General features: G+C 46.9%; 7 protein-coding genes and 2 long non-coding RNA genes across 11 annotated transcripts in view; 3 read left to right on the top strand and 6 right to left on the bottom strand.

The window, feature by feature from the left end:
* The window catches only part of LOC149304717 (cell adhesion molecule CEACAM1-like), a 39,766-nt gene extending 326 nt beyond the window's left edge, over positions 1–39,440 (bottom strand). The window contains exons 1-10 of the mRNA XM_089479232.1: positions 39,340–39,440; positions 37,579–37,944; positions 22,160–22,432; positions 19,838–20,089; positions 12,975–13,250; positions 11,854–12,117; positions 7,923–8,055; positions 6,332–6,384; positions 4,503–4,534; positions 1–2,396 (exon numbers count right to left, since the gene is read on the bottom strand). The exon at positions 1–2,396 is cut by the window's left edge and continues 326 nt beyond it. Coding sequence (XP_089335358.1) covers positions 2,274–2,396; positions 4,503–4,534; positions 6,332–6,384; positions 7,923–8,055; positions 11,854–12,117; positions 12,975–13,250; positions 19,838–20,089; positions 22,160–22,432; positions 37,579–37,944; positions 39,340–39,382 — 1,815 coding nt within the window. The 5' untranslated portion in view covers positions 39,383–39,440 and the 3' untranslated portion in view covers positions 1–2,273. The remainder of the gene's footprint in view (positions 2,397–4,502; positions 4,535–6,331; positions 6,385–7,922; positions 8,056–11,853; positions 12,118–12,974; positions 13,251–19,837; positions 20,090–22,159; positions 22,433–37,578; positions 37,945–39,339) is intronic.
* Positions 39,441–43,065: 3,625 nt separating this feature from the next.
* Positions 43,066–80,137, bottom strand: LOC149304715 (cell adhesion molecule CEACAM6-like). Of its 3 annotated transcripts, none has more exons than XM_089479233.1 (7): positions 80,037–80,137; positions 78,276–78,641; positions 68,063–68,335; positions 66,481–66,732; positions 64,667–64,915; positions 63,651–63,705; positions 43,066–43,667 (listed from the first exon to the last, which is right to left on the bottom strand). In XM_089479233.1, the coding sequence occupies exons 1-7, from the start codon at positions 80,077–80,079 to the stop codon at positions 43,622–43,624; spliced, it is 1,284 nt and encodes a 427-aa protein (XP_089335359.1). In that variant the 5' UTR covers positions 80,080–80,137; the 3' UTR covers positions 43,066–43,621. The 3 variants fall into 3 exon arrangements, with proteins under 3 accessions (XP_089335359.1, XP_089335360.1, XP_089335361.1); XM_089479234.1 differs by having other exon boundaries at positions 68,096–68,335; XM_089479235.1 differs by lacking the exon at positions 43,066–43,667 and adding an exon at positions 62,580–62,752.
* On the top strand, positions 55,304–58,155 carry LOC149304716 (uncharacterized). The gene is made up of 4 exons (XR_016271888.1): positions 55,304–55,558; positions 56,900–57,013; positions 57,233–57,290; positions 58,074–58,155. It is a non-coding gene; the product is annotated as an uncharacterized LOC149304716 (long non-coding RNA).
* Positions 80,138–90,740: 10,603 nt separating the features above from the next.
* LOC149304714 (cell adhesion molecule CEACAM16-like) lies at positions 90,741–96,126 on the top strand. The gene is made up of 5 exons (XM_089479236.1): positions 90,741–90,781; positions 93,153–93,521; positions 94,871–94,984; positions 95,204–95,261; positions 96,045–96,126. Exons 1-4 carry the CDS (start codon positions 90,763–90,765, stop codon positions 95,254–95,256), a joined length of 555 nt encoding a protein of 184 aa, XP_089335362.1. The 5' UTR covers positions 90,741–90,762; the 3' UTR covers positions 95,257–95,261; positions 96,045–96,126.
* Positions 96,127–97,022: 896 nt separating this feature from the next.
* LOC149304713 (cell adhesion molecule CEACAM6-like) lies at positions 97,023–100,576 on the top strand. Its single transcript, XM_089479106.1, has 5 exons — positions 97,023–97,077; positions 98,201–98,569; positions 99,376–99,493; positions 99,740–99,797; positions 100,568–100,576. The coding sequence occupies exons 1-5, from the start codon at positions 97,023–97,025 to the stop codon at positions 100,574–100,576; spliced, it is 609 nt and encodes a 202-aa protein (XP_089335232.1).
* Positions 100,567–109,775, bottom strand: LOC149304712 (cell adhesion molecule CEACAM5-like). Its single transcript, XM_089479105.1, has 8 exons — positions 109,715–109,775; positions 107,442–107,816; positions 106,244–106,525; positions 105,198–105,455; positions 103,667–103,939; positions 102,657–102,905; positions 101,641–101,695; positions 100,567–100,742 (listed from the first exon to the last, which is right to left on the bottom strand). Coding segments are annotated over exons 1-8 (1,554 nt in total). The 3' UTR covers positions 100,567–100,741.
* Positions 109,776–113,654: 3,879 nt separating this feature from the next.
* Positions 113,655–119,535, bottom strand: LOC149304711 (cell adhesion molecule CEACAM1-like). The gene is made up of 6 exons (XM_089479104.1): positions 119,454–119,535; positions 118,318–118,674; positions 116,557–116,838; positions 115,464–115,571; positions 114,716–114,817; positions 113,655–113,983 (listed from the first exon to the last, which is right to left on the bottom strand). Exons 1-5 carry the CDS (start codon positions 119,533–119,535, stop codon positions 114,738–114,740), a joined length of 909 nt encoding a protein of 302 aa, XP_089335230.1. The 3' UTR covers positions 113,655–113,983; positions 114,716–114,737.
* Positions 119,536–124,416: 4,881 nt separating this feature from the next.
* Positions 124,417–125,584, bottom strand: LOC149304710 (uncharacterized). The gene is made up of 3 exons (XR_016271889.1): positions 125,511–125,584; positions 124,903–124,938; positions 124,417–124,537 (listed from the first exon to the last, which is right to left on the bottom strand). It is a non-coding gene; the product is annotated as an uncharacterized LOC149304710 (long non-coding RNA).
* A 651-nt stretch (positions 125,585–126,235) lies between these two features.
* Positions 126,236–130,431, bottom strand: LOC149304709 (pregnancy-specific beta-1-glycoprotein 1-like). Its single transcript, XM_089479103.1, has 4 exons — positions 130,320–130,431; positions 127,850–128,200; positions 127,078–127,350; positions 126,236–126,363 (listed from the first exon to the last, which is right to left on the bottom strand). The coding sequence occupies exons 1-4, from the start codon at positions 130,429–130,431 to the stop codon at positions 126,236–126,238; spliced, it is 864 nt and encodes a 287-aa protein (XP_089335229.1).
* Between the last annotated feature and the right edge of the window lie 10,026 nt (positions 130,432–140,457).

Below are 140,457 nucleotides of genomic sequence, written 5' to 3'. Positions count from 1 at the left end.
TTGCGTGAATAACATGCCACACCCGGCCATTTGCAAGGCTCAGAGAGTACAAGATGCTATCATGCCCCAGGGCAACTGACTCTCAGCCAAAGATAGGAAAGAGAGACACTACGGGGAGGGAAAGACCCCAAGCATGATAGAAAAGTGACTCCCCGCCTCTCCAGACACTCTGCTATGTCTATCGCAGATCTTGCACACTTTGGATTCAAGAGTTCGGACAGTGTTTTAGGAAATCTGGCTGCAAGGCCTTTTCTGGTTTTCCAAAGCAAAACTAGAAGAACCACACAGTGGCCATCACCCTCTGCTCCCCTCCCTCCGTCTCTCTCCACACTTCGTTGCATTGAACAAAACAACCCACACTTCGTTGCATTGAACAAAACAACTCGACTGAAAAGTGCGCTCCTTGCAGCGAGGGAAAACCCTGCACTCCCACGCATGCCTTGAGTCCTTCCCTGCAACTAATTTAATTTTAATCTCTCTCCTTCCAGTCTTTCCCAAAAGGCTCCAGGCTGTATATCTTTCTCCCTCGGCAGCTTCAAAACAACCCTGCGGACGAGAGGGGAGAGGCCAGCTCAAGAGAGGAGGACAGCTTGCCCTGAGCCTTGCTTTGTAAGCATCATGGCTGGGCATCCAAATTAGGGCCCTTTGCACCCAAACCCAGTGCTCCGTCCACCAACAGGACCCAGGACATGCCTCCCCGTTCCTGGAGCTGGTGGGAATCAAACCTACACCAGTAGTACCCCAACCTACCATCTTCTTCCTTTTAGGTTTTATCCACACTGCATAATTAAAGCAGTTTGGCCCCACTTTAACTGCCATGACTCTCCTACAGAGAGATTTGTAGTTTAGGGAGGTGCTGAGCCTGGTCTCTCAGGGTGCTTTGGTGCCTCGCCAGACTACAAATCCCAGGATATTTTGAGTCATGGCACTTAAAGCAGAGTCCAACTGTTTTAATTCTGCAGTGTTGCCTTTGACCACTGGCTTTCCATCTTTGGTCTTTAAGAGGTTTTGGCCTTCTGTTCACAGAATCCCTATCAGCCAAGCTGACTAGAGCTTCTGGGAGCTGAAATCCAAATTATCTGGATAACAAAAGGTTGAAAATCTGCCTGCTTTAGATGCAGGAGACACCTCAGAGCTGGAAAAACCTATGCATCGGTTTAATGCCGTTGCACGCGTGCCATATTCTCATGCTGTGCCCTTGGTGTGGGCAACCTTGCCAACTTAACCAATCTGTCTGGTTCTGCTTTTTTGCAGGGCACCTCGTTGCTTTTGAAGCACTGGCTTGGGACTGGATTTGTGTGGGTTAATTTAGAGGAAACTGGGAATTCTAGCCTCACCTGACAAAAGGAAAATAGAAACATGAGAGTGACCCTTTGGTCATTGCACATCCCAGGCTACACACACGCACAAACACCCCTGAGTGATTCAAGCCCACATATTGACTCATGGGAAGATTTCAAATACACATTTGCACAGAAAAGAAACAGAGAGAAAAAAAGTTTGCAGGGCAAAAGAGGTCACCTTGGGAGGACTTCAGATTTCTTGACTTAAATAAACTTGCTCAGAAACTTCCATACTGGAAGGTGATGGCGGTCTGTTTCTTGAAGCAAACAGAGCAGTTCTGGGCACTTTCTTGGAAGTCACCCTTGGAGACTGAGGTCCATCTCCTCTCCGCTGCCGTTTGTAGGGTCAGCAAAAAGCACAGCGTCCACACTAAACTCAAGGGACAAGTCCAAGAGAAGAGGAGGTTTGGCACAACCAGGTCCTGCAACCAAAATGGCAGCATGAGGGGAGCAATGAGAGCAGAGGTGCAATTCCTGCAGGAAGGAAGGAAAGACTGTGGCTAGCTTTCTCCCTTGCCCCGTTCTTCTCTGGTGCCTTGTGGGCACAAACAACAGGCCTGCTCTTTAATTGCTAGGTTCCACTGCCAGTCCTTTTCTTTCACCAGGAGCCTGGGCATGGAGGAGAGATCCTTTTCCCTTTTTCCCAGCTTCGAGGGTGGCTGGGTGGGTGGAACTGGAGAAAACTCATTGCAGGGGGAAGCATCCCGCTCACCCTGCTTTGTCCTTCCTCTTCGGCACAGCGGTTTGCTTGTGTGCGTGTGCGTACGTGTGTCTTTGTTTGGGTGTGTTTTTTCTTTCTCCCCTTGCGTGCCCTCTGGCACACAAATTCACGGCGAGGAAAAGCAGAGGTGGATCTTCGTAGAAAGACGATGCGCGCTAAGAGAGCCCAGAGAAGGATTATTTTTAAAAGCCACCAACCCCGATCCCTGATCATTTCTTCTTGATTTCAGAGTATATTATATTGCTGTCCAAAGGTTGGCCAGCCCCAGGGGCTGGCTGGGGAGGACTGTTTGCATTGAAGGCTAGTGTTGAATACTGTATGTCCTCTTCACCCTAGAAAAAGAAGGAGACAGAGGGTCACTGGAGGAAAAAGGCAGCGAAAGGCAGGAGCCATGTGGGGTTCAGGCCCCATCCCCCAACTTCCGCCATGTCTCTGCTCTCTTTTTCAAAGCAGCAGGTTCACCACTGAGTAAGCCTCAGACCGTCCCCTTGTGCAAATAATAACTTTATCCAAATTTCCCAAACAACAATAATAATCCAAATAGAGCATGCAAAACTCTGGGAGCATCTCTCATCAATGAGTACTGAGGTTTTTGGGGTGACCTGCAACCATTGGCTCACTGATTTATACATTTGATAAAACCATTTTATTTATGCTGACTGCACTTCACTGACTTTCAGCCTTTTTAAAGGGCCTCACCCCTAAAACTCTGTTGGGTCCTCAAAATTTCCAGATTAAAGGCCCAGGAGCAAGGATTAGTCCCCCTCCCCTATTTTGTTGTTGTTGCTGTTACAATTGTAAAGTACATCTGTGTAACATCATTTTACTTTGCTTACCAATTAAATAAATCTCACAGTGCAAGCAAAAATTGGTACTGAGATTGCATTTTAGTTCTCTTTGAACTTTCTGTTAGCATACCTGAAATGTCTCTTTCTTGCATTACTGTATTATTAACTCTTGTGCTTACTGTATTCTTTATGGGTTTTTACTTTGCAAGTGGCAAATCCAGTTGCGTTTGTGGAAGGGCGAGAAAAGGTGCTCAGGCTCAAAGGTGGGGGGGAGATATCTCTTAGCAACCCTGAAGTCTCCCGGGGAAATCAGTTTGCAGAAGGCAGATTAAATTCCCTCTGGATCGGTAACAAATGAGCGCTTCCCTTCAAATCTATGCTAGGTGTATAGAAAAATTCTCCTTGTAACATGATGGCCAACAGAATAGACAACCAATTTACCCAACTTACCCCAGAGATCAAAAGCTGTCCCCCCACCAGTGCCAGTCTGGGGCTATACTGGACTCACCTTGCTGGGATTAGAATCCAGGATACCTGGGACATTATAATCCAGGGACTCTGAGGATGCCAAGTGACTTTGTGCGTTTGTGCAAGGAACACACTGGACACCATGTGCAATGGTTCTTTCCAGTTGGAAAGTTCATAGTAATCCAAAAAACCCTGGTTATCCATCCTTCCTCTTAATAGGTTTTTTTTGTGACTGGCAATAAGATGGAAAAATTATGGCTAAAGCATTGGAAGACCCATAGGATTGGGAAATGGAAGGTGTCACTAGGTTCCTTAACCTCCACATGAAAACCCATGGAAGGAAACAGGGGGGGTTGCAGGTTAAAAGCATCATCTAGAAAGACTTCATGCCCAAATATCAGATAAATCTATGGCAGTGGTGCCCAAGCTTTGGTCCTCCAATTGCACATTTGTAGTGGTATGATTCTACTTTAACTGTCATGACTCCATCCTGTGGAATCCTGGGATCTGTAGTTTGGTGAGGCTCTGCAGCAAATCCCAGGACTCCACAGGACTTTGCCATGGCTGTTAAAGTGGATTCATTGTGCTATAACTGGATTGTGCAGAAAAGCTCCACCTGTTTTTGGATTTCATCTGCCAGAAGGACCATCAGCCAGCTTGGCCAAGGGACAGGGGTTCTGCTTCAGCTGAAGACCAAAATATCTGGAGGACAAAATGCTGAGCTCTAACAACCAGCAATGCTTTTCAAGGCAACCAAATAAAGCAGTTGTATACACACACATGCGTGCGCGCATATTCCCAGACACACACACACATATGCATGTATGCATATAAAACTGCAACAGGGCTCTACTTCCTTCTCAGGAGTGGACATAGTCTCCTAAAGTCCACAAGGCTACCACATTCTCAAGTACTTTCAACCACATTTTCAATCTTATTTAGACTTTCCCATCTCCAGAAAGGGAAGTGATCTCTGTTTGGGTTCTTTTTGGGGGGAGAAGGGGTGCACAGGCATTGAAAAGCATGCTGTCTTCCTCCATAACAAACCCCAAATAGCCAAGAGCACAACTCTTTTGCAAGGAACCCCCTTCATGTGGCAACACTGAATGCACCATTGCAGAGATGGGAGCAGAACTCCTGAGTCCAAAATGTGAAAGGTTTCCATAAAAGTTCCATCCTTACCGTTCGGGGCTTGGTATCAGTAGCGCCCTGGTCTGAAATGACAGAGACAGGACACAGAGAGAGAATCAGGGGACGGGAACGTTCAACAGGCAGAACCTGCACCCGAGCCCAACCGAGCCAAGCATGAGCCACCTCTGAGGAAGACCCGGGGACTCCCCACCGCTCCCGGGTCCAAGGGGGACGGATGCCCACTGGGTTAGCGGAAGCAGGCAGTGTGAGCAGCACAAGCGGGATTAGTGAAGCCAGGGCAGGGCAAAGGAAACCTGCCAGGAGTCTCCCCTGAGCATCTGGGTTCTCCAGATCCCTTTAAGCGCTGCATAGAGAACAACCACAACAAAGAGCCAGAAAGTAAAACCATCTTCTTTGATGCAACTCTTAAAAGACTCAGGAAACCGCTTGGAGTTTGGGATCTAGGTCAGAGTAAACGTGGGAACAGTCTACCAATTTGGCAACTGGACTGGAAAGCATGGGGGGGAATTAAACCTCTTCTTTCTCATGCCCAGCTGTTTCCCCACTTCTCCCCACTCCATCTCCCTTCACCCACCGGCTTTTCCCTTTCCTACCTGCGTTGGGTACCTAGTGCTCCAAGTGTGGGTTGCAGCGAGAGAGGGGCTGGCAACTGGCTTCCACCCTCCATATTGCAATTCTCTGGCTTCAAACCCAAGTTCAGGGATGATGGAGGAAGCAGGCACAGGGCTAGCACAGAACTGGCATTGACCCCATAGCCTTGGGGTGGCACTTCCCAAAAGGAGAGGGACCCATTTATGCAACCCTACCATCACCCCCAAAGAAAACCCTTTATGTGAATTCCACCATCAAGATGTTCTAGAGTTGCTGCAGCAGAATCCCAGAAGCTGACCCATGCAGGCTTTTGGAAAAATGACAGAGGAGGGAGACAAAAACAGCACTTGGCAGGAATAGTACCGTCCTTCTCATGTTCCCTCCCAGAAATGGAGAGGCCTTGGCAGCAGAAAGGGGGCTAGGGAAGAAGAGACCCTGAACCAGGAACAGACAAGCGGTCAAGTCCTCCCTTTGCTTGCCCTTTTCCTTCCACCAAAAAAGATCCCGTAGGAGCTTCCCATCATGCATCTGGGTTGAGGATGCAAAATGTCCAAATCTTATCTGTAATCCTGGCAAGAGCAGACCCACTGAATCAATGCCGCCATGGAGCGAAGTACAACAACATCCCAAATCCACAAAACAGTGATACCTTTATTGGAACAACCAAAATGTCCAAAATACTTGCTGCAAGCTTCAGAAGCTCTGCTGGCTTCTTCATCAGGCAAAGGTGTTAAAAAGGTAAATCTCTGGTATAATTTTTAATATCTTGGCCCGATGAAGAAGCCAGTGTAGCTTTGAAAGGTTGCAACATTTTATTTTGTACATTTTGGTTGGCTCCATAGAGGCATGGATTCTTGGATGTTATTGTACTTCCCCTCATTCCTTTGGCACGAAAAGTGCATGGGAAACACCACCTAACTTTGCTGCAGCTTCAACAAGGGGATGTCAGAGCTTGGAAAAGTTACTTCCATTGGGTAACAACACCCATGTTCCTCTGGCACGTAAGTGCACAGAAACCACCACCCAATGTCTCTGCAGCTTCACCACAGTGTGAGGCTTGGAAAAAGTTACTCTTGCTGGGCTACAGATCCCAGAATAGCTGGTGGTGTTGCATCTGGGCGTTATAGCACAACAAAAGTAATTTTTGCAAACTTAGAGTGACCTATGGGGCAGCTTGTGATGGTGGTGGTAGTAATAGTGAGAGCAGCATAGAGCACACGGCATGCACAAAGGCTGCGCCCGGCCTGGCCCATTGGGCTGATACTCACTGTGGCCGGGCACCGAGGATATGTTTCCATTGGATGCGTGCCGCTCCGTTCTCCTAGGTAAACAGCAGACACTGGGTGATCCCAAAGACAAGAAGGGCTCTTTCCCCACAACCGAGTCAGTTTGTTACCCCGTGCGCTGTCCGCGAACCATCTGCAAGAATGTGTACCTCGTCCCTCTTCATTGCCTCTGATTTAAAAAGTCCCAACCACTCTGCACCATCCTTCACCTGTCTGTGGACACTGCTGGGTTATGTTACTTGCAGAGAAAAGCTTATGGATGGGGTGCATCTGCTTTTCAGCCCCTGGGGGTGCATGGGAGGCTTTTAATAGTTCTTAACAAAGTCTGCATACACTGACCCCCCAGAAAGCAATGGTGTCACTATCTCAGCCACCCCCCAATGTGGACAGTTTTGGATTTTGGAATCCTGGGTAAGGGAGGCTCCACCTGGCAATTAAAGGGGTGTCAAGCTGGATTAATTCTGTAGTGCAGATGCAGCCCTAGTTTCCTCGGGAAACATCCAAGTTTCCCAAAACTCTGGCTAAGATTTTACATCAAAGCATGCAGAATGTAATTCTCCATGCATCCAGCTCCGGACCTCTCCTCCCGCCAGCAGTGGTCAAACATGGCTTTATTATTTATTATATCAACAAGGGGTGGACTCAAGTGATCTTCCACATTTTGCAGCCCTGTTTGGGCATCAAAAGTTGGAACCGGTTCAGAGTCAGGTGTGGGAATGGGCATTAGGTTTGGTGGGGATGGTGATCTCACTATCAGCAGCCATGATGGCAGAGATCGCTTGGATTTTCCAACTGTTTTATTTTCCAATGGCTGGCAAAGGCTAGGATGCCCTGGAGAAAGCATTGTTCCAAGGCATTGTGTGCAAAAGGTTGCAGAAGAGAGAGAGAGAGAGAGAGAGAGAGAGAGAGAGAGAGAGAGAGAGAAAGGGGGGGGGGAATCTTTCTCTCTTTCATTTTGGTAATTATTGTTCTAACTTGATTCTCCCCTACAATATGTATCTGAAATTAAAGATTACAAAAGGCGAACGTTAAGACCCAAACATCATTGCCTCAACATCCTGAGCCTTGGATAGCTAGGTTAAAAAAAGAAAGAAAAGAAAAGATAATTTAATTTGTTGCAATGTCTCCCCTTCAAAGTAGAAGTCGGTAAGGTGAGGCCTTGCAAATGCTGTTGGATTGCAGCTGCCATCATCCTTGGTCAGTATAATGGAAAGCAAGGAGTTCTGGGAGCTGGTGTCCAACAATGTCCAGACCCTTTGACTGAATCAAAGCATCTCAAGGGGACCATTCCTTCTTAAACCTTGCGACTCTAGTTTACCTTTTGGGCGCTGGTGTGGGAGAGAGGCATAAGGTGTCAGGATTCGTGCTCAGTGCTTCCAAGACCCCTGTGGGGCAGGACTCTTAGCAAGGATAGAAAGAGCCAGGAAAGAAAAAAACCCATCGGTGAAGCAGCCTTAAACCCTAAGGTGCCCAAAGATGCCCAACCATACACCAGGTAGCCAGAGAGCAGAAGGTCTTGGAGAAGCCAGGGGGGTCTGGGCAAAAGGGGGAGACCAGAAGCAGGGGGACTTACCCCAAAGACGTCTTGGTGCACAGGTAATACACCAGGCCAGCGATGAGGATGACTGCGGCCAGGCAGCCAATGACAATCCCTGCAATGGCTCCAGGAGAGAGGTCAGGATCAACGCAGCCACCGGGACATGCTTCTGGAAACAGGGAAGGAGAAGGCAAGGGGTGAGTTTTGGAAAGCATGCGGCCCCCAGTTTTCGTTGCCCATTTCATCACGTGAACGTAGGACCAGTCTTCAGAGGAGCTCTCCTCGTTTGTAAAAGCAATCAGCTTGTTCCTTCTCAGAAAAAAAGCATGGTGCTGGAATGATAAAAAGTTGTGGATGCATCCTAAATTTCTCCTGTAAAAGTACTCCTCAAATCTCTCTTTCCACAACTGATGGGAGAGATGATGGGAATTTTAGGGTGCCCTTTGTCATTATTGGATTCCATAGAATGCAATCATGATGGTTAAAGTGGGATCAAACAGCTATAATAGCATAGTCTGGATAACCCCTGTGTCTCACAGGGTAATATTGCTGGGGAACAGATTGCACTCTGGTGCCAAATAATAATAATAATAAAATTCATTTATAACCCGCCCCTCTACAAGATGCAATCAGGGTGGCTTACAAAGATTTAAAACAAACAAACAAACATGTATTCCACAGCAGATTACACAGGAGACCAGACACTGCTTATCATACTGATTGCTCGGTTTCCGTGTTATCTTTATAAGGTCAGAGCTGTTGCGTTGCCAGTCTCATCAAGAGCATGAATGCAGTGCCAGAAACCTTGAACTGCACTGCAGCTCTTTCCCAGGTTTCCAGAGGGGATTTCTCAGGTGCAAGGTAAAATCTGCACCATGGGAAAAGGAGATGCAGCAGAGCAGGTCCCACAATGCAAAGGAAATATGAGATGGGGCTTTCCATCTTGCCCACAGAGAGGCTGCTGATATGTAGGTTTCGGGGGATAAGAACCAGTGTGAGGTTGTGGTTTGAGCACTGGGTTCTGGAAACTCACTAGGTGACCTTGGGCAAGTCACACTCTCTCTGCATCAGAGGGAGGCAATGGCAAACCTTCTCTGAAGAAATCCTGCCAAGAAAACCCCATGATAGGTTCACCTGAGGGTCATCATAAGCCAGAAATGACTTGAAGGCACACAAGAAAAACAACCATCTCAACCACAAAGAGAGGATTCCATTTCTGCTCTGTGCAAATGACAGTGTTTTTGCAATAAGGGATTGGAGGGAGTTCTGGATTAAGAAATGCCTTGGGGGTGTGGGAGAGGCAGCATGAAACAACAATGCACCAGTTTGCCAATCTGCAATCCGGACACTCCACTTGTACCTTTCAAACTCTGCTTTCCCACAGCAGCGTGGACACACTGCTTCGTTTATTAAAAGCTGAGCATGCTTTAGTTCTCTTCATACTAAACGTTTCCTACAAGAAGTAGGTAAGACTGAAGAGGAACATGACACTCTTTTTTATGACTGCCTGAGTCCATGCCCTGGAGATGCCCAAATGTAAGCACAGGAACAGTGTGTGCAGAGGCGCCATAAGCGGCCGCTGTGACATTTTATTTGTTTGGAATCCTTGACGTTCCACTTTACCACACCAAGAAGTTTGGAAAGCTTACAGAATGATCTCAAAATTAATGGAAATATTGCACAGTATTAAATGTTCTATGGGGCTTGTATAGAAGCGAGTCAGGGATTGCGTGGCCTGAGATCTGTATGCGCTCAAGGGCAGGATGAGGGAAGCCCTATTGTGAGCATGCGATTTCAGTTCACAAAGACTTCTGTTACTCCATTTTGTGTGCCATACGGCCGCTGGGACTTTGGCTTAAGGCACACAGTTGCCGAACAGCAGTTTCAATTCCAGTGCTGCGCTGGAAGACACAACAAGCTCATATACATAGACAAAATGCTATGACGGGTGGCTGTTTACAGAGATATGTTGTGTAAAAGAAGCCTTAACATAAATATCTGTAGACTAGGCCTATTTCCTTAGAGGCATCTGAAGAAGCACACCAAGTCTACTAAAAGTTATGCTGCAACTTCTTTCATAAAGTTAGTCTTCAAGACGAACTACACAATCCCTTTGCATCCTGATTCTGCAGACTAACCCGGCTATGGAGTTTATCACACCGGAAAAGAAACGGGATATTAGTGCTATACTCCAGCAATATCCCGTGAGTATCACGCAATAATGTGACATTTTTCACACGTCGTCGTCATTGCGCGATTATCCCTTGAATTAACTGGCAAATCTAGCCACTTTTTTACTTTCAGGATTTTCTACTTTATTCACGTGATAATTGTGCAATAATGACATCATGTGACACTGTGGGATTAGCATTGCTTTACTGCGCGATAATTATGGGATATTGGTGGAAGCATAGTGCTAATATCCCATTTCTTTTTCCAGTGTGACAAACTGCTTAGTCTCTGAATTCTACAGATAGACATGCACACACACATATACATACATACAGGTACACACACACACTTCAATACTGTTGACCTTTCCAAAAACAAGTCTTGCACCTCCACTGATAGGTAGTAAATTTGCCCAAATATATTTGCCACAGATTTTTCCAGCCTTCAAGACCAAGTCCAGAAAACTAGACCAGCATTTGCCTTTCGGTTTTTTAGAAATGAAACTCTGGTCCTTTTACTGTCATCCGACAGACTGGGATTAAACAGCGGAAACTTTCCATCTTGGGAAGACACAGCAATAGCTGGGAAGGAACAGCATAGAAACAAGGCCACAAAACCTCCAAGCCTTTCAAAAATAAAATAATGTAAGGGTACAGCCAGCCCTCTGTACCACGGATTCTGCACCCACAGCTTGAAAATATTCAATAATAATAATAATAATAATAATAATAAAAAATTCCATGTCATCTTTATAAAGTCAGAACTGTTGGATTGCAGGTCTTGCTGAACGCAGTGCCAGAAACCTTTCACTGGACTGCAGCTATTATTGTTGTTGTTGTTGTTGTTGTTACTATTATGCTTTATTTAGAAAGTGATCTAAATTTACACAGCGTTGTACATAGAATCAATTAAGAATAAATAAAACAACCTGCCTATGGCGTACATTCTACAAAAATAATTGAACACAATACATACAAACACATCTTAACATTCAAACAATAAAATAGAGCAGACAACAAATTAACATTTCCCAGGTTTCCAGAGGGGACTTCTCTCAGGTGCAAAAAGCAAACCTGGCTTTTGCCATTTTTTAAAATAAGGGATATCTTTAGGGTTTCTATGCCCCTCATCAACCCCAAACGCCTCTATCTATCAAGAAGCCTGCGTGTCCAACCTGACACCAGGCAATAGTTAAAGTTTGATTTCTTTTTTCAAAAAAGGGATTTATGGTTCTGATTATGCCTTATCCAATGTTGTCACATTGCCTTTTACGGCACCATAAACTGCTCAGAGTGGCCCTTTCATCCCAAAGGGTAGGACATAAATGTTAATGCAAGCAAATAAATGCACAGGAACACAATCAGCCCTCCCTCAAAGGGTAACTCTTAAGTAAGACAACAGGTTGGATCTGGTTACTTGCACTACTACATCATGAGGAAGGCCATGGCAAACCTCCACTGAGCAAATCTTGCCAAGAAAACCCCCTGATAGGTTTGCTTTAGGGTCTCCATAGTTGGAAATAGCTTAAAGGCATGCAACAACAGCAGCAACAACAACATGTCATTTGCCACCGAATTCAACAGGACTTGTAGCTTGTCCTGATGACTTTAATGGAACCCAAGTGCAAGTAGCTTCTCCTGGGTCCTATCCTTCTCTCCCACCTTCAGACACCAGCCACATCTCTGAATATAATCCCTGCCTCCAGATATTAAAAAGGGGGCTACCTTTTTGCAAAGCCAAAGCTAAGATGGCCTCTCAAACATGGGACAGGTTGCAGCCAGTCCTGGACACTCACCACTTGTCACTTTCACGGTGACAGAGACTGCGGCAGTGAGGTTGGTTCTGTTGTTGTGAGCCTGGCAGGTGTAATTCCCTCCATTTTCCCAGGTCAGGGAGCCAATGCGGAAGGTCTCTTCCATCACTTTTGTATCACTACTATTGAAAAACCACCGAAACTGTGCCGCTGGGTTGGAGTCCGCAGAACACAGCAGAACCAAATGGGTTCCTAGTGGCCAGGAGATGTCTCCTGACTGGTTGATCTTAACATGGTCTGGCCCATCTAGAAAGGAAAGGAAGGAGAATCAGGGCACAGGGATGGAAACAGAGAAGGGGTGCGTCACCCTCGTTGCCTGGCTCCTGCACATTGGTTCCTTGGGGTCAGGAGCAAAGCTTCTTCTGTGACAGGGCTCCCTGGCTCCTTCTGGCTCTCTTTGTTGTGGTTGCGGTCCATATGGGAATTCAGAACTATCAGTGAAGGGAGTGCCCTCTGGGCTGCATCTGCATTGCACAAATAAAGCAGTTTGACACTGCTTTAATTGTCCTGGCTGAATGCTACAGAATCCTGCAATTTGTAGTTCTGTGAGCATGGCGTTGTGGTTTGAGCTTTGGCCTATGACTCTGGAGACCAAGGTTCAATTCCCAGTTTGGCAATGAAACCTACTGGGTGAATTTTGGCAAGTCACACACTCTCAGCCTCTGGGGAAGGCAGTGGCAAACCTCTTCTGACAAATCTTGTCAAGAAAGCCCCAGGATAGGGTCACCATAAGTCAGAAACGACTTGAAAGCATACAGCACACACGAGATATTTAGCCTTCTTTGTCAGAGAGCTCCGGTGCCACAAAGCATTCAGCCACGGCAGTTAGTGTTGCCAAACTGCATTATTTCCGCGGTGCAGGAGCAGCCCTGGAGTATCTGTGAGATGCTTTCCTCCTCATTTCTGAGCTGAGAAGTTACCTTCACACATCATGGTATGAAAGCATTGGGGAAATGCGGTGTGGGGATGGGGAAAGGGGAGGGCTGGCAAACCCCAAAAAGGTCTGAGCTCCATGGTCTCCTTTTGGAAGTGGGATCTAACTCCCATGACCCACTAATCCCTCCAAAGCAAAGGCAAACCCAAACTGGGATGGGGTTACTCACATGCCATAGTTATGACACTGGGGTCGCTTCTTTCCTTGCTGATTGCATTACTGGCCTCACACGAATAGTTCCCATCATCCGCTTTGGTGAAGTCAGTTATAGTAAGGTTTCTGTTATTCCCAGAAGGTACTGCATTAGCAGCTTGAAGAGGGTTCCCATCCTTGAACCAGGAGACACTGACAGAAGGGCTGCTGGAGGTATGGCACTGCAAGAGGACATCCTCGTTCGCAAGGGGCATGTATGACGGAGGCCACAGGGTGGGTTTGGAGAGCTTTTCTGCACACAAAACAGAAAGAGAGTCATCCATTTTGTGTCCATATGGGCCCCGAGTCCAGACAGGGTCCCATCTGGGTTGGCCATCAAGAAAGACCACCTTTGGGTCGCTCTTCAGGGATAGAAGGGAGGCCTTCTGGACACTTGCTGGACTATGTTTCCAGAGCAACATCCAGCTATTGTAAAAGTATATCTATATCTATCTATCTGTATATTGAAGCGTTCAAGGAATTTGAACATCAACAAGGTCAGGGGTTTGATTTCTTTTCTTTTTTTTCTGAGCCATGCCCTTCTCTGTTTGAAGCAGCACACAAAAACAGAGGAAATGTGTGTGCATGCATCTTTTGTGCTGGGACACAGTTTGGTGCCGTTTCTTCTTGGCAAGGGCAAAGAGAAAGAAAGGAACTCAAGAAGAAGCATTAACAAAAAAACAAACAAACCCTAAAGCTTCTTCTTGAAGCCATTATTTAAAAAAAATCATAATAATTTTGCAGGCCTGTGATCTGACAATCTTTAAGAAGAAAAGTCAAGGGGAAAGTGATTTGGAACGAACACTCAAACTGCATCAACTGCTGTACCTTGGAGATGGTTAGGAGAATACAAGTTGGCGTTCTTCTCTCTTTGTGGGTCTTTAAAATAGTATATTGTTTAATACGATGAATTTTCTGTTTTAAAGACTCATTAGTGCTCGTGTCTATCTTTTGTCCCTGTGAAGAACAATGACAGCCAAAGGAAGGGAGGAGGACATAAATGCCCTGAATATGACACAGGGAAGGGACTTTGGGTGGCATGACAAGGCAGCTGCACGTTGTTCGCTATTTAATTTGCTAGTATTGCATTTTTACTGCTGGGGCTGAGGATAACTACAGGAGGATTTTTTCTGCCTCCGTCTGTTAACGGAAACAACTTGGGTGCCGCTGGGTAAACGCCCCTTAACTTGGTTGGTGAAGAGATATACATTTGGTACACTGCAAAATGTTTATTTTTAAGGACTTAAGGGGGAATGCTCTTGGCGTCCCATCTCTTCATCCTCATTGCCACCATCCTGACTGGCACCACCTCTTAGAAAAATGGGACAAGGGCCAGGGGATGGGATCCTGCTGACGACAAACACATGCGCAAGTGTGGCTTACATATCTTTTTGGAAGGGGCTAAAAAGGGAACTCTTCTCCAGCATTTTGTGCCCTGTCCAAAACCATGAAGATGCAGTGGGTCTGAGCTCTGCAGGGATGGCAATGGCATCTCCAAGTTGGAGCAAGACATTTGGAAGAGCAAAGCACAATCCCAAGAGACTTCTAGAGGCATGTTCCTTGCAATATTTGCATTTGAATCCTCTCACTCTTTCTGTTTGCCTGTGTACTCTTGTTTCGCTTTTTGTGTGTATATGAATACACTCAAAATAACTTCAAAAGAAGCAATGGTCAGCTGGTTGGTATATTGTTGAGATTTCTTCAGTGCCTTTTTAGTGCAAAAGCAGCTGTGCTTGCATTGGTGAAGCCAGAATACAGTGGAAGAGATGATATTGTACAGACATTATGCATGAGAGAGAAACAGAGCCTAAGTAAAACAATGCAATGCTTTACACACACCATTCTCAGTAAAACATGATGGTATCAGCTGAAATATTCCCCAGTGTGACTGAGGAACCGCCACTGCGGGGTTTTGTTGACACAAATGCAAGAAAGCAGGGAGGAAGGGAGCAGAACTAGCGATAGCCGTGGATGTTGTAAAAGGACCAGCGATGGACATCTCTGCAAGGAATCCAACAGCACCCTTAGGATCTCATCCATAAGGGACTGGGCATTGGAGATGGTGGGTGAAGCACAGGTGAAAGGACGGAGCAGAAAGCAAGGCAAGCACAGGAGTGATTTGCAGATTCCAGGAAGAGGAATGACAGAGCAAACAGACCGGGGGAACCAAGCTGCTTTTGCTTTTCAAATAAATACATGTTTTTGCTGGCACCTCCCTTTCAATTTAGCCATACAATTAGCCTCTGCTGCCAGGAAGCAACTTGACAATGGTACAAAGTCCTGGACTCCATCCCGTAAATATCATGAACGGAAACTTACAACAGCAATCCGGGCAGAAACCACCCAATGACTGTTAGAAACAAAAACGAAGCTGCGATTTGGATTTTCCTTAGAACTAAAAGGCCCCCAAACCCCACTGACCAAGGGACCAGCCACAAGAGCTATTTTGTGAGATCCGTTCACATAAACAAGCAATGCCACCAGAGACTGAGATGTGCGGAAGGCATGCGTCAGGGCAGTCCAGTTTTATGGCTGAGGCTCAGATTATCTGAAAGACCAAGGCCAGCATCTTGAGTCCCAGTCTTGGGGAAAAGGTATATTTAAAACGACTGATTGACTGATAATAACATCCATGTATGTGTGGTCTATTTTTTGGATGGGGTGCAGGTAGCTACCTTATATGCTTGACTGTAAGTCGGCCTCATGTATAAACCGAGGGCAGATTTTGGAGCCAAAATTATGGATTTTGATATGACCCGTGGATAGATTGAGAGTAAGACTTAGGGTCACGTAACAAAAGATCTATAGGATGAAGCAAACAATGCCAAAGAAGTAACAAAATTGCAGGAGGCATAACTGTGTTCACAATGAAGGATGGATGGATGGATGAAAGAGTAGAGGGAGGTCAGTGCTTTCAGGAGATCCCATTCTTGCGTTTCACCAGGAGATGGTTCCTATTTTTATGAGAGTTAAGGTACAGTTTTATGAGAGTGCTTGCCTTGCAAGGATAAGTCGGTTCATTTTTTGACTAAAATCCCTAGACTTATATATAAGTATATACAGTAGCCCCTATTCTTTTGTGCTTCATCCAAAACCTCCTGTTTCCAGCCCTAGGAAGAGGTAGCAACAGGGAAGGAATTCAGTTGATGGAGATGTGGCTGGTCTGGACTCCAAGGGGAAGGAAAAGGAGGGTTCCCCCCATTTCTTTCCTCTTCTATGCCAAGACCAGCTGCTTTTCCATGGTCTGAATCGCATGTCCCCTTCCCCTCTTCTTGGAAAGCATCTGTGGCCTCTCCTGGGGACTGACAGGTGGAGGACATGGATGTGCATGGAAGGGAGCATTTACTTTTCACCTCACCTCTTGGCCTTAATTTCCCTAAAGGAGTCTGCCCAAGGTTTGAGATCCTTGGAGAAAACTTTGTCTTCTGCAAGAGGCAGGAGTGCCCTTCTCTGCTCTCCTTTTGCCAGCAGGCAAATTTAAACAAAAACCTTTTAACACACATGCAGGTTGTACTTTCATTTGTATTGTGAAGTTTCAAATGCCTTTCAATTATTTCAAAACTTGGCTGTCAACTTGTTTAAAGTGGGATATAAAGGAATTCCAAGGAAAAGGTGTATTCCATGAGCCAGATGTGCCCAGATGGAGAGCTCTAGGTGCTACGGATGAAATAAGAATAAAACCCCCCACTGCGCATCTAGTCCATCAGTAAGACATTTAAGATAGGAATAGCAGTGGGGAAGCCATGGGGCAGTTACAAAAAGGAGGTGTTGCAACCTACACCTTTCGCAACATTTTGTGTTTGAGATGGGATGTTACACAGCAAGAGCTTTGCATCTGGAAACTCTGTAGTACCGTTAAGCAAACTTGCCTGCTGTATTTCATTTGCATAACTTATCCTGCCATTTGTGGTTTGCATAAATTATTCTGGGTTTCCTGCTCATGAAAGGGGGAAAGGCAACCCCCCCCCCCCCAAAGCCCTTGGAATTCCCACTCTTCTTGGCTTCTGAGATCTCAGCAGCTGTTTCTCCTCACACCTGAAAACATACACATATGTTTATATGTGTGTATATATGTGTGTGTGTGTGTGTGTATGCAGCTGTTAGGATTAGAAACTTCCCCTTTTTATACTGAAAGCTGGTTGAGGTAGGGTGAACTATATATCCCTCTGCAATGGTTTATTCAAGAGTTAAACCAACAATTAAGCTAGTTGAAAAGGGCAATGCTACAGTTTCAAGGAATCTCATGTTGGCAAACAAAGGATTAAGCTGGATCTAAATCTTTAGTTGTTGAGCCGGTTTCCTACCATGTTTTGGATCTCTTTCAAACTCGTTTCCTGCTATTATCCTAATCCTCTCTATCTGTATCATCATCATCATCATCATGTCATTTTTCTTTCTCTCTTCCCCTCCTGATCAATGGCATTAGATTGACCTTCCTTCCTTCCATCCATCAGTCTAGTACTCAGTATAATTTACAATCTCTTCTTCCCAACAAATATTTCTTGTTATTTAGACACTGTATTATATGGCAAGGAAAGCATTATAGGTTTTTTGTTGTATTTTCTTCCTTTTTGTAACCTGACTTTAGTCCCAGTGTGGGAGAAAGGCAGGCTATAAATACAGCAATGGATGGATGGATGCCAAGTGAGGAGTGATCTGGCAAGTGAGGAGTTTGCACTGGCAAGAGATCCCACGGAGATATAAACATATATATATGTATGTATGTATGTATGTATGTATTAAACTATGGCTATGAATGTTCTGATTATCCATGATGATTGCCACATTTTAATTTGGCACTTTAAGCATGGACCAGTCACTCAAACGGACATCAAGGACATTCATTAAAATGAATAGGACATCAAGGAATGTCTTGTAACCCAAGTATAATCAAAAGTATTACTCATATTTACTTTAATGATTCCAGCCCTTAAACAACAAAGAGAGAGTACAAAACCAGGTTATTGACTCTTAACTGCCCTTAACATAACCTTTTTATCCTAAGGCAGCAATTTTGCAAACGCGTTACCTCTTTTGAAAGTCATCTTACCTGTCACCAGGTAAGTCATCAGTTCTTGCCACTGTTTCCTAAAACACTTATAGTGAAGGCTGCCCTGACTGACATTTGATCAGACTCACAATTTGGTCTTCAACAAGACATTAACAAAACTCTGTCCATGGACCAGTTTTCCACTTATTATGGATGGAGTATTAAAATTATTAAGCAATCCAAGAAAAATTACACAAGCAAGCACCAAGGTTGAGGTGTTGGTGCTGCTACTACTACTACTACTACTACTACTACTATCCTCATAGAGTTTGTAAAGAATATGTTTATCTGGCATTAAAAAAGGCTGTGGGAAGTTCCAGCAAGACCATCTCAGAAGGACCATTGAAAGTAACATCGACCATGTTTTCCCTGCTGAGAAAGAAAACGGAGAGGCATCTCATAGGTATCATAGAAGGATGAGCCAAAAGATGGAGAAAGTGTCACTTATGCTACACAACACAACACAACACTCCTCAAATTTCTTCCAAAGAGGGACAGAAATTGAGTTGCACCAAAATCACAGCAGTGCACTCATTGACAGACAAGCAAGAAATAACTCAAGCAAAACAGAAGAAACTTTGAGTGATAACTTATAACCAAGTTCCTGATTTGGAAGAGATGGACCAAGTTCCCTGGAAAAGAAAGACTTGGAGCAGAGCGAATCTTGCACAGATTCCACTCTTGCTGCAATATAGCACCATTGTCAAGAATTAGGAGATGTAAAACAACATTCACAAGTTTTTCTTTCAGTTCTAGTAAGAAAAAGAAAAAAAGGTGTCTTCACACCTTGATTCTGCACCCACAAATTCAACAATCCACGGCTTGAAAAATCCTAAAAGTAAACCCTGATTTTGTTATTTTACTAAAACCACTGTATTTAATGGGACTTGAGCATCATGGATTTTGACATCTATGAGGGATCCTGGAGACCAACCCCAGCGGATACTGTACTTTTTGCAAGAGTCAACATTTGTGCAAAAAAAAAAAAAAAAAAAAAGGTCCCAAGGTATTTTGTGCTTAAAAAACCACCACAGTCTTCAAAGATCATCTGTCCCTACAAAATGCACATAACCTCTTGCAATCTTGGCCTAGAATCACATAATCTTAATGGTGGGAGGAACCCCAGGGGCTACTTAGTCCAACTCCTTGCTGTTCAGGAATACAAAACTAAAGCACTCCTGAAAGATGTCTACCCAATCTCTATTTAAAGACCCCCAGAGGTAATAAATGTCCTGTAGGTTAAAAATAAATTATTTCTTACTGCATGCATGCACGAAAGAAGCAAATATTTATGTCACTACTGTGCATAGAAGGTGTACAGAAATGTGACCAACAGACAGCAGTCTCAAGGCTCAGATCCAAGATATGCCTTGAGAATAAATGTAAGAGAAACCATGCAAAGAGGTTGCCAAGGAAGTGGACTATCAGAAAGAGATCTGATTATCTTGATTGGCAGACTCCCCCGAAGGACGGATGCTCTGAAACTGACGGGAGATTGGAACTCATGCAGAATCCCAAGAAATCGGATCCCCTGCAAAAATCAACAGTCAAGGAGTAGGAGATATTGAAATATCAAATACAAGGTAGACAGAAAGTAGTGGAACACGGCTGCAGAATGGGGGACACCCAAAAAGTCAGCATAATTTAGAAAGGGGTCCTACGAAGACAGAAACAGGGAAAGTTACAAACCACTAGGATGTGGAAAGAAATATCACCAGATCTCACTCACAAAGCCCATGCACACATGCAACTAATTTGGGGAGTTTACATGCAGCCCTGAAGATACTCACCTACAACCCAGATCTCCAGGACTTGAGTGCTATTCAAGTTAGTCTCCAAATTAGCAGCCATGCAGGTGTATTTTCCGGAATTATTAGAAGTCAGATTGGAAATCTGCAAGTTGCTCACTTCATGTCTTTGGTTGTTAACAAACCAAGTATAGTTTGCAGGTGGGTTGGAGGCAGCAGTGCAGGAGAGACTGAGATTGGAGCCCGTTTCATAATATGAACTATTGGGGCTGATCACGGCTTCATCAGGCCCATCTAGAGCAGATATAGGAGATACAGGCATGTGTTGGGCAAAAGCACTTGGTCTCGGAGGGAATCGGGTACCAAAGTAGGTAAAACACATAACAGGATGGACTTGTGAATGCCAAGACGGTTGGCCACCAAAACACACTTTTGCCCCTCTTTATGTTCCAAGGAAACTGAGTTGATGGTGGATGGTCCCTTCAGAGACCACAGAACAGCCCTCTTGGAAGACTAACACCTCCTCCAAGAGCAGTTTTGCATATAAATTGCAATTTAAAGTAGTTTTAAATATATTTAATGCCCAGGGATGCTGTTTGGTCTGTGAAGGAGACAAAGGTGGTTGCAATAGAGAACTCACAGGCTCTTCCAAAACTAAAAATCTTTGATGAAAGCCAGGAATGGTTTCGATTTTTTTTAGTTTCATAGCCATTACCTTTAATTTGGGAGTCATTATGATGGGATCTTTCCCCCACAGAGTCCAAAACAGGACACAGCTGACTGAAAATGGGAAGTGAAACAAACCAGCCAGGGCTGTATGGTAATCTACTCATTCATATGTTAAGCTATTTTCAGCAGCCTCTTGTTACTTGCTTTTGAGTCATTTGTGGGAAAGTGTGCTGCAACATTAGGGTCAGCTGAGAGTGCGAACTGAAGAAAATGCTTTTTTTAAAAAGGGCATATCAGATATCACAAATTTGGAGGAACGACTGGCTTTGTCCCTAGGATTCAAAGACATGGCCATATTAGTCTGGGGTACCAGCATGCAAAGGGATCTTGTGGCACCTGGGAAGCTAACTGAGCTAAAGATCTTGTAGTAGAAGCTTTCATAGATTTGGGCAGCTTGCAGCTGCCTCCAGATGCACTTTATCAGGGCTGTGGCAACTTCATGCTGCGCCCCATCTGGCTTTTCCAGGGCACAATTGCCATGGCGTCGTGGCTTTAAGGCACTCCTTTGGCGCTGAGTCATGTGGACGCAGTACCAGAGGTGCACCATGATGGCACATGCCATGTGAAGCGGCACGTGGATTCACACCGCCATGGGGCAGAGTCAGGGCATGCGTTGTATGGATGCCACACCCCGACTCTGCCCCCAGCTGGCCTTAATGACCGCTCTGCACAGGCCCTTGCACTTCTTCCTCAGGTGCATGGAGTGGCTAAGGTCCAAAACACACTGCAGACATAATCCACTTTGACACTGCTTTAACTGCCCTGAATTCACTGCTAGAGAATTCTGGGAACTGTAGTTTTGTGAGACATTTAGTCTTCTCGGTCAGAGAACTCTGGTGCCATAATAAACTACAATCCCCAGGATTCCCTAGCACTGAGCCAGGGCAGTTAAAGTGGTCTCAAACTGGATTATTTCTGCAGTGTGTTTTGGATCCTAGTCTATTGAAGCTTATGTCACAGAATCCACCTGAGGATTCTGGATTGCAGGAAGACCTGAGCAGGTTTATGGCTGGGACCAGTTTGGAAAGGGGTCCGCAGGTCTCCCCATTCCTAGGAGAGCCATAAGTCAAAGCTGGCCCAGCATAGCATTTAACATCAAGGCCCAAGTTCCCAGAAGGCACAAGGTTTTAGGGGTTGGGATGTGATGCAGGAAAGGAGGAAGAAGGGAAAGCTGGTTGTGCCTTCAGGACATAATTCTATGCCAGGCGTGTCTGTGTGCGCCTTCAGATTGCAGACCCCATGAATTTCAGAGGGTTTTCTCTAGATAAGAAAAAACACTTCCAGCATTTGAATTATTACAGCTGCAGGAACTAAAACCAAAGATTTGGGCACTCTAGATTCAAAACAAAGGAGCCTTGACATGACATTCATGATTTCAAGAAGGCGTACATGCTACCCATACACCTCAGGTGAACGCCCACAAAAATCTGGGCCTCCCCACTTTTGTCTGTCTCAGGGTTACCGTTCTTGTAAATATATACAACCCTAAAAGTTGTAAGTGTTTTTTCTTATCTAGAGAAAACCCTCTGAAATTCATTCCAAAAGGCCCAATCTCACCTTCTTCAGTCCCCAAGTCAATCTTCCATTCCCACTTTTATCATGTCAACCTTCCCTCAAGGGTAAAACCAAACTTACACAAAACATTCAATGTGTAGTTGCCCATGCTATGAGAGATGCTGTTATTGACATAGCAGGTGTAGACGTCCGAGTCGGTCCGAAGGGTTGCGTTGAATGTCACAACCTGGTTATTTTCGCTCAAAGAGATGCGCTCCCCAGCCTCCAAGCTCTGGTTCCCTTTGAGCCAAAAGTAGGAGACATCGGTGCCGGATGAGTTGCACATCAGAGTAGTGATGTAGTGTTCCAAGACCTTACTGGGAGCACTGGTGATGACAACGTTACTGACTGGTTCTGTGGAGAAAGCAAAGGGGGAAGTCGGGAGAGGTTTGGGTGGATCTGAGGTGCGACTGGCAAAGCTGCCTCTTGGGCTGTAGCCAAGTTGTACATAGCTTCAGCCTTTCACAGCCATTTTGGGAGCTCCTTTCCTTCACAATCCATTTGCTACTGGAAGGTGAAACGGTTTGGGGATTGCAGCCAAACAAAACCTCTAAGAACGGGTCACTGAGTAATAAAAGTACAAGAAAATTCATACCAAAATGTGGAGATATAGTTTATCACCACTTTTGGGCTATAGATGTTTGTAACTGTAGGACAATATGTAGGGGAGGATGAATGGTAAAATGGACACCAGTTAAAAAAGGAGGGGGAGATAGGCCTAGATTAATCTGAGGGTTTGGCAACAGAGTGAGAAGAACCAAGGTTTGCACCTCCTTTGTGACCACTGAAGGTATCACCAAAAAGAAAGAAGAATGGAGAAGCAGAAAGCTATCTACAATGAGCCAAAAGACGGAGCAACCACCACCTGCTTAAGCCTACAGAACTCACATGCCCTTTATATCTTCCAAGGAGAATAGTTTCAAGAAACTATACCACTGCATTCACCAACAGAAGAGCAAGAAGGGACACAACATTTGCTATTTACTGAGGAAGCTGCGAATGAGAGATGACAGGCGAGGACCTGATTTGGGACAGATGGACCATGCTCCACAGACAAGAAAGGTTCAATTGTGCTTTTCCAGCCTTGACTAGATTCCACAGTTATCACAAAAAGGCACCAATGACCCGACGGAGATAGGAACACAGAAGCAAGAGGTTGCAAGCAACAAACCTTTGAAGGGAACCAATAAGCAGCGGAGCCAAAAGTTATAAATAAACCCAGAGAGCACAGAGTTTTGAGAATCACATGAGCAAACACCGTACTAGGAGGTTACTAAGGAAGTACAATATTGGGGGGGAAAAGGGCATTGCATTCATGATCTTATTTTGAGACTCCACAAAGAAGTGGATGCTTAACATTTGATGTGACAGTAGGAGACATAAAGCAACCCATGGAAAACAAAGACCAAGAACCAGAGAGTCCCGGATCTAGGATTATCACTTGCTGGATGGATAAAAACTGAGATAACGCCCAAAAGTGCAGAACAGAATGGAAAGCAAGAAAACATCTGCACTGAATTCCAGAAGAGGTCCATGAAGACATGTATGTAGACCACTAGAAGTATGTTTTGGAGTTTACGGATGCATGCAGCCCTGGGGATACTCACCCAAAACCCAGATCTCCAGGACTTGAGAGCTATTCAAGCCAGTCTCCACATTAGAAGCCACGCAGGTGTAGTTTCCCATGTCATTAGAAGACAGATTAGGGATTTGTAAGTTGCTCCCTTCATGTGTGTGGTTGTTAAAAAACCAAGTATAGTTTGCAGGTGGGTTGGAATCGGCATCGCAGGAGAGATTGAGGCTGGATCCCGTTTCGTAATGTGAGATATTGGGGCTGATTATAGGTTCATCAGGCCCATCTGGAGTGGATACAGGAGAGGCAATCGATTTTGGAGGGAATTAGATACCAAAATAGGAAAATGCAACATTACAGAATGGACTGGTGCATGTCTGGATGTTTGGGAACCAAAGCACACTTTTCGCCCTCTCTAGGTTCAAAGGAAGCTGAATTGCTGGTGGGGGGATCCATGGAAAAGCCTTTTTGGGAGATTCAGTGTAGCCCCTGAAACCCGTAAGTGGTTTATGGTGTCTAAAAATTAAAACTAGTTTCTACACAAAATTTAATTCTTAAGTGCATTGTTGTTCTGAACAGGTGGCAAAGGAGATAGTTACAACTCGCAGCTCTCCCAGAATTTAAAATCTTGATAGAAACTATGACTTTTTTTTCCAATAGCAGAAGATCCTTAGATGACCCATAAGTGATCTGGGACTTATTATCGAGGATCCTTCTGCCCTAGACAGCAAAGCAGATACTAGCCGACCCAAAAGGGGAAGTTAACGCTGCCAGGATGCTAAATCTAGACATTTATTCCATGGTATTTTAGGAAACGCTGTCAACTAGGAACTAGATGTTTTCTGTCTGGCTGTCTGTTTGTTTTTAAAGAAAAAGGCAGGTTGACTGTCTGAAATCTTTGTTCCAATTCTTCAACTTTAAAAGTATTGTGTTACTTTTTGGCTTCATGTGGCTTCTTGAACTAGCACCAATATACAATGGTCCAGATTAAACTATAGGTGCCACAATGACTTGTTTGTATTAAATCGTTAAATTAAAGTAATAGGTTTCATATGGTATTTTTTAAAAACTATAATGCAATAGGTGTGCTAAAATCTGGAATCTGGTATTCTAGATTGATACATACATGAAGGTCATGTTTTTTAAAAAGCACATGCACTGATTATTCCCATTTGATGAATGTTGACAGAGAAGTGGGCCTACGTTTGTCACTTCTTAAAAGACCTGACTCTATATGGATACTTCCAAAATTACAGTCTAAGCCCACCCATGGATGGGTCCACACTGCAGAATTAAAGCAGTTTGACACCATTTTCATTGCCATTCCTGTGGAATCCTGGAATTCGGTGAGGTAGTCAGCAGGGTCTCTCAGAGAAAGCTGATGTCTCACCAAACTATATCTATATCTATATCTATCTATCTATCCATTTAATATCAGAGAAATCTGATGCTTCAAATAGTAATAACTACAGATCCCAGGATTCTGTAGGATGATGTAATAGTGGTTTAAAAATGCCTTAATTTTGCAGTGTGGATCCACCCCAGGCTTTCAGCCAACACTCCGCATCTTCTATTCCCATTCAGTGTTCCTTGGAGGGGGAAGAAACTAGACTTACACAAAACAGTGAGTGTGTAGTTGCCCGTACTACCAGAGAAGGTGTTATTGACATAGCAGGTGTAGACATCTGAGTCGGTCCGAAGGGTTGCGTTGAATGTCACAACCTGGTTATTTTCGCTCAAAGAGATGCGCTCCCCAGCCTCCAAGCTCTGGTTCCCTTTGAGCCAAAAGTAGGAGGCATCAGTGCCGGCTGAGTTGCACATCAGAGTAGTGATGTAGTGTTCCAAGACCTTACTGGGAGCACTGGTGATGACAACATTACTGACTGGTTCTGTGGAGAAAGCAAAGGGGGAAGTCGGGAGAGTGTTGGCTGGGTACTGTTTGAAGCAGAAGCCGTGAAGTTATCTTTTTGCAATTAAATTTGGCATCCAATCTCCTACAGCCATTTTGGAAATAGCTGCCTTGGAGGATCCCTTTGTTCCTGGAAAGTGAAACTGTTGCTTTATTTACAAAACCTCAACAAACCATGGCAGTAAGGAACTATTCGACGTATTCAAAGTATTGGAACACAGACAGAGAACGACATAGACTTAAATCTATATGGTATGAATTTACTGCAAGAGCAATAGATTTATATGAAAGATGAAGTGGATCAAATGGGGACGGAAAGGTTTGCTTGAAGATTTTGAAACGAGAAGGCAAAGACAAGGCTTTGCTTTTAGATGAATGAATTATCTACTGATTCGGTATGGAAACTCCTGCTCCAGTTTGGGGACAGAGATCCTCACCCAAAGAAGATGAAGATGACAGAGCTCAAGATTAAGTAAAAATAAATAATAATAATAATAATAATAATAATAATGATATTAGACAGATGAGCGACTGGAAGAGTTTTCAGACACAGGATAGTATGGGATTGTTGGCAGGTGGTCTCTGAAATCTTAGTCGCATATTAACCAACTTTAAGCACTCATTGTCAAATATCTCTATAAGGAAAGATCTTGAAAAGAGAACACAGGAAAGGAGAGAAATACCAGAAGGTTATACACAACTGCTTATACACGATTGCAATTATATATCTATATATGTCATATAGTATAAAGTTTTGAATGAGGTGCCAAGGAAGACAGAAGCTGGAGAATGCAAGAACAAAGTAATTCCATTTTCTCCTAATGATTACAGTACTGAAAAATGGTCCACCAATAATAATAATAATAATAATAATAATAATCTCAGTCTAATTTTGATCCAGATGTGAATCAGAAGGAAAAGAGTCCACCAAGGACCATGGATTTGGAATGAGAATAAAATCAAATTGTAAACAAGAGGAGGGGCCGGTGTGCAGAGACAGTGAGGTATTCCAACAGAACACCTGGTGAGAATAACTCCATCACAAGTCCAGGAATCATCGCAGGGCAGAAAATGAAGTTCCCAAGATAGAAGCAGGTCAAAATGGCGGCAGGACAGAATCCGAGCATTTTCTGGGCTCCTGCCCTGAGCATCCCTGCTACTCACCCAGGACTCTGATCTCCAGGGAGGCGTTGTCGACAAGGCCGGTCACATCATTGGCCACTTTGCAAGTGTAGTTGCCTGCGTCGCTCATAGTGAGGGATCGGATCACGTATCGAGACTCGTTCTGAACCTTGTCCAGGTCTCCGTTATAATACCACGAGTAGTTTGCATAGGGAAAGGAGCTGGCCGAGCAAGACAGGTTAAGGGTGGAGTGCTCTAGGTAAACCTGTTCACTGGGTTCAATGATGGGCTTGTCTGGCCCGTCTAGAGCAAACACAGGAAAAGCACAGGTTGGAAAAGGCCAGGATGCACTGCCAGCAGCTGAAGAGGACACTCAGTTGGTCATTGCTGTGGCGACATCAAAACGTACAAACTCCCAAGACATAAAATATTGGGAGCCCTGGTGACATTGTGGTTAAATGCTAGTGTTGCCGCCCATCACAGCCACAAGGTTGTGAGTTTGATCCCAGGGACTCCAAGGTCCACTCAGCCTTGCATCCTTCCGTAGGTGGCTAAAATGAGCACCCAGCTTGTTGGGGGCAATTGGCCTACACATTGCAAAGCGCTGGGGGACTGCTTAAGTGCACTGACAAGCGGTACAGAAATGTACTTGCTGTTGCTATTTGCTATAAACCTTAACTGCAAATCCTCAAAAATTTCATAGATGAAAACTGGGAGGCATGTGGCACAACAGAGTGTGGTTAAAAGGGTGTGAGCAGACAAGAAGGGGGGGAACTTACTACTGGGGAAGAACACAAGGCGTCATAAGGGAAGTATGAGAAGTGTGGAGCACACCAAGTGGGGTGACACCATGCGCACCACCCCAGTGATGCAACTGCACCATGGAAGTTTGCACCCATCCAGGGAAGAAAGAGGAGCGGAGGCACAAAGGGAGCATAAAGGGAAACTGGCACATGCCTCCACCTTCCCACAGTAACGTTAGTACAAAAAACATTACTAAGGACTCTTCTTGGTCTGATATGGGAGGAGGTCTATGGAGAAGGGTGACACCATAAGTTACCACAATGCCAACTTTAGTGATGCCACTGAGGCTGAACTGACGCTCCTCATTGCGGGTGTAACACAACCGAGGGATTGACTGTGGAAGGGTGTAAAGTATGGGATGCCAGCTGGCTGCCATTGCTCACACCTAGAGTCTAACCAAACTTACAGAAGACTTCCAGCCAATGGGGTTCACTGTAGCTGTAAGAGATGCTGTTGTTCCCAAAGCAGGTGTAGGCACCGGCGTCATCCCTGGTGGCTGCGTTGAGTGTGAGCATTTGGCCTCCTGCTTTGATCAGTTGGCCTCCCTTAAGCCAGTGGTAAGATACATTGGGGCCTATAGACATGCATGTCAAATTGACAGAGTCATGCTCTATGACACTTGAAGGGCCAAGGATGGTGACGTTATATATACCGCCTGTTGAGGACAGAAAAAACAATTGGCAAAGGTTTCCATATTTCTTCTAACAGAATACCTCCACCACTTCATGAATTTAACTGCATTAAAATTATTCAGGGGGAGAAGGACCGACATTGAGAGAAAGCAGATGGAAGGCACAGAGAGGTGCAAGAGATCACTAGGAAAAACCATTTTTGAATAGTGTTAGATAAAGACAGGAGGAGATGACACTTTTGTGCCTCCTGGTGAGGATTCAAGTCTGAAAGATTAGGATCCCAGTAGAAAAGGGATTCAGAAGCCAATGGTGAGAGGAAATTACGCCATTAAAGCCTGGCATGGAAAGACAACAACATCAACATCTACTCAACAGCTATAAAGGAAAAAGAATAAAGTTGAATGACAGATAAGATTCCTTCCTCAGACAAGGTTTGAAGAAGATATATGACTGGAAATATAATTTTCCTCCACTTGTGATCCAAGGGATAGAAGATCTAACAATGCTTTGCAACATTTGAAAGAATGTAGGCCTGGGCCAAATTTACAAATGGACTTATATTTGGACATTTGGTCAGCTTTTATAGAAACTGATGACTAATGTGGTTAATGCCCGCCGCTCCATTTGTCTTTTTATTTTCCTGCTTTTGTTATACTGGGACATTATTGTACGTCACTAAGAACCCTTTTGATCATGAATTTGAAAGCTCAGAAGGAAGAAGAACAGATGCACCTTAAGAGGAAAAAGGGTAAGATGTGAGGATAAACCCCAACCAACACAGGACTCAACCAGCCGCTGGAGGGAAACACCACGGATCACAATGCGACAGGCGACAGAGAGTTCGACATCTGGTGACGCAAACGATGGATGTAAATGGAAGCCGTCTATTGCCCAAAGTGAAAGGACAGCTAGTGGACAGGCGAAGGGAATGCGAAGGACAGGCCACGCTGCTGGGAAGACCGGCCATGGACAGCCGCGCCAGGCCACTCTCCGGCTACTCACCCACCACCTGGATCTCCAGGGTGGTGCTTGCCGTGTCGTGAGTGAGTACATTTGTCACTTGGCAGGTGTAATTCCCACTCTGGGCCCTGCTAACATCTGGGCTGATCAGCTCTTCTCCGCTGCCATAGATCCTGCCGTTGAAGAGCCAAATGTATTCCAGCCACGGAAAGGCATCGGCTGCGCAGGTGAGCCTGATGTCAGTATGCTCATAGTAAGTGCTCGCGTTTGGCATGATGATGGCTGCGTCGGGTCCGTCTGGGGCAAACAGACAAAGCTCACACGTTGGGATGCAAAGGAAAAGGAGGGGAAGGTCCCTCCCGGCCACGATCCCTTTGGAAAGATTCCTTCACAAAGCAGGGAATCAAAGAGACAGAGCAGAAGTGTGGGTTTTTTTTTGGAAAGACACAAGGTTTTGTTTCAAAGCAAAGTGACAGAAAAGGGAGTTTTTCAAGAAATGAGAGCTCCTCTGAATACACACAGACGGTCCATCTGCTCCCTGCCAGACAGGCTCCCACAGCATTTCTGCATCTCACACTTGTTGCGAGACATATTGCCTTGGTCCCAAAATACTGTATCTACTTCTGCTGCAACTCATCTTATAGCTGCAGGCTGCTACCTTTAATCCTCAGCACCTTGCTAACTGCCTGCTCTTTTCCTCTGCAATAATGTCTTGGATTGCAATGAATTCATGGGTGTGTTCAGAGAGATGGATTCAACCACCATCAATCCAAAATGTCATGCTATTCCTTTTTTCCATTCTTTTGACAAGCAGAAGTGGGATCTGAAGGAGAGGATCTGAACTGAACAATCATGCTGCCTGGACTCCCTGCAAACCTCCATGAATGAGGCAGCACAATTTCACGTCTCAAAAGCATCATTTGGAAGAACCATTGGGGCAACCCTGGAGAACCAGCAACACTTGGGTATCTTCTGTGCTGAATGCCAAGGATCAGCATCACATTTGTGCCCATTCATTACAACTGTTTCTGTCTTTCCTGGGAACCCCAGGGACCACTACTCTGAGTAGCAATGATCTATTTGGTCTTAGAAACATAGAATCATAGAGTTGGAAGAGATCACAAGGGCCATAGAGTCCAACCCCGTTCTGCCATGCAGGAACTCTCAGTCAAAGCACCCCTGACAGATGGCCATCCAGCCTCTGTTTAAAGTATTAACCACTGGCCACTACTCTGAGTAGCACTGATCTATTTGGTCTTGGCCACTACTCTGACCACTGATCACTACTCTGAGTAGCATTGATCTATTTGGTCTTGATCCCTACGCTGACCATTGACCCCTACTCTTAGCACTGGGAGCAGCTTGATCTTGAGAGAACAAGATCCATTCACTTTACAAAAGATCAACTCTGCAGGGAGATGAAACCTGCTAGAAACTTTTTCAGACAGACAAAACAAAATAACTGCTTGTATTTTTGGACTTTCAGCAGGGGGTTGTTGCTATAGGGACTATCATGAAAAGGGCCTGTGCTTTGAAATTTACTATATACCATGGCAGGAGGATTAATATGGAGCAGGGAAGATGTATCATCTAAGCGTCCCTTTTGCTAGGGACTGTCCTGAATAATCCCCTGTCATCCTACTCTTTCAGCTGCTTTTAAAATGTCCTGGCTTCTCTCTCTTCCTCTCACTTTCTTTTCATATCCTCAGATTACTTCCACTGCTGCAAACTGAGTAGTTTGCACTCCTTTAACTCAGCCAGAGTGTGGATGGGGAAATGCACAATCCCACCCTTCCCAGTGGGCCCAGGCAAAAGCAACCTGCTGCAGCTTCTCCTAGCTTTCCTATTCATCTTCATTCATTTCTTTGCCATCTCCGCCACACTTGTCCCCATATGAGCCAAATGAAATATTGGAGGGATTGCAACCCTTCTCTGAAGAGTTTAGATGGAGAAGGCAATACTGCAACAAACACAGGAATGGCACCAGGTTTTAGTTTCAGCCATGGATCAGAAATGTGATTTATTGCCCAGCACTTGAGCACAGGAGGCAGGGAAGACTAAATCAGATTGTACAAACAAGGAAGGACAATCTCCAAGCCCTGGCTGGCGTCAATTTGCAGATGCGGCCGAGCCAATTCTACCTTTCTCTAGAGGAAACCAAGTTGACCTTTAGGGAGATGCAATAAAAAAGCAGCATCCGCCTTGGAGGGCTGCTTCTTCTTCTTGGGAGATGCACATATTAGAGACTGTCTGCTCAGGAGGGTTTAGGGGCAACTCTGAGACCGATTTCTGGAAAATGGCTCCAGGCTGACACTCATCGTCTCCTTTCTCCCTTTGAGCAAACTCCAATATCTGGCACACAATTGGGGTGCGCAAGAGAAGCGACCTCGCTTTAATTTATCCCTTCGTTTTAATTATTTAGAAGCCCATCTTTAAGAAGCAGATCTCCTGAGAGGCAGCTCATGTGTAAAAAGACAAAGTCACAGGGAAGCGCATGAGAATTTCAAAGGAAAAACGCAGGGGAAAAAATATTGCAATTCCTTCTTTGGAGTTCTTTTATTCTGCTTGAATGTTTTGCTCTGTTGCTTTCTACAGACTGAAATAAGTGGATTTGCGTTAAATAATTTCTCCCTAAAGACTTGGAGTGTCTGCGTGCTTTTTCTATGCAGAATTCCCTCTTGGTTTGGAGCCCTGCTGAGCCCTCTTCCAGCAATTGGGATGATGATGATGATTATTATTATTATTGCTACCACTTTAGACTTATGTCCCACCCATGTCCCAAAGTTATTAAATTATTAAAAAAATATATTATGTATTAAATTACATGGTGTATATTAAACATAAATGAATACATGAAATGATTAGACTTGGGTCCCATCTCTAAAATATCTCATCATCTAGATGCAAATATTCCAAAATCTGAGGGGGGGGGGGAATCCAAAATCCAAAATACTTCTGGCCCCAGGCAGTTTAGCCTTCTCTGCCAGAGAGCTCTGGTTCCAAAATCCCATAGCATTGAGCCATGGCAGTTAAAGTGGTATCAAACTGGATTAATTCTGCAGTGTAGATGCATCCAAGCCTCCTTCTTCAGGGAGTTCCATAGGTTGTATCTTTCATATCTTCAAGAGACAAGCTTGGAGATGGTGCGATGGAGAGAAAGGTGTCCTGCGAGGATCCAAAATCTAACTCAGACTTATATGGGGAGATATGGGTTTTGTAAGACAGTCGGGACTGCATAGCTTGGACAGTTATTCAACATTTTTATAGAGCTTTCCCAGTTCTGAAAGTACCAACCACCCCGCTCTTAAAACAGACAAAAATCTCTTCCAATGTTTGCAAAGGCAGAATGGCATGGGACAAACACATGCCAACCTATCCAACTTCTATCACTTTGGAAAAAGGAGAAATGGGTTTGTTCCAGATTGTGTGGGTCAACTTTAAATACGACCAAACCTAAAACAAAGACAGTGTGTGCAAGGTTTTTTGTTATTTGTTATTTTTCCTTTTGGCACAAGGAAAGCATCTGCAAGCAGCAAATTAACTCTAGCGAGCATGTTTTCCCAGAACACAAATAAGGCCAAGTTGTTCTGTTAGAAACACGAGGCACGGTGATCTGGTTTTGTACGTCATACCCAGCAAAATTGAATTTACTGTTTGGATAATAGGCTGCTATAATGACCATTTGGGCCTCAGGGACCTGTTCTTCCAGCTCTATATTTCAAGAATTAAAATAATTATACTGACAAGATCAGATCCCGGGAGGCCTGAAGTATGGCCACAATAAGGCCTTTGATGCCCCATGCATTTTGCACCATTGACACATGAGGGACTCTCTGTAATTCGCTAGGCTGAAAGATATAGACCTTTTTCTTTGCATGGGTCCCAGAGCATTACAAAAAAGTTATTAATGAGGAGAAGCTGGAAGAGGCTGCAGCTGTTGGCTTTTGCCTGAGCCTCCTGGGAAGTCCAAGATCCTGCCTTTCCCCACGGTTGAATTCATGGAAAGCACACAGCTTTTGCATTTTGAACCCAGTTTGCAGGACATATACATTAATGCTTCTTTGTGACCAGTTTAATGCAGGTTTTGTGCAACATCATGTGAAGTCGTTTCGTGTGACTGTGCAATTTCCCCGGGACATTCACTGCATAAACGCCTGATCTCTTTCGTGTGATAACTCCTTAATGAATCATAATGGCTGTCTATGGGATTCTGATGCTGCTTTGTTATTATGAACCCATCCCTTCCAACATTTCACAGGGACACATGTGGCCAAGCAACATCACAGCATAGTCAACGTGGCAAAAGTTATTAATGAGGAAGGGCACTCAAACTAGGAGAAGCTGCAGCAGTTTGCTTTTGCCTTGGGGCTACTGGGAAGGGCAGGCGTCTCTTCTCCCCTTGAGGACAATATAATTTTGTGGTGTGAATGGGCTCCTGGTAACCCGCCTTGGATCCCAGGTCTGGGGAAATGGTGGGATGCAAATGAATAAAATGAACAGTCAGTAACCATATTAAATAATGGCATTGCCTTCTTCTTATGCTCCGAAATAAACTGGCCTAAAATCTCAGGGCAAGGGAGCCAATGCCTTCCCTTTACCAGGAGCTGCCAGGGCCAACCTGTCTCTCTTTCCAGCCATTTGAACGGCTGTTCCCAATCTTCTTGCCAGCTGCCCTTTTACCCCTGGGAGCAACAGTTACTGGTGCCGGCAATTTGTGTGTCTGACGCCAGCAAATAAAACGGTTGTCAAGTTAATGAGAAACGAAGGAGGAAGAGAAAAACAGAATTTTCTCTCTCTCTGGGCAGGAAAGGAAAATCCTTCCCGGTCTCGCAGTGCCATTCAGTCGCTTCATGTTCTCCTCACATTCTGTGGGCCTTTCCATAATTAATTAATTATGGATAATTAATCAGTTGGTTTTTAAAAGGAGGGTCCTGCAGTCTGAGGGCAGCAAGACCTGGAGTCCTTTCACATTACAGTTATAGCACTATGATCCCACTTTTAAGTGACAAACCAACAATCCTTAAGTCCGCAGTTTGGAGAGATACTAAAGAGGCCCTGGCAGAGATTGTAGCACCCTCCAAAACTACAAATCCTAGGATTGTACATGATGTTCCTATGGCACTTAATAGTGGATCATAGTGCTATAACTGTGTGGTATGACAGGACTTCAGGTCTTGCTACTCACAAACTGGAGAAGCCTTCTTTTTAATTGATTAATCCAACAATTGATTTGGGTGGTGTCAAACATTTCAAATAATAAGCAATTCCATATGGAGTTCATATAGAAATACATTACGATCCAAGGTTGCATCTGCACTGCAGAAACAATTTAGTTTGGCCCCACTTTAACTGGTATGGCTCAATGCTATGGGATTCTGGGAAGCATAGTTTTCTGAGTCATTGTGCCTTCTCTGTCAGAGAGCTCTGGGGCCACAATAAACTACAATTCCTAGGATTCCCTGGCACTGAGCCAGAGCAGTTAAAGCGGTCCCATACTCAATTACTCCTGCAGTGCAGATGCATCTCTAGTCCTGGCTCACACTTCTGCCTTTTACTTTGTTGCAGCTCCTGAGTCAAAGGAAAGTGAGCACTTGTATCACAGTCAGCATTCACATTTCCCCCAACAAAAGCAATAAACAGCAACTCCTTAGTAACTTTTTAGGAAAGTAAAATGACGCTTTTAAGACTCCAACTATGATTGCAGTAAACTACTTTCTTGGATGCTGGAACTATATGTCCCAGTAGTTTTAAGACAACACCCCAGTTCTGGGTAAGATATTGCTGAACACAGAAATTGCCAAAGAACTGGAAAGAAAAAGAACTTAGAAAGTAATGGAAGCACCTGGTTAAGAGGTGCAGATGGGACAGGATAAAACAGGACAGAGAAGAGGCAAGAACCAGACCGGACCGAACTGGCGATGGTGACCGCCAGATACTCACAGATCACGGGGACATATAAGGCGTCACTTGTTTCGTTGTAGACTAAATTGGACACTTGGCACTGGTAGTTTCCAGCATCTTCACGGAGAACGTGCTGGATGGCCAGGGTGCGATTGCGGTCGGAGAACTGGACCCAGGAGCTGTTTCCTACTGGCTTCCCATTCAAGAGCCAGGTGACATTGGCACGGCTAGCGTTGGTGCCGCAAGTTAGTTGAAAGGAGTCTATGTATTCTCTGGGGTAAGGGTTGGAAGTGATAGACAGCGTGGGCTTGGACACAACCTCTATGGGGGAAAAGACAGAGCGTTACAGTTGGTGCCGTCTATTGTGCAAGAGAGAGGCATAAAGAACGTGTGTTGGTTACTTTTGCAAACGGCAGAGACTTTTCAGAACCCAGGATGTATAACCAAGTCACGAAATTGCCTAGAAATGGACAAAGAGGGTTCTTGAAGATCATCGAGTCCATCTTCCACTCATAACTGCAAGAAACCTAGAGTTAAAGATCCATATAAAAGGCAACAATCATTTGGGGACCTTGGATCCTGAGAATGAACTCCATTGACATGGAAGCCAGAGCAACTGACAAATACAAACCAACACAGTAACGTCTGCAGCATCTCCTCGGTCAGTGGTTCCCAAACGTCAATCCTCCAGATGTTTTGGACTGCAGCTCCCATAGTTCCCTACTGTTGGCCAAGCTGGCTGGAGTTTCTGGGAACTGAAGTCCAAAACAGCTGGAGGCCCAAAGTTTGGTAACCACTGTCTTAGGTGGCATAGCCCACTAAAGACTCTTTGGGGTCCACATATATTTCACACATCTTCCCTGAGTAACAACCACAAAGTAAGTAAGGTCTTGCAGGCCTTGCTAAAGGACCACCGCTACTCAAAAGAACTGCAATAATAACTCACATCATAACACTCCTTTTTGCAGATGCACTTCATACATTCAGCTACAAGAAGTCGAGTGTTCAGTAATCTCACAAGCAAGAATCAACCCATGTTCACACATTTAATAGAGTAATATTTCGGTACTTTTTTACTATGTACACGTCGCACCATCTTTCTGGAAGCTCATGGGATGTAAGATACCACAAATCCATATTTGCATTTTGGGCGGAAGCTCACTCCCAAGCATACAGACTTTTAAAATTTTGGATTTGAGCCATTTTAACCAAGTTAACATCTTCCACCAAACTGTGAGAACAGACATGGAAATGATCAAGTACTGTACCATAGAATAGACTACAGTAGAGCAAAGAAAGGTGGCAGGCAAAGGCCACAAATTATACTCCAATGTATCAGATCATGCGGGCAACAGTTTAGCAGAACACTGCTAATTCGAAAACTCAGCTTCCTTGAAATATTCCTGGAGTATGAATACCAAACCTCTGCTGGTCAGGACAAACCTGCCATTTTGGTCTCAAAGAAGAAACTCCAAAATGAATCCTCTATTCAATGATGATCCAACCATGGGGCCATCTCCTGCCCCCAGATCTCTTTATTCCTGTTAGTTGCCAAGGGGCTTGTGTGAAACAGACAGATCTCCTCTTTCCTGCATTGGCATTCTTAATGGTGCCCATGCCCAACAAATCACCCCTGGTCCTTGCACCCATGCTGGACAGTTTGCTGGAACATGCATGTATTTGACAACCCACAGCCCATTTACCACAGCATTTTCACCCCACTTTGGAAAGCTCTCTGCATGGAGGGATCCACCATAGCAAAACATACACACTCAGTCCTCATCTCACACTTTGGCTATCTGAGCACTGGCAGCACTTGCTCTCTGCTGCTATACAACTCCAGCAGCATCCATTCATTTATTCTGATTCCTTTATGTGCTCATTGAACTGGGATGGCATCTGATGGGGAATCATGGTTTAGGCAAAACCACCTTCATTCCTCTCCACATCAGGAACATAAACTGCTGTCATTATTGTACTTGCTCTAGGTGGTTGGTCATATTTAAAAATGCTAACACTCAGCTTGACCTCTTAGCTGCCCAGTCACCCAGAATTCAACAAACCAAAGCCTGTCTTGTCATTAGATGCAAACCTAGCCATTGTGTCTATAACATTCCCTCAAAACAAATTAACTCTTTTTAAACTTTAATAACCAAATCTGGTTCATTTGTGCCAGCCTGGATTAGTCTGTCTTCATTGGAGACTAAAGACCACAAGAGTTTTATGCCCCAGAATGTATTGTTGAGCCACACACAACATTCACAAGGCACCATTCCCTTCATTCCAGAATAATCAAACCATCTCAACTGAGAAGAGGATTCTCATGGCTGAAGTGTATCAATGGGCCCCTAAGTGGGCACAGTAACGACTATTACTATTTCATTTCCACATCTCACAGCTAAAAGATGGAGTTTGGAAGGTGATCACCTCTCATCATGAGTGATATGAAAACTGACTCTTCCCTGGAACCCCTTCTTGGAAAAAAATGCATTTTGGGAGAGGTTGAGACTCTCTGGGTAAATTCTCAGAACTACCTCCAAATCAGGGGAGATGATAGCTTTGTCTTAGTGCACAAAGGATGAATGAAGAATAAACATACCTGAGACCTCAATGTCTGCTGTCCATGTTTGAGGCCCCTCATCTCCATCCATTGTGACTGTATAGATTCCAGAGTCGTTTACATTTAAGTTTGTGATATGAAGGGAGCAGTCTGAGTTTCCAGTCTCTCGCCCGGTGTGGCCAGGCCCTTTGGTCTGTTTAGAGAGTGGAGGGAGGTAATAGGTAAGGATGAGGTTTTCGCCAGTATCTTTCCCTCGGTACCAACGGCAGCTTAAGGTGGTTGCTGGGATCACTGTTGGCGTGAGGGTGACACTCTCTCCTTCTATCGGCTTCTGGGGGTCCACTGTGATAGTTATCGTCCCACTTTGGCCTCCAGCCAAAAGGAAGCAAAAACTCAGGACGGAGGCTGTCATGTGGGAAAAAAGAGAGAGAGAAGGAACATCATTGAGAGGAAAACATCTATTTGAGGGAAGAGTCCAGGAACCCCACAATAGTCAGCCAACATGCCCATAATCTCAGAGCATATTTTGCATCCCTAGAGCAAACTCCAAAAGTTACCTCACTTTGCTTTTGCAGAGAGACCATAACAACTGTGTGGGGATGCAACCCTTGCAATAGGCAGATTATTGAACCCAAAGATAAATGATGAGTGTGGAACACAGATCAAAGTATTAACTGTCCTCCCTGGTTATTTATGGAAAGGAGGACTGGCTTACTGTCCTGCAGTCAGTATTCTGCATCTTTCTTTGGTCTCTTTCACACAAGATGCAGTTATAGGGCTGTGATTCCACTTTAACTGCCACAGCAATTACCTGGAAGTCCTGTGATTTGCACTTTGGGGAGTTATTTGGGGATTGGCAGCCAGTAGAGCTCTAGGGCCTCATCCAAGTACCAAACCTAGGATTTCCTTGGAGGCAGACAGGGAAGCTAAAGTGGCTTCCAGGTGCCTTACTACACTGCAGTCAAGCTATTTTAAACTGAATGTATTGAACACCCCCCTCAGATGTTTGGCTATAGTTGGGCTGGGATATAATTATGTATTAAATAGATATTAAATAATGTCCCTATCCATATGATATGCATGTGTACATGCAGGCAAATACTGGCTGACATCCCGTCCCTGTGAAGGGTGAAGGACCTCCTTATTGGCAGGATGAAGGAAGCAAGATGCCTGTCTGGCTTTTCTCTTCCTCCCCCAAAGCGCTGGAGCGTTGCCTCTTCTCCACACAAGGGCCCTCCTGGGCTGGAGGAAACCTTCGGCTGAGAGAGCATGCCTACTGGCCCAAGGGATGCCTAGGGCTGGCTCATGCTGGAGAAATCAACTGGCCGGATCCTGTCCTACCAAACCCCGGGATGTGTAGTTCGCTGGGGCGCCGGAGTTCTCTGCCAAACTACCAATCCCAGGATTCCACAGAAGGGCGGCAGCGTGGCAGGTACTGGTGCCTGGCATTGCTTTCTTTCTGGAGCGGGCAGCACACCTTCCAAGGGGCGCCTCACTTGAACTCAGAGCTCGGAAGGCCCACCCCTGCCTTTGCTCCAAAGCAACCAACCCTCACTCCTTGCCCCCCCCCAATATCCCCCCATTTGGGTCCCCCAAAGTCCCAGGGTTCTCCTGCTGCTGGAAGCCCCGTCCCTGCCCCGCCTGAAGTCTGCTGCTTCGCTGCCCGCAAAGCCCCGCTCGCTCCCCCAAAGCCTCCCCCGGAGCCTCCAAGCCAAGGCAGGCCTCTCCCTCCAAGAGTTTGGGCCACTTTCGGCCAGCCCCCTCCTGGCCTTCCTCAGCCCCGGAGCTCCTCCGCCTCACCTGCCAGGAGCCGGGCCCCAGCCCCGCCGAAGGGCAGCCCCATCCCTCCCTTCTCTCTGGGCTCCTTCCCTGCGGCTCCACTCCGCTCTGCCCTGCTCTGCCTCCGGGGCTGGGCTCTGAGCGGACTACGAGGACCAGAGCCTGCCTCCTCCTCCTCCTCTTCGGGGCGGACCCAGCAGACGCCCCCGCCGCCGGAGGACCCGCCTGCCTTGGCCTTCTCCCTCCCTCCCCCCTCGCAGCCTTGCCTTGCCCCTTGGACCCGCTTGCCCTCTCGCCTGGCTCCAGGCTATGGCATTCTGGGAGCTGGCCTTGGTCGTGGGCCCAGAGCGGCGCTGCTTGGGGGGACGGCAGCCCTTTCTCCCAGGACAGAGAGAGGGAAGGGAGCCCTCTTCTGCCCCCCCCCCCCGACTGCGCTGCCAACTGGTCTCCAGGGCTTCCCAGCTTCCAGCTCTCCTGGTCAATTGGACTTCAAGTCTCAGCAGCTCCAGCCAAGGATGCTGGGAGCTGGGATCCAAAACAGCTGGATGCTCCCGAGGCAGCCAAGATGCCTCAGCCCCTGGCGCCCTCTAGCGGCTGCTTTGGGGAATGGCGCCGCCTTCTCTTTCTGTCTAATAGATGCATGAGACTTTTCTATCGATCACATAAATAGATAATGAAAGAGAGATTATTCTATCTATCTATCTATCTGATAGATAGATAAATAAAAGACGGATGATTATATATCGGATAGATAAGTGACGGAGTGATTATTCTATCGATCTATCGATGTATCTGATAGCTTGATAAATAGATGAAAGAGAGATGATTATCTGTCTATCATCTCTTTCATTTATCTATCAGACAGATAGATAAATAAGAGCCAGATGATGATATTTATCTATTAATATCTATCAGGACCAAATTTTCTCCTTAAGAGACCTTCTCAGCAGCACTTGGGGAGGACAGATGGATGGATGGATATATGGAGACAGAAATCTATCTATCTATCATCTGTCTGTCTGTCTGTCTCAGGGCAGAATTTCCTCCTTAAGAGACCCTTTGAGCAGAGCTTTTCTTTTGGGGGGGGGTCGTGATCCCCTTCGGTTTTGGATTGCCCTCTCCTCTCTCGGCCAGGGCTGCTGTGGCCCATGGGGGGCAATGTCCAGGGGGGCTCCGGAGGGGCTGGACTAGATGCCCTCGAGGGAGCCCTCCCCCTGGATTAGTTCACAAAGGGAGACCCCCGGTCTCCCAGCAACAGACCCCCCCTCCTCCTCCTGGCCTGGTCAGGGGCGGATCGGGGCCACAAAGAGACACCTTCCTCACGGGGAGACCCAGGGAGGGAGACCCCCAAGGAGGAGGACGTTAGGAGGAGGATGTGGGGGCCAGGAAGGGCCGGAGGGCCTCTAGGGGCCAAGACCCCCTGGTCAGCCCCTCTCCTGGCAGGTCAGGTTCGGGCCCCCCAGGGGAGAGGGGCGGGGGTCTCTGCTGGGGGGGGGCTGGGTAGGAGACCAGGGCCAAGGATTTGGAGCTCTCTCTTGGGTTGGGGGCTGCTTCCTCACTGGAGGAGCCATGCAGTTCGACCCCACTTCAAGGGCTGCAGCTCCATCCTAGGACATCCTGGGATTTGTAGTTTCCACAAAGGCTCCTCTGCCAAGGAGGGCCGGTGCCTAGCCAAACTACAAATCCCAGGATTCTGCAGGATGGAGAGTTTCTTACTATGAAGCATGAAGTACTAAATACCCCCAAAACTACAGAACTGGGGCATGCACAGAATACATCATGCAATGCTGAAGAAGCCAATGGAGCTAACCGGGGGTTATGGGTCTTGCAGTGGGAGAACCCCAAAACTTTCAGGTCCCAACAGGCTTCGTTCCAGGGCTGCATGTGTTTCGGCAGTAAGTGGTGTTGTGAAGACTTAAGGATCCCCAATTTTTGGGATATGTCAGACTACAACTCCCAGCATCCCCCGGCTGGCTAGGGGATGTTGCCAATCTGGTGACTTTCACACCAAAATAGGTACTTTTCAGAGCCTTTGGTGTGATTTTGGTGATTGGTTTTAATGGTAATTTTGAGAGTTGAAATAAGTATTTGGTGAGAGATGGGACGGATTTGCTGAGTTTTGGCCAAACGTTTGGAAATTATCTTCGAGGCTTGTTGGCAACACTGTTGGCAACACTGGTTCCACTGCAACACCCAAACCCTGGAGTAGCCATGTTGGGAATACATCTTTCAAAGCTCCACCGGCTTCTTCACCAGTGGCATTTCCAAAGTACTTTTTTAGTTGGTCCAGTTTTAGGGATTTTGGATGTTATTGTAGTTTTGGGATATTATTTATTGGCTCTCATGCCACTTCTCCATTGCAATGACAATAACTTTGCTGCGAGCCTTCAAGTTGTTTCCGATCCATAAGGCATACGTATCACAGGTTTTTATTGGCAAGATTTGTTCAGAGCAGGTTTGCTACCATTGCCGCCTTTTCCTGCGGCTGAGAGAGTGTGACTTGCCCAAGGGTTTCTGTGGCTGATTCAAACACTGGTCTCCAGAGGCACAGTCCAATGCTCAAACCATTAAGCCACACTGACTCAGCCTCCTACAAAGGTGCCAACAACAAATGCCCAGGAATCCTTGGAAATGGCAAAATGGTGGCAGTTTGGTAAGAGTTAGCAGGCCATTGGGTTCGCAGGGGTGTCTGGAGACCAGAGTTTGATTCCTGCTTGGCCATGAAAGCCATTGGGTGGCCTTGGGCCAGTCACACTCTCTCAGCCTCAGAGGAAGGCAATGCCAAACGTCTTCTGAACAGTCCTTGCTGAGAAATCCCCAGGACAGAGGCCCTCTGGCCCTTCCTGGCCCCCACATCCTCCTCCTAACGTCCTCCTCCTTGGGGGTCTCCCTCCCTGGGTCTCCCCGCGAGGAAGGGGTCTCTTTGTGGCCCCGATCCGCCCCTGACCAGGACAGGAGGAGGAGGGGGGGCAACAGAAAGACTTTGGAGATGCTTTGAGATTATGGCCATGTTTCCTGTGGGGCTCCTGGACTTTTGCCTCAAAAGGATGCTTTGCTAGAAGTAACCTCCCTTCTTTCTCTTTTTCTCCCCGACTACAGCCTCCGTCCTGAGTTTTTGCTTCCTTTTGGCTGGAGCCCAGTCAAGTGGGACAATAGCTATCATGGTGGACCCCCAGACGCCAGTAGAAGGAGAGAGTGTCACCCTCACGCCAGCAACGATCCCAACCAATTCCATTAGCTGCCGTTGGTACCGAGGGGCAGAGCCCAGTAAAATCCTCATCCTTATCCACTACCTGCCTCCCCTCGCTGGGCAGACACTGGGACTTGGCTTCGCGGGGCGAGAGACTGTGGACTCAAAGTGCGCCCTCCACATCACAAACTTAAATATAAGCGACTCTGGAGTTTATACAGTTGAAATGGAGAGACCTGGGGCATTGGAAATGGGAACAGCAGGCATTGTGGTCTCAGGTAGGTTTAAAGCATTATCCATGCATCATTTATGCACTGAGAACAGCCACCTTCACTGAAATTTGAGGTAGCTCTGAGACCCTCCCCCAGAATATCCTCCCATTCCCCAGAAGAGGTCCCCGTAAAGATTTGGGTTTTTTGCATCACTGATCATAGGAAGTGATAGCCTTGCAACCTCCATCCCTTTTAGCTCTTAGATATGGAAATGAAATAGTAATGTGCTATAATAATAATAATAATAATAATAATAATAATAATAGTATTGATTTGTATGCCATCCAATCACTGGTAATCCAGGCAGCTTACAACAGAGGGGATAATAGAGGGTTCCCTGGCCTCAGGCTTACAATCTAAAAAGACAGGACACAAAAGGGAAAGTTGGGGGGGGATCAGGTCCACAATTAATCTGCCCTCTTAAGTGCCCCTTTCATACCCTTTAACCTCAGGAACCCTCTTCTCCATTGGGAAGGTGCAATTATTCTGGAATGAAGGGAATGGTGTCTTGTGAATGCCATGTGTGGCTCATCACATTAGTGGTGCCAGCAGTAAAAATCTGCAGGTCTTCAGTCTCTGACAAAGACAAACTGATCCAGCACAACTGAACCAGATTTGGTGATGGAAGTAAAAAAAGAGTTCTTCGTTTTGAGGGAGTGTTATGGACACAACGGCTAGGTTTGCACCTGATGATAAGTCAGGCTGTGCTTTGTGGAATTCTGGCTTCCTCTTTTGTCTTCACCAGCAAACCAGGTTTGTTAGCTGGCCATTGCCCAGCATTAGAAGTCCTGGCTTGTTGTTGGCTTACAATGTCCAGCTTGTTCAAATTATTCTTCCCATTTCATTTGAGTCCAGAAGTGTGGCCCAGCTGCCTATTCAGAAGGGAGCTGAAAAATATAGAGAAATGAGGAAGAAAAGTGGGATTATGGTTTGTTTTGCCCATAGGAGAACTTGGTGGCTAAAACTATAAATCATGACTTAAATAAACCTAGGCTTAATACATCCAGTCATGTCTTCCACCCAAAATAGAGCAAGTAACTGGGCAGCAAAGGTTAAACTAAGTGGTATAATTTTTAAATCTGACTAGACCATCAACATTATCTCGAGCCAGTCCAATAATGATATCTGATTACGTTCCTGATGAAGAGAGGAATCAAGCTGGATCTGTCTAAACAGTGGATCCTCATCAGAAGCATCCCATGCCCGATGACTGACCATTTGTAAAACTGGTCAATGGTGGGGGGGGGGGGATGAGTACTATTAATCATATCACAATGGAAAGAAGATGTGCACTGGTAGATTAATGAGGTTAAAAAGACATTTTAATGTGATTTTTTCACTGTGAGAAGAAGAATAAATACTAGAAATGGCAGTAGAAATATGTTATTAGAATATAGAGATAACAGAAAAAACTAAGGAAGTGGAGTAAAATAAGGTTGAGAACATAATTTTGCATATAGAGACGCAGGTACGGGGAGGAGGAATTGTAATATCTGTATGCAATAAGAAGTTGTATATGTTTTATCTTTTGTTTGGAAAAAATAATAAAGAATATTTAAAAAGGGAAAAAAAGAAGCATCCCAGGCCAATGAACACATAAAGAAATCAGAGCAAATGAATGGATGCTGCTGATGTTACGTAGCTGCAGAAAGAAAGAGCTGCCCGGTGAATATTGTTTTGGCCACATAGCCAAAGTGTGAGATGGGGGTCGGGTGTGTATGTTTTGCTATTGAAATTGTGGTGAACCCCTCCATACAGAGAGCTTTCCAAAGTGGGGTGAAAATACTGTGGTAAATGGGCTGTGGGTTGCCGAATAACTGAATGTTCCAGCAAACTCTCTAGCATGGGTGCAAGGACCAGGGGTGATTTGTTGGGCATGGGCACCTTTAAAAATGCCAATGCAGGAAAGAGGAGATCTGTTTGCCTCGCACAAGCCCCTTGGCAATTAACAGGAAAGATGTACTTAAAGGCATCTGGGGGCAGGAGACGGTCCCTGGTTGAATCATCATTGAGACCAAAATGGCAGATTTGCTCGGACTAGCAGAGGTTTGGTATTTATACTCCAGGAATTATTTCAAGGAAGCTGAGTTTTCCAGTTAGCAGTGTTCTGCTAAACTGTTGCCCACATGATCTGATACATTGGGGTATAATTTGTGGCCTTTGCATGTAGGGTTGCCATAATGGAGGACCTCGAAACCGGGACAAATGTAGGACAAGGTTTGAAAATGTAGGACATTTTTTTTTTTAAAATTTCCTGGCTAGGAAATTAAAAAAATAAGTCCTAGATTTTCAAACCTTGTCCTCCTCTCGGCCTGGGAGGGAGCCTAGGCCGGCTCCCAGGCCGAGAAGGGCGGGGGGGAAGCCTGGCATCGCTGAGATCGCCGCGGTGCCAGGCTTCCTCCTCCTCCTCTCGGCCTGGGAGGGAGCCTAGGCCGGCTCCCAGGCCGAGAAGGGCGGGGGGGAAGCCTGGCATCGCGGAGATCTCCGCGGTGCCAGGCTTCCTCCTCCTCCTCTCGGCCTGGGATAGCACTCAAGTCCTGGAGATCTGGGTTGTAGGTGAGTATCTTCAGGGCTGCATGTAAACTCCCCAAATTAGTTGCATGTGTGCATGGGCTTTGTGAGTGAGATCTGGTGATATTTCTTTCCACATCCAACATCTCCTACTCCTTGACTGTTGATTTTTGCAGGGGATCCGATTTCTTGGGATTCTGCATGAGTTCCAATCTCCCGTCAGTTTCAGAGCATCCGTCCTTCGGGGGAGTCTGCCAATCAAGATAATCAGATCTCTTTCTGATAGTCCACTTCCTTGGCAACCTCTTTGCATGGTTTCTCTTACATTTATTCTCAAGGCATATCTTGGATCTGAGCCTTGAGACTGCTGTCTGTTGCTCACAAACAACCTCACATTTCTGTACACCTTCTATGCACAGTAGTGACATAAATATTTGCTTCTTTCGTGCATGCATGCAGTAAGAAATAATTTATTTTTAACCTACAGGACATTTATTACCTCTGGGGGTCTTTAAATAGAGATTGGGTAGACATCTTTCAGGAGCGCTTTAGTTTTGTATTCCTGAACAGCAAGGAGTTGGACTAAGTAGCCCCTGGGGTTCCTCCCACCATTAAGATTATGTGATTCTAGGCCAAGATTGCAAGAGGTTATGTGCATTTTGTAGGGACAGATGATCTTTGAAGACTGTGGTGGTTTTTTAAGCACAAAATACCTTGGGACCTTTTTTTTTTTTTTTTTTTTTGCACAAATGTTGACTCTTGCAAAAAGTACAGTATCCGCTGGGGTTGGTCTCCAGGATCCCTCATAGATGTCAAAATCCATGATGCTCAAGTCCCATTAAATACAGTGGTTTTAGTAAAATAACAAAATCAGGGTTTACTTTTAGGATTTTTCAAGCCGTGGATTGTTGAATTTGTGGGTGCAGAATCAAGGTGTGAAGACACCTTTTTTTCTTTTTCTTACTAGAACTGAAAGAAAAACTTGTGAATGTTGTTTTACATCTCCTAATTCTTGACAATGGTGCTATATTGCAGCAAGAGTGGAATCTGTGCAAGATTCGCTCTGCTCCAAGTCTTTCTTTTCCAGGGAACTTGGTCCATCTCTTCCAAATCAGGAACTTGGTTATAAGTTATCACTCAAAGTTTCTTCTGTTTTGCTTGAGTTATTTCTTGCTTGTCTGTCAATGAGTGCACTGCTGTGATTTTGGTGCAACTCAATTTCTGTCCCTCTTTGGAAGAAATTTGAGGAGTGTTGTGTTGTGTTGTGTAGCATAAGTGACACTTTCTCCATCTTTTGGCTCATCCTTCTATGATACCTATGAGATGCCTCTCCGTTTTCTTTCTCAGCAGGGAAAACATGGTCGATGTTACTTTCAATGGTCCTTCTGAGATGGTCTTGCTGGAACTTCCCACAGCCTTTTTTAATGCCAGATAAACATATTCTTTACAAACTCTATGAGGATAGTAGTAGTAGTAGTAGTAGTAGTAGTAGCAGCACCAACACCTCAACCTTGGTGCTTGCTTGTGTAATTTTTCTTGGATTGCTTAATAATTTTAATACTCCATCCATAATAAGTGGAAAACTGGTCCATGGACAGAGTTTTGTTAATGTCTTGTTGAAGACCAAATTGTGAGTCTGATCAAATGTCAGTCAGGGCAGCCTTCAATATAAGTGTTTTAGGAAACAGTGGCAAGAACTGATGACTTACCTGGTGACAGGCAAGATGACTTTCAAAAGAGGTAACGCGTTTGCAAAATTGCTGCCTTAGGATAAAAAGGTTATGTTAAGGGCAGTTAAGAGTCAATAACCTGGTTTTGTACTCTCTCTTTGTTGTTTAAGGGCTGGAATCATTAAAGTAAATATGAGTAATACTTTTGATTATACTTGGGTTACAAGACATTCCTTGATGTCCTATTCATTTTAATGAATGTCCTTGATGTCCGTTTGAGTGACTGGTCCATGCTTAAAGTGCCAAATTAAAATGTGGCAATCATCATGGATAATCAGAACATTCATAGCCATAGTTTAATACATACATACATACATACATACATACATATATATATGTTTATATCTCCGTGGGATCTCTTGCCAGTGCAAACTCCTCACTTGCCAGATCACTCCTCACTTGGCATCCATCCATCCATTGCTGTATTTATAGCCTGCCTTTCTCCCACACTGGGACTAAAGTCAGGTTACAAAAAGGAAGAAAATACAACAAAAAACCTATAATGCTTTCCTTGCCATATAATACAGTGTCTAAATAACAAGAAATATTTGTTGGGAAGAAGAGATTGTAAATTATACTGAGTACTAGACTGATGGATGGAAGGAAGGAAGGTCAATCTAATGCCATTGATCAGGAGGGGAAGAGAGAAAGAAAAATGACATGATGATGATGATGATGATACAGATAGAGAGGATTAGGATAATAGCAGGAAACGAGTTTGAAAGAGATCCAAAACATGGTAGGAAACCGGCTCAACAACTAAAGATTTAGATCCAGCTTAATCCTTTGTTTGCCAACATGAGATTCCTTGAAACTGTAGCATTGCCCTTTTCAACTAGCTTAATTGTTGGTTTAACTCTTGAATAAACCATTGCAGAGGGATATATAGTTCACCCTACCTCAACCAGCTTTCAGTATAAAAAGGAGAAGTTTCTAATCCTAACAGCTGCATACACACACACACACATATATACACACATATAAACATATGTGTATGTTTTCAGGTGTGAGGAGAAACAGCTGCTGAGATCTCAGAAGCCAAGAAGAGTGGGAATTCCAAGGGCTTTGGGGGGGGGGGTTGCCTTTCCCCCTTTCATGAGCAGGAAACCCAGAATAATTTATGCAAACCACAAATGGCAGGATAAGTTATGCAAATGAAATACAGCAGGCAAGTTTGCTTAACGGTACTACAGAGTTTCCAGATGCAAAGCTCTTGCTGTGTAACATCCCATCTCAAACACAAAATGTTGCGAAAGGTGTAGGTTGCAACACCTCCTTTTTGTAACTGCCCCATGGCTTCCCCACTGCTATTCCTATCTTAAATGTCTTACTGATGGACTAGATGCGCAGTGGGGGGTTTTATTCTTATTTCATCCGTAGCACCTAGAGCTCTCCATCTGGGCACATCTGGCTCATGGAATACACCTTTTCCTTGGAATTCCTTTATATCCCACTTTAAACAAGTTGACAGCCAAGTTTTGAAATAATTGAAAGGCATTTGAAACTTCACAATACAAATGAAAGTACAACCTGCATGTGTGTTAAAAGGTTTTTGTTTAAATTTGCCTGCTGGCAAAAGGAGAGCAGAGAAGGGCACTCCTGCCTCTTGCAGAAGACAAAGTTTTCTCCAAGGATCTCAAACCTTGGGCAGACTCCTTTAGGGAAATTAAGGCCAAGAGGTGAGGTGAAAAGTAAATGCTCCCTTCCATGCACATCCATGTCCTCCACCTGTCAGTCCCCAGGAGAGGCCACAGATGCTTTCCAAGAAGAGGGGAAGGGGACATGCGATTCAGACCATGGAAAAGCAGCTGGTCTTGGCATAGAAGAGGAAAGAAATGGGGGGAACACTCCTTTTCCTTCCCCTTGGAGCCCAGACCATCAATAGTTTTTAGAGTCTTTTACGGTTAAGTGTGCGATGCGAAGTGTGCAGTTCTTGTCAAGGGTCTCTCGCCCCGTGAATCCAGGTCCCTTTGTGGTCCGGGAGAGCGGAGGGTAATAGGTCAGGATGAGGTATCTTTGGTCAGGTTCCATTCGGTGCCAATAGCAGCTGAAAGTGTTGTTTGTGACAGTGTGTGAAGGTGTGAGGGTCACACTTTGTCCTTCTACTGGCTTTTGTGGGTCCGCCGTGATCGTTGTGGTCCCAATGGTGAACCCTCCGGTCAAGAGGAAGCAAGAACTCAGGATGGAGGCTGGAATGTGAGAAAAGGGGAGAATAGGAGCATCACTTTCAGCAAAGCATCCTTTCGAGGCAAAAGACCATGAACCCCTTCCTACAAAGGCTTCTTGTTGTTGTGTGCCTTCAAGTTGTTTCCAGAGTTGTGGTCCATTGCTCAAACCACTGCATGCTGGATCTCCATGCATTGCATTTATGTTATGTGCCTTCAAGTCATTTCCACCTAATGGCAGCCCTAAGGCAACTCTGTCCTGGGGATTTCTCAGCAAGGACTGTTCAGAAGACGTTTGGCATTGCCTTCTTCTGAGGCTGAGAGAGTGTGACTGGCCTAAGGCCGCCTAGTGGCTTTCATGGCCAAGCAGGAATCGAACTCTGGTCTGCAGACACCCCTGTGAACCCAATGGCCTGCTAACTCTTACCTAACTGCCACCATTTTGACCATTTGCAAGGATTCCTGTGCATTTACTAGTTGGCACCTTTGTAGGAGGCTGAGCCAGTGTGGCTTACTGGTTTGAGCATTGGACTGTGCCTTTGGAAACCAGGGTTTGAATCAGCCACAGAAACCCTTGGGCAAGTCATGCTCTCTCAGCCGCAGAGGAAGGCAAAGGAAAGCCCCCTCTGAACATATCTTGCCAAGAAGACCCCATGATAGATGCATTAGCCCTGCTGTGTTGTATGTGTATTTTGGATTTTGTACACTAACCAACCACTGGAGCATTGCGCAATGACTCTGGAGATCCAAGTTCAATTCCTCAACATATGGAAACCCACTTTGGGGAAGTCATACACTCTCAGCTTCAGGGGAAGGCAATGGCAAACCTCCTCTGAACCAGCCTTGCCAAAGAAACCCCCTGATGCCTTGCTGTAGGGTTGCCTTAAGTTGGAAATGACTTGAAAGCACACAACACCAACACCAACAAGAAGCCTTTGTAGGAAGCTGACTGTCACCTATTTGGGGTTCATGGCCCTTTGCCTCGGAAGGCTGCTTTGCCGAAAGTGATGTTCCTGTTCTTTTCTCACATTCCAGCCTCTATCCTGAGTTCTTGCTTCCTCTTGACCGGAGGGTTCACCACAATGATCACGGTGGACCCACAAAACCCGGTAGAAGGACAAAGTGTGACCCTCACACCTTCACATACCGTCACAAACAACACTTTCAGCTGCTATTGGCACCGAGTGGAATCTGACCAAAGATAATCTCATCCTGACCTATTACCCTCCGCTCTCCCGGACCACAAAGGGACCTGGATTCACGGGGCGAGAGACCCTTGACAAGAACTGCACACTTCGCATCACACACTTAACCGTAAAAGACTCTAGAAACTATACAATCTTACTGGATGGGCCTGATCTATTTGGAATGGGACAAGTAAACCTTGTGGTCTCAGGTAGGTTTAAAGCCTTCTTCATCCATCCTGACTTCTCTATTTATGCATTGAAAGCAGTCTCTTTGGCCTGTTACAGACAGCCAAAATAAAGCTGCTTCGAGTCACAGTGGAGGTATGGTGTTTCAATGATGCATACAACCTAAGAGTCCAGAAGTCGCACCAAAGTCACGCTCCAGCCCTAAGGACTGGAGCGTGGCTTTGGTGTGGCTTCTGGACTCTTAGGACGCATGCATCATTGAAACACCATACCTCCACTGTGACTCGAAGCTGCTTTATTTTGGCTGTCTGTAACAGGCCTTTGTTTTCACAGCTGTGGTTATTTTGCTTCCTTTGTTGCTCTTCAAAGATATAGCCCTGTTAGTCTGTATAATCTGTCTGCAAAGAGATCTTGTAGCACCTTTGAGACCCACTGAAGGAAAGAGGTTGGCGGCATGAAAGATGACCCACATTGCAGTTGATGAACAGAGACCAGGTTTAAGAAAGATCTTATTTATTTCCCCTCTGTTCAGTGGAGCATTATTTTTAGTACTAAGGCACCCCACATGCCCCCTCAAAGTGTGCTTAGTGTGCTTTCTCCAAAGAATTTGCTAAGGCATCCCACCAAAGCCTGTCAACCGCCTCCCAATGGACAGACCCTCTGCTGTGGGTCATGCCAGACTAGCCACTGGAACATCTAGGTCAGACCACATAACATAAAATCCCTTTATTGGTTGCTGATTAGCTTCTGGGCGCAATACAAAGTGTTGGTTATTACCTTTAAAGCCCTACATGGCTTGGGCCCGAGTTACTTGAAGGAACGCCTCTTCCTACATAATCTGCCCCACATTCTCAGAACATCTGGGAAGAATTTATTAGAACACTCAAAGATCAGACTAACAACAACTTCCCACAGACAGTATACAGCCATAGCCCCAAAGTTATGGAACAACTTGCTGGAAGAGATCCATCTGATTACTACCTTGGATGCTTTTAAGAAGGCACTAAAGACGGATCTCTTCCGGCAGGCCTACCCACCCGATCTTCTATGAAGAACCTAAGAAAACCCTACTTTTGGATGTAATACTGCATGTTAGATGATGTTTTTATTGTTCTGAACTGTATTTCTAAGTGATGATATTTTATTGTAATCTAGATGTTATTGTGGTTTTATGCTTGTTATTGTGGTTTTATGCTTGTAATCCTGCTTCAATCCATTGGGAGAGGTGGGAAATAGAAATAATTTTTATTATTATTATTATTATTAATATTATTATTTTGCCAGTCTGGGTGGTCAGTGCCATGACATGCCCCTCAAGGTGTGCTTTCTCCTTTCAGGCAAGACCCATAATGATAGCCATCATGATACCAATAATGGGACTGATGTTGATACTCGCGGATTGTCTACAAGCAGCATTGCTGGCATTGTCGTTGGGTGCATGCTTGCATTGGTGGTCCTGGCCGCGATGGCTTTCTTCATTTCCCGTGAGTAAGAGGTCTAGCTTCATGGGCTGCATGGCCAATGGTGGGTCAGGAAGGGAGACTGGCCATTGGAGCAAGCCTGGACCCCAGGAGTCCTGGCTCCCTTCTGGATGAAGGAAGGCGCCTGCCACCCTGAAGGTTCCTCCTGGTTTGACCGTTCAAACCCTAAACACAAAAGCATTCTTTGGTTGGCTTAGACTCCCAGTCTCCTCCTTTGCTCAGGGTCTTCCCATCATGGAGTGGGACCCCTTCCATGAACACGCGTTCCTACTAGAAGAACGCGTTCGCTCTAGCAGAGGTAAGACCAGGGGCCTGAGAGGCTAGGGCTTTCTGGGAGGTGGGCTGGCTTTTCCATGGCTTTGGGGTCTGGCACAAATGGCCTCTGGACAGTGACTTCCATGGTTTGGCCATTCTGTGGCTCTTTCATCCTCCACCTTCCTTTACCTCTTTTTAAGATTATCCCGAAGTCTGGTGATGAGATTTGGAGAAACCGCAGCCTCCTTCCTGATCTCTGGCTTGACCCAAAAAAGCCTTTCCTTTGATATGAGCCCTGTGATGTGTAAATATTGATTTATTCTTAGGTTAATTGAGGATTTTGATTAATAACACCTGGCAAAGGAAAGACAAGATGAATAAAAGAGACAACTAGCAAGCAGGAACTAAGGTGATCCAAGTCCTTTTGATGCAATTCAACATCCAGTTGGTCCTCCAGCTCCATTCTCCACCAAAAGCAGGAATGATCCATTGCAGAAAGCATTTCTCCAGAACCTCATGGGATCCATACTGAACCGTAGGATGATAATTCCTGGCTTGCAAATAAAAGGATATGTGGACTTTGTGGGGTTTCTCCTTTAAGTGTATGTGATTTCAGGTCTCCTGTTGACTTCTGGGGACTTTCAGAGGGCTTTCTTAGGGCAGAAATCCTCAAGGATTCCTTCCTTGCTGTCTCATAAAATGCTTTGGGAGGCATGTGACTGAATGCCCCTCTTTGGAGGTCTTTCCTGTGGACACATGAATGTCCAGGTCACCCAAAGTGTCTTCTTGGGCTGCAGCATCCCCATTCCTTTATGTATGTATGTATGTTTGTTTGATTTTTATCCTCCTTTCTCCCAAGTTGGGACCCAAGGTGGCTTACAACATGTATATATATTAGTGTCATCTGGAGTTATTAATATATGTTGTGCAGAAAGGTAAATACTGATGGGGAAAGAAATCATTTATCCTAAAGGGAACAGGTTTTGCCATTGCAGAGGAAGTAAAAAGGAAGGAAGGAAGGAAGGAATGAATGAAGGAAGGAAGCTATGCCATTCATGAACAGAGCAACGCAATAACACTAACAGAACCTTTAAATAAAACCTCCAAAAGTATGTTGCAAGCTTAGATATACATTCCAAAAGGACACTGGTTTTGGTTTCACATGATCACACAGTATAAGAAATGGCTTTCAAACGCCCTTCTTATTGGAAGTTGATTTGAAATACAAAGCTGGCTTGTTGTAATTGTGTTATTTTGGGGGTTGTAAGGGAGTTGGGTGTGGACCTTTTGGGCCAGCAAGAGCTGTTCCTGCCTTGGAGGCTGCTGGAGGTTTTAAAGAGGGGCTGGATGGCCATCTCTTGGGGTGCCTTGAGAGAGAGAGAGAGAGAGAGAGGGAGTTCCTGCATGACAGAAGGGGGCTTGGACTGGGTCAGGGCCCTTTTGGGGCTCTCTTCCAACTCTATGAACCCTTGGAGCCCTCTGGGGCTGGTCAGCTGGGGAGAAAGGGACGAGGCCATGGGGCCTTTGCTCCTCTTTTCTCCTCCTCTTTTCTTCTTCCTCTGCATTCCCTGCCCTTCCTCCTCCTCCTTTTTCCTCTTCCATCTTTTTCCTCTCCTCCTTCCTCCTCTCTTTAGACCTCCCCCCCAAAAGGCCCCTCCTGGGTCTCAAGGCAAGAGGGGCAGGACTAGATGCCCCCGAGGGACCCCCCTGGCTTTTCTCACAAAGGCCCCTCCCCTTGTTCTCCAGGCGACGGAGCCCCCCATCGCCCTCCCCATTGGTCAGAGGCGGATCGGGGCCAGCAGAGGAGACCCTTCTTCCCCGAGAAGAGATCCAGGGAGGGAGACCCGAGGAGGAGCAGGATGGGGGGGTCCCTGGGGGCCAATGCCTCTTCTCTGGCCCCCCTCCTGGCAGGTCAGAGGGCTGGGATCGGGGCCTTCAGGGGGAGGGGGCTGGCTAGGAGCCTTCCAGGGCCAGGCCTTTGGGGGTCCCCCGGGTCTTGGGGGCCCCATCCATCCACATTGAGGAAACCAGGCCTCCCCCAAAGGAGGCCAACCTCCAAGGGCTTGGTTCTGGGACCAGCCAAGAGAGCCCCTGGGGGCCTTGGAGGAGAGGTCACACTCTCTCAACCTCCGGAGGGGGGCAGGGCAAAGGGCAGGACTTGCCCACAGAGAAAACTCACTTGCCCATAAGGGCTCGTGGCAAGTATTCGCTAGCCAGGGGATTCGCTAATGGTTTCCTATGGGGAAATATTGCCCAATGATTCCCTATGGGCCCATATTCTCCAGTGATTCCCTATGGGGAGGCATAGTTTCCCTATGGGCAAGTATTCTATTCTTCTCTATGGGCAAGCATTCTTGCCATAAGTTGAAAACAACCTTTAGGCATAGAACAAAAACAACACACACACACACACACACACACACACACACACTGTGTGTGTGTTGTGTGTTCCCACTGATATGGTTTCAGTTGACCCTGGGTGGCTTTCGGCAGGTTACACTCTCTCAGCCTCATTATGGCCATGGCAAAGCCCCTCTGAAGAAACTTGCCGAGAAACCCCCATGATAGCAGGCCTTAGGATCAGAAACAATTTGAACGCATACAACAATAACAACAAATACACACACACAGACACTATATGTAACAGCTAGCCTGCTGTTGTGGTTTGAGTTGACCCTGGGTGATCTTGGACAAGTCACACTCTCTCAGCCTCAGAGGATGGCAATGGCAAATGAAAGCACACAACAACAACAACAACAACAACAAATATATACATTTATATATATATATGGCCTTAGGGTTGCCATGAGTCAGAAACGACTTGGAGGCACACAACACCAGCAACAACAAGAGCAATGTCCCTTCTCTTTCTCTCTTTGCCCCTTATGCTGCAGCATCTCTCCTGAGCCTGTGCTTCATGTTGACTGGAGGGTTCAAGCTGAGGACCGTAACTATCATGGCAGACCCACCGAAGCCGCTGGAAGGGCAGAGTCTCAGCCTAAAAGTCTCCAAGATCCCAAACAACACTGTGGCCTGCCGTTGGCATCGATGGGCAGCTGTTAATAGAGGCCTCCTCCTGGTCCGTTTCCTTCCTCCGCTCGCTGGGAAGATAGAAGGAGAAGGCTTCACTGGGCGAGAGGTCCTGAAGCCCGACTGCTCTCTTCACATCCGAGATTTAACTGTGAAGGACTCCGGATCCTATCAGTTCACGATGGATGGCCCCGGGATTTATGCAGAGGGGAAAATGGACATTGTGGTGGCAGGTAAGGCCTTCTCTCTGCACCCAGAGCACTGCCTTTCTTCTGGCGGCTTGGCCTCCTTCCTCGCTTGGCTTTACTTTTACTTTTAAATTTTAACCAGACACTGGTTGCAACTCACAGCCAAGTTCAGTGAGGATCAGGTCCATTGCAAAACCAGTCTGAGTTCATAGTCTCTTATTCCACAGCTGTAGGTGAGGAGATGGTGGGCCTCCTAGAAGACTTGGAGGAGACCCCCAAAGGACCATCCAGTGCAATCCCAATCTGCCATGCAGGAACTCCCACTCAAAGCAAACCAGGCAGATGGCCATCCAGCCTCTGTTTAAAGACCTCCGAAGAAGGAGACCCATCACACTCCAAGGAAGCGTCTTTCACTCTCGAACAGTTCTTACCATCAGGAAGCTCCTCCTAATGTTGGGCTGAAATCTCTTCTCCTGTAGCTTGCATCCATTATTCCAGCTTCTAGTCTCTGGAGCAGCAGAAAACAAGCTTGTTCCATCCTCAATAGGACATCCCTTCCTATATTTAAACAGCGCTGTCATTTCACCTCTTAACCTTCTCTTCTCCAGGCTAAGCATACCCAGCTCCCTCTCCTCATGGTGCTTTATGGTTTCCAGACCCTTCCCCATTTTGGTGGCCCTCCTCTGGACACAGGGCTCCAGCTTCTCAACATCCTTTTTGAATTGTGATGCCCAGAACTGGACACAGTATTATTCCAGTTGAGGCCTGACCAAAGCTGAATAGAGTGGCACTAGGAATTCCCTTCATCTAGACAATGTTTCTACTGATGCAGCCTGTAGAGAGATGATCTGGAATGGGACCAGATTTCCACAAAGGCCCCTTTCTTCTATTTTCCTTCTGTTTAGCAAACCACGAGGAGTTAATCTTGTACAGTGATCCCCAAACTGTCGTCCCCCTGTTGTTTTGGACTCCAGTTCCCAAAATTAAGCCATCTGGGCCAATAGTCTGGCATACTGGGAGCTGAAGTCCAAAACACTTGGAAAATCAGAGTTTGGGAATTTGCTAAGGCATCCCACTAGAACCTGGGTAACCATCTCCTAACTCAGTGGTTCTCAACCTGTGGGTCATGACCCCTTTTGGGGTCGAATAACCCTTTCACAGGGGTCACCTGAGACGATCCGAAAACACATATTCCCAATGGTAGCAATGGAAATAATTTTATGGATGGGGGTCACCACAACATGAGGAACTGTATTAAAGGGTTGCAGTGTTAGGAAGGTTGAGAACCACTGTCTTAACGGATGGACCCTCTGCTGATTTCTAGCCATGCCAGTCTGGATGCTCAGTGCCATGACATGCTCCTCAACGTGTGCTTTCTCCTTTCAGATGTTGAGACCCGTATTGATACTCGTGGACTGTCCACTGCGGCTGCTTCTGGAATTATCATTGGGTGCATAGTGGCATTGGTGGTCTTGGTTGCAGTGGCTTACTTCGCTTCCCGTGAGTAAGAGGTCCAGCTGCATGGGCTGCATGGCCAATGGTGGGTCAGGAAGGGAGACTGACCAGTGGAGCAAGTCTGGACCCCATGAGTCTTGGCTCCCTTCCGGACGAAGGAAGGCGCCTGCCACCCTGAAGGCTCCTCCTGGTTTGCTCTTTCAAAACCTAAACACAAAAGCATTCTTTGGTTGGCTTTGACTCCCAGTCTCCTCCTTTTCTCAGGTTCTTCTCATCAAGGAGATGGGACCCCATCCATGAACACGCGTTCCTACTAGAAGAGGTAAGGCCTCTCAGCAAAAGGTTAGGTTGGAGTGACTGAGGGCTCCCACATCATCATCAGCTGCTGAATCCACTCCAGGCTGGAATCTAACTGGAAAGGAGCTACTGAATGCACTGAACCAATTCTGGGAGTGGTTTTCAGTACCATAGAGAGCTGAGGGTAAAACCAGAGTGGACATAACCGCTCCATGGCCATGGAGCCACCAGACACCATTTGAAGGGGGGCAGTGGCGATTTGGTCCATGGGTTTCAGACCTCCAAAGGCTCCTTTGCAGATGGTGGTCTTTGCCAAAGGAGCCCCAGTGCCTCAGTGCCTGGCAGTGTCTTCTGGATCGAAGCGCAGATCTCTGCTGAGGAACCCAGCCATCGATGCCCTCTTTCCCCTCCAGCTTGGAAATGGATCATGCCACCAGGACCATGCAATACTCTCCCCTCCCTGCAATGCCATCTTGCAGAGAAAGATTGGGAGATGGGAGCCACCTGGGAAATGCCACCCATGACTTTGGCCTAATTTGAACCCCTGGGGATCCCTGCCACCATCGATCCTAAGGCTCTGACCGAAGGCTGGCTCTCCATGGCTCTAGCCTCTGCCGCAAAGTTGAGGCAGATGATCCCTGGGGTCCCTCACAGCTCCATGGTTCTGCCATTATGAGACCCTTTGACCCATGTTTTGTTCATCATGTCGCCTGGTGATGAGATTTGGAGAACCTCATCATCTCTGGCTTGACCGGAAAGAGCCAGTTGCCTTCATATGACCACTGTGTTTTTTTGATGTGATTTTTAGGTTCCCTGAAGCTTTTGATGAATGACACCTGGCAAAGGGAAGGCAGAGGAGTAAAAGGGACAACTAACAGTGTGACCTGATGAGTACATTTGATGATTAAAGTCCTGTTGATGCCATTCAAGTTCCAGTTGGTCTTTATTTGTAGGCGGGCTTCTCTGAAAACAGTATCTTGGTGCCTCAATAAAGATGTGATTTCGCCAGACCTAAAATACAGCCCTCCTGTGCAAGGAGATGGATTGAACTGTCTATCTATCTATCTATCTATCTATCCATCCATCCATCTATCTCATCTCTCTCTTTCATCTATTCTCTCTCTCACACACATCTCTCTCTCTCTCTCAAAGATGTGACTTCGCCAGACCTAAAATATGGCCCTCCTGTGCAAGGAGATGGATTGAACTGTCTATCTATATCTATCTATCCATCCATCCATCTCATCTCTCTCTTTCATCTATTCTCTCTCTCACACACATCTCTCTCTCTCTCCTTTCTTCTCTGTCTGTCTGTCTCTCTATCTCATCCCCCCTCCCATCTCAGAAATCTCTCTCTCTCTCTCTCTCTCTCATCTCTCCCAGGGCAGAATGTTCTCCTTGAGAGACCCTTCCAGCAGCACTTGGGGGGCGAGGGTCTGTCCCAGGGAGGAGGGCTATGCGTCGCGATCCCTTGGGTTCCTGCCTGGCCCACCTGGCAGGGCTGCTGTGCCCTATTTGGGGGGGGAGGGGGGAGGTCCGGGGGGGGCTGGGGAGGGGCTTCCCCCAGGGACCCTCCCCTGCTTCGCTCACAAAGGCCCCCCTCCTTGGTCTCCTGGCGACGGAGCCCCCAATCGCCCCCCTGCTCCCCTGACCTGCTGCTGCTGCTGCTGCTCTTGGCCTGGCGAGGGCGGATCGGGGCCAGCCGAGGAGAGCCCTTCCTTCCTTCCCTTCCTTCCGAGGAGACCCAGGGAGGGAGACCCCGAGGAGCAGGATGGGGGGGTCCCTCAGGGCCAAGAGCCCCTCCTGGCTGGCCCTCCTCCTGGCAGGTCAGAGCAGGGCTCGGATCGGGACCACCCTTAGGGGAGGGGGGGTCTCTGCTGGTGGGGCTGGTTAGCAGAGCTCTCAAGGGGGCGACTCTCCCCTTTGGACCCCCGAGATGAAAGTCAAGGGCCAGAAAACCCACTGGGCAAGTCACACTCTCTCAGCCTCAGAGGATGGCCATAGCCAACCCCAACGTCATGCTTGGTTCGCCTGAAGGTCGCCATTAGAGGCAAGGACTCGAAGGCATCCCACAACACCACCAAGAACCACCCCCACCAGCAGGGCTGAACCCATTGGGGCTACAAGCAGAAGGCACCCAGCTGGGGCAGTTTTTTGGGGAGGGGCAAAGGAGGGTCTTTCCGCCCCAAATAGGAATTCTGGAGCCCCAACTGAACACTTCCTTCCGTTCCTGGAGGCTTGGCTTTCTGGAGAGGGAGAAAGCCTCCTCCAAACCCAAGCATGCCTTCTCTTGGGTCTTCTGGGTACCTTTTCCTTTGCAAGTGAAATTTCTCAATGCTCAGCAGAGGCTTTCAGGTCCTGCAGAACGTAAGCAATTCGGGAGGGAAGGGGAATTTCCTGGGGGGCAGGAGTCCCGGGGATTGGGGGGCTGAAGACCAGCAGGCGGCTCCTTATGAGGCCTGGAAGCCTGGATGAACAAAAGAGGAAAAACACAGAGTTCGGTGGATGAGGATGATGATGGTGATGATGGTGATGATGATGATGCTGAGGGGGAGGAAGAAGAGGGTTGTGATGGTGATGAAGATGGTGATGATGATGATGGTGGAGATGATGATGGTGTGAATCCTATTGGTTAGCTCCAACAAGAGCAGACCCACTGAGTCAGTGGGATGTCCATAGGTGTCCACTCACCACACAATCATGGATTCAGTAGGGCTCCTTGGGATTCAGACTTGGACGTTGAAGGGGTTGTATCTCCGCACACTGGCTAAAGTCTTTTTGCAAAACCAAAATTTGGAAAGAAAAGATTTTTGAGAGACCCTAAAGAAGACTTTTCTAGAGACCCGAACTATGGCCCTGTTTGGTGGCCGCTGTGGGGGGCCTGGGCTTTCCCCTTGAACTGGTGCTTGCTTGAAGTGATGTCCCTTCTCCCTTTTTCTTGCACCGCAGCCTCCATCCTGAGCTGTTGCTTCCTGTTGACTGGAGGGACCAAAAGAGGGACGGTCAGTGTCACATTGGACCCATCGCAGCCGATCGAAGGACAGAGTGTCACCCTCAGAGCAGGAGGCGTCCCAAATGGCACCGTATTTTGCCGCTGGTTCCGAGACAAATCCGCAGATACGCACCTCATCCTTATCTATTACCTCCCTCCATTCAAAGGCCATACGGAGGGCGAGGGCTACACCGGGAGAGAGACTATGGACTCAGACTGCTCCCTTCACATCAAAAATTTAATTCTCAACGACACCCGGACCTACATAGTCATGATGGATGGACCTGGGTTAGTGAACCAAGGGCAAGTGGACCTTGTGGTCTGAGGTATGTTCAAATCATGCTTTATACATACTATTTAGGCACTGAGAGCAGTCAATGCTTGTTGTTGTTTTGCTCCCTTGGTTTGTTTTATTTTTACTTGTACATTTTAGCCGTACTTTGGCTGCGCAGTTTACCCTCCACACACATTTCCAGCTTTGACTTGGGTGGATTCAATTCTTCTCAGTAGGTGCTAGTAGACACAGGATCCTCGTGAAAGAGAGAGAAATGCAATTTTAAAAAAAAATACTATTTTTTAACCCGAGGGAATGCCTCTCTAAGAGTCTCTTAAGTCTTCCAGTGCAACTCTATGGTCAACATCTGTCATGAGCTGGTCACTGAATTGTGCTGGAGGACCAACAAATGCCTGGAGGAGTGTTCTCTCTAGGAACGTCTAGGCCAGTGATGGTGAATCTTTTACAAACCAAGTGCACAAACTGCAACCCAGATCCCACTTATTTATTGCAAAGTGCCACATTCCTCTGGCTTTCTAGTAGGAAACTTTGGCAAACTCTGTGCTAGGGCATGTGTGCCCACAGAGAGGGCTCTGAGTGCCACCTCTGGCACGCATGCCATAGGTTTGCCATCACTGTTCTAGGCCTTGTAGCTCAATATATTGCAAAGGTATTGCACTGAGTCACACCGGAATATTTAGCGCTTCCTGAAAAGAACCTATGAATCACATCCTCAGATAAAAGGCATTTAAGGACTCCAGCTGCAGGAGCACTTGGGCCCAGCCAAACCCATGCCAGTCCGGATGGGTGATGCAATAGTGCCAGGACATGCCCCTCACAGTGTGCTTTCTCCTTTCAGCTCTTGAGAGCCATCCTGATACTCGAGGATTGTCCACTGCGGCCATTGGGGGAATTGCTGTTGGGTGCATAGTGGCATTGGTGGTCCTGACTGTGGCGGTTGTCTCCATTTCCCGTGAGTAAGAGGTCTAGGCTCTTGGGCTGCATGGCTGAAGGTCGGTCAAGAGCTGACCAGTGGAGCAAGCCAAGGACTCCAGGAGTCCTGGTCCCCTTTTGGATAAAGGATCATGCTCCTGGTGTGTGCTCCTGAAGGAAGGCCCATGGCTTGCTCTTTCAAACCCTAAACGCAAAAGAAATGAGATACCCATTTAAAAGGAAAAGCATTCTGTGGCTGGATTTGACTCCCAGTCTTCTCTTTTCATCAGGTCGCCCTTGTTAAGGCTAAGGGATGTCTTCCTTCCGCACACCTTCATTCCAGCAGAGGTAAGTCCAGGGGCTCAAGAGGCAATCCCTTTCCGGTCAGATGGAAAAGGGGTTACAACCTCCGCTCCAAGTGGGATGATTTGGAGGACATGGAAATAGTTGTGAGGTCTCAGCCCCAGGGATCCTAACAGTCAGCAAGGCAAGGAGAGAGCGAGGGATTGACAGGCTGGGTTTGGCGGCTGAAGGCTCCCTGATCATCTGTGGGATGGTGAATCCACTCCAGGGTTTGAACTAACTGGAAGGGAGCTATCTAATGCACCAAACATGGTTTTCAGAACCACGGGAAGCTCAGGCTAAACCCCAAGAATAGATGTACCGCTCCGGGGCCACAGAAGCCACCAGCATCCATGCAAGGGATGGTCAGGGATTTGAGACCTTGCAGCCCTCCTCACCAACACCATTCCTAGAGAGATTGGGAAGCTGGGCTGCTTGGGAAATGCCACCTGCGTGACTTCAGCCTGGTTTGAGGGCACAAAGAACCCTCTCACAGTCCAGTCTAAGGCCCTGGCTCTCCAGGACTTTGGTCTCCATGAGAGGGTTGGGCTGGATGACCCTTGGAGGACAAGTCCCTGAGAACTCTATGGTTCAGGGATTCCTCCTTCCGCTTCCTTCCTTTCCCTTGTTTTTACCATTTCACCTGATGGTGAGTTTGGGAGCGCTCAAAAAGCTTGCACAAGCCCCTCTGTGATCTCTGGCTCAGCCTGACCAAAACATTGCCTTAACACAGACTTCTTAATGATAAAACGATTTCTTTTTTATTTGTAGGTTCATTGAAACATTTTGATTAAAAACACTTTACCAAGGGAAGAGAGACCAATAAAACGGACAACCAGCAAGTGACGAGAATCGATGGAGAGACTGGATGATTGAATGCAGTGATGCACTCCTGGTCCCAGTTTGCTGCCTTGTTGACCAAGGAAAGCCCAGCTCCTTTCTCCATCTGATCAGAAATAACCAAAGCCATATCAGAAAGCACTTGTCCACAACCTGATGTGATGCTCTGATGGACCATGCGATGACAAATCCTTGCTTGCAAATAAAATGGAAGGGACACCCGAAGACTACAAATGTGCATCTCCCCCCGCATTTCTTCTTTAGCTAGCCATAATTTTGATACCAGTTTCTCTAACAGTGCAAGGGACCAGATCCGGGTTGGACAGCTTTGAGCAATGACTCCATTTAAGGCAAAGGTGGGAACCATGGGCTCCACTAGGTATTTTTGGATTGCAGCTCTCATCATCCTTCACCATCAGCTGCCTTGCCTTCGGCTGCTGGGAGCTGCATTCCAATAGTGTTTGGAGGTCCACCTGTTGTTGAGCCACAATGACTTCTAGCATATGGCCGTTTCCATGCTTGCTGCATGGAAAAAGAGAGGTTTATGGAAAGGCCCTGTTTAACATGGAACTCTTAGGTCTGAGAATTAGATCTGTTTTAATTTGACCCATTGCTGTGGCAAAGTGGATGGCTCAGGAGTTTGTTAGTTTGAACAAATACAGGAGACCTTTGGCATGGTGACCTGTTTCTCTTATGCCATCTATATCTCAGGAAGAGAGCTTTCTGGGATGCCAGGAGATTTACCTTCTTGATGGCACATGCCATCCGGGGGATTGTGGGATTTATAATCCCCCTAAAGATAGCCCTCCTCAGTACCATGTTGGTTTGTGGATTACATTCTTCTTGACATGATCTTATGCTATCTCTACTTTTCCCCTCTTCTTTGGTTGAGAAAAGCACTTAAAGTGGTGTCAAACTGCATTATTTCCACAGTGTAGATGCGCCCTGGGCCTGATGTAGGTGCTTGCCCAGCGTACTCATGCATGTATTCAGGGGATACTTACTATAGCTTGACTCTTTCCTCATCTTCCTCGATTCCATCGATGTCTCTTCTTTTTCCTAAGCAAACCACAACCACAAAGGAGAAATCAAATGGGAAATCAGCATTCTTAGGAATATGGCTTCATCTTCTACAACTCAGCATTGCTATATAGACTTCTTTCTGCCAGACTGCTCTGTCTTGCTTTGTAGCATGCATCCAGAACAGTAACTTTTCTCCAGCCTTGCTGATTATGTCTATGTCTATATCTATATATGCTAGTGATACCAGGATTTGAACTCAGGACTTCCTGCATGCAAAGCTATCTGCCCCTCCCCAACTCAAGCTGTGACGCTTTCCGCACATAGCAAAGAATCTTCTGGAACTTTATGGCTTATAAAACTTATTATGCCATAAGCTTTCGCAGAACATGTGGTTGCATCTACACTGTAGAAAGAATGCAGTTTGACACCACCCTAAGTGCTGTAGCTCCATGCTGTGGAATCCTGGGATTTGTAGTTTTGCAAGGTCTTGCTGGTGCCTCACAAAACTAAACGTCCCAGGATTCTGTGAGATAGATCCCCAGCAGGTATAGAAGCATCAAATTGCATTATTTTCATTTTTAGTTTCAGGAGGTATTTAGAATTCTGCATTACTAGTTTCAGGAAGCATTTAGGATTCTCAGCCAGAGAGCTGTAGTGCCTCCCCAAACTACAAATCCCAGGATTCCAGAGGATGAAGCCATAGCAATCCAAGTGGTATCAAAGTGGTATAAGTCTATCGTGTGGACATCACAGCTGACTGCATGAGGCAAGTTATAATCATTAACTTAGGTCTCTTTCACACAACAATTATACCACTATGATCCCACTTTAACCGCCATGGTAATATCCTATGGAATCCTGGGATTTTCATTTGAGGGATTCCCAGTTCTACAAATCCCAGGATCCCATAGGATGCAGCCACAGCCATTAAAGTGGAATTAGTTATCATCTGTTGCTCCAAGCCCCCAATATTTTGACCTGTGCATTGGCTACATACCTAACATATTGATCACTATCGTGGTATTTGTTTTCTGGCGAGAGCGGACATTTTCAGCTTGGCAGGTATAATTCCCAGAGTCCTCTGGGGCAAAATCCAGCACGATGGTGTCTGCTTTGTTTGGAAGTTCCTTTCCATTGAGAAACCAAACATAATTTGCTTCAGGGAATGAAATGGCTCTGCAGGAAAGCCGGACCTTCGAACGCTGGATGAAAACCTCTTCATGGATCACAGGGATGTCAGGTCCATCTGGGGAGAAGAGGAACACACACACAACTTACACGCGTTGCTGGAAAGAAAGACACAAAGCGCTGTTTTGCAGAATTAGTTCCCTGGTCCCAGTGGACAAGATCCTTTTGCAAACTAGTGCCTAAAAGGTCACCATCAGGATCCGCTGCATGAGATCCAAATGAAAGCTGGTCAACAGACTTTGCAGGATGCAGCCGAGATTCTTCACAAGAGAATCATATTTTCCTCAGATTACTTCCACTGCTGCAAACTGAGTAAACAGGCCCATCTGGAGCGGATACAGGAGAGGCAATCGATTTTGGAGGGAATTAGATACCAAAATAGGAAAATGCAACATTACAGAATGGACTGGTGCATGTCTGGATGTTTGGGAACCAAAGCACACTTTTCACCCTCTCTAGGTTCAAAGGAAGCTGAATTGCTGGTGGGGGGATCCATGGAAAAGCCTTTTTGGGAGATTCAGTGTAGCCCCTGAAACCCGTAAGTGGTTTATGGTGTCTAAAAATCTCTAAGAACGGGTCACTGAGTAATAAAAGTACAAGAAAATTCATACCAAAATGTGGAGATATAGTTTATCACCACTTTTGGGCTATAGATGTTTGTAACTGTAGGACAATATGTAGGGGAGGATGAATGGTAAAATGGACACCAGTTAAAAAAGGAGGGGGAGATAGGCCTAGATTAATCTGAGGGTTTGGCAACAGAGTGAGAAGAACCAAGGTTTGCACCTCCTTTGTGACCACTGAAGGTATCACCAAAAAGAAAGAAGAATGGAGAAGCAGAAAGCTATCTACAATGAGCCAAAAGACGGAGCAACCACCACCTGCTTAAGCCTACAGAACTCACATGCCCTTTATATCTTCCAAGGAGAATAGTTTCAAGAAACTATACCACTGCATTCACCAACAGAAGAGCAAGAAGGGACACAACATTTGCTATTTACTGAGGAAGCTGCGAATGAGAGATGACAGGCGAGGACCTGATTTGGGACAGATGGACCATGCTCCACAGACAAGAAAGGTTCAATTGTGCTTTTCCAGCCTTGACTAGATTCCACAGTTATCACAAAAAGGCACCAATGACCCGACGGAGATAGGAACACAGAAGCAAGAGGTTGCAAGCAACAAACCTTTGAAGGGAACCAATAAGCAGCGGAGCCAAAAGTTATAAATAAACCCAGAGAGCACAGAGTTTTGAGAATCACATGAGCAAACACCGTACTAGGAGGTTACTAAGGAAGTACAATATTGGGGGGGAAAAGGGCATTGCATTCATGATCTTATTTTGAGACTCCACAAAGAAGTGGATGCTTAACATTTGATGTGACAGTAGGAGACATAAAGCAACCCATGGAAAACAAAGACCAAGAACCAGAGAGTCCCGGATCTAGGATTATCACTTGCTGGATGGATAAAAACTGAGATAACGCCCAAAAGTGCAGAACAGAATGGAAAGCAAGAAAACATCTGCACTGAATTCCAGAAGAGGTCCATGAAGACATGTATGTAGACCACTAGAAGTATGTTTTGGAGTTTACGGATGCATGCAGCCCTGGGGATACTCACCCAAAACCCAGATCTCCAGGACTTGAGAGCTATTCAAGCCAGTCTCCACATTAGAAGCCACGCAGGTGTAGTTTCCCATGTCATTAGAAGACAGATTAGGGATTTGTAAGTTGCTCCCTTCATGTGTGTGGTTGTTAAAAAACCAAGTATAGTTTGCAGGTGGGTTGGAATCGGCATCGCAGGAGAGATTGAGGCTGGATCCCGTTTCGTAATGTGAGATATTGGGGCTGATTATAGGTTCATCAGGCCCATCTGGAGCGGATACAGGAGAGGCAATCGATTTTGGAGGGAATTAGATACCAAAATAGGAAAATGCAACATTACAGAATGGACTGGTGCATGTCTGGATGTTTGGGAACCAAAGCACACTTTTCGCCCTCTCTAGGTTCAAAGGAAGCTGAATTGCTGGTGGGGGGATCCATGGAAAAGCCTTTTTGGGAGATTCAGTGTAGCCCCTGAAACCCGTAAGTGGTTTATGGTGTCTAAAAATTAAAACTAGTTTCTACACAAAATTTAATTCTTAAGTGCATTGTTGTTCTGAACAGGTGGCAAAGGAGATAGTTACAACTCGCAGCTCTCCCAGAATTTAAAATCTTGATAGAAACTATGACTTTTTTTTCCAATAGCAGAAGATCCTTAGATGACCCATAAGTGATCTGGGACTTATTATCGAGGATCCTTCTGCCCTAGACAGCAAAGCAGATACTAGCCGACCCAAAAGGGGAAGTTAACGCTGCCAGGATGCTAAATCTAGACATTTATTCCATGGTATTTTAGGAAACGCTGTCAACTAGGAACTAGATGTTTTCTGTCTGGCTGTCTGTTTGTTTTTAAAGAAAAAGGCAGGTTGACTGTCTGAAATCTTTGTTCCAATTCTTCAACTTTAAAAGTATTGTGTTACTTTTTGGCTTCATGTGGCTTCTTGAACTAGCACCAATATACAATGGTCCAGATTAAACTATAGGTGCCACAATGACTTGTTTGTATTAAATCGTTAAATTAAAGTAATAGGTTTCATATGGTATTTTTTAAAAACTATAATGCAATAGGTGTGCTAAAATCTGGAATCTGGTATTCTAGATTGATACATACATGAAGGTCATGTTTTTTAAAAAGCACATGCACTGATTATTCCCATTTGATGAATGTTGACAGAGAAGTGGGCCTACGTTTGTCACTTCTTAAAAGACCTGACTCTATATGGATACTTCCAAAATTACAGTCTAAGCCCACCCAGGGATGGGTCCACACTGCAGAATTAAAGCAGTTTGACACCATTTTCATTGCCATTCCTGTGGAATCCTGGAATTCGGTGAGGTAGTCAGCAGGGTCTCTCAGAGAAAGCTGATGTCTCACCAAACTATATCTATATCTATATCTATCTATCTATCCATTTAATATCAGAGAAATCTGATGCTTCAAATAGTAATAACTACAGATCCCAGGATTCTGTAGGATGATGTAATAGTGGTTTAAAAATGCCTTAATTTTGCAGTGTGGATCCACCCCAGGCTTTCAGCCAACACTCCGCATCTTCTATTCCCATTCAGTGTTCCTTGGAGGGGGAAGAAACTAGACTTACACAAAACAGTGAGTGTGTAGTTGCCCGTACTACCAGAGAAGGTGTTATTGACATAGCAGGTGTAGACATCTGAGTCGGTCCGAAGGGTTGCGTTGAATGTCACAACCTGGTTATTTTCGCTCAAAGAGATGCGCTCCCCAGCCTCCAAGCTCTGGTTCCCTTTGAGCCAAAAGTAGGAGGCATCAGTGCCGGCTGAGTTGCACATCAGAGTAGTGATGTAGTGTTCCAAGACCTTACTGGGAGCACTGGTGATGACAACATTACTGACTGGTTCTGTGGAGAAAGCAAAGGGGGAAGTCGGGAGAGTGTTGGCTGGGTACTGTTTGAAGCAGAAGCCGTGAAGTTATCTTTTTGCAATTAAATTTGGCATCCAATCTCCTACAGCCATTTTGGAAATAGCTGCCTTGGAGGATCCCTTTGTTCCTGGAAAGTGAAACTGTTGCTTTATTTACAAAACCTCAACAAACCATGGCAGTAAGGAACTATTCGACGTATTCAAAGTATTGGAACACAGACAGAGAACGACATAGACTTAAATCTATATGGTATGAATTTACTGCAAGAGCAATAGATTTATATGAAAGATGAAGTGGATCAAATGGGGACGGAAAGGTTTGCTTGAAGATTTTGAAACGAGAAGGCAAAGACAAGGCTTTGCTTTTAGATGAATGAATTATCTACTGATTCGGTATGGAAACTCCTGCTCCAGTTTGGGGACAGAGATCCTCACCCAAAGAAGATGAAGATGACAGAGCTCAAGATTAAGTAAAAATAAATAATAATAATAATAATAATAATAATAATGATATTAGACAGATGAGCGACTGGAAGAGTTTTCAGACACAGGATAGTATGGGATTGTTGGCAGGTGGTCTCTGAAATCTTAGTCGCATATTAACCAACTTTAAGCACTCATTGTCAAATATCTCTATAAGGAAAGATCTTGAAAAGAGAACACAGGAAAGGAGAGAAATACCAGAAGGTTATACACAACTGCTTATACACGATTGCAATTATATATCTATATATGTCATATAGTATAAAGTTTTGAATGAGGTGCCAAGGAAGACAGAAGCTGGAGAATGCAAGAACAAAGTAATTCCATTTTCTCCTAATGATTACAGTACTGAAAAATGGTCCACCAATAATAATAATAATAATAATAATAATAATCTCAGTCTAATTTTGATCCAGATGTGAATCAGAAGGAAAAGAGTCCACCAAGGACCATGGATTTGGAATGAGAATAAAATCAAATTGTAAACAAGAGGAGGGGCCGGTGTGCAGAGACAGTGAGGTATCCCAACCGAACACCTGGTGAGAATAACTCCATCACAAGTCCAGGAATCATCGCAGGGCAGAAAATGAAGTTCCCAAGATGGAAGCAGGTCAAAATGGCGGCAGGACAGAATCCGAGCATCTTCTGGGCTCCTGCCCTGAGCATCCCTGCTACTCACCCAGGACTCTGATCTCCAGGGAGGTGTTGTTGACAAGGCCGGTCACATCATTGGCCACTTTGCAAGTGTAGTTGCCTGCGTCGCCCATAGTGAGGGATCGGATCACGTATCGAGACTCGTTCTGAACCTTGTCCAGGTCTCCGTTATAATACCACGAGTAGTTTGCATAGGGAAAGGAGCTGGCCGAGCAAGACAGGTTAAGGGTGGAGTGCTCTAGGTAAACCTGCTCACTGGGTTCAATGATGGGCTTGTCTGGCCCGTCTAGAGCAAACACAGGAAAAGCACAGGTTGGAAAAGGCCAGGATGCACTGCCAGCAGCTGAAGAGGACACTCAGTTGGTCATTGCTGTGGCGACATCAAAACGTACAAACTCCCAAGACATAAAATATTGGGAGCCCTGGTGACATTGTGGTTAAATGCTAGTGTTGCCGCCCATCACAGCCACAAGGTTGTGAGTTTGATCCCAGGGACTCCAAGGTCCACTCAGCCTTGCATCCTTCCGTAGGTGGCTAAAATGAGCACCCAGCTTGTTGGGGGCAATTGGCCTACACATTGCAAAGCGCTGGGGGACTGCTTAAGTGCACTGACAAGCGGTACAGAAATGTACTTGCTGTTGCTATTTGCTATAAACCTTAACTGCAAATCCTCAAAAATTTCATAGATGAAAACTGGGAGGCATGTGGCACAACAGAGTGTGGTTAAAAGGGTGTGAGCAGACAAGAAGGGGGGGAACTTACTACTGGGGAAGAACACAAGGCGTCATAAGGGAAGTATGAGAAGTGTGGAGCACACCAAGTGGGGTGACACCATGCGCACCACCCCAGTGATGCAACTGCACCATGGAAGTTTGCACCCATCCAGGGAAGAAAGAGGAGCGGAGGCACAAAGGGAGCATAAAGGGAAACTGGCACATGCCTCCACCTTCCCACAGTAACGTTAGTACAAAAAACATTACTAAGGACTCTTCTTGGTCTGATATGGGAGGAGGTCTATGGAGAAGGGTGACACCATAAGTTACCACAATGCCAACTTTAGTGATGCCACTGAGGCTGAACTGACGCTCCTCATTGCGGGTGTAACACAACCGAGGGATTGACTGTGGAAGGGTGTAAAGTATGGGATGCCAGCTGGCTGCCATTGCTCACACCTAGAGTCTAACCAAACTTACAGAAGACTTCCAGCCAATGGGGTTCACTGTAGCTGTAAGAGATGCTGTTGTTCCCAAAGCAGGTGTAGGCACCGGCGTCATCCCTGGTGGCTGCGTTGAGTGTGAGCATTTGGCCTCCTGCTTTGATCAGTTGGCCTCCCTTAAGCCAGTGGTAAGATACATTGGGGCCTATAGACATGCATGTCAAATTGACAGAGTCATGCTCTATGACACTTGAAGGGCCAAGGATGGTGACGTTATATATGCCGCCTGTTGAGGACAGAAAAAACAATTGGCAAAGGTTTCCATATTTCTTCTAACAGAATACCTCCACCACTTCATGAATTTAACTGCATTAAAATTATTCAGGGGGAGAAGGACCGACATTGAGAGAAAGCGGATGGAAGGCACAGAGAGGTGCAAGAGATCACTAGGAAAAACCATTTTTGAATAGTGTTAGATAAAGACAGGAGGAGATGACACTTTTGTGCCTCCTGGTGAGGATTCAAGTCTGAAAGATTAGGATCCCAGTAGAAAAGGGATTCAGAAGCCAATGGTGAGAGGAAATTACGCCATTAAAGCCTGGCATGGAAAGACAACAACATCAACATCTACTCAACAGCTATAAAGGAAAAAGAATAAAGTTGAATGACAGATAAGATTCCTTCCTCAGACAAGGTTTGAAGAAGATATATGACTGGAAATATAATTTTCCTCCACTTGTGATCCAAGGGATAGAAGATCTAACAATGCTTTGCAACATTTGAAAGAATGTAGGCCTGGGCCAAATTTACAAATGGACTTATATTTGGACATTTGGTCAGCTTTTATAGAAACTGATGACTAATGTGGTTAATGCCCGCCGCTCCATTTGTCTTTTTATTTTCCTGCTTTTGTTATACTGGGACATTATTGTACGTCACTAAGAACCCTTTTGATCATGAATTTGAAAGCTCAGAAGGAAGAAGAACAGATGCACCTTAAGAGGAAAAAGGGTAAGATGTGAGGATAAACCCCAACCAACACAGGACTCAACCAGCCGCTGGAGGGAAACACCACGGATCACAATGCGACAGGCGACAGAGAGTTCGACATCTGGTGACGCAAACGATGGATGTAAATGGAAGCCGTCTATTGCCCAAAGTGAAAGGACAGCTAGTGGACAGGCGAAGGGAATGCGAAGGACAGGCCACGCTGCTGGGAAGACCGGCCATGGACAGCCGCGCCAGGCCACTCTCCGGCTACTCACCCACCACCTGGATCTCCAGGGTGGTGCTTGCCGTGTCGTGAGTGAGTACATTTGTCACTTGGCAGGTGTAATTCCCACTCTGGGCCCTGCTAACATCTGGGCTGATCAGCTCTTCTCCGCTGCCATAGATCCTGCCGTTGAAGAGCCAAATGTATTCCAGCCACGGAAAGGCATCGGCTGCGCAGGTGAGCCTGATGTCAGTATGCTCATAGTAAGTGCTCGCGTTTGGCATGATGATGGCTGCGTCGGGTCCGTCTGGGGCAAACAGACAAAGCTCACACGTTGGGATGCAAAGGAAAAGGAGGGGAAGGTCCCTCCCGGCCACGATCCCTTTGGAAAGATTCCTTCACAAAGCAGGGAATCAAAGAGACAGAGCAGAAGTGTGGGTTTTTTTTTGGAAAGACACAAGGTTTTGTTTCAAAGCAAAGTGACAGAAAAGGGAGTTTTTCAAGAAATGAGAGCTCCTCTGAATACACACAGACGGTCCATCTGCTCCCTGCCAGACAGGCTCCCACAGCATTTCTGCATCTCACACTTGTTGCGAGACATATTGCCTTGGTCCCAAAATACTGTATCTACTTCTGCTGCAACTCATCTTATAGCTGCAGGCTGCTACCTTTAATCCTCAGCACCTTGCTAACTGCCTGCTCTTTTCCTCTGCAATAATGTCTTGGATTGCAATGAATTCATGGGTGTGTTCAGAGAGATGGATTCAACCACCATCAATCCAAAATGTCATGCTATTCCTTTTTTCCATTCTTTTGACAAGCAGAAGTGGGATCTGAAGGAGAGGATCTGAACTGAACAATCATGCTGCCTGGACTCCCTGCAAACCTCCATGAATGAGGCAGCACAATTTCACGTCTCAAAAGCATCATTTGGAAGAACCATTGGGGCAACCCTGGAGAACCAGCAACACTTGGGTATCTTCTGTGCTGAATGCCAAGGATCAGCATCACATTTGTGCCCATTCATTACAACTGTTTCTGTCTTTCCTGGGAACCCCAGGGACCACTACTCTGAGTAGCAATGATCTATTTGGTCTTAGAAACATAGAATCATAGAGTTGGAAGAGATCACAAGGGCCATAGAGTCCAACCCCGTTCTGCCATGCAGGAACTCTCAGTCAAAGCACCCCTGACAGATGGCCATCCAGCCTCTGTTTAAAGTATTAACCACTGGCCACTACTCTGAGTAGCACTGATCTATTTGGTCTTGGCCACTACTCTGACCACTGATCACTACTCTGAGTAGCATTGATCTATTTGGTCTTGATCCCTACGCTGACCATTGACCCCTACTCTTAGCACTGGGAGCAGCTTGATCTTGAGAGAACAAGATCCATTCACTTTACAAAAGATCAACTCTGCAGGGAGATGAAACCTGCTAGAAACTTTTTCAGACAGACAAAACAAAATAACTGCTTGTATTTTTGGACTTTCAGCAGGGGGTTGTTGCTATAGGGACTATCATGAAAAGGGCCTGTGCTTTGAAATTTACTATATACCATGGCAGGAGGATTAATATGGAGCAGGGAAGATGTATCATCTAAGCGTCCCTTTTGCTAGGGACTGTCCTGAATAATCCCCTGTCATCCTACTCTTTCAGCTGCTTTTAAAATGTCCTGGCTTCTCTCTCTTCCTCTCACTTTCTTTTCATATCCTCAGATTACTTCCACTGCTGCAAACTGAGTAGTTTGCACTCCTTTAACTCAGCCAGAGTGTGGATGGGGAAATGCACAATCCCACCCTTCCCAGTGGGCCCAGGCAAAAGCAACCTGCTGCAGCTTCTCCTAGCTTTCCTATTCATCTTCATTCATTTCTTTGCCATCTCCGCCACACTTGTCCCCATATGAGCCAAATGAAATATTGGAGGGATTGCAACCCTTCTCTGAAGAGTTTAGATGGAGAAGGCAATACTGCAACAAACACAGGAATGGCACCAGGTTTTAGTTTCAGCCATGGATCAGAAATGTGATTTATTGCCCAGCACTTGAGCACAGGAGGCAGGGAAGACTAAATCAGATTGTACAAACAAGGAAGGACAATCTCCAAGCCCTGGCTGGCGTCAATTTGCAGATGCGGCCGAGCCAATTCTACCTTTCTCTAGAGGAAACCAAGTTGACCTTTAGGGAGATGCAATAAAAAAGCAGCATCCGCCTTGGAGGGCTGCTTCTTCTTCTTGGGAGATGCACATATTAGAGACTGTCTGCTCAGGAGGGTTTAGGGGCAACTCTGAGACCGATTTCTGGAAAATGGCTCCAGGCTGACACTCATCGTCTCCTTTCTCCCTTTGAGCAAACTCCAATATCTGGCACACAATTGGGGTGCGCAAGAGAAGCGACCTCGCTTTAATTTATCCCTTCGTTTTAATTATTAAGAAGCCCATCTTTAAGAAGTAGATCTCCTGAGAGGCAGCTCATGTGTAAAAAGACAAAGTCACAGGGAAGCGCATGAGAATTTCAAAGGAAAAACGCAGGGGAAAAAATATTGCAATTCCTTCTTTGGAGTTCTTTTATTCTGCTTGAATGTTTTGCTCTGTTGCTTTCTACAGACTGAAATAAGTGGATTTGCGTTAAATAATTTCTCCCTAAAGACTTGGAGTGTCTGCGTGCTTTTTCTATGCAGAATTCCCTCTTGGTTTGGAGCCCTGCTGAGCCCTCTTCCAGCAATTGGGATGATGATGATGATTATTATTATTATTGCTACCACTTTAGACTTATGTCCCACCCATGTCCCAAAGTTATTAAATTATTAAAAAAATATATTATGTATTAAATTACATGGTGTATATTAAACATAAATGAATACATGAAATGATTAGACTTGGGTCCCATCTCTAAAATATCTCATCATCTAGATGCAAATATTCCAAAATCTGAGGGGGGGGGAATCCAAAATCCAAAATACTTCTGGCCCCAGGCAGTTTAGCCTTCTCTGCCAGAGAGCTCTGGTTCCAAAATCCCATAGCATTGAGCCATGGCAGTTAAAGTGGTATCAAACTGGATTAATTCTGCAGTGTAGATGCATCCAAGCCTCCTTCTTCAGGGAGTTCCATAGGTTGTATCTTTCATATCTTCAAGAGACAAGCTTGGAGATGGTGCGATGGAGAGAAAGGTGTCCTGCGAGGATCCAAAATCTAACTCAGACTTATATGGGGAGATATGGGTTTTGTAAGACAGTCGGGACTGCATAGCTTGGACAGTTATTCAACATTTTTATAGAGCTTTCCCAGTTCTGAAAGTACCAACCACCCCGCTCTTAAAACAGACAAAAATCTCTTCCAATGTTTGCAAAGGCAGAATGGCATGGGACAAACACATGCCAACCTATCCAACTTCTATCACTTTGGAAAAAGGAGAAATGGGTTTGTTCCAGATTGTGTGGGTCAACTTTAAATACGACCAAACCTAAAACAAAGACAGTGTGTGCAAGGTTTTTTGTTATTTGTTATTTTTCCTTTTGGCACAAGGAAAGCATCTGCAAGCAGCAAATTAACTCTAGCGAGCATGTTTTCCCAGAACACAAATAAGGCCAAGTTGTTCTGTTAGAAACACGAGGCACGGTGATCTGGTTTTGTACGTCATACCCAGCAAAATTGAATTTACTGTTTGGATAATAGGCTGCTATAATGACCATTTGGGCCTCAGGGACCTGTTCTTCCAGCTCTATATTTCAAGAATTAAAATAATTATACTGACAAGATCAGATCCCGGGAGGCCTGAAGTATGGCCACAATAAGGCCTTTGATGCCCCATGCATTTTGCACCATTGACACATGAGGGACTCTCTGTAATTCGCTAGGCTGAAAGATATAGACCTTTTTCTTTGCATGGGTCCCAGAGCATTACAAAAAAGTTATTAATGAGGAGAAGCTGGAAGAGGCTGCAGCTGTTGGCTTTTGCCTGAGCCTCCTGGGAAGTCCAAGATCCTGCCTTTCCCCACGGTTGAATTCATGGAAAGCACACAGCTTTTGCATTTTGAACCCAGTTTGCAGGACATATACATTAATGCTTCTTTGTGACCAGTTTAATGCAGGTTTTGTGCAACATCATGTGAAGTCGTTTCGTGTGACTGTGCAATTTCCCCGGGACATTCACTGCATAAACGCCTGATCTCTTTCGTGTGATAACTCCTTAATGAATCATAATGGCTGTCTATGGGATTCTGATGCTGCTTTGTTATTATGAACCCATCCCTTCCAACATTTCACAGGGACACATGTGGCCAAGCAACATCACAGCATAGTCAACGTGGCAAAAGTTATTAATGAGGAAGGGCACTCAAACTAGGAGAAGCTGCAGCAGTTTGCTTTTGCCTTGGGGCTACTGGGAAGGGCAGGCGTCTCTTCTCCCCTTGAGGACAATATAATTTTGTGGTGTGAATGGGCTCCTGGTAACCCGCCTTGGATCCCAGGTCTGGGGAAATGGTGGGATGCAAATGAATAAAATGAACAGTCAGTAACCATATTAAATAATGGCATTGCCTTCTTCTTATGCTCCGAAATAAACTGGCCTAAAATCTCAGGGCAAGGGAGCCAATGCCTTCCCTTTACCAGGAGCTGCCAGGGCCAACCTGTCTCTCTTTCCAGCCATTTGAACGGCTGTTCCCAATCTTCTTGCCAGCTGCCCTTTTACCCCTGGGAGCAACAGTTACTGGTGCCGGCAATTTGTGTGTCTGACGCCAGCAAATAAAACGGTTGTCAAGTTAATGAGAAACGAAGGAGGAAGAGAAAAACAGAATTTTCTCTCTCTCTGGGCAGGAAAGGAAAATCCTTCCCGGTCTCGCAGTGCCATTCAGTCGCTTCATGTTCTCCTCACATTCTGTGGGCCTTTCCATAATTAATTAATTATGGATAATTAATCAGTTGGTTTTTAAAAGGAGGGTCCTGCAGTCTGAGGGCAGCAAGACCTGGAGTCCTTTCACATTACAGTTATAGCACTATGATCCCACTTTTAAGTGACAAACCAACAATCCTTAAGTCCGCAGTTTGGAGAGATACTAAAGAGGCCCTGGCAGAGATTGTAGCACCCTCCAAAACTACAAATCCTAGGATTGTACATGATGTTCCTATGGCACTTAATAGTGGATCATAGTGCTATAACTGTGTGGTATGACAGGACTTCAGGTCTTGCTACTCACAAACTGGAGAAGCCTTCTTTTTAATTGATTAATCCAACAATTGATTTGGGTGGTGTCAAACATTTCAAATAATAAGCAATTCCATATGGAGTTCATATAGAAATACATTACGATCCAAGGTTGCATCTGCACTGCAGAAACAATTTAGTTTGGCCCCACTTTAACTGGTATGGCTCAATGCTATGGGATTCTGGGAAGCATAGTTTTCTGAGTCATTGTGCCTTCTCTGTCAGAGAGCTCTGGGGCCACAATAAACTACAATTCCTAGGATTCCCTGGCACTGAGCCAGAGCAGTTAAAGCAGTCCCATACTCAATTACTCCTGCAGTGCAGATGCATCTCTAGTCCTGGCTCACACTTCTGCCTTTTACTTTGTTTGTAGCAAAACATACACACTCAGTCCTCATCTCACACTTTGGCTATCTGAGCACTGGCAGCACTTGCTCTCTGCTGCTATACAACGCCAGCAGCATCCATTCATTTATTCTGATTCCTTTATGTGCTCATTGACCTGGGATGGCATCTGATGGGGAATCATGGTTTAGGCAAAACCACCTTCATTCTTCTCCACATCAGGAACATAAACTGCTGTCATTATTGTACTTGCTCTAGGAAAGTTATATTTAAAAATGCTAACACTCAGCTTGACCTCTTAGCTGCCCAGTCACCCAGAATTCAACAAACCAAAGCCTGTCTTGTCATTAGATGCAAACCTAGCCATTGTGTCTATAACATTCCCTCAAAACAAATTAACTCTTTTTAAACTTTAATAACCAAATCTGGTTCATTTGTGCCAGCCTGGATTAGTCTGTCTTCATTGGAGACTAAAGACCACAAGAGTTTTATGCCCCAGAATGTATTGTTGAGCCACACACAACATTCACAAGGCACCATTCCCTTCATTCCAGAATAATCAAACCATCTCAACTGAGAAGAGGATTCTCATGGCTGAAGTGTATCAATGGGCCCCTAAGTGGGCACAGTAACGACTATTACTATTTCATTTCCACATCTCACAGCTAAAAGATGGAGTTTGGAAGGTGATCACCTCTCATCATGAGTGATATGAAAACTGACTCTTCCCTGGAACCCCTTCTTGGAAAAAAATGCATTTTGGGAGAGGTTGAGACTCTCTGGGTAAATTCTCAGAACTACCTCCAAATCAGGGGAGATGATAGCTTTGTCTTAGTGCACAAAGGATGAATGAAGAATAAACATACCTGAGACCTCAATGTCTGCTGTCCATGTTTGAGGCCCCTCATCTCCATCCATTGTGACTGTATAGATTCCAGAGTCGTTTACATTTAAGTTTGTGATATGAAGGGAGCAGTCTGAGTTTCCAGTCTCTCGCCCGGTGTGGCCAGGCCCTTTGGTCTGTCTAGAGAGTGGAGGGAGGTAATAGGTAAGGATGAGGTTTTCGCCAGTACCTTTCCCTCGGTACCAACGGCAGCTTAAGGTGGTTGCTGGGATCACTGTTGGCGTGAGGGTGACACTCTCTCCTTCTATCGGCTTCTGGGGGTCCACTGTGATAGTTATCGTCCCACTTTGGCCTCCAGCCAAAAGGAAGCAAAAACTCAGGACGGAGGCTGTCATGTGGGAAAAAAGAGAGAGAGAAGGAACATCATTGAGAGGAAAACATCTATTTGAGGGAAGAGTCCAGGAACCCCACAATAGTCAGCCAACATGCCCATAATCTCAGAGCATATTTTGCATCCCTAGAGCAAACTCCAAAAGTTACCTCACTTTGCTTTTGCAGAGAGACCATAACAACTGTGTGGGGATGCAACCCTTGCAATAGGCAGATTATTGAACCCAAAGATAAATGATGAGTGTGGAACACAGATCAAAGTATTAACTGTCCTCCCTGGTTATTTATGGAAAGGAGGACTGGCTTACTGTCCTGCAGTCAGTATTCTGCATCTTTCTTTGGTCTCTTTCACACAAGATGCAGTTATAGGGCTGTGATTCCACTTTAACTGCCACAGCAATTACCTGGAAGTCCTGTGATTTGCACTTTGGGGAGTTATTTGGGGATTGGCAGCCAGTAGAGCTCTAGGGCCTCATCCAAGTACCAAACCTAGGATTTCCTTGGAGGCAGACAGGGAAGCTAAAGTGGCTTCCAGGTGCCTTACTACACTGCAGTCAAGCTATTTTAAACTGAATGTATTGAACACCCCCCTCAGATGTTTGGCTATAGTTGGGCTGGGATATAATTATGTATTAAATAGATATTAAATAATGTCCCTATCCATATGATATGCATGTGTACATGCAGGCAAATACTGGCTGACATCCCGTCCCTGTGAAGGGTGAAGGACCTCCTTATTGGCAGGATGAAGGAAGCAAGATGCCTGTCTGGCTTTTCTCTTCCTCCCCCAAAGCGCTGGAGCGTTGCCTCTTCTCCACACAAGGGCCCTCCTGGGCTGGAGGAAACCTTCGGCTGAGAGAGCATGCCTACTGGCCCAAGGGATGCCTAGGGCTGGCTCATGCTGGAGAAATCAACTGGCCGGATCCTGTCCTACCAAACCCCGGGATGTGTAGTTCGCTGGGGCGCCGGAGTTCTCTGCCAAACTACCAATCCCAGGATTCCACAGAAGGGCGGCAGCGTGGCAGGTACTGGTGCCTGGCATTGCTTTCTTTCTGGAGCGGGCAGCACACCTTCCAAGGGGCGCCTCACTTGAACTCAGAGCTCGGAAGGCCCACCCCTGCCTTTGCTCCAAAGCAACCAACCCTCACTCCTTGCCCCCCCCCAATATCCCCCCATTTGGGTCCCCCAAAGTCCCAGGGTTCTCCTGCTGCTGGAAGCCCCGTCCCTGCCCCGCCTGAAGTCTGCTGCTTCGCTGCCCGCAAAGCCCCGCTCGCTCCCCCAAAGCCTCCCCCGGAGCCTCCAAGCCAAGGCAGGCCTCTCCCTCCAAGAGTTTGGGCCACTTTCGGCCAGCCCCCTCCTGGCCTTCCTCAGCCCCGGAGCTCCTCCGCCTCACCTGCCAGGAGCCGGGCCCCAGCCCCGCCGAAGGGCAGCCCCATCCCTCCCTTCTCTCTGGGCTCCTTCCCTGCGGCTCCACTCCGCTCTGCCCTGCTCTGCCTCCGGGGCTGGGCTCTGAGCGGACTACGAGGACCAGAGCCTGCCTCCTCCTCCTCCTCTTCGGGGCGGACCCAGCAGACGCCCCCGCCGCCGGAGGACCCGCCTGCCTTGGCCTTCTCCCTCCCTCCCCCCTCGCAGCCTTGCCTTGCCCCTTGGACCCGCTTGCCCTCTCGCCTGGCTCCAGGCTATGGCATTCTGGGAGCTGGCCTTGGTCGTGGGCCCAGAGCGGCGCTGCTTGGGGGGACGGCAGCCCTTTCTCCCAGGACAGAGAGAGGGAAGGGAGCCCTCTTCTGCCCCCCCCCCCCGACTGCGCTGCCAACTGGTCTCCAGGGCTTCCCAGCTTCCAGCTCTCCTGGTCAATTGGACTTCAAGTCTCAGCAGCTCCAGCCAAGGATGCTGGGAGCTGGGATCCAAAACAGCTGGATGCTCCCGAGGCAGCCAAGATGCCTCAGCCCCTGGCGCCCTCTAGCGGCTGCTTTGGGGAATGGCGCCGCCTTCTCTTTCTGTCTAATAGATGCATGAGACTTTTCTATCGATCACATAAATAGATAATGAAAGAGAGATTATTCTATCTATCTATCTATCTGATAGATAGATAAATAAAAGACGGATGATTATATATCGGATAGATAAGTGACGGAGTGATTATTCTATCGATCTATCGATGTATCTGATAGCTTGATAAATAGATGAAAGAGAGATGATTATCTGTCTATCATCTCTTTCATTTATCTATCAGACAGATAGATAAATAAGAGCCAGATGATGATATTTATCTATTAATATCTATCAGGACCAAATTTTCTCCTTAAGAGACCTTCTCAGCAGCACTTGGGGAGGACAGATGGATGGATGGATATATGGAGACAGAAATCTATCTATCTATCATCTGTCTGTCTGTCTGTCTCAGGGCAGAATTTCCTCCTTAAGAGACCCTTTGAGCAGAGCTTTTCTTTTGGGGGGGGGGGTCGTGATCCCCTTCGGTTTTGGATTGCCCTCTCCTCTCTCGGCCAGGGCTGCTGTGGCCCATGGGGGGCAATGTCCAGGGGGGCTCCGGAGGGGCTGGACTAGATGCCCTCGAGGGAGCCCTCCCCCTGGATTAGTTCACAAAGGGAGACCCCCGGTCTCCCAGCAACAGACCCCCCCTCCTCCTCCTGGCCTGGTCAGGGGCGGATCGGGGCCACAAAGAGACACCTTCCTCACGGGGAGACCCAGGGAGGGAGACCCCCAAGGAGGAGGACGTTAGGAGGAGGATGTGGGGGCCAGGAAGGGCCGGAGGGCCTCTAGGGGCCAAGACCCCCTGGTCAGCCCCTCTCCTGGCAGGTCAGGTTCGGGCCCCCCAGGGGAGAGGGGCGGGGGTCTCTGCTGGGGGGGGGCTGGGTAGGAGACCAGGGCCAAGGATTTGGAGCTCTCTCTTGGGTTGGGGGCTGCTTCCTCACTGGAGGAGCCATGCAGTTCGACCCCACTTCAAGGGCTGCAGCTCCATCCTAGGACATCCTGGGATTTGTAGTTTCCACAAAGGCTCCTCTGCCAAGGAGGGCCGGTGCCTAGCCAAACTACAAATCCCAGGATTCTGCAGGATGGAGAGTTTCTTACTATGAAGCATGAAGTACTAAATACCCCCAAAACTACAGAACTGGGGCATGCACAGAATACATCATGCAATGCTGAAGAAGCCAATGGAGCTAACCGGGGGTTATGGGTCTTGCAGTGGGAGAACCCCAAAACTTTCAGGTCCCAACAGGCTTCGTTCCAGGGCTGCATGTGTTTCGGCAGTAAGTGGTGTTGTGAAGACTTAAGGATCCCCAATTTTTGGGATATGTCAGACTACAACTCCCAGCATCCCCCGGCTGGCTAGGGGATGTTGCCAATCTGGTGACTTTCACACCAAAATAGGTACTTTTCAGAGCCTTTGGTGTGATTTTGGTGATTGGTTTTAATGGTAATTTTGAGAGTTGAAATAAGTATTTGGTGAGAGATGGGACGGATTTGCTGAGTTTTGGCCAAACGTTTGGAAATTATCTTCGAGGCTTGTTGGCAACACTGTTGGCAACACTGGTTCCACTGCAACACCCAAACCCTGGAGTAGCCATGTTGGGAATACATCTTTCAAAGCTCCACCGGCTTCTTCACCAGTGGCATTTCCAAAGTACTTTTTTAGTTGGTCCAGTTTTAGGGATTTTGGATGTTATTGTAGTTTTGGGATATTATTTATTGGCTCTCATGCCACTTCTCCATTGCAATGACAATAACTTTGCTGCGAGCCTTCAAGTTGTTTCCGATCCATAAGGCATACGTATCACAGGTTTTTATTGGCAAGATTTGTTCAGAGCAGGTTTGCTACCATTGCCGCCTTTTCCTGCGGCTGAGAGAGTGTGACTTGCCCAAGGGTTTCTGTGGCTGATTCGAACCCTGGTCTCCAGAGGCACAGTCCAATGCTCAAACCATTAAGCCACACTGACTCAGCCTCCTACAAAGGTGCCAACAACAAATGCCCAGGAATCCTTGGAAATGGCAAAATGGTGGCAGTTTGGTAAGAGTTAGCAGGCAATTGGGTTCGCAGGGGTGTCTGGAGACCAGAGTTTGATTCCTGCTTGGCCATGAAAGCCATTGGGTGGCCTTGGGCCAGTCACACTCTCTCAGCCTCAGAGGAAGGCAATGCCAAACGTCTTCTGAACAGTCCTTGCTGAGAAATCCCCAGGACAGAGTTGCCTTAGGGCTGCCATTAGGCAGAAATGACTTGAAGGCACACAACATAAATGCATTGCATGGAGATCCAGCATGCAGCGGTTTGAGCAATGGACCACAACTCTGGAAACAACTTGAAGGCACACAACAACAACAAGAAGCCTTTGTAGGAAGGGGTTCATGGTCTTTTGCCTCGAAAGGATGCTTTGCTGAAAGTGATGCTCCTATTCTCCCCTTTTCTCACATTCCAGCCTCCATCCTGAGTTCTTGCTTCCTCTTGACCGGAGGGTTCACCATTGGGACCACAACGATCACGGCGGACCCACAAAAGCCAGTAGAAGGACAAAGTGTGACCCTCACACCTTCACACACTGTCACAAACAACACTTTCAGCTGCTATTGGCACCGAATGGAACCTGACCAAAGATACCTCATCCTGACCTATTACCCTCCGCTCTCCCGGACCACAAAGGGACCTGGATTCACGGGGCGAGAGACCCTTGACAAGAACTGCACACTTCGCATCGCACACTTAACCGTAAAAGACTCTAAAAACTATACAATCACACTGGATGGGCCTGATCTATTTGGAATGGGACAAGTAAACCTTGTGGTCTCAGGTAGGTTTAAAGCCTTCTTCATCCATCCTGACTTCTCTATTTATGCATTGAAAGCAGTCTCTTTGTTTTCACCGCTGTGGTTATTTTGCTTCCTTTGTTGCTCTTCAAAGATATAGCCCTGTTAGTCTCTATAATCTGCAAAGACATCTTGTAGCACCTTTGAGTCCCACTGAAGGAAAGAGGTTGGCATGAGCTTTCCACAGATGCATTTGTTCCTGTTGTGAGCCTTCAAGTCGTTTCGGACGTATGGCGACTCTAAGGCAAACCCATCATGGAGTTTTCTCAGCAAGTTCCTTCATGAAGGGTTTGCTGTGGCCATCCTCTGAGGCTGAGAGAGTGTCACTTGCCTGGGGTCACCCAGTGTGTTTCCATGGCCTAGCCGGGATTCGAACCCTGATTTCCAGAGTCTTAGGCCAATGCTGAAACCACTGCACTTGGGCTTCTATAATGCACACATGAACTTGTAATATAGTTTTATCAGTGTTGCTGTCTGTTTTGCAAGTAAGTTTCTCCAGAGTCATAGTCCAGGGGTCAAAGCATTATGCCATAGTGGCTTTCCCTTAGCTTCGTTTATTTTTAATTTTTAAATTTCAGCCAGACGCTGATTGCAATTCGCCCACAATAATCCTATCCCTGTTTGCAACAAAGTCCAGGGATCCTTCATCATTTGCTACACAGCAGAACCGGTCGGAGCTCTTAGTCTCTTATTCCACAGCGGCAGAGGAGAAGATGGTGGACCACCTGTGGAGCGATGACCCACATTGCAGTTGATGAACAGGGACCAGATTTCCATAAAGATCTTATTATTATTATTATTATTATTAGTATTATTATTTATTATTATTATTTAGGCATCTCTTAATGGATGGACCTTCTGCTGATCTCCAGCCATGCCAGTCTGGGTGGTCAGTGCATGACATGCCCCTCAAAGTGTGCTTTCTCCTTTCAGGTCTTGAGACCCGTATTATTACCCGTGGATTGTCCACAAAAGCCATTGCTGGACTTGTCGTTGGCTGCATGCTTGCATTGGTGGCTGTGATCCTGGTGGCTTTCTCCATTTCCCGTGAGTAAGAGGTCCGGGGCTTCATGGGCTGCATGGCCAATGCTGGGTCAGCAAAGGAGACTGACCATTGGAGCAAGTTAGGACCCCAGGAGCCCTTGCTCCCTTCCAGATGAAGGAAGGTGCCTGCCACCCTGAAGGCTCCTCCTGGTTTGCTCTTTCAAACCCTGAACACAAAAGCATTCTGTGGTTGGCTTTGACTCCCGGTCTCCTCCTTTCCTCAGGGTCTTTTCATCACGGAGGTGGGACCCCTTCCTCCTGAATGTATTTGCTCTAGTAGAGGTAAGGCCAGAGGTCTTAGAGACTAAAGGTTTCTGGGAGGTGGGCTGGCTTTTCCATGGCTTTGGGGTCAGGCACAGGGTTGGGCTAAGTGACCTCTGGACCATGACCTCCTTGACCACTCCATGGTTCAGCCATTCTGTGGCTCTTTCATCCTCCTCCTCCCTTCTCTTTTTTAAAGTGTATCCTGAAGTCTGGTGATGAGATTTGCATAAATTGCAGCCTCCTTCCTGATCTCTGGCTTGACCCAAAAAAGCCATTGCTTTGATATGAGCCCCGTGAGTTGTAAATATTCATTTATTCTTAGGTTAATTGAACATATTGACCAATAACATCTGGCAAAGGGAAGACAAGAGGAGGAAAACAGACAACTAGCAAGCAGGAACTAAGGTGATCCAAGTCCTTTTGATGCAATTCAACATCCAGTTGGTCCTCCAGCTCCATTCTCCACCAAAAGCAGGAATGATCCATTGCAGAAAGCATTTCTCCAGAACCTCATGGGATCCATACTGAACCGTAGGATGATAACTCCTGGCTTGCAAATAAAAGGATATGTGGACTTTGTGGGGTTTCTCCTTTATGCGTATGTGATTTCAGGTCTCCTGTTGACTTCTGGGGACTTTCAGAGGGCTTTCTTAGGCCAAAAATCCTCAGGGATTCCTTCCTTGCTGTCTCATAAAATGCTTTGGGAGGGATGTGACTGAATGCCCCTCTTTGGAGGTCTTTCCTCTAGATACATGAATGTCCAGGTCATCCAAAGTGTGTTTTTGGTTACAGCATCCCCACTCTTTCAGGTTTTGAAATAATGTCATTTGGGGTCATTAAAATGTCTTGTAGGGGAAGGAATACTTTCTATGCCTCAAATCAAAGAATGACTCTTCAAGCCTTTTACAACCCCAATAACTGGCAAATCCCACAGTTTCATCATGGGAGAATGGCTCTTGAACTTCTCTGGTCTCCATCATCTCAGTGGGTGAAAGGTTTGGATTAACTTGTAGGCTTTCAACAGAGGATGAATGGATCAATACATATATGGGGGAATATATGGAGAGATCTATCTATCTATCATCTATCTATCTATCTATCTATCTATCTATCTATCTATCTATCTATCTATCTATCCATCCATCCACTTTCACATATTGCAGGGCAAGTTTTCCCTGTAAGAGAGCTTTTCAGTAGCACTTGAGGAGGATGGATGGATATATGGAGACAGAGAACCATCTATCTATCTATCTATCTATCTATCTATCTATCTATCTAGTTAGCTAGCTAGCTAGCTAGTTAGCTGTTTCTTCTCTCTCTTTCATCTCTCTCTCTCTCTCTCTCTCCCCCTCTCTATCTCTCTCTCTCATCCTCTTTCTCTCCTCCTTAAGAGACCCTTTGCCCAGCCCTTGGGGGGAGAGGTCTGCCCCAGAGGGGAGGGGGCTCCCTCCCCTTCCGTTTTTGGAATGCCCCCCCAATTGGGTAGGTGGGGTGCAATGTCCAGGAGGCCTCCGGGGGCGGGCGGGCTAGATGCCCTCGAAAGGGGGGGCATCCTCACGATTAGCTCACAAAGAGAGCCTCCCCGGTCTCCTGGCAACGGGCCCCCCTCGCCCCCTCCTCCTCCTCCTCCTGGCCTGGTCAGGGGCAGATCGGGGCCACAGAGATCCCTTCCTCGAGGGGAGACCCAGGGAGGGAGGAGGATGTGGAGGCCAGGAAGGGTCGGGGGGTCCCTCGGGACCAAGCCCCCTTCGTCAGCCCCCCTCCTGGCAGGTCAGGATCGGGACCCCCAGGGGAGAGGGGTGGGGGTCTCTGCTGAGGGGGGGCTGGGTAGGAGACCAGGGCCAAGAATTTGGAGCTCCCTCTTAGGTGGGGGCTGCATCCAGACTGGAGGAGACATGCAGTTCGATCCCACTTCAAGGGCTGCAGCTCCATCCTAGGACATCCTGGGATCTGTAATTTCCACAAGGGCTTCAGTCTCCTCCGCCAAACTACACTTCCCATGATTCTGCAGGATGGAGAGTTTCCCCTTAATACTTACTATGAAGCATGAAGTACTAAATATCTACACCTGCCATAACATCCAAAATCCCAAAACTGGGGCATGCACAGAATACATCATGCAATGCTGAAGAAGTCAATGGAGCTAGCCTGGGGTTATGGGTCTTGCAGTGGGAGAACCCCAAAAACTTTAGGTCCCTTAGGATTGACTGACCTCTAGGAACTCTCCGAACAGCTTTCATTGCAGAGCTGCATGTATTTGGGCAGGGACTGGTGTGAAGACTTAAAGATCCCCAACTTTTAGGATTTGTCAGACTACAACTCCCAGCATCCCCCTGCTGGCTAGGGGATTATGGGGGTCTCCACTGCACCAGCCAAACCCTGGAGTAGCCATGTTGGCAATACATCTTTCAGAGCTCCACTGGTTTTTTCATTTCCACAGCTTGCACGATGTATTTGGACCATTTTTGGTTGGCCCAGCTTTTGTGGATTTTGGATGTTATTGTAGATTTGGGTTGTTATACAGTATATTGATTCTCACGCCACTTCTCCATTGCAATGATGACAACTTGTGAGCCTTTGTTGTGAAATTTCAAGTCGTTTCCAGTCCATAAGGCATACCTATCGTAGGCAAGATTTGTTCATAGCGGGTTTGCTACCATTGCAGCCTTCTCCTGAGGCTGAGAGAGTGTGGCTTGCCCAAGGGTTTCTGTGGCTGATTCAAACCCTAGTCTCCAGAGTTGTGGTCCATTGCTCAAACCGCTGCATGCTGGATCTCCACGCATTGCATTTATGTTATGTGCCTTCAACTGCGCCTTCAAGTCATTTCCACCTAATGGCAGCCCTAAGGCAACTCTGTCCTGGGGATTTCTCAGCAAGGTTTGTTCAGAAGAGGTTTGGCATTGCCTTCCTCTGAGGCTGAGAAAGTGTGACTGGCCTAAGGCCGCCCAGTGGCTTTCATGGCCAAGCAGGAATCGAACTCTGGTCTCCAGACACCCCTGTGAACCCAATGGCCTGCTAACTCTTACCTAACTGCCACCATTTTGACCATTTGCAAGGATTCCTGTGCATTTACTAGTTGGCACCTTTGTAGGAGGCTGAGCCAGTGTGGCTTACTGGTTTGAGCATTGGACTGTGCCTTTGGAGACCAGGGTTTGAATCAGCCACAGAAACCCGTGGGCAAGTCATGCTCTCTCAGCCGCAGAGGAAGGCAAAGGAAAGCCCCCTCTGAACATATCTTGCCAAGAAGACCCCATGATAGATGCATTAGCCCTGCTGTGTTGTATGTGTATTTTGGATGTTGTACACTAACCAACCACTGGAGCATTGCGCAATGACTCTGGAGATCCAAGTTCAATTCCTCAACATATGGAAACCTACTTTGGGAAAGTCATACACTCTCAGCTTCAGGGGAAGGCAATGGCAAACCTCCTCTGAACCAGCCTTGCTAAGGAAACCCCCTGATGCCTTGCTGTAGGGTTGCCTTAAGTTGGAAATGACTTGAAAGCACACAACACCAACACCAACAAGAAGCCTTTGTAGGAAGCTGACTGTCACCTATTTGGGGTTCATGGCCCTTTGCCTCGGAAGGCTGCTTTGCCGAAAGTGATGTTCCTGTTCTTTTCTCACATTCCAGCCTCCATCCTGAGTTCTTGCTTCCTCTTGACCGGAGGGATCACCACAATGATCACAGTGGACCCACAAAACCCGGTAGAAGGACAAAGTGTGACCCTCACACCTTCACATACCATCACAAACAACACTTTCAGCTGCTATTGGCACCGAGTGGAATCTGACCAAAGATACCTCATCCTGACCTATTACCCTCCGCTCTCCCGGACCACAAAGGGACCTGGATTCACGGGGCGAGAGACCCTTGACAAGAACTGCGCACTTCGCATCACACACTTAACCGTAAAAGACTCTAGAAACTATACAATCACACTGGATGGGCCTGATCTACTTGGAATGGGACAAGTAAACCTTGTGGTCTCAGGTAGGTTTAAAGCCTTTTTCATCCATCCTGACTTCTCTATTTATGCATTGAAAGCAGTCTCTTTGTTTTCACAGCTGTGGTTATTTTGCTTCCTTTGTTGCTCTTCAAAGATATAGCCCTGTTAGTCTGTATAATCTGTCTGCAAAGAGATCTTGTAGCACCTTTGAGACCCACTGAAGGAAAGAGGTTGGCGGCATGAAAGATGACCCACATTGCAGTTGATGAACAGAGACCAGGTTTAAGAAAGATCTTATTTATTTCCCCTCTGTTCAGTGGAGCATTATTTTTTGTACTAAGGCACCCCACATGCCCCCTCAAAGTCTGCTTAGTGTGCTTTCTCCAAAGAATTTGCTAAGGCATCCCACCAAAGCCTGTCAACCGCCTCCCAATGGACAGACCCTCTGCTGTGGGTCATGCCAGACTAGCCACTGGAACATCTAGGTCAGACCACATAACATAAAATCCCTTTATTGGTTGCCGATTAGCTTCTGGGCGCAATACAAAGTGTTGGTAATTACCTTTAAAGCCCTACATGGCTTGGGCCCGAGTTACTTGAAGGAACGCCTCTTCCTACATAATCTGCCCCACATTCTCAGAACATCTGGGAAGAATTTATTAGAACACTCAAAGATCAGACTAACAACAACTTCCCACAGACAGTATACAGCCATAGCCCCAAAGTTATGGAACAACTTGCTGGAAGAGATCCATCTGATTACTACCTTGGATGCTTTTAAGAAGGCACTAAAGACGGATCTCTTCCGGCAGGCCTACCCACCCGATCTTCTATGAAGAACCTAAGAAAACCCTACATTTGGATGTAATACTGCATGTTAGATGATGTTTTTATTGTTCTGAACTGTATTTCTAAGTGATGATATTTTATTGTAATCTAGATGTTATTGTGGTTTTATGCTTGTTATTGTGGTTTTATGCTTGTAATCCTGCTTCAATCCATTGGGAGAGGTCGGAAATAGAAATAAATTTTATTATTATTATTATTATTATTATTAATATTATTATTATGCCAGTCTGGGTGGTCAGTGCCATGACATGCCCCTCAAGGTGTGCTTTCTCCTTTCAGGCAAGACCCATAATGATAGCCATCATGATACCAATAATGGGACTGATGTTGATACTCGCGGATTGTCTACAAGCAGCATTGCTGGCATTGTCGTTGGGTGCATGCTTGCATTGGTGGTCCTGGCCGCGATGGCTTTCTTCATTTCCCGTGAGTAAGAGGTCTAGCTTCATGGGCTGCATGGCCAATGGTGGGTCAGGAAGGGAGACTGGCCATTGGAGCAAGCCTGGACCCCAGGAGTCCTGGCTCCCTTCTGGATGAAGGAAGGCGCCTGCCACCCTGAAGGTTCCTCCTGGTTTGACCGTTCAAACCCTAAACACAAAAGCATTCTTTGGTTGGCTTAGACTCCCAGTCTCCTCCTTTGCTCAGGGTCTTCCCATCATGGAGTGGGACCCCTTCCATGAACACGCGTTCCTACTAGAAGAACGCGTTCGCTCTAGCAGAGGTAAGACCAGGGGCCTGAGAGGCTAGGGCTTTCTGGGAGGTGGGCTGGCTTTTCCATGGCTTTGGGGTCTGGCACAAATGGCCTCTGGACAGTGACTTCCATGGTTTGGCCATTCTGTGGCTCTTTCATCCTCCACCTTCCTTTACCTCTTTTTAAGATTATCCCGAAGTCTGGTGATGAGATTTGGAGAAACCGCAGCCTCCTTCCTGATCTCTGGCTTGACCCAAAAAAGCCTTTCCTTTGATATGAGCCCTGTGATGTGTAAATATTGATTTATTCTTAGGTTAATTGAGGATTTTGATTAATAACGCCTGGCAAAGGAAAGACAAGATGAATAAAAGAGACAACTAGCAAGCAGGAACTAAGGTGATCCAAGTCCTTTTGATGCAATTCAACATCCAGTTGGTCCTCCAGCTCCATTCTCCACCAAAAGCAGGAATGATCCATTGCAGAAAGCATTTCTCCAGAACCTCATGGGATCCATACTGAACCGTAGGATGATAATTCCTGGCTTGCAAATAAAAGGATATGTGGACTTTGTGGGGTTTCTCCTTTATGCGTATGTGATTTCAGGTCTCCTGTTGACTTCTGGGGACTTTCAGAGGGCTTTCTTAGGGCAGAAATCCTCAAGGATTCCTTCCTTGCTGTCTCATAAAATGCTTTGGGAGGCATGTGACTGAATGCCCCTCTTTGGAGGTCTTTCCTGTGGACACATGAATGTCCAGGTCACCCAAAGTGTCTTCTTGGGCTGCAGCATCCCCATTCCTTTATGTATGTATGTATGTTTGTTTGATTTTTATCCTCCTTTCTCCCAAGTTGGGACCCAAGGTGGCTTACAACATGTATATATATATTAGTGTCATCTGGAGTTATTAATATATGTTGTGCAGAAAGGTAAATACTGATGGGGAAAGAAATCATTTATCCTAAAGGGAACAGGTTTTGCCATTGCAGAGGAAGTAAAAAGAAAGGAAGGAAGGAAGGAAGGAAGGAAGGAAGGGAGGGAGGAAGGAAGCTATGCCATTCATGAACAGAGCAACGCAATAACACTAACAGAACCTTTAAATAAAACCTCCAAAAGTATGTTGCAAGCTTAGATATACTGTACATTCCAAAAGGACACTGGTTTTGGTTTCACATGATCACACAGTATAAGAAATGGCTTTCAAACGCCCTTCTTATTGGAAGTTGACTTGAAATACAAAGCTGGCTTGTTGTAATTGTGTTATTTTGGGGGTTGTAAGGGAGTTGGGTGTGGACCTTTTGGGCCAGCAAGAGCTGTTCCTGCCTTGGAGGCTGCTGGAGGTTTTAAAGAGGGGCTGGATGGCCATCTCTTGGGGTGCCTTGAGAGAGAGAGAGAGAGAGGGAGTTCCTGCATGACAGAAGGGGGCTTGGACTGGGTCAGGGCCCTTTTGGGGCTCTCTTCCAACTCTATGAACCCTTGGAGCCCTCTGGGGCTGGTCAGCTGGGGAGAAAGGGACGAGGCCATGGGGCCTTTGCTCCTCTTTTCTCCTCCTCTTTTCTTCTTCCTCTGCATTCCCTGCCCTTCCTCCTCCTCCTTTTTCCTCTTCCATCTTTTTCCTCTCCTCCTTCCTCCTCTCTTTAGACCTCCCCCCCAAAAGGCCCCTCCTGGGTCTCAAGGCAAGAGGGGCAGGACTAGATGCCCCCGAGGGACCCCCCTGGCTTTTCTCACAAAGGCCCCTCCCCTTGTTCTCCAGGCGACGGAGCCCCCCATCGCCCTCCCCATTGGTCAGAGGCGGATCGGGGCCAGCAGAGGAGACCCTTCTTCCCCGAGAAGAGATCCAGGGAGGGAGACCCGAGGAGGAGCAGGATGGGGGGGTCCCTGGGGGCCAATGCCTCTTCTCTGGCCCCCCTCCTGGCAGGTCAGAGGGCTGGGATCGGGGCCTTCAGGGGGAGGGGGCTGGCTAGGAGCCTTCCAGGGCCAGGCCTTTGGGGGTCCCCCGGGTCTTGGGGGCCCCATCCATCCACATTGAGGAAACCAGGCCTCCCCCAAAGGAGGCCAACCTCCAAGGGCTTGGTTCTGGGACCAGCCAAGAGAGCCCCTGGGGGCCTTGGAGGAGAGGTCACACTCTCTCAACCTCCGGAGGGGGGCAGGGCAAAGGGCAGGACTTGCCCACAGAGAAAACTCACTTGCCCATAAGGGCTCGTGGCAAGTATTCGCTAGCCAGGGGATTCGCTAATGGTTTCCTATGGGGAAATATTGCCCAATGATTCCCTATGGGCCCATATTCTCCAGTGATTCCCTATGGGGAGGCATAGTTTCCCTATGGGCAAGTATTCTATTCTTCTCTATGGGCAAGCATTCTTGCCATAAGTTGAAAACAACCTTTAGGCATAGAACAAAAACAACACACACACACACACACACACACACACACACACACTGTGTGTGTGTTGTGTGTTCCCACTGATATGGTTTCAGTTGACCCTGGGTGGCTTTCGGCAGGTTACACTCTCTCAGCCTCATTATGGCCATGGCAAAGCCCCTCTGAAGAAACTTGCCGAGAAACCCCCATGATAGCAGGCCTTAGGATCAGAAACAATTTGAACGCATACAACAATAACAACAAATACACACACAGAGACACTATATGTAACAGCTAGCCTGCTGTTGTGGTTTGAGTTGACCCTGGGTGATCTTGGACAAGTCACACTCTCTCAGCCTCAGAGGATGGCAATGGCAAACGAAAGCACACAACAACAACAACAACAACAAATATATACATTTATATATATATATGGCCTTAGGGTTGCCATGAGTCAGAAACGACTTGGAGGCACACAACACCAGCAACAACAAGAGCAATGTCCCTTCTCTCTCTCTTTGCCCCTTATGCTGCAGCATCTCTCCTGAGCCTGTGCTTCATGTTGACTGGAGGGTTCAAGCTGAGGACCGTAACTATCATGGCAGACCCACCGAAGCCGCTGGAAGGGCAGAGTCTCAGCCTAAAAGTCTCCAAGATCCCAAACAACACTGTGGCCTGCCGTTGGCATCGATGGGCAGCTGTTAATAGAGGCCTCCTCCTGGTCCGTTTCCTTCCTCCGCTCGCTGGGAAGATAGAAGGAGAAGGCTTCACTGGGCGAGAGGTCCTGAAGCCCGACTGCTCTCTTCACATCCGAGATTTAACTGTGAAGGACTCCGGATCCTATCAGTTCACGATGGATGGCCCCGGGATTTATGCAGAGGGGAAAATGGACATTGTGGTGGCAGGTAAGGCCTTCTCTCTGCACCCAGAGCACTGCCTTTCTTCTGGCGGCTTGGCCTCCTTCCTCGCTTGGCTTTACTTTTACTTTTAAATTTTAACCAGACACTGGTTGCAACTCACAGCCAAGTTCAGTGAGGATCAGGTCCATTGCAAAACCAGTCTGAGTTCATAGTCTCTTATTCCACAGCTGTAGGTGAGGAGATGGTGGGCCTCCTAGAATCCTAGAAGACTTGGAGGAGACCCCCAAAGGACCATCCAGTCCAATCCCAATCTGCCATGCAGGAACTCCCACTCAAAGCAAACCAGGCAGATGGCCATCCAGCCTCTGTTTAAAGACCTCCGAAGAAGGAGACCCATCACACTCCAAGGAAGCGTCTTTCACTCTCGAACAGTTCTTACCATCAGGAAGTTCCTCCTAATGTTGGGCTGAAATCTCTTCTCCTGTAGCTTGCATCCATTATTCCAGCTTCTAGTCTCTGGAGCAGCAGAAAACAAGCTTGTTCCATCCTCAATAGGACATCCCTTCCTATATTTAAACAGCGCTGTCATTTCACCTCTTAACCTTCTCTTCTCCAGGCTAAGCATACCCAGCTCCCTCTCCTCATGGTGCTTTATGGTTTCCAGACCCTTCCCCATTTTGGTGGCCCTCCTCTGGACACAGGGCTCCAGCTTCTCAACATCCTTTTTGAATTGTGATGCCCAGAACTGGACACAGTATTATTCCAGTTGAGGCCTGACCAAAGCTGAATAGAGTGGCACTAGGAATTCCCTTCATCTAGACAATGTTTCTACTGATGCAGCCTGTAGAGAGATGATCTGGAATGGGACCAGATTTCCACAAAGGCCCCTTTCTTCTATTTTCCTTCTGTTTAGCAAACCACGAGGAGTTAATCTTGTACAGTGATCCCCAAACTGTTGTCCCCCTGTTGTTTTGGACTCCAGTTCCCAAAATTAAGCCATCTGGGCCAATAGTCTGGCATACTGGGAGCTGAAGGCCAAAACACTTGGAAAGTCAGAGTTTGGGAATTTGCTAAGGCATCCCACTAGAACCTGGGTAACCATCTCCTAACTCAGTGGTTCTCAACCTGTGGGTCATGACCCCTTTTGGGGTCGAATAACCCTTTCACAGGGGTCACCTGAGACGATCCGAAAACACATATTCCCAATGGTAGCAATGGAAATAATTTTATGGATGGGGGTCACCACAACATGAGGAACTGTATTAAAGGGTTGCAGTGTTAGGAAGGTTGAGAACCACTGTCTTAACGGATGGACCCTCTGCTGATTTCTAGCCATGCCAGTCTGGATGCTCAGTGCCATGACATGCTCCTCAACGTGTGCTTTCTCCTTTCAGATGTTGAGACCCGTATTGATACTCGTGGACTGTCCACTGCGGCTGCTTCTGGAATTATCATTGGGTGCATAGTGGCATTGGTGGTCTTGGTTGCAGTGGCTTACTTCGCTTCCCGTGAGTAAGAGGTCCAGCTGCATGGGCTGCATGGCCAATGGTGGGTCAGGAAGGGAGACTGACCAGTGGAGCAAGTCTGGACCCCATGAGTCTTGGCTCCCTTCCGGACGAAGGAAGGCGCCTGCCACCCTGAAGGCTCCTCCTGGTTTGCTCTTTCAAAACCTAAACACAAAAGCATTCTTTGGTTGGCTTTGACTCCCAGTCTCCTCCTTTTCTCAGGTTCTTCTCATCAAGGAGATGGGACCCCATCCATGAACACGCGTTCCTACTAGAAGAGGTAAGGCCTCTCAGCAAAAGGTTAGGTTGGAGTGACTGAGGGCTCCCACATCATCATCAGCTGCTGAATCCACTCCAGGCTGGAATCTAACTGGAAAGGAGCTACTGAATGCACTGAACCAATTCTGGGAGTGGTTTTCAGTACCATAGAGAGCTGAGGGTAAAACCAGAGTGGACATAACCGCTCCATGGCCATGGAGCCACCAGACACCATTTGAAGGGGGGCAGTGGCGATTTGGTCCATGGGTTTCAGACCTCCAAAGGCTCCTTTGCAGATGGTGGTCTTTGCCAAAGGAGCCCCAGTGCCTCAGTGCCTGGCAGTGTCTTCTGGATCGAAGCGCAGATCTCTGCTGAGGAACCCAGCCATCGATGCCCTCTTTCCCCTCCAGCTTGGAAATGGATCATGCCACCAGGACCATGCAATACTCTCCCCTCCCTGCAATGCCATCTTGCAGAGAAAGATTGGGAGATGGGAGCCACCTGGGAAATGCCACCCATGACTTTGGCCTAATTTGAACCCCTGGGGATCCCTGCCACCATCGATCCTAAGGCTCTGACCGAAGGCTGGCTCTCCATGGCTCTAGCCTCTGCCGCAAAGTTGAGGCAGATGATCCCTGGGGTCCCTCACAGCTCCATGGTTCTGCCATTATGAGACCCTTTGACCCATGTTTTGTTCATCATGTCGCCTGGTGATGAGATTTGGAGAACCTCATCATCTCTGGCTTGACCGGAAAGAGCCAGTTGCCTTCATATGACCACTGTGTTTTTTTGATGTGATTTTTAGGTTCCCTGAAGCTTTTGATGAATGACACCTGGCAAAGGGAAGGCAGAGGAGTAAAAGGGACAACTAACAGTGTGACCTGATGAGTACATTTGATGATTAAAGTCCTGTTGATGCCATTCAAGTTCCAGTTGGTCTTTATTTGTAGGCAGGCTTCTCTGAAAACAGTATCTTGGTGCCTCAATAAAGATGTGATTTCGCCAGACCTAAAATACAGCCCTCCTGTGCAAGGAGATGGATTGAACTGTCTATCTATCTATCTATCTATCTATCCATCCATCCATCTATCTCATCTCTCTCTTTCATCTATTCTCTCTCTCACACACATCTCTCTCTCTCTCTCAAAGATGTGACTTCGCCAGACCTAAAATATGGCCCTCCTGTGCAAGGAGATGGATTGAACTGTCTATCTATATCTATCTATCCATCCATCCATCTCATCTCTCTCTTTCATCTATTCTCTCTCTCACACACATCTCTCTCTCTCTCCTTTCTTCTCTGTCTGTCTGTCTCTCTATCTCATCCCCCCTCCCATCTCAGAAATATCTCTCTCTCTCTCTCTCTCTCTCTCTCTCTCTCTCTCTCATCTCTCCCAGGGCAGAATGTTCTCCTTGAGAGACCCTTCCAGCAGCACTTGGGGGGCGAGGGTCTGTCCCAGGGAGGAGGGCTATGCGTCGCGATCCCTTGGGCTCCTGCCTGGCCCACCTGGCAGGGCTGCTGTGCCCTATTTGGGGGGGGAGGGGGGAGGTCCGGGGGGGGCTGGGGAGGGGCTGCCCCCAGGGACCCTCCCCTGCTTCGCTCACAAAGGCCCCCCTCCTTGGTCTCCTGGCGACGGAGCCCCCAATCGCCCCCCTCCTCCCCTGACCTGCTGCTGCTGCTGCTCTTGGCCTGGCTAGGGCGGATCGGGGCCAGCCGAGGAGAGCCCTTCCTTCCTTCCCTTCCTTCCGAGGAGACCCAGGGAGGGAGACCCCGAGGAGCAGGATGGGGGGGTCCCTCAGGGCCAAGAGCCCCTCCTGGCTGGCCCTCCTCCTGGCAGGTCAGAGCAGGGCTCGGATCGGGACCACCCTTAGGGGAGGGGGGTCTCTGCTGGTGGGGCTGGTTAGCAGAGCTCTCAAGGGGGCGACTCTCCCCTTTGGACCCCCGAGATGAAAGTCAAGGGCCAGAAAACCCACTGGGCAAGTCACACTCTCTCAGCCTCAGAGGATGGCCATAGCCAACCCCAACGTCATGCTTGGTTCGCCTGAAGGTCGCCATTAGAGGCAAGGACTCGAAGGCATCCCACAACACCACCAAGAACCACCCCCACCAGCAGGGCTGAACCCATTGGGGCTACAAGCAGAAGGCACCCAGCTGGGGCAGTTTTTTGGGGAGGGGCAAAGGAGGGTCTTTCCGCCCCAAATAGGAATTCTGGAGCCCCAACTGAACACTTCCTTCCGTTCCTGGAGGCTTGGCTTTCTGGAGAGGGAGAAAGCCTCCTCCAAACCCAAGCATGCCTTCTCTTGGGTCTTCTGGGTACCTTTTCCTTTGCAAGTGAAATTTCTCAATGCTCAGCAGAGGCTTTCAGGTCCTGCAGAACGTAAGCAATTCGGGAGGGAAGGGGAATTTCCTGGGGGGCAGGAGTCCCGGGGATTGGGGGGCTGAAGACCAGCAGGCGGCTCCTTATGAGGCCTGGAAGCCTGGATGAACAAAAGAGGAAAAACACAGAGTTCGGTGGATGAGGATGATGATGGTGATGATGGTGATGATGATGATGCTGAGGGGGAGGAAGAAGAGGGTTGTGATGGTGATGAAGATGGTGATGATGATGATGGTGGAGATGATGATGGTGTGAATCCTATTGGTTAGCTCCCAACAAGAGCAGACCCACTGAGTCAGTGGGATGTCCATAGGTGTCCACTCACCACACAATCATGGATTCAGTAGGGCTCCTTGGGATTCAGACTTGGACGTTGAAGGGGTTGTATCTCCGCACACTGGCTAAAGTCTTTTTGCAAAACCAAAATTTGGAAAGAAAAGATTTTTGAGAGACCCTAAAGAAGACTTTTCTAGAGACCCGAACTATGGCCCTGTTTGGTGGCCGCTGTGGGGGGCCTGGGCTTTCCCCTTGAACTGGTGCTTGCTTGAAGTGATGTCCCTTCTCCCTTTTTCTTGCACCGCAGCCTCCATCCTGAGCTGTTGCTTCCTGTTGACTGGAGGGACCAAAAGAGGGACGGTCAGTGTCACATTGGACCCATCGCAGCCGATCGAAGGACAGAGTGTCACCCTCAGAGCAGGAGGCGTCCCAAATGGCACCGTATTTTGCCGCTGGTTCCGAGACAAATCCGCAGATACGCACCTCATCCTTATCTATTACCTCCCTCCATTCAAAGGCCATACGGAGGGCGAGGGCTACACCGGGAGAGAGACTATGGACTCAGACTGCTCCCTTCACATCAAAAATTTAATTCTCAACGACACCCGGACCTACATAGTCATGATGGATGGACCTGGGTTAGTGAACCAAGGGCAAGTGGACCTTGTGGTCCGAGGTATGTTCAAATCATGCTTTATACATACTATTTAGGCACTGAGAGCAGTCAATGCTTGTTGTTGTTTTGCTCCCTTGGTTTGTTTTATTTTTATTTGTACATTTTAGCCGTACTTTGGCTGCGCAGTTTACCCTCCACACACATTTCCAGCTTTGACTTGGGTGGATTCAATTCTTCTCAGTAGGTGCTAGTAGACACAGGATCCTCGTGAAAGAGAGAGAAATGCAATTTTAAAAAAAATACTATTTTTTAACCCGAGGGAATGCCTCTCTAAGAGTCTCTTAAGTCTTCCAGTGCAACTCTATGGTCAACATCTGTCATGAGCTGGTCACTGAATTGTGCTGGAGGACCAACAAATGCCTGGAGGAGTGTTCTCTCTAGGAACGTCTAGGCCAGTGATGGTGAATCTTTTACAAACCAAGTGCACAAACTGCAACCCAGATCCCACTTATTTATTGCAAAGTGCCACATTCCTCTGGCTTTCTAGTAGGAAACTTTGGCAAACTCTGTGCTAGGGCATGTGTGCCCACAGAGAGGGCTCTGAGTGCCACCTCTGGCACGCATGCCATAGGTTTGCCATCACTGTTCTAGGCCTTGTAGCTCAATATATTGCAAAGGTATTGCACTGAGTCACACCGGAATATTTAGCGCTTCCTGAAAAGAACCTATGAATCACATCCTCAGATAAAAGGCATTTAAGGACTCCAGCTGCAGGAGCACTTGGGCCCAGCCAAACCCATGCCAGTCCGGATGGGTGATGCAATAGTGCCAGGACATGCCCCTCACAGTGTGCTTTCTCCTTTCAGCTCTTGAGAGCCATCCTGATACTCGAGGATTGTCCACTGCGGCCATTGGGGGAATTGCTGTTGGGTGCATAGTGGCATTGGTGGTCCTGACTGTGGCGGTTGTCTCCATTTCCCGTGAGTAAGAGGTCTAGGCTCTTGGGCTGCATGGCTGAAGGTCGGTCAAGAGCTGACCAGTGGAGCAAGCCAAGGACTCCAGGAGTCCTGGTCCCCTTTTGGATAAAGGATCATGCTCCTGGTGTGTGCTCCTGAAGGAAGGCCCATGGCTTGCTCTTTCAAACCCTAAACGCAAAAGAAATGAGATACCCATTTAAAAGGAAAAGCATTCTGTGGCTGGATTTGACTCCCAGTCTTCTCTTTTCATCAGGTCGCCCTTGTTAAGGCTAAGGGATGTCTTCCTTCCGCACACCTTCATTCCAGCAGAGGTAAGTCCAGGGGCTCAAGAGGCAATCCCTTTCCGGTCAGATGGAAAAGGGGTTACAACCTCCGCTCCAAGTGGGATGATTTGGAGGACATGGAAATAGTTGTGAGGTCTCAGCCCCAGGGATCCTAACAGTCAGCAAGGCAAGGAGAGAGCGAGGGATTGACAGGCTGGGTTTGGCGGCTGAAGGCTCCCTGATCATCTGTGGGATGGTGAATCCACTCCAGGGTTTGAACTAACTGGAAGGGAGCTATCTAATGCACCAAACATGGTTTTCAGAACCACGGGAAGCTCAGGCTAAACCCCAAGAATAGACGTACCGCTCCGGGGCCACAGAAGCCACCAGCATCCATGCAAGGGATGGTCAGGGATCTGAGACCTTGCAGCCCTCCTCACCAACACCATTCCTAGCAGGGAGAGATTGGGAGGCTGGGCTGCTTGGGAAATGCCACCTGCGTGACTTCAGCCTGGTTTGAGGGCACAAAGAACCCTCTCACAGTCCAGTCTAAGGCCCTGGCTCTCCAGGACTTTGGTCTCCATGAGAGGGTTGGGCTGGATGACCCTTGGAGGACAAGTCCCTGAGAACTCTATGGTTCAGGGATTCCTCCTTCCGCTTCCTTCCTTTCCCTTGTTTTTACCATTTCACCTGATGGTGAGTTTGGGAGCGCTCAAAAAGCTTGCACAAGCCCCTCTGTGATCTCTGGCTCAGCCTGACCAAAACATTGCCTTAACACAGACTTCTTAATGATAAAACGATTTCTTTTTTATTTGTAGGTTCATTGAAACATTTTGATTAAAAACACTTTACCAAGGGAAGAGAGACCAATAAAACGGACAACCAGCAAGTGACGAGAATCGATGGAGAGACTGGATGATTGAATGCAGTGATGCACTCCTGGTCCCAGTTTGCTGCCTTGCTGACCAAGGAAAGCCCAGCTCCTTTCTCCATCTGATCAGAAATAACCAAAGCCATATCAGAAAGCACTTGTCCACAACCTGATGTGATGCTCTGATGGACCATGCGATGACAAATCCTTGCTTGCAAATAAAATGGAAGGGACACCCGAAGACTACAAATGTGCATCTCCCCCCGCATTTCTTCTTTAGCTAGCCATAATTTTGATACCAGTTTCTCTAACAGTGCAAGGGACCAGATCCGGGTTGGACAGCTTTGAGCAATGACTCCATTTAAGGCAAAGGTGGGAACCATGGGCTCCACTAGGTATTTTTGGATTGCAGCTCTCATCATCCTTCACCATCAGCTGCCTTGCCTTCGGCTGCTGGGAGCTGCATTCCAATAGTGTTTGGAGGTCCACCTATTGTTGAGCCACAATGACTTCTAGCATATGGCCGTTTCCATGCTTGCTGCATGGAAAAAGAGAGGTTTATGGAAAGGCCCTGTTTAACATGGAACTCTTAGGTCTGAGAATTAGATCTGTTTTAATTTGACCCATTGCTGTGGCAAAGTGGATGGCTCAGGAGTTTGTTAGTTTGAACAAATACAGGAGACCTTTGGCATGGTGACCTGTTTCTCTTATGCCATCTATATCTCAGGAAGAGAGCTTTCTGGGATGCCAGGAGATTTACCTTCTTGATGGCACATGCCATCCGGGGGATTGTGGGATTTATAATCCCCCTAAAGATAGCCCTCCTCAGTACCATGTTGGTTTGTGGATTACATTCTTCTTGACATGATCTTATGCTATCTCTACTTTTCCCCTCTTCTTTGGTTGAGAAAAGCACTTAAAGTGGTGTCAAACTGCATTATTTCCACAGTGTAGATGCGCCCTGGGCCTGATGTAGGTGCTTGCCCAGCGTACTCATGCATGTATTCAGGGGATACTTACTATAGCTTGACTCTTTCCTCATCTTCCTCGATTCCATCGATGTCTCTTCTTTTTCCTAAGCAAACCACAACCACAAAGGAGAAATCAAATGGGAAATCAGCATTCTTAGGAATATGGCTTCATCTTCTACAACTCAGCATTGCTATATAGACTTCTTTCTGCCAGACTGCTCTGTCTTGCTTTGTAGCATGCATCCAGAACAGTAACTTTTCTCCAGCCTTGCTGATTATGTCTATGTCTATATCTATATATGCTAGTGATACCAGGATTTGAACTCAGGACTTCCTGCATGCAAAGCTATCTGCCCCTCCCCAACTCAAGCTGTGACGCTTTCCGCACATAGCAAAGAATCTTCTGGAACTTTATGGCTTATAAAACTTATTATGCCATAAGCTTTCGCAGAACATGTGGTTGCATCTACACTGTAGAAAGAATGCAGTTTGACACCACCCTAAGTGCTGTAGCTCCATGCTGTGGAATCCTGGGATTTGTAGTTTTGCAAGGTCTTGCTGGTGCCTCACAAAACTAAACGTCCCAGGATTCTGTGAGATAGATCCCCAGCAGGTATAGAAGCATCAAATTGCATTATTTTCATTTTTAGTTTCAGGAGGTATTTAGAATTCTGCATTACTAGTTTCAGGAAGCATTTAGGATTCTCAGCCAGAGAGCTGTAGTGCCTCCCCAAACTACAAATCCCAGGATTCCAGAGGATGAAGCCATAGCAATCCAAGTGGTATCAAAGTGGTATAAGTCTATCGTGTGGACATCACAGCTGACTGCATGAGGCAAGTTATAATCATTAACTTAGGTCTCTTTCACACAACAATTATACCACTATGATCCCACTTTAACCGCCATGGTAATATCCTATGGAATCCTGGGATTTTCATTTGAGGGATTCCCAGTTCTACAAATCCCAGGATCCCATAGGATGCAGCCACAGCCATTAAAGTGGAATTAGTTATCATCTGTTGCTCCAAGCCCCCAATATTTTGACCTGTGCATTGGCTACATACCTAACATATTGATCACTATCGTGGTATTTGTTTTCTGGCGAGAGCGGACATTTTCAGCTTGGCAGGTATAATTCCCAGAGTCCTCTGGGGCAAAATCCCGCACGATGGTGTCTGCTTTGTTTGGAAGTTCCTTTCCATTGAGAAACCAAACATAATTTGCTTCAGGGAATGAAATGGCTCTGCAGGAAAGCCGGACCTTCGAACGCTGGATGAAAACCTCTTCATGGATCACAGGGATGTCAGGTCCATCTGGGGAGAAGAGGAACACACACACAATTTACACGCGTTGCTGGAAAGAAAGACACAAAGCGCTGTTTTGCAGAATTAGTTCCCTGGTCCCAGTGGACAAGATCCTTTTGCAAACTAGTGCCTAAAAGGTCACCATCAGGATCCGCTGCATGAGATCCAAATGAAAGCTGGTCAACAGACTTTGCAGGATGCAGCCGAGATTCTTCACAAGAGAATCATATTTTTAATGGCTGCAGAGTTCAAGGGAAAAAAATAAAATAAAATTACTTCCCTGTGTGTAGTAAGCTAGCATTCTAGGATATAAAGCCTCTCCTTGATGCACTAGTTCTCTACATGCAGGGAGCTTAAAAAATATGGATTCAGGATACGATTCCTTTCAGGCTGCATTCTGAGGCAGCATGATGCACACTTCTGGCACTCTGGGCGTTATAGGCCAAAGATATAGCTTTCTCCAAGGCAAAAAGCAGGGTCTGAGGATGAAAATGACTGGGTTAAAGCAAGAGGCAGGACGGCTGGCAGATTCCTGGCTGCAGTCTCCTCCTTGAAGCAAGTTGGGCAAGAAATAAAGATCTGCTTTCAAAGCTAGATAGCACAGCCCCACAGTTGCAGGTGAGGCCATTCCAAAGTGAGCAATACATCTAAGAAATGGGGGAAATATATGTACTCATATGTACGAAGCAGACTGAATGGCAACTATGAGCCTTTTTGGACTTGCAGGCTCAGCTGCTTTCCCTTTCCCTCGGCCAAGAACCCAGACTTACAAATGATGTCCAAGACATGAGGGTCGCTGGAGTTGGAAGAGAGGCTGTTGGAGGCCAGGCAGGAGTAGGAGCCGGCGTCACTTTGGCTGCTTGGGCTGAACATTAGCGTCTGGTTGTTGTCCAAAAAGGAGACTCGTCCTCCTGCTCCCAGCTTCTGGCCTTCTTTAAACCACGAGTAAGAAACCTCGAATCCCACAGAGGCACAATGCAAGGAGGCAGGCTGGTTCTCTATGGCTTCGGAGGGCCCAGAGATGGTGATGTTATGCACATGGCCTGTGAAGAGAGCAGAGAAATGGCTAAGAGTCAGCAAACTCAGGAATTGCTAGTCTGCAGTCTGTTTGTGTTACCAGACTCTCTCTTCTCCTGCTTTGCTCCAATTTGTCCTTCTGGACAAGTACTGTTAAGTAAACTAATTTGAAATGTTTTTACAAAGAAGGCTAAACTTCCTTCTTCTTTTTTTTTGCTACAACCCGTGTGTTATTGTTCAGCTTCGGTCATGCCAAACTTGGCAGATGCAGTGCTATCTCTTGCTAAAGGCAGACAGAATATTTGAAATGGTCAAAAATGGGTTTCTCGGGAGGTTAGAAAACCTTGGCACGGCAAATCCTGGCCAGGGACCTTCGTAGTCTGGGATTCACGCTGCTTGAAACATCCACATTTTAACTTAAATTGCATTTTGTGCTCTAGAACCAAGTTTCCTGAACCAAGTAAAAAAGTATTTTCTCAACAGTAAGCAATACCTCTGTGATGAAAACAGGTTTCCTGCCAAAAACCTAGCATTCTCTTTCCATGTGTGTATTATATTTTCTGTGCATAAAAAAGTGCCGTTCTCTCAGCAAAAAGCCACCTGCATTTTTTCCCACAGACTAACCCTAAATAATGATGATGATGATGATGATAATAATAATAATAATAAGCCCAGAATTGCTAATAATCTTTCGAAACTGTCCACTTCTCAACAGCTTTCTTATGGCGCAAGATGGAACCTTGTATCTGCAGCTCCTTCTGCTTAGAGTCCCTCAGGAGCTCTCCATGGTACTCAGCTTATTTTGGAAGCATGCATTTTGCAAGTACCAATGCAACCAGCAAAACCACAGAACCCATGTTTGTAGGGCTAGGATACTGGGAGGCCATGGTTCGAATCTCTGCTTGGCATTGGAAACCCACTGCGTGACCTGGAACAAGTCACAGTCTCTCAGCCTGAGAGGAAGGCAGAGGCAAACAAACCCCTCTGAACAAAGACTTTTCCTGCTACTCTTCTGCTTGAGGCCTTTGAGAAATGTTTTTTCCTCCCCACCCAAAATGTGAGACAACAGAGGTCTCTGGCAGATCATTCAAAGTCCCCCTGCAAACTATATATCCCAGGATTCCAAGGGCTGCCAATGTGGTACCAAGGTGCCATAGTTGCATCGTGCAAATCCCCTGCTGCCTCTGGCATAGTTGGTGAAAAGGATATCAGGAGCAGCAATACAACTCAAGTGTTGGCTACTCAAACTTGGGCTCCGGGACCACAGATGTTGCAGCTACTCACTTGGCACCACCTTGATTTCCAAAGTGGTGTTTCTCCTTTGGAGAGTCAGCATGTTTTCTACTTGGCAGGTGTAAGTCCCTGTTTTCTCCAGAGTAATGTCATGGATCAGCAACTCTGGCCCTCTGCCACAGGCCTGGCTGTTGAAAAACCAAACGTAGCGTCCGCTGGGGAAGATGCTTGCTGTGCAGGAGAGCTTGATGTCTGAATGCTCAGCATGAAACCTTTCATCCGGCTGGATCACGGGTGGATCGGGGCCATCTGGAGCAGAGAGGTGAGACAGAGAATATGAAACTGGAACTGGAGATGGCACACAAATCCCTTACTTTTCCTTCAATGCCTGGGGCAAAAATCTCTACATGTATCATTGGCCCTCTGTATTTGCAGCTTTGGCTTTTGCAGCTTTGTGGTTTTGAACAGTATGGTCTCTCTAGGAATTTCTAGGAATCTTAGGTCCATCAGTGCAACTCTGCCAGAAGTTGACCATAGAGTTGTGCAGGAGAACATAGAGGTTCCTAGAGAAAACACTTCTCTAGGTTTTTGTAGGTCTTCCAGCATGATTCTATGATCAGCTTCTGGCAGATATTGACCATAGAGTTGCACTGGAGGACCTGGAGATTCCTAGAGAGACATTCATTCAGGTGAAAAGAATATTATTTCTTTACTTGCAGTTTTTCCACATTCTTCGGGGTCCTTCACCCCAAATCCCAGAGAATGTGGAGGGACACTGTAGTTCCAGAACAAGACACTTACAAGCTTGTAAGTGTTTCCTATTCACATTTACCTGCTGAGTCTCCCTTATCTGGAACCTCAAAATTGAAAATATTGCGGCTAAGACAGTAACACTTCTGCTTTCTGGTGGTTCCTGTACACCAGCTTTCTTTCATGCACAAACGCTTTTAAACTATTATGTCTAAAATGACCTCCAGGCTATGTGCATAAGCATATATGAAACATAAATGAACTTTCATGTTTGGACTTGGGTCCCGTCTCCAAGACGCCTCATTCTGCACATGCAAATATTCCAAAATCCGAAGAGAGTTACTCACAGATCACCTCGATATATGCGACATCGCTTATTACAGAGCCGGCAAGGTTGGCCACCTGGCACTGGTACATGCCAGCGTCCCCACGGAGGGCGGATTGGAGAGACAGCGTCCGGTTGTCGTAGGAGAGCTGGATTCGAGGGTTTTCTGCAAGAAGCTGCCCGTTCCAGAGCCAATGGATGTTGCTGAGTGTCGAAGAGGTGATGCATGTGAGGCTGACAGAGCCAAGGGTCTCTCCAAGGATAGGACTTGGCTGGGCAGACACAGCTGGCTTGGCCAGAAACTCTGCAGAGAGGAAAAGGTGGAGAAGAGAATCACTAGCAAAATGTGTATTTGTGTATATGAATGTGTGTGTGGTCAGAATCCTATTGGTGTCTTGCAGATGTTCTCCAACAGAAGTGGCTGATACTTTGGTCTGATGCAGAATGGCTTTAATCATTGTGAAGCCAAAGACTTTCATGGCCAGCATCCATAGTTTTTTGTGGGTTTTGGGGGCTCTGTGGCCATGTTCTGGAAGAGTTTCTTCCTGATGTTTCGCCATCATCTGTGGCTGGCATTGTAATGTATGAAGATGACAGCTACAGATGCTGGCAAAACGCCAGGAACAAACTCTTCGAGAACATGGCCACAGAGCCCCCAAAACCCACAAAGAGCTATGACTCTCATCATTGATGGATTGATGAAATGAACCCAGACCCCACTTTTCTCCCAGCAAGGCAGCTCTTATTTAAAACAAGGAACAGTTTACAGGGAAGCAAAAAAGATTAATACTGTACAAAAGTTAGAAGGGAATTCAGCCAAGGCTGTACTGGAAGCACAGAAGGTAAAAATGAGTTATAAGTGTAGTTAAAATATAAGAAAACACAGGTTGGGTCTCCCTTGATTCTGGAATTCTGAAATATGTTGAAATCCAAAACTGTCCCAAATGGGTGGCTGAGATAGGGACCAGCAACCCTTGCTGACATTACCTCTTCTACGCAACCATTAAAGCGTTGGTTCCCAAAGTTTGGTCCTCCAGGTGTTTTGGACTTCGGCTCCCAGAATTCCTGGATGTTGGCCAGGTTGGTTGGGTCTTCTGGGAGTTGAAGTCCAAAACACCTGGAGGACCAAACTTTGGGAACCATTGAAGGACAAGAGACTTCTCCAGCCCTGTTCCCAAAAGGGATAGAATAAAATACAGAAAATGGAGGATAACCCATACCAGAAATGATTAGGTGCGCATGCCCAAATTTAAAGCTCCCAGGTCCTCCCTCTACCACTGTATAGTTTCCAGAGTCCGTGGTGGTTAAGTTCTTGAGATGAAGGGAACACCTTGAATCCACAGTCTCCTGGCCAGTATAGGAAGGCCCATTGACCTGCCTGGCATGTGGAGGCAGGTAATAGGTGAAGATCTTGTTCTCCTGGTTGGATGTCAGGCCCCGGTACCAAGAGCAAAAGACCACGTTTTTGAAGGCACCTCCTGGCCTTAGGACCACATTGTGGCCTTCGACTGGAAACAATGGTTCCCATGTGATGGGGATTACGGAGATCTCTCCCTGGACTCTTGCTAGCAGGAGGGAAAAGGCCAGGATGGAAACTGTGGACAAAAGAGAGAAATGGGACATCACTTTCGATTTCACTTCATACAAATTGCTTGTTTGTTTTAAGGCTTTATGAGCCTCGCTCTGACCTAAAGTCTCCAAAACCAGTTTATGATGTTGCAAAGGCAAAGAATGGACAGGAAAAGCACAATCAGTGAAATAAAAAACGACATACAGATTATAAGTTGTTATTTTATCATTTTTGCTGCTTTTGATTTTAGATTGTAAGCTGTAAGCAGGTTTCATCTGTATCTTGGTTGATGACTATGTAAAGCACTGTGTAAATTTATGGCACTCTATAAATAAACTATAATAATAATAATAGTAATAGTAATAGTAAACAAGGTTCGAAAAGAATTGATACCTTCAACAGAAAGCATACGCTTCAACCATCCCAGTTTGGCAAGGAAAGTGCGGATTAGTCCTCTTCCATCCCACTTTCACAAGTGCTTTTAAAATGCCCTGGTTTCCCTTTCCTCTTCCCACTTTCCCCCTTGGTCCTCAGCTTGCTTCCTTTGCTGCAAACTGAGTTCAAGATGCAAAAACTCAGTAAATTGGGGTGGGGAAGAAGACCAAATCTTGCTCTTCCCAGTCAGCCCAGACAAAAGTAAACTGTTGCAGCCTTGCCTAGCTTTTGAGTCTTTCCTCATTGATAATGTTTGCCCTCCTGGCCTCACTCTGATCTTATTTGTCCCCAGATCTCCCAGTTTTTGTATATGAAATGTTGGAGAGAGGCACAAACAGAGGTAACTAATAATTGATGGATGAATTTAAATTATCTCTGGAGGACCAAGAGGATGATGGTAAACCTGCTTTAAATCCAATTCTGGAGGAAAGTGGGACAGTAAATAAATAAACAGATGACACAAATGGACTTTCCCTGGCAGATGTCATACATTTCCCTGGGAGATGCATGGCCACTCTTAGTGGTTTGAGCAGTGGGCTGGCTCTGTAAGACAAGGCTTGAATCCAGGTTTGGCCATGCAAACCCATTGGGTGACCCTGGGCAAGTCACATTCTCTCAGCCTCAGAGGATGGCAATGGCAAAACCTTTGTGAAGAAACCTGTCAAGAAAACCCTCTGATAGGATTAGCCATAAGTCAGAAATGATTAGAAGGCACACAACAACAACAACAACAACGACACACCTTTAAAACCAGGTGAGAGAAAGAAGTTTGCAGCACAAGCTTTCATAGACAAAGTCTGCTTCATCAGATGCATGCAAGAGCCTTTTATAGACTGAAAGAGACTAACACAGCTATGGCTTTGTTGTTATCATGTGCCTTAGGCTGTTCTCAACCCATGGCGACCCATAGGTGGGGGTTTGCTTTTGCTTTCCTCTGAGAGAGTGTGACTTTCCCAAGATCACCCAATAGGTTTCCATGGCCGAGTGGGGATTCAAACCCTGTTCCCTAGAATCATAGTCCAGTGCTCAAATCGCAACACACTGGCTCAGGTTGAATATGACTATATATATATATATATATATATATATATATATATATATCTTGACCCAGGCTGCTTGTGTTTCACAGCCCACATGTGTGGACTTCCATTTGGTCTTTCCTTTCTGGTGGGCATTGGATTCCAATCTCCTCTCTTTGGGATTTGTTGCATATCTTCAAGTCACTTATGACTTAGGCAACTCTAAGGCAAACCTATCATGGGGGTTTTCTTGGCTAGATTTGTTCAGGAGAGGTTTGCCATTGCCTTCCCCTGAGGCTGAGAGAGTGTGACTTGGACAAGGTCAGCCCAATGGGTTTCCATGGCTGAACTGGGACTTGAACCAGAGATTATTTCCCAGTTTATCCTGTACCTCCCAGTTCCAACCAAGAGCTCAGCCTTTCTGGGACTCAGTTCACCCTGGGATCCCTTTGGAGCCCTGTTTTCTCACCTGTCCTGAGAGGCACCTGCCAGACGTTCTTCCACCCAGAGGTACTGCATGTCCCATCCATCTTGGAGGGGAATAACTCTGCCCTGTGTGTCTTGGAGTCCTGGGTTTTCCTGCTGTTCCTGGACACCGGTGTCCAACTCTGGAATCGCCCAGACGCTAGCTAGCATCCGTACCAACTGAGTGGGAACCAAGCTCCTTCCATGACTCAGCTGCTGCCTTGAGGGTTATATTCCCTTGAAAGCAGCTGATTTCCTGGGCCAAAGTTGACGGGTGCAATAGAAGCCGAAAGAACGATGTACCAGGAACCTCTCCAGGTTTATGGACTAAAATTTGGGCCTTCGTAACCATGACGAGAAAACATCACCCGATACACAGGCCAGGCGATTGGCCACCAGGTTTATGGCAAACCTTTTCCTCAACATTCCTTATCAATTTGGATTATTTTGTTGCCATTGTTAAAGGGATTTTCTTTTTCCTGGCAACTGTGTCCTGTTTCCCTTAAGGCAGCATATAATCAGCAACTTCTTGTTGTTGTGTGCCTTCAAGTCCTTTCTGACCTATGGCGACCCTAAAGCAAACCTATCATAGGGTTTTATTGATGAGATTTGTTCAGAGGAGGTTTGCCATCACCATCCTCTGAGGCTGAGAGAGTGTGACTTATTGCCCAAGGGCACCCAGTGGGTTTCAATGCTGGGCTGGGAATCAGACCCTGCTCTTCACAGTCGTAGTCCAACACTCAAACCACTATACCATGCTGCTTCTCTAAAGAGCAACACCATTGCATCATGTATCACAGCATACAGATCCACATTTGTTAGAATCATAGAGTCATAGAATTGGAAGAGACCACAAGGGTAATCGAGTCCAAGCCCATTCTGCCATGCAGGAACTCACAATCAAAGCATCCTCGACAGATGACCAACTAGCCTCTGCTTCGGGGTTGTGATACGTCAGAGTGAACCTGAAGTTAGTAGTCAGCGTGGTTGGAGTCTTGGACCAAAACAATGTTTAATTGCTTGTTCAACCGGGGGAAACGCACTGGGTGACTTTGGGAGAGTCACACTCTCTCAGCCTCAGAGGATGACAATGCGGGCAAAGCTTCTCCGACCATGGCAGGAGGTTGAACTGGATGGCCCTTGGGATCTTCTCCAACTCAGCGATCTTATCATTCTGTCACTGCAGTCCATGAAGACTCATGCCAAATAAAAGTTACTAGTCAGGCGTAGAGAGATCTTGTAGCACCTTTGAGACTCACTGAAAGAAAGAAGCTGGCAGCAGGAGCTTTCCTAGGCTTCAGTCTACTTCCTCAGATGCATTTAGATACAACAACAACAACAACAACAACAACAACATGTAGCAAGATCCTGTAGCATCAGAGAGATGGAGGCAAAGAGAGAGTAAGGGAGGGAGGGAAACCTTGTTGGCAGTTGGTGGTTGACAGTTGGAATATTGTCACCCATCCCCTGATTTGTACTTTCCGCCTTCGTTTTCCATTTCCCCCAAGAAAGTCCTGAGCAAGCAAAATCTACACATTCTTGTGTTAGGCAGCAATCTCCCCTTTGAACCACCTGCACTGTGCTTCCCATCATTCCCATCAAACTCCAGTAATATGTGTTATGCAACTCTAATAGGCTTGTAATTCTAAAACACAATTGCAATGCTATATGGATTCAGTTGCAGAGAGATCTTGTAGCACCTTAAAGACTCACGGAAAGAAAGAAGTTGGCAGCATGAGGTTTTTTTAGACTAAAGTCTACTTCCTCAGATGCATTTGGTGGAGTAGAAGCCAGGGACAAACATATAGATGCCATTTCAATTGTCAATTCAAATTCAAAATCCTTTGTGTATGGAAATGAAGTGTCAAGCCCAGTTTTAACTAGGATCTTGTATGAACAAAGGCTGCTAGTCAGGCCTTGCAGGACTCTTGGCTGCTTTTGCTGCAACAGACGATCAAAGATTAGCACTGACATTTTTAAAAAGGTATCCTGCTTGCAAGAATAGCAAAGAAGAGGAGGAGGAGGAATGAATCTTAATGGATATGGTAAGCTATCAGGTAGGAAAATTCCAAGTATCACACAACTGATATAATTCTTGGGGATGTTATTTGGAGAGTGCAAGTATTCAAAACACCAACAAAACTAGTGAGGGGAAAATGCCTTGGGAACCCAGCTGGGTCCCAGCTGATCTGAGGAGTTGCAGAACCACCAAGACCATTTTGTACACAACTTTGCTTTTTGTGTACATTAGAATGTCTTGGGTGGTTTGGAAAGTGCTGTGCTGGATCATCTCCAAGAGGTTCAGCCAAGGAGGACTCGGCCCCTTGAACTTGAATTGACACTGACCTGGCACACAAGGCAAAGCAATCTGAGCTGTGATTCAACCATAAGCACACACTGCCTCTTTCCTTTCATTGGAAGGGCCTCCCTTCTCCTCTTTGGATCCGAATGACTCCCTGAACGGTCACCTAGCCCTTCCCTGACCTAAGGCCCAGCAGCTCAACCTTTGCAGCTGGAGATGAGCAAAAAACAGGAAGAGATTGCTATGCCTCCAGCCAGAGCTCCTAGGAAAGGCCGACATTTAGCACACAGGCCAAGGGTTGGGTTGCTCCTAAACTGCCCCCCAAATTCCTTTTAAATGATGTGTTTATGAACCGGAGAACCAGCACAGTCTAGTGGCTTGAGCACTGGGCCATGCCTCTGAAGACCAGGGTTCGAATCCTTGCTCCAGTAACCTTGGGCATATTGAGGGGGGAGCAAGCTTGTTTTCTGCTGCTCCAGAGAACAGGACCCAATGGAGCAATGGATGCAGGCTCCAGGAAAAGAGATTCCAGCTCAACATTAGGAGGAACTTCCTGAGATTAAGGGCTGTTTGACAGTGGAACAAACTCCTTCCTCGGAGTGTAGTGGAGTCTCCTCCCTTGGAGGCTTTTGAACAGAGGCTGGATGGCCATCTGTCAGGGATGTTTTGATGGAGAGTTCCTGCACGGCAGAATGGGGTTGGACTGGATGGCCCTTGCGGTCTCTTCCAACTCTATGATTCTATGATTGTAGTCACACTGTCTCATCCGCACTTTCTCACCTTCCCTCTGCCTTTGTGTCCAGTTCCGTCCAATGAAACATTTTTGATGCAGCACCGGCTATGCAAGGTTAATGGAAGTCACTTTGTAATACAGGAAAATCACTCTGGACCTGCTCAGAGGATTCTTACTCTGCAAGTCCCAAGATTAGAGCCTGGTTCTAGATCAAAACCCTCACATTGCTAAACGGATCGTAAAGACAGACCTATGGAGAAACCTTCATCTGTTGCCCGACACATCTGTCTTAAGTATACTATGATTTACATCGTTCTGTCCACCAATTTTCCCCTTAATTTCAACACTAATGTATTTTATTGTTTTTTAAATGCTGATTATTTAATTGTAAGCTTAGTATTGGGATGGGGGGGGGGGGTTGGGAAGGGACTAATTTTTAATTTTATTGTATTTTCTATATACTTTTATGGTTGTAACCCACCTGGATTCCTTGTGATTGGGCGGGCTATAAATAAATCATTTATTATTATTATTATTATTATTATTATTATTATTATTAAGTGGGCGAACCCATTCCTCAAAGTGACCCTACTACCCCCATTCTTAACATCCCCCTGCCAAGCAATCCAGCCTCCATGGGGCATTCATTGGTTTGCTCCAAGATGTGAAGGAAGAGAACTGGGGCAGATCTAACAGCAAGATGGAAGGGTGCCATCTTGTCTTTTCCTTCAGATAGCCAGATATCCTGAGATGGCTCTGGTCTCCATGGAATAGAATGACATATTCATTTTAACTGGTTTTTAAAGGGAGGGCTGAAAATAATAATAAAAATAAATGCAGGGGGCAAAGGAGGAGAAGCAAAAGACATGCATTTTTTTTTTTTTACTGTGATGTGTATTATTTTTTTATTTGAGAAATGAATAATAGGAACTATTCTTTCCATGTGAGCAGAGGTTCTCCCAGGATGCGTCTACAAGTATCGGCCGCCATGCTCCAAACTGTCTCCTTTGTTTGGGAAAAGAGGGTGTTTTCAAGCTGAAGAAGCCAAATTCAGTTGTAGCCTTTTGGGGAAGAATGGGGCGAGCCCCTAAAATCACTCAGCCGAGAGTGAAAGGAACAGCTTTTATCTGAATGGAAGAAAGTGGTCCAAGCTAAAGGCAGCAGAAGAGGAGATGCTGGTTGGTTCATCCATTAAGAATCGCTTCTTCATAGACATGTGGGCCTCCGTGTTGCAAGGTCTGGAAATAAAATAGAGATATGTCAGGTGGAAACAACACAATCACACACCCTCCAAAATGTAACAGATGGAAACGGGGACCCATGCAGCCAAACAACATCCGACTATGGTCAAGATGGCACCATAGCGCACCTTTTCACTGTTGAGCAAAACCCATCAATAGGCTCTCAATCTCGCTGCTATTCCATTGCTAGCTTTGTGTGATAAGTCCCTTCTGCTGCAGTTCTGCTTCTCAGGCTGCCACATGCATTGTGGGCATGATCCTGCTCCTATGCAGCAATTGTGGATGCCAACACTTTCTTGAAGCTGTCTGCCGAGTGCACATTCACACAGCAGCCAACTCCGAGAAGTGGTTGGCTGCTGCATTCACTTGTCCCTCCCCAACTTCTTCTTGGAAGGAAGCATTTTGCAATGTAGAAAACAGATCATGCAACCATGGATCACCAAAGTGCTACAGTGGTGAAAAGCGTGACAAGAAATGATGCCAAACCAGTGTGCTTTCACCGTTAAACTAGCACAATTGGGACAGGACAGCAGGCTGGTGTGATAAAGTCCATAGAAGGAAAAGAGGAAGACCACACTACAGGTGCACAGACGCCACCAAGGAAGCCATTGCAAGACCTGAGCAGGGCTACAGATAACAGGGAGACGCAGAGGTCTCTCCTTCTTGAGTTGCCACAAGCCAAAGTCAACTTGATGGCAATTAACAACAAGTAGAAAGAGCTGGACTCACCCACCGCAGTGATCATCTCTCCTTAAAGGACAACATTCCCATGGGAAGAAGGTGTGTATGAGACCGATGCAGAAGCCGTTTCCTTGCCTTTACGATTAATCCCTGCAAGAAGGAGAAACCTAGGAATCAAGCTCTGATGGGAACACCAGCCAATTCTCCTCTGATGGCCATCTCTGGGCCAATGTCCTCCAGATACGTCAGACTACACTGGGATTTCCCCATTGGGGTTAAAAATAATAATAGTTGAGAAAGCCCCACTTTTAACTGAAGCACAGGGAGTGGAAGAGCGGTTTGCTAAGGCTGTGGCATTAGCCCAAACTAATGTCTGTTTTGAGAGATAAGCTAACTAATTTTATTTTTTAAAGATCGGAAACTTTTTATGGACTTTTTGATCACTAAGAAATCCAACAGTGTAATAATTTGTGGTTATGCTTATTAGTAATTCTAATAGGATTATTTAATTGGATCTCGACTTCAGAGACCTAACTGTGTTTTTAATGGAAGATATCAGGATGCAAAGGGATCTTGAGGCCAACTGAGAGAAAGAAGCTGTAGCACGAGCATTTGTAGACTTGGTCTACTTCGCCAGATGCAGAGGGATCTGCAATGACAGAATAATATGCTTCTTTTTTATTTCTGTTTCCATTACAGCTAGGATGAGGGAGCAGAGCCCTATTGTGTTGCTTGTCCTCCCTTCTTTCTGTCTTCCCTCCTTTTGCTTTCCCTCTGATTCCAAAGCCTTACTCACGGAGAAAGAAGTAAGCCAGGGCTCCGACCAGCGCCAGTCCCACAGCCAAGCTCCCGATTACGATCCCAGCAATGGCTCCAGATCCCAGGCTGTCTGGAAAAGGAGGATCTGAAGAGCAAACCATATATTTTTGTTAGGATTTCAGGGGTGCCATTTTCAAAGGATGGTGCTCATATTGTGGCCTGTCATCGGGATTCTGGCTTATCTTTGCAAAATGCAAGGGGAAATCTTTGAGAGAAAAATCTGTTAGTCCCAAAGGGGTGTGTGTGTGTGAGAGACCTAAATCACACAGTTAGTTTGAATGAGCAAGAGAGAGAGGAGAGTTTGCATGCAGGAAATCCCTATCTATCCAAGGCTGGGGAAGGAGAATGCAAAAATCTTCCACTAGGTTCTGGGGTGGTGAGTTTGGGCGGTGTAATTCCCTCCGTCTTCCCAGGTCACTGAGCCAACTCTGAAGGTTTCTTCATATCACTTTTATTGCAAAACCACAGAACCACTCCTCTGGGTTGGGAGCGGCAGAGCACAGCAGAACCAATTGGGAACTTTGTCCCAGGGTGACGATTCCAGACTGAATAATCTCCCTTGCACTTTGTCAAGGAGTCCAGGCAGGAAACAGGCGCACGGCTGTAAAAGTCTTTTGTCTCAGAGCGGCATCTTCTTGAGCCTGGCCTTCCTCCCGCTGCCTTGGGGGCCCTCTGGCCCACCCTCCCACTCCTCTGGGCAGGAAATTCGGAGCTACATTAAGCTCTAAATTAAGATCTAAATTGAATCAGAGCCATTTCATGCTAAGCAAATGTTGACTCAGAGCCATTTCATGTGAAGCAAATGCTGCCCAGCACCAGTTACTCAGTGGCTGCAGATGGCTTCTGTATCCGGGGAGTGTTGAACCCATGCTGGGTTTTAGTCTATAACATCCAGTAGTTTTAAGGCAACACCCCAGCTCTGGGCATGATATTGCTGAACATAGATATCACCAAAGGACTGGAAAGAAAATGCACTTAGAAAGAAATGGAAGAGTTGGAGACAGGGCAGGATAAAACAGAGGCGATAACTGGACCGGACGACCTGGTGGTGGTGACCCACAGATACTCACAGATCACAGGGACATATAAGACATTGCTTATTTTGTTGAAGGCTAAATTGAACACTTGGCACTGGTAATTCCCAGCATCTTCACGGAGAACCTGTTGGATGGACAGGGTGCGATTACGGTCAGAGAGCTGGATTCGGGGGCTCGTTTCCACCTGACTGCCATTCAAGAGCCAGCTGATGTTGGCATGGGTCGCCTTGGTGTCACAAGTCAGTTGAATAGGGTCAAGGGCCTCTCTTGGGAAACGTTTGGAAGAGATAGACAGCATGGGTTTGGACAGAATCTCTGCGGATGGAAAAGACAGAGCGTCACAGTTAGTGTCACCTCTTGGGCAAGAGAGCAGCATAAAGAATGTGTGTTGGTTAACTTTGCAAATAGGTTTTTTTTTGGAATGCAGGATATATAAGCAAGTCAAGAAATTGTCCAGAAATGGGCAACTTTACAGAACTAGGAGGCATCTTGGGGACCTGCATAGTCCTCCTTCCACTCGTCATTGCAAGAAATCCAGTTAAGAGAGCCATTAGGGCTGAAGGGCGGGATATAAATAAATAAATAAATAAATAAATAAATAAGTGACCATATGAAGGGCAACGGCCGTTTCATGTTAAGCCAAGGAGTAGGTTAGAAATGCTGGTCAGAAAAAGTTATTCAGAGGACGCGGATGGCTTCTCTGTCTGGGAAGCAATGAAGGCATCTTACTCCATTAATGTCTCAGTTGTCCTTTGCTATGGAGAAAGCCAAAGGTGTCAGCGAGGGTTGATCCTTTTAAAAGAAAAGGCTGTATCACCCCAAACTGGGTGAAGACCTTAGGTGATGTAGGACTACAGCTCCCAACATCCTTTGCTGCTGGCTAAACTGGCTGGAGCTACTGGGAGTTCCACTCCAACAATGTTTGGAGAAGATCTGTGTCTTTGCCCATCTTTGCCTTAAGCTCAGGTTTATGTAAGTCATGGTTTGTAGGTCTAGTCACAAATTGTCCTATGGACCAAACAAACCACAATCCACTTTTTCTTCCCAATTTCTCTATTTTTTTCAGCCGCTGGGAAAATGACCATGGCACAAGCCACACTTCTGGGCTCAGATGTTTGAACAACCTGGACTTTGTAAGCCAACAAGAAGCCAGGACTTCTAATGGTGAGCTATGGCTGCCTAAGAAACCTGGTTTGCTGGTGAAGATGAACTGGGACAAAACAAGAAGCCAGAATTGAACAGACCATAGCCTGACTTACCATCAGGTGGTGCAAACCTAGCCAATGTGTCCATAACATTCACTCCAAAGGAAGAACCTTTTTCAAAATCCACCAAATGTGGCTCATTCCTGCCAGCCTGGATCACTTTGTCTTCATTGAAGACCTCAAGAGTTTTACATCCCCAAATGTGGCGCCACTAATGTGTTGTTGAGCCACACACAACATTCCTAAGGCAGCATTCCCTTCATCCCAGAGTTATTGCACCGTCCCAAATGAGGTGAGGACTTGTGTGGTTAAAGGGCATGAAAGGGGCACCTAAGTGGGCACAGTGAAGACTATTACTATTTCATTTCCACATCTTCCATAGGCAAAAAGAGGGAGGTAGAAGAACAGTTATCATCTCCCATCATTGGTGATGCAAAAGCTGGCATTTTCCTGGCACCTCTTCTTGGAGGAAATGAATTTTGGGAGAAGGCGAGGCTCTCTGGGGCAACTCTCAGGGCTACCTGGAAAGTCAGTGGTGGAGAAGATGGCTCTTGCTTACTTACTTACTCCAAGGATACTTTCAACGTACCTACGACCTGGAGGTCCAGTGTCAACGTTTCGTCCAGCCCAGGCCCTTCCACTTTGTGTGTGTAGGTTCCCGAGTGCCTTACTTCTACCTTCCGGAAGCTAATGGAGCAGTCCCAGTCCATGCGCTCATGCCCTGTGTAGCCAGGCCCATACAGTGAGGGCAAGATGCTTGCAGGGAGGAAAAGGCTAAAGATGAGGCCCATAAAGCCTGTCCCTCGGTACCAAGTACATCGAGTGGCGTTTTCTGGGAGAGGATGGGATCTCAGGGCGAGGCTGTCTCCTTCCACCAGAAGCATGGGAGGCTCAGGGGTCCCATTGTGGGCTCCAGACAGCAGGAAGCAGAGGCTCAGGAGGGAGGCTGCAGGGAAGGAAAAGAGAGGGAAAGGAAACCCTTTGGGGAGGAAAACAGCCCTTGGAACTAGAAAAGCCAAAGGGACAATGGAGGCCAGCTCCAGGAACAGAGGCTCCGGCTCAACCTTCCTGAGAGTAAGCGCTCGTTGAGAGTGGGATATCCTGCTTTGGAGGCTGTCTTTAAGCAGAGGCTGGGGGGCCATCTGTCAATGGGGGTCCTTTGATGGAGAGTTCCTGCAGGGCAGAAGGAGGGGCTGGGACTGGATTAGGGCCCTTCCTGGGGTCTCTTCCAACTCCAGGATTCTAGGATTCTGACCCCAAAGCTTCCAGCAAACAGAGCCATCATTTCGAGCAGAGGCTTTTTTTTCGGGGGGGGGGTGGCAGGGGGTGCCTGGAAAGGTCTCTCCAAAGCCTTTTTCTCCCCACATGTGGCTCTTGCAAAGGGGGCTCAAGCAAATGGGGGGGGGGATGAGACCCTGGCGAGGCCCCGATCCTGGACCCCGAGGGCCAAGCAGGGGGAAGGGAGAGAGAGAGAGAGAGAGAGAGACAAGGGCTGGCTGGCTGCCCTCCTGGGTTTGGGAGGGAAGGAGAGCGTCAAGGAGCAGGAGCCGAGGAGGAGCAGCCCCCTTCGGGAGCCTAGTGGCCCACTCCGGGGCCATCGCCGACCCCTTCCCTCAACCACTCGCCCCTTGCACAACTTAGTCGCCCTCCCCCCAGGATCTTGGTAGCCCCCCGAGGAGCCAGTCGCCCGGCCCTCCTGCCTTCCCTGCCGGCGGGGCGGCTCACCTGCCAGGAGCTGGGCGGCCCCGGAGGTCTCTGCCCCGCCGCCGCCGCCAAAGCCCCTTCCTGCTGCTGCTGCCAGCCCCATGGCAGCCGAAGAAGAAGGAGAAAGGCTCCCCCAAGAAAGAGAGAGAGAGAGAGAGAGAGAGCCTCCGCCCAGGGATGCCCCCCGAGTCAGCCCTCGGCCATCAAGGGAAAGGCTGCCGGCGGCGAAGGCTGTCCCTCCCTCCCTGCCTCCCTTCCCGGGAAAGAGGGCTGGCCCAGAGACAGAGGGAAGGCTGGCCCCGGCGTCGAGGGCAAGAGAGGGCACCAATGAGGCCCTCGGGGCCAGTGTTCCTCTCCGCTTCCCTTTGGACAAGAAGGCTTGCCCAAGGTTTCCCTCTGGGGAAGGGCTCTCCTTCTGGGCAAGGCTTCCTCGCAGTGTCCTTCGGAGGGCTTTCTTCCGAGAAACGTCAAAAGGCCAGCAATCAACTCTTCCCGAACATGGCCACAGAGCCTGAAGAGCCCCCCACCCAAAGCTATGGACGCCGGCCATGACAACCTTAGCCTTCCTATTCCCCAGTCTTCCCCCATTTCCCTATGGGCCAATGTCCCCCAATGATTCCCTCTGGCCAAGTATGCTTTCTCTATGGGCAAATGCTGTCACTTGTTTTAGTATGCACCCTCAGAGTCCACACCTCAGAAACCATGCATGAAAAGAGACCTATGCCCAGCCCTGGGTTTCACACATCCAGTTTGGCCGAGTGTTTCAGGAGCTCTGAATGTTTGCAGACAGTGGGCCTTTGGGGGGCTTTGGCCTTGTTTGGGCAAGAATAAGGGCTGAAAAGTCAGCCCCCCCCCTTCAGCATTTGCTGCAGGCCAAGCAAGGCCCACTCCCTCTCTCCCAGGAAGAGAGGCCCAGAGCTGAGGGGCAGCCGCCAAAAAGACCCTCGGCTTTTCCCAAACTTTGGGAGCGGCGGCAGAATTTCATTCAGAGCTCCCAGATATTTAAAACCAACGTGTCCCAGCCCTCTTTGCCAGGAGGGAGCCAGCTTGAAAGAGCAAGCATCGCATGGCCTTTCTGCTTTGTCAAAGTTCATCCTTGCATCAGTTGATGGCTTTGTTTGAAAGCAGGGTGGGCCACTAGGTTTTTGGAATGCAACTCCCAGCAGCCCTCCCTCTCTAGGGATTACATTGGCCTGGTGTTCCCCAAAACGCAAGGGTCTTGGGAGGGCACCCCCACAATGAACCACAGAATCCTAGAGTTGGGCAAGACCCCAAAGGCCAGCCATGCCAAGCCCATTCTGCCATGCCATGCCATGGTCCTTACAGCAAGGAAGTCCCAGGAAGGACTGGGAGAATGACATCCCACCTTCCCCTTTCCCCACTTTTCCTGGAGGCCAATGGGATTTTCTCAGGGTCAGTAGGAACAAGCAGAGACACGATTGATTGATTGATATTTATTTACTTATATTATTTACTGATCATTTCTTTCTTTATTAAAATAGTTTATATCCCACCCTAAATCTGAAGATCTCTCGGCAGAACAACCAATTTAAAATCAATGTAAGACAATAAATAGCAGAAACTGCAGTTTAACAGATTTAAATTATCATTTCTCTCTTAAAACCAGGTAATTTAAAACCTGTTAAAATAGGAGTTTATCACATGGAGGGCGAATTGGTAATATCCCATGCAGAAACGGGGTTTTAAAATCCAGGTGTTATTTATCAGATGCATCGGCATGAAAGAGAAACAACGCGAAAATAATCCGAATGGAATGCTGCTTTCTACTTTCGGGGTTTAGCAAAAGTGAAAAGGAGCTGGTTTTGACAACTTCGTGTTTGGGCTATTTTTGAGCTATTTCTCTTTCAGGCAAACATTGTTTGAAAAGACATCCCAGAAATGTGGTCCCCCCCAACTTTCTGTTTGGGTTCACGCCGAACGTCGTCTGAAAAACAATGGGCAAACGTGGGTTGTTTTCAGTTTTAGTTTCTGCACGGGATTCGTCCCGTGTGATAAACTCCCTAGTCTCCTTCTTGGGAGATTTTCAAAGAGAGCTATGACAGGTATCTTTTGGGAGAGCTTTAGTTGCTCCTTCTTGTGGCGGAGGGTCGGACCTGTGGCCCCTTCCAGTTGTAATAAGATTCTGTGATTCTAATGCTCAGAAATCAGTGTGATTTAGCATCAGGGCAGAGGTTGCAGGAAGGCTGTGGGCAGTCAAGGCAGGTCTAGAGCCCTTGGAAGAGCCGCTGGCCGGGTGCGTCATGAGGTCTACTCGCATGCCACCAGGATCTCAAGGGCAGCGCTTGCTGTGTTGCGGGACAATAGATTTATGGCTTGGCAGGTATAATTCCCGCTCTGCACCCGGCTCACGTCTCGGAGGGCCAGCTCTGCCCCACTGCCACAGCTCTTCCCGTTGAAGAACCAGGTATATCTCACGCCTGGAAAGGCATCCGCCACGCAGAAGAGCTTGATGTCTGAATGCTCATAGTAAGCGTTCTTGGACGGCACAGTTGCAGGTGGGTCAGGTCCATCTGGGACAAAAGAGAAGGATGCGAACAGGTGAGGATTTGTGAACTGGGCTCAGGTTATTATCAACTCCCAGTCCTGGGAAAAGAGCGGGATAGAAATAAATATAACAAACAAACAAACAAACAAACAAACTCTCTTCCTTTCCCATCACCGTCTGAAAGATCTGTTCCTGGGAGGAGACCTACTCTGAAAAACAGTTTTAGGAAAGACAAAAGTGATCTCTGAATTGAAGATCCCAGGTGAAGAGACAGGACACAGAGGGGAATAGCTATCTATCTACCTACCTACCTAATGACTGTATAGATATGTGTCCCCCCATGACTGCCTGGGCTCAGACTTTTCTCCTCCGCCTGGGCTAGTGGGGACTGAGAGAGCCTTCCTCCTCCTCCTCCTCTTTGGGGGCCTGGCGGACCAAGGAGACGCCCTCCGTCCTGCCCCCTTCCTTGCTTCCTTCCTTCCCGGCAGAGGAGGACAGCCCCACCGGCCCCGCCTGGGAAATTCCCTCCGGAGCGAAGCCGGAGCAGCCTCTCGGCCCTTCATCGCCCTCCTGCCCCCCTCGGCCCCATTCGAGTCAGGGCTCCCCCTCGTGGTCACTCCATGGAAGGGACGCCTCCAAGACTCCCTCTCTTCCATTGCAGCCAAGTTGCCCAGGGCCTGGAAAAGGAGTCTCTCCATCTGGTTTGTGGCCTTCCTCTCTTTCCTCCACCTTTCCTAGCATCCTTGTTTTTCCCAGTCATCCCTGCCTTCTCCTGATGCAGCCAAAGTACAATAGTCTCCGCTTGACCATCTTTGCTTCCAAGGAGAGCCCTGGTCCGACCTGTTCAAGAACCTATTTGCTGGTCTTCTTGGCTGTCCACGGGATCCTAAGTACCACATTTTGAATGAGATGATTCTCTTTCTGTCTGCTTCCTTCACTGTCCAGCTCTCGCATCCATTCATGGGGATGATGGGGAATGCAATGGCCTGGACGATTCTGGCTTTAGAGCTCAGTTGTATGTCGTTGTTCTTCAGCATCTTTTCCAGTTCCTTCATAGCTGCCCTTCCCATTCCTAGTCTTCTTATTTACTGACTGCAGCCTCCATTCTGGTCAAGGTTTGATCCTAGATAATATGGGAACCCTTTAGCTATTTCAAATTCCTCATTGCCTAGACTGAATTTGTGTATTTCTTCTGTGGCCATTCTTTTTGTTTTCTTTATGTTCTGCATCAGTCCCGCCTTTGCACTTTCCTCTTTGACCTTCCTTATGAACTGCTCCAGTTCCTGAATGCCTTCTGCTAATATTACGGGGTCACTGTCCGCATCTCTTTTAAGTTGTTAACGTTGCTTCCTCCTCTCTTCACTCCTCCTTTTCCTGGTTCTAATTCTGCTGTTCTTATGATGTTTTCCGCACTTAAACAAAGAGGGGGGCACACGCCACACAGGACCCTTAGTCATGCTTCTTTGGCACCAACGTGACTTATCACTCCTAATTCCCATATATACCCCTGAAGGTCATGCTAAGAGTTGGGACATAAACAGCTAGCAAAATTAAAACAATACCTTCAAATTGCCATATTACACATACAACCTCAGCGCATTTAAACTTTGTAACTGCTTCACCACTAATAACTGCCATCACTAACTTATCTTACATTTTTGCTTATTTTATGATCCTCCAACGTTTCAGAGATGACCAGCCCAGTGGACAGCTGTGGTCCAGCAACCAGAGAGCATGCTCAAGAGGGCAAACGTTGTGGATCAGGAAGAGGCTGCAGCAGTCTGCTCTTGCTTGACCCTCCTGGAAAGCGGAGGACTCCATCCCTCCTCTATTTCCTACCTGCTGAATTAACTGAGTGCAAACAACTTTGGGGATGTAAGTCCAATCAACCAACCAACCAACTTTGGGACTTTGAATTCATTTTGCAACAGCTGTAGTCAGGAACAAAAGGCAAAAGCGAGTAGGAGGAGGAGAGAGAAACTGGGACATTTCAAAGCAGCTGGAAAAGTGGGATGGCCAAGGATTAACTGGGACCATCCCTGCCAAATTGGGACAGTTGGAGGGTAAGTGATGGGGGCACATGGGAAAGTGTGGCCCTCCAAGGTCTACTGGGGGGCCAATGCAGCCCCTGAAACCTGAACAATTGTTGACACCTATTTGAGAAGGATAGGGCCTCAAGGGAAGAAGCAAAGCCCAGCCTTTATTTATTTTTTCTTTCATTTATATCCCACCTCCCCCCCCCCCAACAAGTTCACAGTTATATGTGTGTAGACCTCCTCCCCTCTGCTTGGCCCTCACAACAGCCCTGCAAGGTAGGCCAGGCTGAGAGCGAGGAGGAGGACTAGGCCAAGATAAGCCAGTTTGATGTCTTGGTGGTGACTAGAACCTGGATCTCTCAAGTCCCAGAAGTCCAGTGCTCTATAACCACTATACCCCCCTGTCCCCTGTGCTGGATGCAAAAGCTGCTTGAAAGGATGGATCTCATCTGGAAGGCAAGAAGGACCTGGTGGTTTCAAGTCTAAGGAAGGGCGGCTCATTGTGGATTCATTGGTTCTTGCTTTGCATCTTCATGCATGGTCCAAACTCTGTGTTGTAAGGTCTGGAGAGAGAGAAAAAATGAGATCGGTTCTGTGGAAACAAGGCTGTCCAAAGCTGTTTGATGATTCTATGAGAAGATGATTTATTATTATTGTTGTTGTTGTTGTTGTTGTTGTTGTTGTTAAGCTTTATTTATATAGCGCTGTAAATTTACACAGCACTGAAATGCATCCTCTGATAAAACTTGAGGGCTGTTTGCAATTTTGAAAAAGACAGTACTCTTTAAAAGAAATAGCTGCAAGTAATATCCAGCCTATTGGCTGGAAGAGCTGGACTTGCTTTGCTTGGCTAATCTGCTTTTTAAAACAGCCACAATAATCTCCTTTGTGGGAGAAAGCAGAAGAAGCATGAACAGCCTTGGCTTACCTCGTATATATTTTCCGGGGAGCTCTCAGGACTGGCCTGGGTTGAAATAGAAAAGAGTTACCCATTAATGATAAACCTGTGGAGGCAGTTTGTTACGTCTTTTTAAGAGCTGTCTTCCAGTTTCTCAGCCACAGAGACCTCCATGCCCTTTCAGTGTCTCTGGCTGCATTTGCGCTGCAGAAATAACACCACTTTAACTGTCATGGTTCAGTGCTAGGGAATTCTGGGAACTGTAGTTTTGTTGTGGCACCAGAGTAGAGGGTTTCCATGGCTAAGTGGGGATTCAAACCCTGGTCCCCCAGCATCTTAGTCCAATCTCAAACCACTACACCATGCTGGCACATCTTTGGGCTTGGACAAGGGGGAAAAACCCATGCAAAGCCATGACTGCTAATAACAGTTTGCAATACTGAGCTGAATGGACTATCAAGGACCTGATTTAGGAGATGCGCTGCTTCCTATGCGCATATGTAATCCTAATGCTTGGAACATATTGTGCTAGAGGGTTACCTAGTCTTTTGGTCTTCCAAAGAACTCCCATAATGCTGGTGCTGCCCATAAATGGGGAACAGCACCATGGGAGAGTAGAGTCGCTTTACACAACTCACCCATGGCCCTGTGGGCCCGAAAGGGCAAACGTTCTCATAGGACGGAGGCGGAGCAGATGGCGGTGCGGATGGCGCAAGGACAGGAGGCGGCGTCCCTCTTCTCCAGCGTCTGCATCCTGAAGGAAAGAGAGAGAATGAGAGTCCAGATCTTGAATATCCAACTTCTCCATTAGTTTTGGAATTTCCGTTGTGGTTTGCAAATCTTCCATTGTTTCTCCATCCAATAAAGTACAATTGGGCTGAAAAACAACCTTCTCCCATTAAATTCCTTGCAAACATATACCCTAAAGGCAACGGATCCTGTCTGATCTTGGAAGCTAAGCTGAGCGAGCCCTGGTTACTACTTGTGTGGGGGACCGCCAACAAAGACCAGGTGCTGTTGGTGATATTTCTGAGGAAGAAACTGGCAAAAGCACCTCTCAGGGTTCCTTGTCTAAAGAAAACCTTATGGAAATTCACAGGGCGGCCATAGGTCGACAGGAGACATGAAGGCACAGACAGACACACACATACAGTTAGCTTAGACTGAGGTGGATGGCTATCTCTCAGGGGTGCTTCAGCTGGAGATTCCTGCATGGAGGAGGGTTGGAGGAGGTGGCCCTTGAGGGTCCCTTCCAGCTCTTTCATTCTGTCATTCCTGATCCATTTCTGTGTTGCTATCTCTCCTCTTGTTCCATTGCTGGGAATGGAGCCCAGGGACCTGACCCTCCCAGATCCCAAGGGATTCACTCACGGAGGCAGAAGAAAAGCAGCATCAATCCAATGCAAATGACCAGGAGTGCACTAAAGGTTCCAGCCACAATCTTCACAATATCACCAGATTTCCATGAGGCACCACTCCAGTCAGGAGAATCTAGAGCAGAGGGGAAAGTGTCTCTTTAAGGCAGTGATTCCCAAACTTTAGTCCTCCAGGTGTTTTGAACTTCAGCTCCCAGAAGCCACAGCCAACTTGGCCAATAGTCAGGAATTCTGGGAGCTGAAGTCCAAAACATCTGGAGGACCAAACTTTGGGAAGCACTGACTAAAGCAATGGTTTCCATACTTTGATTTTGTTGAACTTCAGCTCCCAGGATTCCTGGTCATTGGCCATGGCAGCTGGGGCTTCTGGGAGCTGAAGTGCCAAATACTTGGGAGATCCAAAGTTTAGGAATCTCTGCTTTAAGAACTGCTGTCAATTAAGACTGGCATCAAACTAATTTGCTTTCTGTTTTCTGAACAAGGCTCTCTGGCTGACTTGAAGGTGGGAATTAAGCAATGCTCTTTGACTAGGACTCCCAGCATTCTTCACTGTTGCCTAGGTGACTGCTGGGGATTACAGTCCAACAAACTTGAGGGCCACATATAGTTCCCACCCATGACTTCCATGGTGCCCCCCCCCAATATATAGCTTCCCTATGTCTATAGTGTCCTGTGGCCCTCCAGATGTTCTTGGATGGCACAATGAAGCCAAAGGTGAGGAACGCTGGGAGCTGCAGTTGAACCACACCCAGAAGGTTTTGTGGTTCCTACTCTTTGTCTAAATCCATTTGTTATTCCTGATTTGGCTCTTTGGCCTGGGGCGACTCACCTGTGACAATGATCTGCCCAGGGTTGCTCACCACATCGCTGAAAGGGTTGGTGGCCACGCAGGTGTAGCTCCCAGCCACGTCTCTGGTGACATTCCTGAGCATGAGTTTCTGGCTCTGGTTAGAAAGCACCTCCGTCTCTGGGACCGGCTGGCCATCCTTGACCCAAGAGATGGTGAACACGGAGCTGCCGGAGGTGATGCACTGTAAGGTGACATTTCCATTCTCTTCCACCATGGATTTGGCAGGTTGCAAGACAGCTTGAGAGAGTTTTGCTGTGGACAGAAGAAAAGAGTAAATGCACGTGTCAGTCCTTCTTTCTGGGTCCTTGCAGCCTCCAGTTTCATACTATGTATATTATAGTACTATCATACCACTTCAGCTGCCATGGATCTCACCTCTGGAGTCCTGAGATTCATAGTTTGCTGAGGGGCTTAGGAATCTCTAGTGCACACCCCTGAATTAAAGCACTAAAACTCCGGTGGAGCATTCTAAGCCCCTTAGCAAACTACAAATCCACACAAACCCAACGATTCTACAAAAATGCGCACAATGAGAAAACAACAGGAATCCAGGTTAGGATTCCTGAGGCTGAAGCCAAAGGTGGATCAAATGGGAGAATGGTGGACTCTCCCACACAGAGGTGGAACGGGCATCTTTCAGGAGGTCTTTAGTTGTGTTTTCCTGCACGGGGTTCCCTTCCAGACCTGTGGTTCTATGGGTCAGTGTCCTCAGAGCTTTGGCCAGGAGGGTCAAGGAGAAAGCAAGGCTCACCTGCCACCAGGAGGTCAACATCTCCTCTTGCATAAGAGGCTCCATCTCTGTCTATGATCACTGTATATGTTCCAGAATCGTCCTCCGTGGCGTTGCTGATGTAGAGGGAGCAGTCCTGCTCCATGACCTCCCGTCCGCTGTAGGCCTCTCCCAGGACAAAGAGAGGCTGGCCGGCCTCATGGGTCATGATCAGCTCCATCCCTCGGAGCCAGCGGCAGTCTCTGAAGGGGTCAGGGCTGGCCTGTGGGGTTAGGCTGATGGTCGCTCCTTCTTCGATCAGGTTGGAGGGTTCCAGCAAGATGGAAATCTCCTGGCCGTGAATTGGCAGGTTGGAAGAAAACAGGATGGAGGCTGCGGCACAAAATGACAGAAGGCGGTTCTCTCCAAAGCATAGTACAGTGGACTCTCCACATTTGCTGGGGTTAGGGGCACAGGACCCTCGTGAAAATGGGAAAACCGCACTATATAGTAAAATGAGCTTTGCCATGGCCTTCCTCTGAGGCCAAGAGAGTGTGACTTGTCCAAGGCTACCTACCCAGAGGGTTTCATGGCTGAGTAAGGAATCGAACCTTAGTCTCCAGAGTCATAGTCCAACACTCAAACCACTACATGACTCATGGCAACCGTAAGGTGAACTTATAGTGGGGTTTTCTTGGCAAGATTTGCTCAGAAGAGGTTTGCCTTTGCCTTCCCTTGAGGCTGAGAGAGACACCCAGGGTGTGTTGGGAAATGTAGTTCTTCCTTGAGGATCGTTAGAAACTCAGAAAGTAAGCAAGACTGTTTAATCTCACTAGCAAAGCTTACTCAGCAGAAAAATGATGATGATGATGATGATGGGGCAAGCAGGAATAAAACTTTATCTAGCTCACTCCTCTCCCAGCCACGTGTCCCCAATAAAAACACACTCACTTGGTTAAAAGTGAAAAAGAAAATAAGTTTGCTTACAAAATCATGTGTATGAAGAGATACATAGGTCCAGCTTCATGTTGCAAGAAAAATGAGGTAGAAAAGGTAGTCTCCATGCATCTTAAGAAAGATGCTCTCTCAGCCTCTTTTCAGCTCCAGGCATAGGCATGCTGATTAGTTAGTAAGCAAGTTTAGTAATGGAGTCTCATCTCTGCTGCTTCTTCACCCAAGACAAAGGAAATTAGATGTCCTCCTCATGGTAAACAGGAAATGAGGAGGGGGAGTGAGGAGGGGGGTTGTTAGTAAGCAATAAAACTACCATTGACATGCATTACTAGAAAGTCTTAACATGCAAACCATCGATATGTATTGCTAGAAAGTCTTAGCATGCGAAGTTGCTATATCCCAACAGGGTGACCTTGGACAAGTCACACTCTCTCAGCCTCAAGGAAGGCAATGGCAATGATGGCTGAGCCTTGGTCTCCAGAGTCATACTCCATCCTGCTCCTTCTAAACTAGCCAGCTATTATCTGCAGTGAGGGTCATGTCTTGATGTGGGCTCCCTTTTGTTTTTCCCTCAGGCAGCAAAATGCCTTGGGTGAGCACTGGAGAGTTGGCCGCTGTTTTTCAGTAGCCGCCTTGGCCAGCTGTCCCTGTGATGCCACGGAAGCGCCCAGGCTTGGCTCTGGTCCTGTGCCAAGAGGATGCAAGGGTGGCAAAGAGTACGCACAGCCCTACCTCTTGCCACCCATAAATGCCATTATCTAGCCTGGCCAAGGACAAGGTGAGAGGAACATTTGCCTTTTAAAATATAGCAGCCCGGCTCTTTCCAGCCCCAGTGGCTCCACCTTTCCAGCAGTGTTTGCTGGAGGGGCCTTTGTTCGGTTCCCCACTTGCGCATGAAAACCCACTGGGTGACACCTGTGGCAATAAGTCACACTCTCTCAGCCGCAGGGAAAGGCCATGGCAAAAGCCCCCCTGAACTGCCAAGAAAACCCCAGGATAGGTTTTGCCTTAGGCTTGCCATAAGTCGGAAAGGACTTGAAGGCTCACAACAACAACAACAGCAACAACAACTAAACAAAAGTTTTAAAAGACTACAATCACAATCCAGCTAAAACACTATTTTTAAGATCTAAAGGCAATTGGGGGGAAAATCCAGCAACACTAGAAATGCAAATTATACACTAGAAACATGGCATTTCATTGCATCTTTCTCTATCCTGGTCCATTTAAACAGGAAAATCTTTGAGGAAGGAAGGAAGGAAGGAAAGAAAGAAAGAAAGAAAGAAAGAAAGAAAGAAAGAGACAGACAGGCCAACAGACAGCAAGCAAGCAAGCAAAATACACAGATGGAAAGAAAGACGGGAGGAAAGAGACAGACAGACAGGCCAACAGAAAGAAAGACAGACAGACAGACAGACACAGACAGAAGGAAGGAAAGGAAAAGAAAGAAAAATTAAGAAAGAACCACGCAGAGGGAAGGAAGGAAGGAAGGAAGGAAGGAAGGAAGGAAGGAAGCCGAGTTCTAACTCTCCTTCCTTGCCCCCGGTCGGTGCCTTACTCGCCAGGAGCGCCGCCTGCCAGCCGGAGCCTTGCCAGCCCAGAGGGGGCCCCCCAAGAAGGCGACCCAGAGCCCCATCCCTCCGAGGAAGAAGAGGAGGAGGAGGCCCCATGGCGGCTCTGGGTCCCCGGGAGGATGCTGCTGCTGCTGCTGCCTTCGGCTGGCTGGGACTTGCCCTGCCCATGCCAGCCCATGCCCAAACCTTGCTGTGGCTGTTCTCGGACTTCCCCTCCCAGAAGCCCCCGCCCCTTGGACGGAGCACCAGGGATCCTAGGAACTGGAGGACATCTGGAGGACCCAAACATCTGGGAGGCAGCGCCAAAGGAAAGGCAGCCCAGCGCCGGGGGGCTCCAGAACATAGGAACCCATGTTTCCTGGCCATGCTCCGAAGGGAGGGCACTTGGGCATCATCATGCCTCCCGGACAGAAGGATAGAATGGAGCAGGGCAATAGGATTTCCTTATAGCCCACCTTTCTCCCAACAGAAGGACTCAAGGCTGCGAACAACATGCATCAAAGAATACAGTACAAGAAGATCTGTCTGTCTGTCTGTCTGTCTGTCTGTCTGTCTAATTAAACAATTTAAAGAGTCAAAGGAAAGGAGGACACATGGCTGGTCAGCCTGGACAGGGGCCATTTGGGAATGCCAGCTGGCCAGAAGACTGCAATGGAGTGAATAAGTAACAAATCAAACAAAGGGCCAAACTTTCCATGGCAAGAGGCTGCAAATTGTGGGGAGGGGATGCCACCATGGCAGCAGGAGGCTCATCCCAGCTCTGAGGACAAGGACTGTCCCTTTAAGGCTTCCCAGGTGGTCAGAAGGGGCGGAGCCCAAAGGGGGCGGGGCCAGAACTCCAGTATAAAAACCGCCAGCCTGGCGCTCCAAGGTCTCACTGCTGGGTTCTACTTTGTGGCTTCTTGGTCCAAGGGGGCGGAGCCAGTGGAGTGACCTCTTGGACCTAAGAAGCAGAAGATCCTGGGATGGATGGAGGGATGGGTGGTGAGAAGCTGGACTCCGCTGGTGGCAGAGGGACCAGGGCATCTCTACTGGGCCCCAGAAGACCACCCAGAAGATCAGTGGGCAAGGTCCTTCCATTTCTCAGAGTGGAAGGGGCCTCGTGTGGGCAATGGGCACATCATGCGCTCTTCCTGGGCATGGCAGATGCTGCCACTAATAGGTGAGGGATGGATGGATGGCTGGCTGGTTGAAAGACAAGGCTGGATTAGGATATGCTGAGGTGTGCCTAAAAGGCCCAGAAGCATGAGTTATTCTAATAATGAATGCATGTTGTTTGTTGTTGCATGCCTTCGAGATGTTTCTGACCTATGACAACCCTAAAGTGACATCATTATGGAATTTTTGTGAGCCAAGAGTGTGTGATTCATCCATGATTGTTCAGTGGGTTTCCATGGCCAAAAGAGGAATGGAACCCTGGTCTCCAGAGTCATAGTCCAGTGCTCAAACCATTACACCATGCTGCCTCTCACAAGGGCACTTTGTCGTTGCGTGCCTTCAAATCGTTTCCAACTTACGGCAACCCTAAGGTGACATTAGCATGGGGTTTACTGGGGCTGAGAGTGTGTGACTTGCAGGGGGAATCAAGTCTTGGTTTCCAGAGTCATAGTCCAATTCATACACAGAATCATAGAATCATAGACTTGTTGTTGTTGTTGTGCATTGTCAAGTCATTACCAACTTGTGGTGACTCAAGGGTCAACCTGCCGTTTGAACCTTTGCTTTAAATTTTCATGCTTTTTAATTAAAAAGTGGTGTTTTAGCTGAAGGCACTATTTAATTTTTGAGTTTCAGACCAGAACCTTGAGAGACTTGGGTTTGAATCCATGGAGGCTCACAGGGTGACCTTGGGCAAATTGTGGCAAATCACTAGCTCTTCTATGGGGGAGCAGGCCTTTCCTTGAACTCACCACCTTCTCCCTTGCACCCTCCCTTCCGATGTTTCCCTGCAGCCTTCCTCTTGAGCTCTTGCCTCCAGTTGACCCAGAGCCAAGGTGGGCATGAAATCGGAGTCGTGTTGGACCCACCAGAACCTGTCGCAGGGCAGAACATCACCCTCACCCCCGGAGGATACTTGGAAGGCACTGGCATCTGTTTTTGGTTACAAAGAGGAGGAGACAAGGAGCACCGGATCCTCACTTACTTCCCTCCTCCGGTCTTCGTACAAGAAGACGGACCGGCCAACACCGGGCGAGAAACGCCAGGCAAAGACTGTTCACTGCACATCCGAGAGCTGAAGGCGGCCGACACCGGGAACTACACCATCTTGAAGAATAAGCTCCGGGGGTCCGGTGACCCTCAAAAGGGCCACGTATACCTCTTTGTTCCAGGTGAGAGGCGAATGCTTCAGTCCCGTATCTTGCAGGACAGTGGCAAGCAACCTGGTGTTCTCCAGACGTATGGATGGCCATCTGACAATGGGGATGCTTTGATTGAGAGTTCCTGCATGGCAGAATGGAGTTGGACTGGATGGCCCTTGCGGTCTCTTCCAACTCTATGATTCTATGACTATAACTCCCATCAGCCCCAGACAGCATGGCTGATGGTGTAGGTAGTGGGTTGGGTTGGGATTTGGAAGTCCCAGCTTCTACTCCCATCCTCACCAGGCCATGAAGATTAGTGAGTGAACTTGGGCCAGATGTACTTGTTCTCTCAGGCTGACCTTCCTTGCAGGGTGGTTGTGTGGGCAAAGGGGAATGAGCCATGTATGCAACTTTGAGCCCGTCACAGAATGAGGGGAGGGAGCGTAACTATCCTCATGGGTAAAACTCAGAGACATCACCGTGTTAGTCTGGAATATCAGTATGCAAAGGGATGGTGCACCATGTGAAAGAAGTTCTCCTTGTGGGGTTGAGCATGAGTATTGCAATATAAAAGGCAGCACTGAGGCTACATCTGAGAGGGCTCAGAGCTTGGGAAAGTTACACTTTTGCCCTCTGGATGCCAACATCCCATGCTCAGCATGCAGAGTGGCCTTGCCAGCTGGAGGAGTGGTCTTTAAAAGTAACTTTTCCAAGCTCTGGTCCTGGGCACTGCATTGTCTTGACAACTCTCTCTTGGCCTCTAGATTACAGCCCCTGCAAAAAACCCACATTCCTCTGAATCATGAATGGCGGGATCACATCCTATTTGAATAGAATGAGGAGCATTTAAATCATGTAGGCAAGTGAGGAAAAAATACTCTCAGTATTCCGTTGTTGATAAACATAAAGTAAGTCTATCCACCCTCCAAAGTTTTAATATTCTGGGGAAGGATGTGGAGAAGAGCAAATCTTGAGGAATGGAAAAAAGTTGCTTTTATTCTTGCCATTAGCTCAATGTGTTTCAGCCCAGTAATATTTAATGCTCCTCTTCAGGGGCTGATAAAGGATCAGATTATTTGGGTTCACGGGCATTTTGAGAATTGAGACGTGGATCTTGATGCAAGGTGTAAGTACAGTACACGGAATTGATGTTGCAAGTTGTTACTTGCCTCCTGCTATACCTTTTGTTGTTTGTTTGTGATATTTCTTTTATCAGCCTCTGAAGGAGGCTGTTATATATTACTAGGCCAAACTGCGTTGGGTTAATTGCAAAGATAAAATGACATTTTTCAAGACCGTGAGACTTTGTTTCTTCTTTTCTGTTGTGTGTTACAAGTCCTCTTTCTGGTTTGATATTCTGGACAGATTTTCCCACCTTGCACCCAGATGTTTTTGGGGAGGGAGTATCTATCCCTTTGCTACTCTGAAGACAGATTGCATCTCTACTTTGGTAGTCCTCCAACAAAGGCCTTTTTGTCTTCTTCACCCAGGCAATCCAGAAACGAAAAAGGTTGATGGTGTCCCTTCAGGCTTCATTGCAGGGACTGCGGCTGGCTCTTTCCTGGGTTTGATGCTCTCAGGAAGTTTGGTTTATTACGGACTCTTCAGCTTATCTTCTTTGTAAGTGCCTGAAACGCATCCGCTTGTTATTCTGTGACCTTCCCTTCTATGGAAGTACATCATATGTGGGGTGTCTGTCTGTCCCAAAGTGGAGCCTCCCACATGACCTTTAACACCAGTATTACATCTTTGCACTGCAGCATTGACACTGGAAGACTATCTTTGCTATAGGATAAGATTTATAGCAATGGAAATAGTAAGTAGTGTACATTTCTATACTGCTTAGAAGTGCACTTAAGCACTCCCTAAGTGGTTTACAATGTGCAAGCTAACTTCCCCCCGACAAACTGCTTAGTAATTTTAGCAACCTATGGAAAGATGCCAGGCTGGGTCAACCCTGGATCCTTGATTGGGATCGAACTCACAACCTTGTGGCTGTTAATGGCTGCAGTACTGGCATTTAACCACTGTGCCACCAGGGCTTCATTTATGGTTGGTCAATGGATGCAACGGATGGTCTAGAGCAGAGGAAGGTGTCCCAGATCTTTGACTGGTGGGTTCAGCATCCCATCTAGCAGTGGGGACCATTGCAAGCCCATTGCTGGCGCATTGCAAGCTCATTGCTGAAAATCTATAGGGTTGCATAATGAATAATGAATGCTAGGGAATTGTGGGTCTTGGCTCTGAACCATTGCAAGCCCATTGCTGCAGATCTACAGGGTTGCATAATGAATGGTAGGGAAGTGTAGATCTTGGCTCTGAATTTGCAAGGTGATGGGAGCTAGTGGCTTAGGAAACTAGCTCCCCAACCCTTGAAGAAAAGGGGAGTGGATACAAGGACTTGCAATGGTGGTTTCTTTTCTCTGATTCAAGTGTGGCTCCTTCCCAGGTGGTGCTAGAGAGAGATCATCCCAGTCCATAATACTGGCATCTGAGTTTGGAGCTTAAACTCAAGAGGATGAGCCCTTGGCATCAGTCAGACACTTTTGTTTTGTGCCAAAAGTGCAGAAGGAGACAGCAACAAATATATCTGGAAAACAGAATGCATCCCCTTTGCATAAACCCTATCCTCTCCATTAATGAAATAAAAGCCTTCAATACTCATTCCTAAGTCCAGGTGAATTTGTCAAACTCAGTTTTGCACATAATCCACGCAGAGCATGTGTGAACATTAGCCAATATAAAATATAGAGTGCCAGCAATAATAAAGCAAAAGGTAGGCATATTGGCTTCCAACGTACAGGTAAATGTTATATGTCCAATTCCCAATCCTATAGAATTGTGACATGTCCCTTTGAAAGAAAAATGGAGGGACTGGAGGGACAGTATAGGGTTCTGGGATGCTTGTGGGTTGGGGGGTATTTTTGCATGCTTTCAGGCACCTTTTGGTGTCTTTTTGGTGTACCTGAAAATAATGCAATTTTTAGGGGGGGGGTTGAAGGCTTCGGGGGCTTCTGGACCCAGAGAAGTGTGGTCCAGGGATCATATGCAGCCAAACAGCTACATTTTGCCCACCCAATGTAGAGCAGAGTCACTGTTGCATTAAGATATTGTCTTGTTGACAGTCATGGTATCTATAGAACTCAAATGAGTGGGTCTTCTTCCAATCAGCTTTTTTTTATATTTGCCATCCAGCATTCACATAGAAACAGCAATAGCGAGTACATTTCTATACCACTTACTAGTGAGCTGAACACTTTCTAAGTTGTTTGCAATGTGTAAGCTTAATAATAATAATAATGATAACATTATTTCTGCCCTCCTCTCCAATGCAATTGAGGTGGCTCCAACAAGCTTGGGTGCTCATCTTAGCAACTTCAGAAGCATACTAGGCTGAGTCCACCTTGGAGCCCCTGGCATTGAATTCACAACCGCCCTTTTGGGCTCCCTATTGGAAATACAATGTATGCTGCTACGAGGTGGGTTTTCTGAGATGGCTATCAACGGTGTATGTTTGCTTTGGGGCAGATTGCTCATGGAGGCGCCTTGACTAGCACTGTGTCCTTCAGCTGCTGCCTTCAGTTCACTGATGGCTCTGTTCCTGAACCCCAGAGCTGGGCGCACTTCCCCTTCAATGAGCTGGCAGCATGTATTTTTACCGTGCCAAATGACACCTGGCTCAATAAACGTCTGAATGCCCTGCATGGAGCGGAACTCCTTGCAAACTCATTGCTAGGATAAGTGAGAAAGGGCTACACAGATATGTTTGCCGGTTCAGGACTGCTATAAGCCCTGAGATTTCTGGGCCATAACCTGAGACTTACAGACAATCCTGGGTGATGCTATTAAATGTTATGCATTACATGCTCAGTTTCGTGGGATGGGGTGGTGGTGGTGGTTTCAGCACTTTGGTTAGTTCTTACAAAGTTTGGGTGAAAACCTGGAGCAGCTTTATCTCCCCATTGACCCTGACCCATTCCCCTTGCCTGGCCCTGGCTGCAACCCTGGGCTGAGGGAGGGGATGCCCATCTCAGAGGAACCTTCTGGCCTGGGCCCACCTCACAATGGCTGAGACCTCTCCTTTATGACCTCCTCCTCTCAGCTTATAAAGGATGGGGAAGCTAGAGTGAGTTCTCCTGGGCCTATGGCAGGGAGGCCTGGCCTGGCCTGACCCCACAAAGGGGTCCCAGGGACCACTGGCCTCAGGTTGGCCACTGAACATCCCCTCCCAGCCATCATGGATACGCAGACCAGCAGCTGTGGGAGATCATGGCTGAGCCTGTTTCTAGCGGGTGAGAGGCTGGGGATGGGGGGGGGGTGCAGTGGAGAATGTGTGGGTGTGGGAGAGTAAAGAGAGAGGGGGAGACCCAGGGGTGAAATGTATATGTACAGTTGGTCCTCCACAGCCATTGATTTTTTAAATCCACCGATTCAACCATCCATGGATTGAAAATATTCGCTATATATATATATATATATATATATATATATATATAATGGGTTTTGAGCATCCACAGATTTCAGTGTCCATGGAGGGCCCTGGAACCAAACCCCAGCAGATCACAAGGGCCCTGTGTGTGTGTGTGTGTGTGTGTGTGTGTGTGTGTGTGTGTATACATATGTATGCATGTACACACACACACACACACACACACAGGCATAGTAAAAAAAAACCTTAAACAAAGCACACACTCCAGCAAGAAGACTCCCTGCTTACACTTTAAAAACCTGCTGAAACAAGAAGGTTTTTGACTGCCAACAAAAGGAAAACAGAGACGGGGGCAGCCTAGGTTTGGGTCCTTATGTTGGGAGAAAGGTGGGATATAAGATGATGATAATAATAATAACAGCCTCTTGTGGCAGGGAGTTGCAGAGGATGGGAGCAGCCACTAAGAAGACCCCGTCTTCACCAAATGAGTCTGTGGCGGGGCCAAGACAAATGCTCCTTCCGCAACCGTCTTTTTCCTCTGGGTTTGTGGATTGGGAGGTCTCTTCTGCAAATAGAAATAAGACGGGTGGTTTCTCTGGCTTTTCTCAGAGACTGAACCTTGGCTTCTTTCTCCTCTCACCAGCCCATATCTTGAATTCTTGTTTCTTCTTGGCTCACTCTCAAACCGCTAAAAACATCACCATCAGCATCACGATGGTCCCAGAATATCCTCTGGTTGGAGGGATGGTCACTATGACCCCAGAGCAATCCAAGAACGATTTCACGGCCTGCTTGTGGTTCAAGAGCACCGGCGATGTTTATGTGGAAATCTTCCTCTCTGAATTTAAACCGGACCAACAAATCCACAAGAAAGATGGCTACGATGGAAGGCAGATCCTGGGAGAGAACTGCACCTTGCAAATCGAGAACATCTCCAAAGAGGACATGGCCCTCTATGGACTGGTGAAGAAAACGGCCAAGGGCTTAGAAATCGGAGAGGCATTCTTGCGGGTTATGGATAACAGCCCAGGAGGTAATAGGTTTAAGGGCTTTTCCTTCCCATTTCAAATATGCAGTCATAAAATCCTAGAGTTGAAAGGACCCCAAGAAGGGCCCTCCAGGAAGACCCCATCCAAGCCTTCCCTGCTCTAATAGATGGCCATCCAGCCTCTGCTTAAAAACAGCCTCCAAAGAAGGAGACTCCGCCAGCCTCTGAGGCAACAATATTGTCCACTGCTTTCTGTGGGTTTTGCAAGCTGTGTGGCCATGTTCTGGAAGAGTTTGTTCCTGAAGTTTCACCTGCATCTGTGGCTGGCATCGTCAGATCTCTTAGGGACAAGAGGTGACTTTGTGGAACAAGAGGAGTGAGATCTTACCTTATCAGCCCACACTCTTAAAGTCTTGTTACCATTTTAACTCGCTTGCGGTTCCATCCTCGAAGTTCCTGGATTTGTAGGTTGGGAGGAGGACTTTGAACTCTCAACCAGAGAGCTCTAGTTTAGTGGTTCCTAACCTGTGGTTTGTGGACCCCTGGAGCCGGCAATGTTCTCACTGGGGGTTATATTTTGAATTAAGTCGGGGGGGGGGGCACAGCAACCAAAGACATTTAAAGGAGGTCCTTGGTAAAGAAAAAGTTAGGAACCACTGCTGTAGGGTGCATCCCCACTATAGAAATAATGCAGCTCGACACCATTTTAACAGAATCCTGGGATGTGTAGTTTTGTGAGGCACCAGCACACTTTGGCAGAAAAGGCTAAAGACTTTGTGAACCTATATATTCCAGGGTTCCATAGGATGGAGCTACTTAAAAAGTGATGTCAAACTGCATTATTTCTGCAGTGTAAGCGCACCTTGAATGACGGTAAGAGATCAGAATGTCTCCACCAAACTATAGATCCCAGGGTTCCTTCATATCAAGCTGCTTTGATGCTGCAGTCTGGATGTGGGCTGTAGGCTCACAACACTGGAATCGACAACAAATGGAGAGAGATATTTGCAGCTGAGAAAAATGGTGATAAGAAGGAACAACACATTAGATTCAGCCTCTGGGACTCATGGGGATGATAGTTGCTAAGAAAAGGAGTAATCAGGGGATGCTGGGAACTGTAATAGGGAAAAAATAGCCCAAACTTTTCTAGGTTACTGAGAGCAAGGCATCATGGGATCTGACATTCAAGACTGGAACATAAGGAGCTTGGCCAAAGTTAAACCCCTTGGATTACAGCACCCAGCATCCCCCAGCCAGTATGGGGTTGCTGGGAGATGTACTTTTTCTTGGACCAAGCAGACTTTACTCTTTGGAATGCCATGCCCAGTGTCCTCCATCCAGCGTGAGGATGCTGGGAGTTGTTATGAGAAAACCCAGCTTTGTCTAGGTTTATGATAGCAAGCCACTGCAGATAATAAACAGAAGGTAGCGGAGTTTTTGTGACTCTTTATGGGGTAACAGCTCCCAGCATCCACAAGCCAGGCTGACACGGTGGTTCTCACAGCCTTTCCTTGCGTCCCCAGGAGGCAGCGTTTCTCCAACTCCAGCCAAAGAAAGGACAAAAGGAATGTCTGCAAGCTTCATCGCAGGAATTATTGTTGGGTGTCTGATCGGAATTGCCTTAGTCGTGGGCCTGATTGCATACGCAACCTTGAAAGATTCACAAAGGTAACCTCACTTTAGTCCTTTAGTTTGGGGGGGGGGTAGCTAATAGGATGTTATTTATTTCCAACATTTATATCCTGCCTTTCTTCCTCAGTGGGACTCAAGGCGGGTCTCAACATATATTTTATGTGTGTGTGTGTACAAGGTTAAAACGATGAGTATAAAAAATAAAAATAAAAACACTACTAACGGCTACAACATAGATAAAAACAGCATGAAGGCTAAAGTAATACAGCAGGCCCTTGGTATCCACTGAGGGATGGTTCCAGGAACCCTCTATGGATGCCAAAATCCATGGATGCTCAAGCCCTATGCAATACGATGGCATCGCGAAATGGTATACTTTCTATAAAAGGGCAAAATCAAGTTAGCTTTTTGGATTTTATATCTATATATCTATTAGAATATTTTCAAGCCGTGGGTGGTTGAATCCATATCTGCTTCCTTCACTGCCCAGCTCTCGCATCCATGCGTGGTGATGGGGAATGTGATGGCTTGGAGGATTCCAACTTTAGTGGTCACTCTCCCTACATTTAGGGTGAATGAACCATGTGATGAAGAGGGATGAGGGCGGGCAGGAGATATGGCATGCGGAAGGACTATCATGTACTTTAAACATTTTAAGAATTAAATTAAAACGGTGGCACGTCATTGCCTCCCGTTCTGGTTCTTGCCCTCTGATTCTAGACTGTTGTCTTTCCAGGTGACCAGATGGACCACCTGAATCCTCTCTGGAG

Source organism: Sceloporus occidentalis, unplaced genomic scaffold (genome assembly GCF_023333645.1).
Source record: "Sceloporus occidentalis isolate IW3139 unplaced genomic scaffold, rSceOcc1.0.p SCAF_13, whole genome shotgun sequence".
Lineage (NCBI taxonomy): Eukaryota > Metazoa > Chordata > Lepidosauria > Squamata > Phrynosomatidae > Sceloporus > Sceloporus occidentalis.
This window is presented reverse-complemented; position numbering and strand designations above follow the sequence as displayed.

Bases quoted from the DNA above. Each gene is read 5' to 3' on its own strand.
- LOC149304709 (XM_089479103.1), bottom strand. From the start codon at position 130,431: ATGGGGCCTCCTCCTCCTCTTCTTCCTCGGAGGGATGGGGCTCTGGGT. The intron at 128,201-130,319 runs GTAAGGCACCGA...TTTGTGCCGCAG, and splicing joins GCAGGCGGCGCTCCTGGCGA to CCTCCATCCTGTTTTCTTCC. The intron at 126,364-127,077 runs GTGAGTCGCCCC...CCTCTGCTCTAG, and splicing joins TGGGCAGATCATTGTCACAG to ATTCTCCTGACTGGAGTGGT.
- LOC149304713 (XM_089479106.1), top strand. From the start codon at position 97,023: ATGGGGGGGTCCCTCAGGGCCAAGAGCCCCTCCTGGCTGGCCCTCCTC. The intron at 98,570-99,375 runs GTATGTTCAAAT...TTCTCCTTTCAG, and splicing joins AGTGGACCTTGTGGTCCGAG to CTCTTGAGAGCCATCCTGAT. The intron at 99,494-99,739 runs GTAAGAGGTCTA...TCTTTTCATCAG, and splicing joins GTTGTCTCCATTTCCCGTGA to GTCGCCCTTGTTAAGGCTAA.
- LOC149304715 (XM_089479233.1), bottom strand. From the start codon at position 80,079: ATGGGGCTGCCCTTCGGCGGGGCTGGGGCCCGGCTCCTGGCAG. The intron at 78,642-80,036 runs GTGAGGCGGAGG...CCCACATGACAG, and splicing joins TGGGGCCCGGCTCCTGGCAG to CCTCCGTCCTGAGTTTTTGC. The intron at 63,706-64,666 runs GTATGTAGCCAA...TGGTTTGCTTAG, and splicing joins GATAGTGATCAATATGTTAG to GAAAAAGAAGAGACATCGAT.
- LOC149304712 (XM_089479105.1), bottom strand. From the start codon at position 109,775: ATGGATGGGACATGCAGTACCTCTGGGTGGAAGAACGTCTGGCAGGTG. The intron at 103,940-105,197 runs GTGAGTAGCTGC...CTCTCTTCACAG, and splicing joins GGAAATCAAGGTGGTGCCAA to GCCATGTGCATAACATCACC. The intron at 102,906-103,666 runs GTAAGTCTGGGT...TCTTCTCCCCAG, and splicing joins TCATGTCTTGGACATCATTT to ATGGACCTGACATCCCTGTG.
- LOC149304714 (XM_089479236.1), top strand. The intron at 93,522-94,870 runs GTAAGGCCTTCT...TTCTCCTTTCAG, and splicing joins AATGGACATTGTGGTGGCAG to ATGTTGAGACCCGTATTGAT. The intron at 94,985-95,203 runs GTGAGTAAGAGG...TCCTTTTCTCAG, and splicing joins AGTGGCTTACTTCGCTTCCC to GTTCTTCTCATCAAGGAGAT.
- LOC149304711 (XM_089479104.1), bottom strand. From the start codon at position 119,535: ATGGGGCTGGCAGCAGCAGCAGGAAGGGGCTTTGGCGGCGGCGGCGGG. The intron at 115,572-116,556 runs GTGAGTATCTGT...TTTGCTCTTCAG, and splicing joins CTTATATGTCCCTGTGATCT to ATCCTCCTTTTCCAGACAGC. The intron at 114,818-115,463 runs GTGAGTAAGGCT...TCCTTCTTGCAG, and splicing joins CCTGGCTTACTTCTTTCTCC to GGATTAATCGTAAAGGCAAG.